The 144,179-nt window shown below is 41.4% G+C and overlaps 1 protein-coding gene and 1 long non-coding RNA gene across 4 annotated transcripts in view; both read left to right on the top strand.

Annotated features, from left to right (window-relative positions):
• The window catches only part of LOC308664468, a 3,703-nt gene extending 789 nt beyond the window's left edge, over positions 1 to 2,914 (top strand). Inside the window, exons 2-3 of the long non-coding RNA XR_014025679.1 lie at positions 455 to 529; positions 2,829 to 2,914. This is a non-coding gene — a long non-coding RNA (uncharacterized lncRNA). The remainder of the gene's footprint in view (positions 1 to 454; positions 530 to 2,828) is intronic.
• A 26,832-nt stretch (positions 2,915 to 29,746) lies between these two features.
• On the top strand, positions 29,747 to 122,418 carry NCKAP1L (NCK associated protein 1 like). Of its 3 annotated transcripts, XM_081317229.1 has the most exons (31): positions 29,747 to 29,963; positions 33,952 to 34,062; positions 34,798 to 34,890; positions 38,159 to 38,215; positions 42,112 to 42,254; positions 44,409 to 44,499; positions 44,677 to 44,814; positions 48,520 to 48,568; positions 49,916 to 50,072; positions 55,259 to 55,315; positions 58,136 to 58,232; positions 61,598 to 61,701; positions 63,638 to 63,770; positions 64,600 to 64,681; positions 65,479 to 65,537; positions 67,862 to 68,007; positions 69,693 to 69,825; positions 70,437 to 70,556; positions 72,404 to 72,543; positions 77,146 to 77,277; positions 78,986 to 79,204; positions 79,647 to 79,777; positions 81,283 to 81,380; positions 81,777 to 81,870; positions 82,878 to 82,960; positions 83,123 to 83,203; positions 98,558 to 98,651; positions 102,514 to 102,630; positions 105,726 to 105,835; positions 113,596 to 113,685; positions 120,255 to 122,418. In XM_081317229.1, exons 1-31 carry the CDS (start codon positions 29,862 to 29,864, stop codon positions 120,378 to 120,380), a joined length of 3,387 nt encoding a protein of 1,128 aa, XP_081173355.1. In that variant the 5' UTR covers positions 29,747 to 29,861; the 3' UTR covers positions 120,381 to 122,418. The 3 variants fall into 3 exon arrangements, 1 of the variants encoding a protein (XP_081173355.1); XR_014025061.1 differs by lacking the exons at positions 98,558 to 98,651; positions 105,726 to 105,835; positions 113,596 to 113,685; positions 120,255 to 122,418 and adding exons at positions 88,355 to 88,407; positions 88,611 to 88,883 and having other exon boundaries at positions 102,514 to 102,528; XR_014025060.1 differs by lacking the exons at positions 82,878 to 82,960; positions 105,726 to 105,835; positions 113,596 to 113,685; positions 120,255 to 122,418 and having other exon boundaries at positions 102,514 to 102,570.
• The last annotated feature ends 21,761 nt before the right edge of the window (positions 122,419 to 144,179 follow it).

Raw genomic sequence — 144,179 nt, 5'->3', positions numbered from 1 at the left:
TTAGCTGACAAGCTCAGCGTTTTTAACCACTGATCCATCGTGCCCCCATCTGTTACAGTACACAGACCAATATCAGTAAAGTGCCAGAGTGAGATTTTTACTGCAGATATTTAAACTAGAAAATTGTCCAGCTAAACTGCCTTCAGTGAAGAAGTTGTTTTAAAACCCTAGATCTGAAATTAACAATGTTGTACAATTTGCCCTATGGGCTAGGACAGGGGTGTCAAAACTGTTGGCCCGCGGGCCAGATGCGTCATACTGAAACCAGGCCCACCCCAATTCCAGAAATGGGGAAAAAAAGTCACGATATGTCGCGACACGTCACATGACGTTGCGAGTTTGACACCCATGGGATAGGAAGTCCCGGGAATAAATTACCTGCCTGAAAGCCTTGAATTTGATTTGGAAGAAAGAAATGAAAACCATCTAGTTCTCATTCTACTTCCTTTCGCAGGACAGGATATCTACATGTAGTCCTTGACTTACAACCGTTTGTTTAGTGACCAAAATTACAATGGGACTGAAAAAAGTGAGTTATGATTGTTTTTCATACTTACAACCATTGCAGCATCCCCATGGTCACGTGATCAAAATTCAGAGGCTTGGCAATTCTCATATTTATGATGGTTGCAGTGTCCTGGGATAATGTGATCACCTTTTGTGAAATTCGGACAAGCAAAGTCAATGGGGATTCACTTAACAAGCTGTGTTACTGTCTGAACAATTGCAGTGGCTCGCTTAACAACTGTGGCAAGAAAGGTCGTAAAACGGGGCAAAATTTACGTAACCAATGTCTCGCTTAGCAATTGAAAATTTTGAGCCCACTTGTAGTTGTAGGTTGAGGACTACCTGTATTTCAGCCCCTTTAGAGGTCAGTGGGCTACTTGGTGACCGACCTGAGAAACAGCAGTGATGCTAGGGATGTCAATGTCAATGGAATGGAAGATAGAGAGCAGATAATTCATAGAGGAAATAGCAGCCTGCCATAACCTGGTACTCTCTAAATGAGTTGGCCGTGCTGGCTGAATATCATGGGAACTAAAGGGCAGCTCATTTCAACTTGATTAGAAAAGGCTCTCTAAACAACTCAGGCAAGGTTTCACATTGTGGAGGAGGTGGAGAGCATGCTGTGATTAGATTTCTTGATCAGGAATTGTGCTAAGGTTGAGCTAAGATGGGAGAATCTTATCCCATATGCATTCTGGATTATGGTAGGATGGATGAAAAAAAAAGAGAGAAAGAGAGAGAGAGCAAATGGTGGTATTTGCAGCTGTGCTTGGATTTGCAGAGTGGGGTGGGAATATTTTAAAAATCAAAACGATGGGTGAAAGAGTTAGCCTTCCTTAACCCTAAAACCTGGCTATGCTCCACTCTTAAGAACCATGTGCCAGTTTTCTTTCTTTTTCTTTTTTTTTTGGAAAAAAAAGTGAATGTAGGATGTCGCTTGACAGTGAGAAACACGGCATATAAATTAAATATGTCAACTGGCCAGCTAGCACAAAGCTGGCTGGGTATCAGCCAGGGAGTTGAATGACCAGCTAACCATACCAGAAGCGGTTTGATGTGTTATTTGAGGCACTGTGTACATGGCTGAGCTTTCCTTATGGATAATGTTAGATGTAGATTAGAATTACATGTAAATGGTCTGTAGTCTTTTAGATTGTATGCCTTCTGAATGGATTTCTGTTCCAGAAAAGAACTGCTCTGTAGACTTTAGATTAAGCCAGCCTGTTTTCTTCCTGGAAAATAAATCATGAAGAATTATGTCTAATAAATCGTGCCTAACAGATCGTGCATGCCTAATTAAGCCGGTGATGATTTTTCACCTTCAAACGTATTATTCCTTCTTGCACAAAGTATAAGTACAGCTGTCTTAAGAATATTAAAAATAAGCTAGCTGAAATCATGAAGAGCAGGCTGGCTATTTGCCATTTGCATGAAATGAATAGCATGCATGTAAGTAACTTTCACTGGAGATAATACATTCATTTAGGACTCTTATTTATATGGCCAGTGTTTGCTGCAAAGATCAGGGATGTTTTTTTTTTAAATCTTTATTACAGAATAAATTAGTGTTCTGTTCCAGCCTACGACCGGCCCTGTTTGACTGTCAGGAACAACCCCTTTTTATAGTCAACAGGCTGGAAAAACCCAACCAAATTTATTTACAAAGAAATCAAAAGTTCAAACGAGTTAAACCAAAAGTTCAAACAAGAGTTAAACAGGAATAACAGACCAGGACTCTAGCAGAAGATCTTCAAACGGTTGCCTTCAGCAACCAGCACCTCCCACACCTTCCCCTTTTATCAGCAGTCCCAAGGCGTGGCTTCTCATTGCCTTCTCCTCCTCTCACCGAGTTGCCTCATTGCCTTTCTCTGTTCTACTCTGCTGGATTGCCTCCTGCTCCTAGCGTCCCTGAATAGATCCAGCTGTGAATCAGCTATGTCCAATACCTCGTGCTCATACGGCTGAGTCTGATGAGGAACATGATGGGAGGGGCCAGGCTGAGAGTCCTGCAGTGCATCAGAGCCTCCCTCTGACACCAAAGGCTCTCCAAACCCCTCCTCCTCCTCCTCTTCAGAATCATCAGACTCAGTTGCCAGTATCACAGGCTGACGCTGAATCACAACAATTAGGGTATAATAAGCATAGAGTAATCTTGTCATTGCAGAAGCCATATATAGGATTGTCTAGTTGAGTCTTGTTTTTAAGTTTCCTGATGTTGTCATCTACAGCTATTACGGTACTTTCTGCTTGCTTGTTGGCCCTTGTATTTGTCTCCTTTGCACCAGCTGTGACTTCAAAGTTTTCATTCTGTCATGTTGCAGAACAAGGGAGTTTCCCTGTATGTTGCTACAGCAGATCGTATAGCATTCCAGATGGCACCTCGTGGTTACTTATTCTGGTATCCCTAATTTGTCGAAACACAATGTTGGCTATTGTGAATTTTAAGCCACAATGAATAGTTTGTGGCTTAAAATTCACAATAGCCCATATTGTGCAGTGCTATTGAGCCGTGGTGGTGCAGTGGTTAGAGTGCAGTATCGCAAACTACGTCTGATGGCTGACTGATGGCTGCCAGCAGTTCGGCAGTTCAGTTCTCACCGGCTCAAGATTGACTCAGTCTTCCATCCTTCCGAGGTTGGTAAAATAAGGAGCCAGATTGTTGGGGGGTCAATAGGTTGACATTTTAATCTGCTTAGAGACGGCTGTAAAGCACTGTGAAGCAGTATATAATTCTGAGTGCTATTGCTATATGCAAAGCAGGACACTTTTTTTTTCATTCTCTGGCTTTTGCTAAGTATGGTTTAGCATTATTATGAGCCCATCTATTAAATACTGTATTGAAAAGAATGGCTGATAAAATCAAACGATGCATCCGTGCCTTTACTAATGTTTGGATCCAGGCTTACCTATAATTCTCCATCTACCATCCCATCCTTCATTAGTTAGAAATGAATAGAGAACATAATCTTTCAAAAAAACCATAGCATTGTAATTTCTCATAAAACATATATCGTATATACCTGTTAGAGAGATGTCTCCAATTTCCTAAAGTGCTGTGAGCAATGATGGAATTTATGCTAAGACATTTGAATGTATTGGAGTAAAAAATACAACTTTGCTTGGCTCATTTGAAAAACAAAAGTACTTTTGCAAATAATAGCTTTACCAAAGTGAGAATACCCATTGTGCTCCTGAGCCATTTTGGTTTTGACCTTCTCAAGGTTACCATTCTTGAAAAGGAGATAAATCCTTGCAGCAGAGTTTTTTTTTAAAAGTGCTTGAAAAGTGAATTGCTCTCTTGCTGTGGTGCACTTTTCCTGAGACTTGTGTTGAAATTCAATAAAACCTAAAGAAGGAGAAAAGAAACCTTGACAGCCTTATGTCAAAATAAAATTACAGGGGGACTGCTGTCTGCGTACAGTAATTTTCTTCTTTTCCACATCACTGGTTTTAAAAATGCTCTGTCTTCTCTTGCAGGGAGCCTGCTGCTAGCACAATTCAAAAATGCAAATATCGCGTGAGAGTGAAGGAAGAATGTAAGAATGCTCACATTTAAATAAAAGTCTTAAAAGGTAAAAAGAGTTGAATTAGACATGACCGCTCATATTTGCTTAATCAATGGAAAGAACTGTCCCCTGACCACATGGTGGGAGTGTTGCCTAGAGTTTGGACAAAATTAATATTTCTTTCCACATTTAAACCACTGCAATAAGTAAAGAATGTAAAAAACAGGACGAAGGTAGTGCTGAATAGTAAGGATGGGTAAATATCCACTAGAAGAGCAATGCGGTGGGTTTCTTTGCCAGTTGTGAATCTTTGAAGGGACTGGTCTGAACCTAGATTAGAACTTGATGTCAAAAAGCAAACTTAATGGAAGGAACAATCGCAAAATATTTCCACTACATATAGTAACCAAACTGGCAAGATCAAGGTTAGAAGCTAACGTGCAGCTTCTCGTTTCAAGGATAGGCTGTCATTTTAGTTGTAAGAAAAAAGCCTCGCTCTATGTTCCTTAGATTTGGGATATCACACTGCCCTTCTGTATATAAAACATTGGTGTTGTGGTAGGAAAACCTGATAAGCAAGCCTAGCTGAAGTGATGTCATGTGCTTAAGAGACTTGCCTTCAAGGAGCAACCCTTGAGAACAGAATTATTATTTTAGTTTCACAGTGGAGGATCACGTTCGCCCCCAAAGTAGTGCACTGAATTGATTAATTTTTTGTTAGCATTCCAGCTACAAACCTGTCAATGAAATCAAACAGTAAGAATCTCCCTTAATACAATCCTTCCCTGTGTTCATATATCTTATACTAAGTTATAAATGATGTTAACTTATACTAAGTTAATTAAATCAATTGTATGAGTTTGCACAACCGCTTGTGCCACAATTTAACCATATCATTTGGCTTCGTACAGACTAACCGACCGTATTTAGTCCATTGTGTTGTGCAAACATAACCATCGATTAAAATGTTTTTGTCAATCACTTTGGCCTAACTAATATCAGAGTCACCCTGTATCAGGCAAAGGAAGGCTAGCTAATCTTTCTTTAGACCAGGGGTGTCAGACTGCCGGCCCATGGGCCAGATACGTCATGCTGAAACTGTGCCCACCCCATTGCTGGCGATTGGAAAAAAAGCTGCAACATGTCGTGACTTGTCACGTGACCTTGCGAGTTTGACACCCCTGCTTTTAGACCTTTTGTTTTCACTTGAGAGGAAAGTAATACACACATAGCTAGGAATTGTTATTTATGCCTACCTATGTTTCAGAAGGACTAATGGATGGTTAACTAGGTATGAGATAAGAACTGAGGCGTGGAGAACTTGCCAGACTGCAGCTAAGGTAGATTATTATTATTTTTAAAAGCTGTAGTAACAGATTGTATTCATGGTTCTCTAAACACAGCTTGGGTTAAGGTGGATGGCATGATGAGCCAAGCTACAGTGTGGTAATATGTCATAGGCCAGATAGAAAAGAGTCTCATTTAGATTAAATCTGGATAACAGTTATGGTGGTTTCAGGTACTTGCTCATTATTTCACGATGCATCATCTGATTCCAATAAAATATTTAATATATTTATATCTGCCTTTTGGCTGACAGGAGCTCAAGGCAACTATATGAAATTTAGGACATGATACAGAGTTATGATTTTTTGTTTTCAAAATGCAGTGGTGATTTTTGAAATCATCATGATGGCAGGATGGTAATAATGACAAAAGATCACACAAACCTTGTATCTTATTTATGTATTTCTTTATATCCTGCCTTTAAAGGTAAAGGTAAAGGTTCCCCCACACATGCGTGCTAGTCGTTTCCAACTCTAGGAGCCGGTGCTCATCTCCCTTTCAAAGCCGAAGAGCCAGCGCTTGTCCGAGGACGTCTCCGTGGTCATGTGGCCGGCATGACTAGACGCCAAAGGTGCACGGAACGCTGTTACCTTCCCACCGTAGTGGTCCCTATTTTTCTACTTGCATTTTTACGTGCTTTCGAACTGCTAGGTTGGCAGAAGCTGGGACGAGTAACAGGCGCTCACTCTGCTACGCGGCACTTGGGATTCGACCCGCCAAACTGCCGACCTTCTGATCGACAAGCTCAGCGTCCTAACCCACTGAGCCACCGCGTCCCTCTATCCTGCCTTTATTACCTTCTAAATAACTTAAGATGGCAAACCTACCTAATACTCTTTCCTACTATTTTCCCCACAACAACAACCCTGTGAAGTGGGTTGGATGGGACAGAGGTTTTTTTTTGCCTTTGGTATGACTGTTCCAAATGTTGCTTTTCAAGGATTTTTTGAAAACTAGAGAAGAGAATAACATTTGTTGGTATGTGTGCTCCCTTGCACCCAGAGTACACGGATCCTTGGTTTTTAGGGCCAGAACAGTCTGTGTGGTTTGATTTTTGCCACAATAGTAAACACCCATTGAAAGTTTTATTTGGGTCATCCGCAAAAGAAAGTCAAAAAATCAAGATCCTAACTGAAATTGCATGATCAAAGCCCTGATACTTTTCTTTTTTAAAAAAATTATTTGTTAAATTTACACATATAATCAGAGAAAGAAAAAATTGAAATTACAATTTGTTTTTGTTTTGTTTTCTACATAAATTGAAACTAATGTTAACATGTATTAAACAACTATTGGAATCTGAACAATGTACAATAATTAACAGCTTGAATCAGCAAGATTTGATTTACAAACATTAAAAATGTAAGTTCGATCTGGTCTGAAAACAATTAGCAGATTTGGCAAATCAGGAAAAAAGAAAGGAGAAACCCATTGTTTTGAACATGGCAGGAACCTGTTTGTAAGATGATAATGTAAAAATGGTTTCCGCCTTGAATTAAATTCTAACTAGATTTGTTTTTAATCTATGAAGCTTGTTTTTGATAACCAATGCATACTCCCATAACTTAATTTGCTATTTTTCTATGGATGGAAATATTCATGTTTTTGTGTACAAGCTGTTAACCATCTACGAAGCCAGTATTGTATTTTGTAGGAATATAAGGTTTAGTAATACTTAGTAAAAAGATAACTATTAGGTGCAAAAGACCAGATCCATATATGAAGTTTCAATTAAGCTAATGTATTGCTAAAAGCCTGTGCACAGGAATCTTCTTAACTAACCATCAGCACTTGGTTAGAGTTAAATAAAGATCAATAGCACTGAAGGGTGTTGGACTTAGTTCACTTGTGGCTACATGGGGATTCTAGGCTGATCCCTCATTTCGCTCTGGCTCCAGATTCTGCCATTCCATCACCTACAATAACTTAAGAACCAATACTACCTTTAATATCTTTCATTTGCTTATTAATTATTTTGTAGAATTGTTGTACCACACAACACCGTCACCAGCTTGCTTATTTCACCACAACCAACATGGGACATGCTTATTTCATTTTTAACAGTTTTTAGAAAATAAATGGTCTCTTTGGGCAATTCCTACTGCAGTAAATACCATCAGTAGAAAATTTTCGCTAAGAGCCATAGTAACTGTAAATTTGATATTTTTCTTGATGCTGATATTCCCCCTCATTGAATGTCAATTGTTCTATTCAGATTTTGCATACATTTGATTATAAATCCTTGTTAAATTTCTGAATCATACTTCAGTAATAATCTGAATTTTATAGGAATACTGTTTTTTTGAATTTGGTGAAATCTCTTAAGTGTTCCACTTTGTTTTTGTAATTTCTTTAGGACTGCAGTATACAGGTGGTCCTTGACTCATGACCATAATTGAGCCCAAAATTTATATTGTGAAGTGAGACATTTGTTAAGTGAGTTTTGCCCCATTTTATGACTTTTCTTGCCACAGTTGTTAAGTGAATCATTCCAGTTGTTAAGTTAGTAACCCGGTTGTTATGTGAATCTGGCTTCCCCATTGACTTTGCTTGTCAGAAGGTCGCAAAAGGTGATCACATGACACACACACACACGGGGACACTGCAACTGTTCATAAATACAAACCAGCAGTACAGGTGGTCCTTGACTTACAACAGTCCATTTTGTGATTGTTCAAAGTTACAACGGCACTGAAAAAAGTGATGTATGACCGTTTTTCACACTTATGACTGTTTGCAGCATTCCCATTGTCCCAATTTATTTTCTAAAAACTGTTAAAAATGAAGCAACCACATCCCATGATGTAACTACAAAAACCAGTGAGGTGGGATTCTGGCCATGCCAATGAGGCAATCTCAAAGGATTTCTTCTTTATTACTAATTAAATCATATAAATCTTTATATGAAGTATTATATCTTCACTGGTCATTTTCTTGGTACATTGTTCATAAAGATAAATAGCACTGAAGCAAGAGATGATAAACCTGGACTATTATTTTAGTAGTCCATCAGATAATTTTGGAAAGCTACTAATAATTGCATATTTATTATGTGCTAACAATGACATACAAAGCCCTACATGGCATGGGTCCGGACTACCTACGGGAGCACCTTCTGCCAATGTCAGCACCCCACCGTCCTGTGCGCTCCCACAGAGAGGGCCTCCTCAGGGTGCCACCGCTCAAGGAATGTCGGCTGGTGGCCCCCAGGGGGAGGGCATTCTCAGTGGGTGCGCCAGCCCTCTGGAACAGCTTACCAACCGAAATCCGGATGGCCCCCGACCTCCGCACCTTCCGGCGCGACTTAAAAACTTACCTGTTCCAGCAGTCCGGCCTGGCCTGATAGCTCTAATTGGGGTCCCAGTTTGTTTTTTACTATTGTTTTATTTTCACTATTGTTCATTCTGTATACCTACCTTATTCTGTACACCGTCCCGAGTCCCTCGGGAGAAGGGCGGTTTATAAAAACAAATAAATAAAATAAATAAATAAATATCCTTTATATATATATAACTGCTTTTCTATTTATATCACATCCAAGATATTTGTGCAGATTATCTGGAAGTTTGTAGAAACAATCTGACCAAAAGTGTTATACTTGAGTTTGTTATTGGAGTTAAGCAACAAGCACAATAAACTTTGGTCCTGTCAGCCCAACTTGATCTTTTACGTTTTTACAAACTTAGTCTTTACCTGACGTGTTTTATTATTAGACCATATAAGATTAGCTTATTTTTCCCCCCAACTTTGGTATGACTGTTCCAAATGTTGCTTTTCAAGGATTTTTTGAAAACTAGAGAAGAGAATAACATTTGTTGGTATGTGTGCTCCCTTGCACCCAGAGTACACGGATCCTTGGTTTTTAGGGCCAGAACAGTCTGTGTGGTTTGATTTTTGCCACAATAGTAAACACCCATTGAAAGTTTTATTTGGGTCATCCGCAAAAGAAAGTCAAAAAATCAAGATCCTAACTGAAATTGCATGATCAAAGCCCTGATACTTTTCTTTTTTAAAAAAATTATTTGTTAAATTTACACATATAATCAGAGAAAGAAAAAATTGAAATTACAATTTGTTTTTGTTTTGTTTTCTACATAAATTGAAACTAATGTTAACATGTATTAAACAACTATTGGAATCTGAACAATGTACAATAATTAACAGCTTGAATCAGCAAGATTTGATTTACAAACATTAAAAATGTAAGTTCGATCTGGTCTGAAAACAATTAGCAGATTTGGCAAATCAGGAAAAAAGAAAGGAGAAACCCATTGTTTTGAACATGGCAGGAACCTGTTTGTAAGATGATAATGTAAAAATGGTTTCCGCCTTGAATTAAATTCTAACTAGATTTGTTTTTAATCTATGAAGCTTGTTTTTGATAACCAATGCATACTCCCATAACTTAATTTGCTATTTTTCTATGGATGGAAATATTCATGTTTTTGTGTACAAGCTGTTAACCATCTACGAAGCCAGTATTGTATTTTGTAGGAATATAAGGTTTAGTAATACTTAGTAAAAAGATAACTATTAGGTGCAAAAGACCAGATCCATATATGAAGTTTCAATTAAGCTAATGTATTGCTAAAAGCCTGTGCACAGGAATCTTCTTAACTAACCATCAGCACTTGGTTAGAGTTAAATAAAGATCAATAGCACTGAAGGGTGTTGGACTTAGTTCACTTGTGGCTACATGGGGATTCTAGGCTGATCCCTCATTTCGCTCTGGCTCCAGATTCTGCCATTCCATCACCTACAATAACTTAAGAACCAATACTACCTTTAATATCTTTCATTTGCTTATTAATTATTTTGTAGAATTGTTGTACCACACAACACCGTCACCAGCTTGCTTATTTCACCACAACCAACATGGGACATGCTTATTTCATTTTTAACAGTTTTTAGAAAATAAATGGTCTCTTTGGGCAATTCCTACTGCAGTAAATACCATCAGTAGAAAATTTTCGCTAAGAGCCATAGTAACTGTAAATTTGATATTTTTCTTGATGCTGATATTCCCCCTCATTGAATGTCAATTGTTCTATTCAGATTTTGCATACATTTGATTATAAATCCTTGTTAAATTTCTGAATCATACTTCAGTAATAATCTGAATTTTATAGGAATACTGTTTTTTTGAATTTGGTGAAATCTCTTAAGTGTTCCACTTTGTTTTTGTAATTTCTTTAGGACTGCAGTATACAGGTGGTCCTTGACTCATGACCATAATTGAGCCCAAAATTTATATTGTGAAGTGAGACATTTGTTAAGTGAGTTTTGCCCCATTTTATGACTTTTCTTGCCACAGTTGTTAAGTGAATCATTCCAGTTGTTAAGTTAGTAACCCGGTTGTTATGTGAATCTGGCTTCCCCATTGACTTTGCTTGTCAGAAGGTCGCAAAAGGTGATCACATGACACACACACACACGGGGACACTGCAACTGTTCATAAATACAAACCAGCAGTACAGGTGGTCCTTGACTTACAACAGTCCATTTTGTGATTGTTCAAAGTTACAACGGCACTGAAAAAAGTGATGTATGACCGTTTTTCACACTTATGACTGTTTGCAGCATTCCCATTGTCCCAATTTATTTTCTAAAAACTGTTAAAAATGAAGCAACCACATCCCATGATGTAACTACAAAAACCAGTGAGGTGGGATTCTGGCCATGCCAATGAGGCAATCTCAAAGGATTTCTTCTTTATTACTAATTAAATCATATAAATCTTTATATGAAGTATTATATCTTCACTGGTCATTTTCTTGGTACATTGTTCATAAAGATAAATAGCACTGAAGCAAGAGATGATAAACCTGGACTATTATTTTAGTAGTCCATCAGATAATTTTGGAAAGCTACTAATAATTGCATATTTATTATGTGCTAACAATGACATACAAAGCCCTACATGGCATGGGTCCGGACTACCTACGGGAGCACCTTCTGCCAATGTCAGCACCCCACCGTCCTGTGCGCTCCCACAGAGAGGGCCTCCTCAGGGTGCCACCGCTCAAGGAATGTCGGCTGGTGGCCCCCAGGGGGAGGGCATTCTCAGTGGGTGCGCCAGCCCTCTGGAACAGCTTACCAACCGAAATCCGGATGGCCCCCGACCTCCGCACCTTCCGGCGCGACTTAAAAACTTACCTGTTCCAGCAGTCCGGCCTGGCCTGATAGCTCTAATTGGGGTCCCAGTTTGTTTTTTACTATTGTTTTATTTTCACTATTGTTCATTCTGTATACCTACCTTATTCTGTACACCGTCCCGAGTCCCTCGGGAGAAGGGCGGTTTATAAAAACAAATAAATAAAATAAATAAATAAATATCCTTTATATATATATAACTGCTTTTCTATTTATATCACATCCAAGATATTTGTGCAGATTATCTGGAAGTTTGTAGAAACAATCTGACCAAAAGTGTTATACTTGAGTTTGTTATTGGAGTTAAGCAACAAGCACAATAAACTTTGGTCCTGTCAGCCCAACTTGATCTTTTACGTTTTTACAAACTTAGTCTTTACCTGACGTGTTTTATTATTAGACCATATAAGATTAGCTTATTTTTCCCCCCAACTGTTTGTCTTCAATTCTTAGTGGAATAATTTGAAACTAAAAATTAAGCCTTGGTAAAATGTTCATTTTTACTGCTGCAATTTTTCCAAACAGGACAATTTCAGTTTTCTCTATCTTAAAATGTCTACCATTTTACTTTTTTAAGTCTGGGAATAATTGTTCTTGATTAAGCCTTTATTATTTTTTGTAAAATACCCAAATTCATCCATTCATTCTAAGCCGTTCTTTGCTAAAAACACTGTTTTTCATTATCAGATAGAGGTTCAGATGACATTCATGTGTCATATTTTGAGTTTTGTTATTAAATTGATATTGAGATAATGAATTACCCTGCTGTGTTTATTCCATAATTAGTTCTAACGAGTCCTTTGGGCAGGTGGCATATTTTTGCATATTTTTGTAAATGGTTCTTGATTGGATAATTTAATTCTTGAAAGTTTATTTCCTGTCATATTTTCTTTGCCAATAGTTCTAATCTAGAGAGGACATCTTGAGTATTTCCTTCATTATAATACATTTTTGTGATAAGCCCAATTACAGGTGAAACTCAAAAAATTAGAATATCGTGCAAAAGTTCATTTATTTCAGTAATGCAACTTAAAAGGGAAACTAATATATGAGATAGACTCATTACATGCAAAGCAAGATAGTTCAAGCTGTGATTTGTCATAATTGTGATGATTATGGCGTACAGCTCATGAAAACCCCAAATCTCAGAAAATTAGAATATTACATGCAATCAATAAAACAAGGACTGTACGTAGAACAATATTGGAACTCTGAAAAGTATAAGCATGCATATGTACTCAGTACTTGGTTTGGGCCCCTTTTGCAGCAATTACTGCCTCAATGCGGCGTGGCATGGAAGCTATCAGCCTGTGGCACTGCTGAGGTGTTATGGAAGACCAGGATGCGTCAATAGCGGCCTTCAGCTCTTCTGCATTGTTTGGTCTCATGTCTCTCATCTTTCTCTTGGCAATGCCCCATAGATTCTCTATGGGGTTCAGGTCAGGCGAGTTTGCTGGCCAATCAAGCACAGTAATCTCACGGTCATTGAACCAGGTTTTGGTGCTTTTGGCAGTGTGGGCAGGTACCAAGTCCTGCTGGAAAATGAAGTCAGCATCCCCATAAAGCTCGTCTGCGGAAGGAAGCATGAAGTGCTCCAAAATCCCCTGGTAGACGGCTGCGTTGACCCTGGACTTAATGAAGCACAGTGGACCAACACCAGCAGATGACATGGCTCCCCAAATCAACACAGACTGTGGAAACTTCACCCTGGACTTCAAGCATCTTGCAGTGTGTGCCTCTCCATTCTTCCTCCAGACTCTGGGTCCTTGGTTTCCAAATGACATGCAAAAGTTGCTCTCATCAGAAAAGAGAACTTTGGACCACTGAGCAACAGACCAGGTCTGTTTTTCTTTAGCCCAGGTAAGATGCTTCTGACGTTGTTTGTTGTTCAGGAGCGGCTTGACAAGAGGAATTTGAAGCCCATGTCCAGGATCCGTCTGTGTGTGGTGGCTCTTGATGCACTGACTCCAGCCTCAGTCCACTCCTTGTGAAAGTCCCCAACACTTTTGAATGACCTTTTCTTGACAATCCTCTCCAGGCTGCCGTCATCCCTGCTGCTTGTGCACCTTTTTCTTCCACACTTTTCCCTTCCACATAACTTTTTATTAATGTGCTTTGATACAGCACTTTGGGAACATCCAACTTCTTTTGCAATTACCTTTTGAGGCTTTCCCTCCTTATGGAGGGTGTCAACGATGGTTTTCTGCACAACTGTCAGGTCAGCAGTCTTCCCCATGATTGTGATTCCTACTGAACCAGACTGAGAGACAATTTAAAGGCTCAGGAACCCTTTGCAGGTGTTATGGCTTAATTAGCTGATTAGAGTGGGACAGTTTGAGCCTAGAATATTGCACCTTTTCACAATATTCTATTTTTCTGAGATTGTGGATTTGGGGTTTTCATGAGCTGTATGCCATAATCATCACAATTATGACAAATCACAGCTTGAACTATCTTGCTTTGCATGTAATGAGTCTCTCTCATATATTAATTTCCCCTTTTAAGTTGCATTACTGAAATAAATGAACTTTTGCACGATATTCTAATTTTTTGAGTTTCACCTGTACTACTTACCAAGTAAATGGGAGATTATTTTACCCTTAGACTGTTTTTGTCATTACACAGATTTAAAACTAAGTGCTGTATTGTCAAGAATAAGACTAAGTGTATTATACAGCATGAGAAATATGAATGAAGAATAAAGCTAAGCCAAAAGAGCCCCATATCCAGACAGACTTGGAACAAAATGGAGGCTATTGTGCCATTCAAAAATATCTTGACAGATCTTTTCTGTCCCCCTATAAAGATCACCTTTGGATAATGGCCATAATATCCGATCTTGCACAGCTGGTTTAGTCAGACATAATTTCCACTAGCTGGCTTCTTACATTTCATGTAGCCATTAGCTTTAAAGTATGTCTAACTGTAATTATTGGCTTCAGATATTATACTAAGTCAAAGGCATGCTATGGGTTAGTGTGAAACCACCCAGCTGTGATTTCCTTAATTTAGCAGCTCTTACAAAAGAGTAATTTAATAAAGTATGAAGCCACTAGTTCTGTTAATGCAACTCCCTAAGCATAATTGTATAATCCTACTAAGGCAAATCTCCTTTAATTTGACCTGGTGATTTCATGGTCATATCCACATGGATTTCTGGCCAGAAGAATAGAAGTGATTGGCCATAGGATGTTTTGCTTTGTGATTCATTTTCTAATCCAGTTTACAACCATAGGATTTCCTGATGGTCACGTGTCTTAGTAATATCCTGATCTTAGTTAATTTCTTGAGATCAGCTAATGGTCCCTGAAAGCTGCTACCAAGCCGGTTGTAATTAGGGTAGATTTAATATCTTACAGTTGGCTAGGTTTACACAGCATAATAGCAACCATAGCATATTGTAGTACATTATATGAATGCAGGCATTGGCTCTATCTCCACAATATACAAAGCTATAACTTGGGGATAATTTGTGTAAACTGTTATATTGCTCCCTGTTGTGCATGTCTTGGTGTTTCTAGACAAGGTGGCAAAATGTTTAGATCCATGCAGTGCCATACATTGCAAAAAGTCAGGTAAAGAGCTTCATGCAGCTGATGGTAGTATGAAGGGCTTCGTCACTGAACTTTACAATGAAATGCATTGTGTGAACATAGCCATAGTTAACTTGCAGTTGGGTGGCTAGGGTCTCAGTGTGTTATGCAAATTAGGTTAATATAGTCCATCAAGTGAACAAACACAACTGTTACATTCAAAACAGTGTCTTCTCTGGATACTGTGCATGTAGTACATCTTCAGTTAATTCCTACCTTTAGTTCAGTATTGCTGCCTATTAAAAAGCTGGTATAAATTTCCTTCAAGAATTTAAGGGGGATCTTGAATTGTGGAAGTGCCCAGTGGGGGACTATGCATGCTCGGTAGCCACTAATTTTTTTTAAAAAAAAAAAGAGGTGAAATTTAACTGGTGGCAAACAGTGAGTGGCCAGTGAAAAGGAAGGTGTGGTAAGCCAGCCAACAAAGAATGCCTGGAGCATAGAAAGGAGACAAGGGGAAAATGCTAGAGTTGTCCTCTTTTGATTCAGTTTTGTGATCCTTAAAGAAATGATGAGTAAAAATGGGTAAAAATATGCAGAGATACCTTGCTATTGTAAAGAGTAGAGCTTAAAAAAAACCTTGCAAAAATCACACTTTGCCAGATTGTAAGTTTCTAGGGACATTTACCTATTACTTTTATCCTTTCACTGTCTCCCCCGCCCTTTAGGTGCAGAAAAGGGATAGGTTTGGCTAGGTTCTTGGTTCATCTGGTGCATATGATCCCTCTTGTAAATGAACCTAAAGATGCTTTGTTTAGGTTTTGGCTGTTGGCTGATGTGACAGTTTATGCAAATAGACACAACCAAGATTGGCAAGAGCTCTACAAAGGGATTTACTCTTGAGTTGTCATTTAGCGTGAAATACTTTTGGAGGTAGCTTTGCAAATGTGCATTCTGTAGTAGCTCATTTGCCCTGTATGGTAGTTTGGAAGGGACTGTGGCCGAGAGGCATCTTATGCTCATGAAGTGTAGTTCTTCTGACCAGTATGCCATCCTTAAACTTCTTACAAAATTAAAGAAGATCACTTCTATTCCAATATAGGGAGATAAAACCTAGAGGTTTCTCCCCAAAATGGCTGCTAAGGAGCAGCAGCAGCAGCAGAGTGCCAGTGTGGTGAACTGGTTCGAATGCTTAGGACCAAGCAAAATTCAAATTCCCCACTTAACAAGATCACTGACGACTTTGAAGCACTCATTCCCCCCTTAGTTAGGGCTGTCTTGTTTTAAGGAGTCATGTGTCTGCAGCCTCATGTTTTTGGAAAGAGCTGAGAACGTGTGATTAAAAAACGGCAGACAAACAGTTGGAGATACTTTTGTAGCATACTTTATTTAATCTTTATTAAAACATTTTGATAAAACACATTTTTTAAAAAATTGAAACATTTAAAAGGATCGTCTTGAATGTTTAAAATAATTTGTCCTGATTTCTTCTTCCAATGGGCTCTTCATGATAAAATCTGGAACAACATTAGGAGTCAGTTAATTTTTAATAATCTCAGAATGGCTCTTACTACTCCCCCAAACTGCTTGCAATCTGTCAACATTGATAAAGGTCCAAAATGGGGGGGGGGGGGGAAGAAACTTCTAATTATATTGCTTAACACATATTGATTTTGAGATGTGAAAAAAATCCTGCCCGCAACACTAGTATTAGTTTATCTGGACAAGAAATCCTAAGCTAGCCCTTCCTAGCATGGCCTCTAATCCCATTTCCTTGCCCTCTTCACTGTTCACTTTGACTACATTGGCACCATTTCAAATAGGAAAAAATGTCTAGCTTCAGGACTTTGCTAATTAATTCAATTCTAGGTTATTCTATGAGCTATCACTAGGGCGATATGAACATAACCGTGTAGCAGCTCAGATATAATGGGAAAACTTTATAACCTCTCACCACATTTAACCTCTAGTATGAGCAGTTTTTGGCTGATCTCAATTCACATCGTACTCTGTGAGTCAATTTCTTGTGGTAGCAACCTTATTGGCTCCCAATCTTTTTTTCACCTAAAAAAATGAGCCTTGTTTGTTGCTTCTGTTGTAATTAAATTAAGATGGCCTTTGTAATGGCCAAACATTTTTTAAAGTGCCATCTCCCAAGAGAAATAGCTTTTACAATTACTCATTAGCAATGAAATTTGCTTGCTTCTGTGGATATGTAGGCCTTAAACAATTTGCGCCTCAGTCTATCTCAAGGAACCATGGTTTATAAATCGCACTGGACTGGTTGGTTCATCTCAAGCTAAAAAATAGAAATTCAGATATAATGGGAAAACTTTATAACCTCTCACCACATTTAACCTCTAGTATGAGCAGTTTTTGGCTGATCTCAATTCACATCGTACTCTGTGAGTCAATTTCTTGTGGTAGCAACCTTATTGGCTCCCAATCTTTTTTTCACCTAAAAAAATGAGCCTTGTTTGTTGCTTCTGTTGTAATTAAATTAAGATGGCCTTTGTAATGGCCAAACATTTTTTAAAGTGCCATCTCCCAAGAGAAATAGCTTTTACAATTACTCATTAGCAATGAAATTTGCTTGCTTCTGTGGATATGTAGGCCTTAAACAATTTGCGCCTCAGTCTATCTCAAGGAACCATGGTTTATAAATCGCACTGGACTGGTTGGTTCATCTCAAGCTAAAAAATAGAAATTCTATTATTTAATTCTATAATGCACTACCTTCGTAGTTGTAGATTCTACTTCTTCTGTTCAGAATAGCTATCAGGAAGAAAAATACGAACATCAGTAATTATATATGTCTTAAATTAGCCTCTACTAATATTCCAAGAATTTTTCTTTTTCTAATATTAAAAAAAAAATCAAAGGGCCTAAAGAGTTTTCCAAATTAACAGCAGAACAGCTTTCATTCATGCAAAAAGGGCTGGAAGGATACAGTGCTGGTTTCCATGCTTTAGTGTGTAGAGAAGATTGGATATGTAATTCCTTCTTCCAAAATAGAATTGAGTCTAGTGCAAAGGTAAAGGGTAAAGGCAAAGGTTCCCCCGCACATGCGTGCTAGTCATTTCCGACTCTAGGGGCCAGTGCTCATCTCCGTTTCAAAGCCGAAGAGCCAGCGCTTGTCTGAGGACATCTCCGTGGTCATGTGGCTGGCATGACTAGACGCCAAAGGCGCACGGAACGCTGTTACCTTCCCACCGTAGTGGTCCCTATTTTTCTACTTGCATTTCTACGTGCTTTTGAACTGCTAGGTTGGCAGAAGCTGGGACGAGTAACAGGCGCTAGTGCAACTGATAGTGCAACTGATACACTATTCTATGAAGAATTCCCTACCAGAGCCAATAGAAAAAATATACTATCTAGAAATTGCCAGAAGGTATATTTGCCCTGTCACAGATATGTTTGATAACGTTTAGATGCCTTTGATAACTTTGTTATAAATGAATTCTTCAAAAGCACAACTACCCAAAGGAGACTGATGCCTATCAATACTGACTCTTGCCTTGATCAACATGCTTCCACTACAGTGCATTCTATATGTGCAGTTTCATTTGTAGACAACTTGGAAGCTGCATGTATGCCGTCTAAGCAAAAACAATGTTAGTATGCAATTTTCACCCATTGTAGTACTGTACTATGTTTACTCTCCCTCCATCCCCCATAATATGGCTTCTTATTACAAAGCTCTTCTACACCATAAAACATAGACCCCCTTTGACATAAAAAATGGTTGATTGTCCCAGATTTAAGAAACACTATCGACCTCATGTCATTGGTTAAACCATTTTGATGCTGAATTAAAATGTGAAATACAGGCAAAGCAGTTATTCTGTTGACTCACCTCTTCCCAAAAACAAAAAGAGGAGCAGGAGATTTATCAGCATCTTTAAAAAAAAAAGAACAGTAGTAAACAAGTATTAGAGGCTATTTGCATAATTACATAGCCGGGAACCTCTTTTTCGGTTTTTTGCAAGAAGCGCTCAAGTAGGCAAGACGTGAACTATATACTCTCGTGGGATAGTTATGCTTAATAGCAGTGTTAAACAGAATTATCTTACTTTACCAAAGCATCAAAAGCCTTCTAGATACCAATACAAAAATATTATTCAAATCTTTCCCATTGGTTCAGAATCTTAAGAACGGGGACAGCCTAAGCAAAAATAAAAGGAAGGGAAGAAAGAAAGAAGAAAGAAAATATAATACAATTCAAGTTGTTGTTGTTGTTAGTTGCGAAGTCGTGTCTGACCCATCGCGACCCCATGGACAACGTTCCTCCAGGCCTTCCTGTCCTCTACCATCTTCTGGAGTCCATTTAAGCTCATGCCTACTGCTTCAGTGACTCCATCCAGCCACCTCATTCTCTGTCGTCCCCTTCTTCTCTTGCCCTCAAATCTTTCCCAGCATTAGGCTCTTCTCCAGTACCACTGCCTGAATCAAGCTCCATTCAGGAGAAAGATGGGAGTGGAGTTATTTGATCAGTTTCACTAAGTCTCAGGTCTACTTAAACCCTTTCTGAAACCATTGTTCTTGTCTCATTTATTTATTTTATTTATTTTAATCCCATTTATATCCCGCCCTTCTCCGAAGACTCAGGGCGGCTTACAATCTAAGAAGCACAAACCAATGTGCTTAGCAATAGCCTTCATTCTATGTATATGCCTGCTTATTAGGGCTTTCACACACACACCCCAAGCGGCATTATTACAAAGTCAGCTTAATTGCCCCGAACAATCTGGGTCCTCATTTTACCTACCTCGGAAGGATGGAAGGCTGAGTCAACCTTGAGCTTGGTGGGATGCGAACCTGCACTAATTGCAGGCAGCTGGTGTTACTTAAGGAGGCATTAGCCCACTGCTCCACCAAGGCTCATCAATGAATGAACTTGCTGTTCTCATCGTCATCTAGGGCAGCACGCTTGCATGCCGTTTTGAACATTTTCCTCAGCAAAGGCTGCTAAGGGCAATACTAAACTTCATAGAGCATCTCTGACAAACAAACAAAGGATGCCCCTCAGTCTTCATATAATCTCAATCTAAAGTTGTTTCTCAGTGGTTGCAATTCAAGAGTGGTAAAAGGCCTCTTTGGCCTAAATCAGCAGGAACACATACAATTTTTGAGAAAGAAGGTCTGCTAAGCTGGGGATTTTTAAGAGGGAAGGAGTTACTTGCCTTGCTGTAGAAAAGATAATTGCATTCAGCTCAATTATAAGGTGTTTCGATGTGGAAAAAGTGTGTATAGCTGTGGTGCTGTCTTCTGGAAATAAAAACTCACCAGCCTCCCAGTCTTCCAGCGAAGGTGGGCTTTGCCTGCCAGTTTCCTCTTTGATCCCCATGTTTAGACTGGTAGCCCCTGCCAGCAAAATGTTCAGAAAGAGTTATGAACAGCGATATAGATATCTAAGAGTTATACACAGTTACACACAGTGATATTCAGTTCCAGGGCTGGGCGTATCTCTTTCAAGAAGTTGGATCTCATGTTTGTGAATTCCCATAATGAGAAGTTGAAATTCAAAGCAACTCTGCCGCAAGGCAGAGCAAAGGGTAAGAGCCTCGTCTCTGGTAACAGATCCGATCTGAGCACCAGTATCTTTATTAGCTTTTAAGCAAGCTCTTGAAGTACATAAATTTTGCCTAGGCTTTAAACCGCCGGACAACAATGGTTAATTTTAATGATTTTTAAATTTGCTTTGCTCGCTTTTAGTGTCATTAAAATGTTTTTTTTAGTGTCAATTTTAAATGCATGCTTCATTTTGAACTGCCAGGAGACTTTGGTAGCTGCTCTATCAAGCTAAATGAATAAAAGTGTCTTTTTCACTTCTGTTTGGAGGAACAGAGCATAAAATGTTCCTAAATTTCATTTCATAAAATCAAAGAATAGAGGGGAATCACACCCTTTTCCAGAAGGTTCCTGTACTTAAACTCTACTTCCTAACTGTATTTTGTATTCTTTAAAGGTAAAGGTAAAGGTAAAGGTTCCCCCGCACATGCGTGCTAGTCGTTTCCAACTCTAGGGGCCGGTGCTCATCTCCGTTTCAAAGCCGAAGAGCCAGCGCTTGTCCGAGGACGTCTCCGTGGTCATGTGGCCGGCATGACTAGACGCCAAAGGCGCACGGAACACTGTGACCTTCCCACCGGAGTGGTCCCTATTTTTCTACTTGCATTTTTACGTGCTTTCGAACTGCTAGGTTGGCAGAAGCTGGGACGAGTAACAGGCGCTCACTCTGTTACGCGGCACGCGGGATTCGACCTGCCAAACTGCCAACCTTCTGATCGACAAGCTCAGCGTCCTAACCCACTGAGCCACCGCGTCCCTTTGTATTCTTTACCCAGCGAATTATGCACAGTGGTCACGTTTCTTAAGTTTTAAAAGTTCATTGAACCTCTCATGTTTCCTTGTAGACTCCCACGCAACACCAAGGTTTATATGTGGATATTGTAACCTTCCTTCACTTACGGACTGCATTGAATGTCAGTCATGATAGCTTTTCACTTTGATCTCCTTACAAACAATATCTTATTTTTTTAAAAAAAGAATGAACTCACAATCCTTTTTATACCCTTCTTGCGCACTACAAATTCATTTCTTCTCTTTGCACCTTAATTTTCCAACCGTTTGAATATTCAGTATGTGCTTCAGGCAGCACACTTTTCGGGGCCGAAATATTTGGGGATGCTGATTTCTGTAGACAGCATAACCTCAGTTCACAAATTTTGTTAATAACCCAATCTGTTGCACAGTGCAAGAGTCATAGCAAAAGCATTTAAGTAGACAAGAGAATCAAACTCTTACCAGTGGCCACATCCAGAGCAATTTTATTCTCACAAATTTCAAGATGGGAGTTGAGCTCCTCCTTGGGAATTCTATGGCGGGCATTATAGGGGCATGTTGCTAGTTTTTTAGCGATCTTCTCATTGTTCTAGGCAAAGAAGAAAGAAACCCAAGGAGTTATTATAATGTAAAAATTATGGCTTTTCCCAGAATCCCGTCATCAGTGATACTGCAGAAAAGAAGTATTTGAAATATGAAAGATAGATGTAGCAGAAAAGGAGAGGAGAGAGGAAGAAGAGAGTAGAGGAGGGGGAAGGAAGTAGGAAGGTTGGAGGGAAAGAGGAGGAGAAGTGGGGAGAAACGGGAGGGGAGTGGTGAGGGAAAGAGGAGAGGAGAGGAAGAAGAGGGAAGTAGGAAAGAAAGGAGAAAGGGAGAATGAAAGTAGAGAAGAGGGAAGAGAGAGAAGTAGGGTGGATACAGTGAAAGGGGAAATGGACGAGCAGCACCCAAACTTACGTGTATGTATTTATGTGTGGCGATATATTTGTTGACTTGTTTGTGGAAGAAATGGGAAAATAAAATTGAATAAATAAATAAAAGGAATTGGCAATCCATTTTTTTTACACCTGGAAGAGTCTTCACAGTGCCACTAATACTTCAGGAATGGAAAATTAATGGACTTCACAATCGTTTGACACAATTTCCTAAGGAGCAGTGGCATGTGGAACATGAAAATAGATCTTGGCAATAGTAAATTTCAATAACAAAAAAACTCAATAGTTTAGAAAAAGGGTTTGAGTCAAGTCCCACAACTGTCTGTTCCCAAAGGAAACTCTATGGGAACATTATGACAAGATCACAGCACACCACCAGTATACGTTTTCTGCTGTTTTGTTCATATATTTTTATTTCATCCAGAGTTTACTGAGTAACATTCTGCTTTGGAACCTGCAAAATGTTCTGTTGTGGGCAGTCCTGAGTTTTCAGGAAGTGGAATGATATGGAATAGATCTGGGGGTTTTTTGTGTGTGTGTTTTCATTCCAAGAACTCATTTGGAATGAATTTTGCTTTGACCCGTTGACTAATTTAAGAAACACTAGAAGAATTCACATTGAGGACAGTACATCTGGTTTCGGAGGTGGAACTTTCTGTAATTAAATGTTCTGAATCTCTTTTTTTTCCAGTTTTGTCTAGCTTGGCTTTAAACGTCAGAAGCATTTGCCTACTAAGGTTTCATTTTCTCCTTACCTCCTTGCACTTCACCAAGTGATAAGGGAAACGGCTGGCTCTGATCTGATGGTTTTTGTCATAGGGACACTGAACCAGCCGATCCGGATCCATGAGAGATGTGGGAAGGCTGCTGTGTGGTTGCGCTCCTAAAGATGTTTAAAAATAAGTTACTGAATTAGAAAGGTACTATTAAATAGCAAGGTACACAGGTGCATATGCTAAGACTCAGTAGAAAGCATAACAGATAAAAAAGAGACCCTTTTGATGCTAATATTATGTCCAAAACCATTCTAACACTAAAGTTTATTTCTTAGATTCTAGAAATTTTAGAAACCATGAAACCATGTTGCTCAGCAGCCTATAACTTACTGTATTATGCTGTCCATTAAAACAAAAATACAGAGATGAACTCTTGGATTTAATACATTCAGGTTTTATTTCCACAGCTTATATTTTATGCTCCATTCCATGTCAGTTTATAATCGTATACTTCTGTTTGCGCCTATGGAGAATGCGTCAATTTCTGATCTAAATATTTCCTGATCAGTTGAGAGAATATTACTTAATCCAGAAAATCTATCTATATTCCTCTCCTTGCACGTTCTGACCATTGTTTAACTTTCTGTATGCAATGGCTGGCTTTAAACTTTTGCAATACATGACTGCCTAACTCTTGTTCTTAAATAAACCACAATTGGTTGGATGTGTACAATAAGTTAAGCCATAAACCAATCAAAATATGACATCATGGAATATGAATCCAGTTCCATATCATTCGGGCTTCCTCAAGACTGCTGGAACAATAAAACAGTAAGAGAAACACTGTTATTGCCTTAAGTTTCCAAGAGGAAAAAGTGAAATATAAATAGCAGAACCATAATGTGATTTTGTTGGCTTTGGCTTACTTGTTATATCAACCATTCAATTTTCCATCTGGCCATAATTAAACAAACCATAACTTAGTATGATCTGTAAACCTGTTTGTACATACGTGTAGAAGGCTAAAGTTAGATGTCTTGGGTAAAAGTCGAAAGTTATGGAAGAGTTTGCTAAAGTGGCATTTGGTGACCATTTTTCTGAATAAGGTTCCTGGTCTATGACAAGCTTTAAATAATTGAAGTCATGAAAGACCTACACCAGAGGTAGGCAACCTCGGCTCTTTTCTGACTCATGGACTTCAACTCCCAGAATTCCTGAGTCAGCTATGCTGACTCAGGAATTCTGGGAGTTGAAGTCCATGAGTCAGAAAAGAGCCGAGGTTGCCTACCCCTGACCTACACCATGCCTTCAGAATTGAAATATCTCACACAAAAAGCCCCAGCCCCTTTGAGGTTTATTCACCCAGTATGACTAATACATTAGCTTGCTGAAAGAGTTAGTAAACAGCATTTAGAAAGCTTTCAGTGTTCTGCAGGCTGTAAGCTCTTCTGAAATTTGAATTGCTTCTGAATAAACGTAGATGCATGTGACTCCTGAGGGAATGAAATTTAGGAAAGTTCCGGATGCTTCGGTGCTGCCAGGTTGTTGCTGCAGCCACACTGTCCTCATTCTGAGCATTCAGTGACACTTTCAGACATTCACACAATTCATCACTTCCTCCCCCCCCCACCCATTAGTAGCCAGTTGGCTACCTGCTGGAAAGGGAAAGGCCTTGTCCAACCTTCTTGGACCATGCCACCCACTTCCCTGACCCTTGCAGCTCCTCTTGCATATCCTATGAGCCCTCCCTGATCTAACCCCCCCATGAACTTTCCTTGACCTATGCACCCTCTGTGACCTGTAAGCACTTCTCACACACTCCATGACCCCACACGCCCTTGACTGGCACTGCGCCCATACCCTAACCAACCTAGGCAGCACCTCTTGCACACCTCCGTGCCCCCCTTCCTGACCCACACCACTCACTTGCATAGCATCTCCTGTGCACATTGTGCACCCTTCCTGATCCAAACAGCACCTCTTATGCACCCCCATATACCATTTTTGACCCACAACTCTGGGCATCCCCTTGCTCTCTTCCCCCTGGTAGCTCCCACTGACCTGCCTGCTGGCCTTGGACATGCAACTTAACTGCTAGCTACTCCACTGACTTTCTCCCTGCAAGCTTCCCACAAGCAAAGTTAATTAGGAAGCCAGGAATTCTATGGAGGGAAGGATAAGAGGAAGGGGAAAAAGACAGTGGCAGAATGACAGGAAGGAGGGGGAAAAAGGAAGGGAGGGAGGAACTAGAAGGAAGAATTTCCAATGCTCCCTGCCAATTTTCCACAAGGTCAATGGGCAGGAAGTCAGAAGCCACTTCCAGAAGCCACTTCCACCTATGGTCATTTCTGGTTTCCCTGTTTAAGAAAGAAAAGATCTCTGAAACGATCCAATGGGCTAGTACACTGCTAAAACTCTTGTTCCCACAACCTTCAACTGCGCATCATAGGGCAACAATTTCTGAACCAAGGTACCCTTTCAAATTGGCCAACTTAATGTTTTTTTGAAATCTGGGGCCTATGACTCTCATAAGATTGAAATTTGGCAAAGTTTATAAGACACTTTGTGATGTGAAAATGATCATAAAACAGTTTATGACAGTACAAAATGCCTATGCTGATGTTTGACTGCATTCAGCTTGGGCTATTTTCAAGACAGATGCATTTCTGTATCTCAACTTTTCCAGTAAAGGCAGTATATTATATGTGTCATTGCTGAAGAGATTGAGGAAGCTGCTAAGGGAATTATGATGACCCAACAGGGCATGGATTGTCTAGTGATAGCTAAGCCTATTAATGGATGGTTTACAAACTGCACTGACATGGATGTTAAATCGTTTGTTGAACAAACCATAATAGGTTGGGTCTATATATCATGCTAAGCCATGTGATTTGTTTGCTCATATGTTAATCTGACTGTATGTATTATGTTAGACTGTTTAGTGGTCAAAACAATTGGGACTGGTTCAGATGGTTCATTTCTGGTTTATTAAATCAGAAATCAAAATATGGTTTATAAAGTACAGTGGCTTTCCTCACATAGCTAGCTAAACCATGTTTGATATCAATTTAAATGGCATACAAATCAGTATTCCAAGTCTCAGATGTTTCATTTGTTCCCCAAAACCTATACAAGTCAGAGTGAATTAGAAATTCCCCATTTTCTTAAGCTACTTTTTGCACAAATTGTTTGCACAAATTGGCTAATCTGCAGGTTTTAAGTTAATTAACCCTTACTCTGGGTTTACAATATATATCTAGCCAACTATATTTTTCATGAATTCTATAAATCAAATGTAATTGTTTGGTTTACTGTGTTTTGGGGAAGTATATATTGTGATTTATAAACCATAATTGATACTTCAGTTTGAAGGTATGAATGTAACAATGTTTAATTCAACTAAACATGGAGTTAAATTTTATATTAGCAGAAGGTAAGTTACATCATGGCTTACAAAACACATTGGCTACAGTCTGAATTCTTTATATTGTGCGAACACAACCATTAGGTTTCTTCACAGATACAACTCAAACTAGATGTACTTATTTTTCCATTCCATAATGCATAGGGGTGGTGTTATTTTATTGTGTTGTAGAAACACAATTTTGTTTTATTCAACAAACTGGCTTAGTAGGATAGATGAATCCAGCCACAAACATTTACTGTATAATTAAAGCAGTAACAAAAAACAAGAGACTTACCTTGCGTTCTTACTTTCCAGCTTATTCTCCAACAGACTGTTGAATTAAAAAACAAAAAGCTAAGTTTTCACATGTGAAAAAGGAAGGGCATTTCATATGGCATCTTATTCAATTTGCATACCCACCCATCTCGAACCAGCAACACTCCAGCAGACAATCAAAACAATTAAAACACACAACAACAACAACAAAAAATTAAATACACACATCAACCAGGAGATATTACTATTTGTCGGTGTAAACATAGCCAGGAAATGGGACCCTTCACCCACTTGGCCCTCCAGACTTGGACACATAATCACATCTTCAAGGTCTTCCAAAGGCCAATGAAGCTAATTTCAGAGAGACATGGCAGAAAAGGCAGATCACCTGGTCCCCACCAGCCAAATTTCCTTGGCTGGCAAGAACCCACAGCATGCCTGTCCTGCAAGATCAGACTGAACAGGTAAAAACAAATGGAAGAAGGTGGTTCCTCTTGTAACCAAATACAGCCCCCCCCCAAAAGCAGCAGCCTTACTTGTAACCAAGTAACCAACTTCTGTAGCTTAACACTGCACCAGCTAAAGCTTCTGAATGCTCTTTAAGGACAGCCCCTATTTTATAAAAAAGCTGGCCATTGATGGGAACACCTGCCTTTCTCTCTGCTCATTTGCTCCAAGTGCCTGTGTTTAGCAGGGCAAAGAGTTAACACCTAAACAGTTGCTAACTTCAAATGAACACAGGTTTTTCCTAGCAGTTGAAATGTAGAGTGAACCAAGAGTAGGAAACTTTCTTGAACAGCTTTCTGACATCATTGTGTCCAAGGAAACCATTGTATTACAAAGGGTTGAGGGGATTAATACTGCATTCACCCTCATATATATCCTTTAAAATATTATGGATACTTCAAAAATCATACTAATGTAAAGAAGTTTCTCAACTACAAAATAATAGTGGTAGTACAGAACTATTTAGATAGCATACTTGTTAATGGTCTTAATTAGTTCCTTTCTCACTAAATGCTAACTACTTAATAATGTGGCTGGCTAATTTGTGGCTCAGTGGTCTAGTTAATGGTTCACGGTTGGGCAAACCCAGGCAATTTAAGTAAGCCATGGATCAACTAACCATGGATTGGGTTGTTTTCCAAAAACGACCACTAGTTTGTTGCATGATTTGCTCGTCCCTCTAAATTTCATCTTCATTTTGACTCAAAGTTTGCCAAGAGTTAGTACTGTAGTCAAGCTAAGAGATCCAAAACCCTGGCTGTAGAGAACAAGGTTTTTTTTAATGCACCAGGAAGAGACTCATAGTTGGGAAAAGAACCCCAGTTTGAAGAAAGGCAGGATACCTTGTTTGACGTGTACAGCAACGATAACTTCCAAGCTAAGGTTGGCAGACATCCCACCTCAACTCTGCTGATTATTGGTTCCGGGTAAAACGGGAAGAGATAGTAAAGAGAGTACATCTTTTTAGAGTGATGTCAGAGCCATGAATTCATCTGCTTATTCATCAGTACAATTGGCCTAACATAAGGACTTTTGTACTCCTCTGTGAAACCTCTTGTAATCAAAAGGCACCTGAAAAACCCTTTTAGGGCCAGTAGCCTTTTTGGCAACTCTCTTATTCAAGCCAGGAGGAAAACCCATTATAGCAATTTGGATTCCTAGTTTGCACTTTCCATCTTACCTTGAACAGAAAGCCTTGGGCTTGAAATGGGGGAACCTCTCTGCTTTTTCCCTATTATCTCTCTTTTGTAACTCTATCCCTGAGGAAGAGTTCTTAGCGAACTCGAAAGCTTGTACACTCTTTTGTGACCCTTAGGTTATGGCTAATACAGATGGTTTGGTTTGGGCTAGTTGTGCCTTATGAGTCAGTTTTTGACTCCTGATGACTTCAAGACAATCTTGACAGCTGTTGGCTACCTGGACTAGTCCTGCAGTTTTCTTGGTAAGCTTATCTCTCTTATAGAGTTTAGTATTAGGTGTTTAGTTATTAGAGAACCAATTTGCTATACTATAGTGGTTAAGGCACCAGGCTAAAAACCAGGAGTCATGGTTTCTTGTCCCACCTTAGCCACAAAGCCAGCTGGGTGACCTTGGGCCAGCCACTCATTCTCAGCCCTAGAAAGGAGGCATTGGCAAACCACTTCTGAAAAACATTGCCAAGAAAGCTTCAGGGACTGGGCCAGGTAGTTGCTAGTTGTCAATCTTAACCTGAAGGCACCAAAAAGTCATCTAAATGTGGACCACCAAGTGATTGTATTCCCATGACATAATTCTGGTTACCTAAATACAGGAAGTCCTCGACTCACAACCACAACTGAGCCCAGAATTTAGGTTGCTAAGTGAGAAATTGATTAAGCGAGTTTTGCCTCCATTTTACAACTTTTCTTGCCACATTTGTTAACTGAATCCCTGCAGTTGTTAAATTAGTAACTGGGTTGTTAAGTGAATCAGGCTTCCCCCATTGACTTTGCTTGTCAGAAGGTCGCAGAAGGGGATCACATGGCCCGGGACCCTGCAAGCATCATAAATAGGAACGAGTTGTCGAGCAGCCAGATGTAAATCACGCAACCGTGGGGATGCTGCAACGGTCATAAGAGTGAAAATGGTCCTAAGTCCCTTTTTTTCAGTGCCGTTGTAACTTTGAACGGTCACTGAGTGAACTGTCGTAAGTCGAGGACTACCTGTGTTTGTTCATTCCACCCATGGGCGTCGGGGATGGGTGTTCACGTGATACCCTCTGACAGGGCATGGGTTCGGAAGGCTAAAATGCAACTGACTAGACTGTGGTTCATTATGTCATGTCATAGGAACAGAGCAGTATAAGTAACAAGCTGGGCAGAAGTGAAAGTCGATGTTTAGCCACAGGAAAGGGTAGCAGTGTGGTTTCGCCTCAGAGCTGCTCTGTTCATTGGTGTAGCCTGGTTACAGGAAGTCCCAGCCTCATAGGGGAAGCTACGTTCTCCACTGCCAGAAGAGGAAGTGTTGCAGTGAAGTTTGCACGATAAGCTGAAAGCCCAAAGAGCAAGTTGTTGGGGCTGGGTGTGACCGGAGTTGGGGTTGGGTGTGACTGCTTTTGAATTGCTCCCCTCATCGCGCCTGGAAGCCCCACGGGGCGCTGCCGGTCCTGTGGGAAGATGTCCCTGTCCTCCGTGTACGAGCACAAATTTTCCGAGAAGCTGACAATTCTTAATGACAGGGGCAAAGGGGTGCTCATCCGCATATATAACATCAAGAAGGTAGGCCCTGAGCTGCCCCAGGAGACGTGGTTCTGCTCTTCTGACAAAGAGATTTCCAGCTGATCCTAACAAAGAAATATAGTAATGTCTGGGGGTGGTGTATGTCTAAGGTGTGGGTGTATCTATCTGATTAGAGGTTTCTCCTGTTTTGTTATTCTGGCTTACAGCAAAGGTTGGAGGCCCAATTAGCTATGGAGAAGATCTGTTAAACTTGGTTTGAGGAAACTGCTGGGCTAGAGTAGATAAGAGAAAAAATAGTGCAGCCTACAACTACCACCCAGAAACCCTAGTTGAAAGAAAGATTAAGAAATGAATGGTTCTTATATAGCAAGTATGTGGAAGTCTCGATAAAGGCCTGTGAGCCCTTTTTTTTAAATTGAGTGATTCATGGGTAATGCTTCAGAAGAAAATAGCTTGATTTTCCCCTTGTCAATCTGCAGCTTTATTCTAATTTTCTCCAGCTTCAGACTTGCTTTCCTTCCTGTAACCTAGCCTAAGTCTTCTTCTAGGCCAGGAAAAAAAAATATCATTTTCATTATCTAAGTAGTTCTCACAACACATTACACCGAATGTGATTTGGTGTGCTTTGAGAATCCAAGCCTGATGAACAGTTTACGGTTCATTGTGTTGTGCGTAGCAACAAACCTAATGCTGTAAATCATTGGTTAATCTGTTGCACATAGTTCTTATGCAGACATTTTCTTCCTCCCTTTTTAGTATCTCTGCTCAGACTATGTTGGTTCAAAATCACATTGATAAAATGGTTTGCCGAGGTGGAGAACTATGGCCCCTTTATGACTTGTGGACTTCAACTCCCAGAATTCCTGACCTAGCATGGCTCACGGCCACAAGTCATTAAAAGAGCCATAGTTCCCCACACCTGGTTCAGTGTTATTGCTTATGTTTCTTTTTAAACATAAAACATGGATTGATGGCTTTCTATGTTAAATTAACATGAGTTTATGGCTTTCTATGTTAAATTATGGCTTAGTGCAATGTGTGAACCTAGTTTGTGATTTTAAAATGCTGCTTTTTCTGAGCTGTCTTTAATGCGTACATTCTATTGTGGCCTAATGTTTCCTCTATCTGGGCAGCGACCATGTCTCGCTTATACAGAGCTCAAGTGACAGAATTAAGGCATTTTATTTAATTTTAAAAGCAGAGGATAACATGCTAGGACTTTCAAATGTTTTGAGCATGTCTCAAATTTCTTCAAAAGAGCCTAAAAGCCTGACAGGGAAGTTTCCATCTTAACAAATGTCCTGTGAGCTAAATTAGGGCAGTCTCCTCCCTCCCCAATATATCATCCACATTCTGGAAGTTGTAGTTACACATATCTGGTGGAGGTAAGATTAAAGTTCCCTGAGAAAGGGAAAACTCATTTTGAAAACTCATTTTGACTTCCCTTACTGGCCATATCAACCCTTCTCCTTGGATTGGTTGCCAAACCTGATAGGATAAATCTTTAAAATCAAGCAGGTTGACTATGGATATTTGGACCAAATGAGGATTTAAGCTAATATGCCTTTGGAAACACCAGTGCTTAAACTGCGAAGTACTATACCTTATTCTTAGCTGCTTTAACTAATAGTGACTGAAGAAGGCTTGAGAGGAAAGAAGGAGAAAGCAGCTTTAGAGTAATTCAGATCAGAAGAAGCCAGCAGAAGTAGCTGCTTCCTCTTCCTGTTTGGAACTGTTTTTGGGGGTGGCATCTTATGCAAATTAGATTGTGCACCAGTATTTATATTCCTCCCTACCCCCACTTCTGGCTTCAGACCATATTTTGATAGCGATCATAATCTGTCCTTGTGGTGTAGCAATTATCTCCCATTGTACTAAATGGCAATATATTAATACAGTTAAGAATTTTTGATATTTATATATGCTATTACTTAAGATGGCGGCGCCTGGAATGGCTGCGGCTGCACTGGCTTTTGAAGGCGAATACTTTTGGGAGGGATAGTAAGGACTATAGGCCACATGATCAGGAAGATTTTAATGTGTTTGAGCAACATGGTGGAACTAAGGTAACATACGACATACGACCGAAAATCTTTGCTGGCATGGCGAGTTTCTAGTTGTTTTGGAACTGTTGGTGAGACCGTTAAAAGTCGTTGGTGCTGTTTGAATTTGTTCTACCAGCAGCAAGATCTGACTGCTGGCCCAGTGATGGATTGTATTGCAAATCAGGGCTGTTTCCAGAGGAGGCAGAGGAGGAGAGGACCTGGAGCTTATGGAGCAAAGGAACTGGATGAGGCTGTCGGCAGGCCCAGAGGAAGAGAGACAGGCTTTTGGAGGAGTTGGTGGCGGTGGCAGCGTGCTCCAGGGGCGAAAAGAAGCAAGGCCTCTTAAAGGAAAAGGTGGAAGAGTCAGGATCAGAAAAAGGAAAGAAGGCGAGGTTGTCAGAATACAAGCTAACTTGAGGACTAATCCACATGGAGCCCCATTTCCATCTGTCCTGTTTGCCATCGTTCACTCCCTAGAGACTAAAATGGACAATGTGAAATTTGAGTGGGCCACGAACAAGGAGTATATATTGGAGGTGGTGACCCTTTGAGAGCTGTATGCAATGAAATTTCATTTTGATGTATGCCGATTGGTGTACATTCAAAGTGACAATAAAGTTATCATTATCATTATTAGTTCTTGTTTCTGTTGAGGGTTTGCTCCCTGATGATGGTAGATGAGTGTTGCTCAAAGTGTAACTTTAGGCCGATGCATCATCTCACTAGTGTTCTCTTGCAGCCTTCAGGGTGGGTAGGGCTTCATTTCATTTTCTTTTTTGTTTTTACTGGTGATTTAGGGACCAACTGGCATCTTCCCCCCCCCCCCCCGCATTTAATTATTCCATTCCACTGAATTCAATTGTGGCTATGCAAAGTCTAGTGCTGACTTTGAAACAAGCAAAATTATGCACTTTTATGCTAGAAGGATCAGGATCACACATAAGTCCTCGTTGAGAAGATTTATTGCTCAAGCCTGTACACAAAAATCTAGTCAACTAACATACTGTATAGTACTAAATTGGTGCCAGATAAGGGTCCATGGAATTCAAGAGGGATTGAACCTGTACTGTTTGTGGGAACGTAGTGACTCTAGGCTGATGACTCACTTAACTCCACTCCTCCCAGCTCTGACAGCTCTTCTCCATCTGCTGTGGTTTAATATATTGTCATGTGGAGATGAAGAGACAGAAAGAATTTCAGGATGTTAGGAATCCAATAAGGATCTAACTGCAGCTTTGTTTGTTTGTAGAAATGCCTATTGCTGTTCTCCACTGATGTTCTGGTTGTAAATAAAACAACTAATAGGCATTTTAAATCTCCATTGATCCCTCACCTGGGGAAAAGTTAAGCCTAATGTGCTATTTCTGAAACATTTTTAATGCTTTTGAGGAGTATGCAATAATGTCCCCTGTGACACATATGCTTTTACTGTTGTTTTGAACAACACATCTTAATAGAGGGGCCCCAGCTTGAGAAAGGCTGCATTTAGAGTACCACTTTTGAGGATGTCATTTTAATGGGTTGATTCATGATCTTCTATTAGGTTAATACCTTTAAAAAGGACTCATTTGCCTGTGCTTGGTAATAATTGACCAATAACATTGAGGCAGCTTGTTCCATTTCCATCAAACCATCAAAACCTCAGAGTAGCAGCTAAGGGAACAAAAGATACAGAGCTAACTTACTTTTTGTTCCCTTCACCTTGCTCAATTAACCATTGAAAATGAATAAAGAACAAAGCTGGAGAGGATGTCCTGACAGCAAAAATGGATCAGTCCTCTGAAAATATGTTTATCTATTGTTTTTCCTGGTAAATGACACTGTTCATTCCCATGTGGGTTTTTTTTATTCTGCTATTTCTCATTTTCATTTCTAAGAGAAGAAAGAGATTAGCTGCATGCTGCAGTGAGTGTGAGATTATGAAAAGCTTAATTATGCACATAAACAAATGGAATTTTGACTTGGCTTTGTTATCTTTGCAGACATGCATGGATTCCCAGACCAAGCTTCCTTTCCTCACAGAGAAGACAATGGAGTCCTCTATCAAATATATCAACAAAAAGTTTCCCAACTTGGACACACGGAGCAGCACGGTGGGACCCTGAATTAAGAGCAGGGTAGAAAGTTGGACGTGTTATCCTCTTGGAAAAGAAAGACACTTCCCTGGAACTGTCTGTGGAGATTATCAGTCATCCAGGTCATGGTCGTCCCAAAAGTGCTTTTTCAAAAGGCAACTGGACTTTGTTTTTTTCCTTGAAGATGTTTCACTTCTCATCCAAGAAGCATCAGAGCTGAAGAAGCTTCTTGGATGAGAAGTGAAACATCTTCAAGGAAAAAAACAAAGTCCAGTTGCCTCTTGAAAAAGCACTTTGGGGGCTTCTCAGGAACTGTTATTCTAGTTTCAGCCAGAGCAATTTCTGCATGCAGAAAACTGCTACCTTCCTAACTCTGTTTTCACCATAGAGGTTGGTCTTATTTACAGAAGGGAAAAGGGAAAAGCAATAGTAGCTGTTCTGTCTTCTTGTAATACCTGTGAAAATCATACTCAATAATCCAGTATAGTCTATCTCTAATCAAGCGCAAACTTAACTTCAAATATTTTTTTTGTTATTATTTTAAGAAAGCAATTTTTAAAAAAGATTAATTTCAAAATACTCTGGGATAGAGTTACCAAGATTCAGGAAGAGCAAGCAGATCTCTGCCCATTATGACTGCTCTTTACCCTTAAGCGGCAAAAAATAAAATAAAATGGGGTTCTATTAAGGCTGCTGCTGCAGAGCTTACTCACTACCTTATGCCTGCTTTTATTTTTTTCTCTCTCCTTACAGCAACACTTGGGTCCAGTACACAAAGAGAAAGCAGACATGTTTCGGGCACTCACTCCCTATTATCAGACCTTTGTGGATGTAATGGAATTCCGGGTGAGTGTTAAGCCAGAGTTTGACACATGCTATGTGTCAGCTTGAGCCTTTCGCATTTGCTCGGTTTGAACTGGGGGAGAATTTTTTGTTTTATGTAAACAAAATTCTGGAGAAATGCAGAAAACACAGTCAGCACTTTTTCTCACTCTTGTGTGGCACTTAAAGAGATAATTGCATGTACTTAATGCCGCCTATCCTATTTAGGAATCCTAATGAGTCTGAAACTATTTTCCCTATTAGTAGGTATATTGTATTTGGAACATAAGAGTGGACATTATTTTGTTTTAATGTGTTCGATGCTGCAATACTATCTTTGGAAATAAGCTCCAATGAACCCATTGCATTGACCTCTCAGAAAATTTTTCTTGGATTGTATCAGTAATATTTTTTTGAGTTTATGGGGATTGCCTTCAAATAGTATGACATGGATTCTGCTGTAGCAAATAACAAGAGCATGAGCACTTAGACTTATGTAGTGTTTCATAGTGCTTTACTAAGCGGTTTTTCAGAGTCAGCCTATTTCCCCTCATAATCTGGGTCCTCATTATACCAATCTTGGAAAGACGGAAGGCTGAGTCAACCTTGAGCTGGTCAGGATTGAACTGCTGGCAGTTGGCAGAATTAGCCTGCAATACTGCATTCTAACTACTGCGCCACCACGGCTCTTATTGTAGTGGAAATACTGCTTTTCATGTTAGTTGAAGCTGCCCCCCGCTATTGATGAATTATGGAAGCAAGGAGAGAGAGTAAAGTTCTCTGCTTTCATTCTGGAGATGGCAGAATTCTATAGCCTTGAGCTTAATATGCATGGCCCAAACTAAATCAGTTTCAGTGACCTTCCGAACTTGTTTACTTGTTGGAAAATGTTAAAATGTTAATCACAAGTTTTTGGCCTCTTGCTATCACTGTGTTCAGCCTTGAATGAAGTCATATTTTATCATTTTCCCCATAAAGTGTGCTTATTGTGGGTCAAAATAAATTTAATTTAATTTAATTTAATACTTTTATTTGTATACCGCCCTTCTCCCGAGGGACTCAGGGCGGTAAACAGGGCAAACATATAAAAATACAAAGGTACAAAAGTTAAAAAAGAATTAAACACAATATTTTGGTATCTAAGTAAGTGATAATAAATTGTTTGTATCTATCTCATAGTTGGTCAGCTTGCAAAATGGTTTCTAGGTTAAAGAACTAACTTGCAAAAACAGCCTGAATATGCTTGGGATAAAATTTTGGCTTTAGCGGTGCTTCCAGCACGCTGGCCAACATATGCTCAAACTGGCTGACATTGTCTTTACTGTTAGCACAAAATGCTACATGTGGTTAAGGAGTGACTAAGGCTCGTAGAAGGGATGCGGTGGCTCAGTGGGTTAGGATGCTGAGCTTGTCGATCAGAAGGTCGGCAGTTTGGCGGGTCGAATCCCGAGTGCCGCGTAACAGAGTGAGCGCCTGTTACTTGTCCCAGCTTCTGTCAACCTAGCAGTTCGAAAGCATGTAAAAATGCAAGTAGAAAAATAGGGACCACTACGGTGGGAAGGTAACAGCGTTCCGTGCGCCTTTGGTGTCTAGTCATGCTAGCCACATGACCACGGAGTCGTCCTTGGACAAGCGCTGGCTCTTCGGCTTTGAAACGGAGATGAGCACCGGCCCCTAGAGTTGGAAACGACTAGCACGCATCTGCGGGGGAACCTTGACCTTGAAGGCTCGTAGCCCAGTTTATTATTATGTTCGTTTGGTTTGTTATGAGGCATAAGTACAATTGTACAACTGGCACGTAAAATTGTAAATAAATAGGGATAAAACTTTCCCAGAATTTCTTCCCCTCCCTCCCCCCAAATCCTGAATGTTCCTATAGCGTAGAAAATGAAAATGGAAATGAAAAAGTAGTAATGTTTACTATAGATTTTATGTCTATAGCCAGAAAGCAAAGATTTGTCAGTCTTGAGTAAAATTAGAGATGATTCATGTAGCTTTTACGGATAAATAAGGAAGGATATAGTAGCAAGGCTGAGCCTCTAGCATTCAGGTTTTGGAAGTTTTAAATGTCGGTTTTCAAAAGCACAATGGATGGATATACCCTGACTCTGATCCTGTTTCGGCATAGCTGCTTGCAGTTACTACTATGCATGTCTCCCATAAGGTGTCTCTTTTACTGTCCTCCCCCTGCTTTTGATGTGTAAGAGAGATAAGTCTCCCATACCGCTTTTCTGACATTTAAAAGATGAAAATAGAGAAAACGAAATAATGTCTATAAGTGCCATTTTTTAGTTGCATAGCTTTGAGGTATGTGATTAGAAGTGCCAGTCATTCTTTCTCCTCTTTCTTGGGAGATAAATAAAATCAGCTTTATTTTTTTTTTAAAAAAAAGTGATTAAAAAGCTAAAGTTCTCTTTTAATTCGAACTCTTATTTTCAATATTTAATGTTGATAAAGATGAGCAGAGCTATTCCAATTAGGAACAGCAACTTAAAAGGGAATTCTCAAAGTAAAAAAATAAATCCACGCAAACTATAAGATGATAGCGGTCTGTTATAAAATGACTTGTTTCCAGCCAGAGCCTAAGAAGGAATCCCAAGCTGTGATTACAAAAGAGCTCTATAAAAATATTATAACTTCAGGCACACAACCTGAGAAAGAGATGCAAGTTGAGATTTAAATACCCAGTCCTGTAATCTTTCAGGAAATTAAGACAATTAGTACCACTCAGAAAAACCAATTATCTAGTGCAGAATTCTAACTAAACTTTTTTTTAAATATATTCCTGCAAAAGTAGAAGGCTCTTTGAGGAGATTTTTTCCCTTTGCTTCAATCTACCGTGTCTCCTTCTCACTCTCCTGGAAATTTCAGCAGCAGACTTCCAGGGGAGATGATACACAGCACCCCATTTGTTTTCCAACCTCTAGCCAATAGCTTCTGCCTCGTTGTAAAAGAACCTGCAGGCCCCACAAGTCTGACCCCATGGATATCAGCAAGAGGCACGTTCTATTTGTGGACGGAGATGCAGTCGTCCTAAGAAGATGCACATTCTGTGAATGAGTAGCCGGTGCAAGCTACAGACCCAACAAAACGAATGAAAGAAACCTGTTTTATTCTCACTTGATATTCCTGGTTTGCCTGGTTTTGGATCAGCAGTATAGTAATGTATTTCATGTGATCCTGTCCAGAGCTGACTGTGTAATGAAATAATGGAGATAATGCTAAATAATATAAGGTGACAAAATTACTTATTAATTGAACTATCTCATTAATGTTTACTTTCCCCTTGTAGGACCATGTTTACGAACTGCTGAATACCATAGATGCAAGCCAGTGCTACTTGGACATTGTGAGTGTCATTTTAATACAGTACGGACATTACTTTTGAGATGGGGATGGAAAAGACCTATTTTAGTACAGTATCAACAGCTGTCTACTTTTCTAAGGTTCTAAACTAGAGGTGAAGAATTTTCAACCCTTTTGACATTGCTGGCTACATAGCTAGCAGAGCATGCTCACCAGGACCTGAAGAGCTGCTAGAGGTTCTCCATCTTTGCTTTAAACTATGAGCAGTACGTTACAGTTTCTTAACAGTGTGAGTGGGAAATAAAACAGTAGTTTGGAAAGCTGGAGTTTGTTGGGCCTGGACTGAATCAACATACAGTAGATGTAGCAGAAAAGGTGGTGGCTGTTTTAGGTGCTCAAGTAAAAGCTCAACTAACCAAACGTTTTCACAGGCTTTCCTTTCATAATATAGCATCAGGCTACCTGACCCACAGGTCACCAAACGTTTGGGAAGATGTAATAGCCATGGGAAGGATGTAATAGCCATATTACCATGTTGCCTCAAACTGCGAGATGAATGGCATTTCAATTTGATAGATAAACAAACAAATAAATATTATACCATTTCCCTGGAGAGGTAGACCCTTAAGTCCCAATGTTCCCAGCTCTGGGCTTGCAAGTTTCTGATTGGCCTAGGATTGGGATTAATATATTCTAATACTCCATTTCTCTAAGAACCAAAGACCCTGGGTTACAAGCAATTTATCAAACGATTGGTTTTCTCTGACTAATCAAACTGGTCCTAAGGTGTTTGTAAGATGTGTAGAATCTAAGCCTGGATGAGTGTTACATTACATTGACATTCCTGTTGGGAGTTGCCTCTGTGATTAAGGTTCAGGAGGGGGTGGGGGTGGGGGTGGGGGAAAAGTATCTTATTCCAAGTTCAGAAATTGGCCTTTTAATTCCATGTTTCTCTGTTTACCTTTAGCTACAAATTTGACTGACTGAGAAATTAACTTATCTGGCCAGGCTTGTTAGTCAGCTCACTAGTGCTTTTAAGACTAAGGAACATTTTTGGAAATCTGAAGGGTGTTCACGGGCATCATCGCAAAATGGCAGCTCGCAAAAATCACAAAAAAACATCCTCATGAAAGGTTCCTATATCATCTTCAGTGAAGACTAAAGTTGTAAACACCTACAGTAGTTGTCCCCATTAGCACAAGCAAAGAACCCTCAAATACAGGAAAGCCAGCACAGTTTTGTCCTATTTTATGACCCTTTTTTGCCACAGTTGTTAAGTGGATCGCTGCAGTTACAGTAAGTTAGCAAAACAGTTGTTAAGTGAATCTGGCTTTCCTCCATTGACTTTGCTTCTTGTCAGAAGGTCAAAAAGTTAATCACATGACCCCAGGACACGGCAACTGTCATAAATATGAATCAGTGGCTGAATTTTGATCATGTGACCATCAGGACGCTGCAACAGTCATATTGGGAGAAACGATCATTTCTTTAGTGCCATTCTTACTTTGAATGGTCACTAATTCAAGGATTACCTGTGTACATGTGTTCACAGACAGACAGAGAATAAAAAATATTCTTACCTCCTAATTAGGGAGTAGAATGAGCTCTACTCTTCCAAGAGTGAGCAGGCATTGAGACACCAGTCCCACCCCCCCAAAACAGATATCTACAAACTCCTCTTTTGCCCCTCTCCATTATCCCAAATCATCCCCAACATATCTTTTTTTTTTCATGATCTCCCTCTCTCTACCCATCTTTTTTTTCTCTTCTCCCCAGCTTTTCTTAAGAAAGGGGGGGAAAAAGAAACGGTTTGGTATAATGGTTAAGATGCTGACCTAGTTCTACTTCTGCTGTAGGCATGAAAGCCAGCCATGTGACTTTGGGCCAGTCCTTCTCTTTCTCAGCCCAACCCACCTCACAGGGTTGTTGTTTTGGGGAAAATGGGAGGAGGAAAGAGTATTATGTAAGTTGGCCACCTGAAATTATTTTAAAAAAAATAATAAAGGGAGGATTAAAAAATTCAGTCAATAAATAGCTTAGCGGTGTCCCTCAGAAGAACTCGGCGACTTCTGTCTTTCTACCGGGAAGCATGCTGTGCTCAACGGAAAAGAAGGGAATAGTATAGACCAGGGGTCCCCAACCTATGGTCTGCGGCCTGGGATTGGGCTGTGAACTCTTGGCCAGCAGGCCGTGGAAATGGCTGGCCGGTCCGCACACATGTGGGTGCGCATTTCCCCCCCCACTCGCGCTAGCACCCGCAGCCCTGTTTGCACATGCGCATGGGCACAAACGGGAATGCTAGTGTGGGGCGGGAGTCCGCAGCCCATTTGCACATGTGTGAATGGGTCGCTAGCCGCCAGTGCATGCCGCATGCACGAACGGGGCTGCTAGTGCCGTGCCAGTATGCGTGGCCTGGTGTGCGCGCACGGACACACCAATTTTGAAGCTGCTCTCCTTTCCTCCGGTCCTCGAACCCAGAAAGGTTGGAGACCTCTGGTATAGACATTTGGAGACTCTGCTTCCCGGTCTTAGAAAAGAAATGGAAAGTGCTTTCAATAACAGGGGAAGCAAGGAGGGGACTTGATGAGTATCTGAAACTGTGAAACTGGTGTTCCGCTACTGCCCCAAACTCTGAATAGTCAGAAAAGAAATCAGAAAAGGAAAAGATGCTTAAACGTACGGGTGTATTTTATTTCTATATTGCTCTTCCTTTCCGTGGACCACTGAAGGAGATTAAGACACAAGGGAGGGGGAAAAAAAGTATTAAAATCATTACAGTAAAGCAATAATGCTTTAAAAATACAAAATTTAAAAATGATTAAGAAAGTACAAAAAAAGAACCATCAGTGGCAGGCAATCTTATAGGCAGAACAGTAGCTATTATTACATAAATACCCAGGGAAATAAGCATGGCTTCAATTGGTTTCTAAATGAAGTCAGATTTGGGGGCTAGCTGAATACTTATTTTGGGGCACATCATTAAGAAGGCTTATACTGTTGACCATTCCCATCACTGGAACCATACGCAGAGACCTCCCAGTAATACTAATTTGTTTGTTAAATTTATATGGATATTCTTAAAACAGTGGAAATTTTGTACAGGAACCCAAGGTGGTTTTGCCTGGTCTTCTATCCTGTTTTCTCCACAGCACTCTCTCCCGTGAGATAGATTAGACTGCAGAGAACTGACCCAAAGTCATCCAGTGGATTAAAACCTGGGTCTCCCTTAAGTCTAACACCTTAGCCAACATAACACCCGCTATTACTCTGCATCCCAATGGAAGGTTTGCCCATTTAAACAGGATGACAAAGTATAGTTTTTGCTCATCTGGCAAAGAACATTCATTCCAGATGATTTGGGGGAGTGCTTGAACTGAGGAACTAGTAAGATTGACATGCTTGTATTGTGCCCTAATGCAGGGGTCCCCAACCCCCGGTCCGTGGACCGGTAATGGGCTGCGGCATACCAGCAACCGGTCTGCAGAAACAAGCAAAGCCCCATCCACGGGAGGCAGGCAGAACACAAAACCACAGACCCCCCCTCTGGTCCATGGAAAAACCTCTCTCCACGGAACCGGTCCCTGGTGCCCAAAAGATTGGGGATCTCTGCCCTAATGTGATTTGTTTTGCTTTGAGTTAATGCAAAATGTGCACCCGACCATTGTCCCTGTAAATGCGGGTTCCTAGTTTAATATTGTAAGTGAAAGAGACTACTGTAGCTTGTACAGAAAATCACGGCTAATAAGAATTATGGCTTAATAAAGTATGTGAGTTCAGAATACCTAAGCACATGCTGCTGGAATCGGAGGAGGAGGAGAAGGAGGACTCTCTGTTTTGCTGGCAGGAAAGAGAAAGTGTGAAAAGCGCGAGGAAGTGCTAGCTCAGTCTTCCCCCTTTCTTCCCTCCAATTCAGCTATATGTATTCTTTTTTTTCTGCAGAATGTGAATTATGAGTTCACCGAGAACTACCTGGAGCTGATTGTCACCTATGCTTCTGTCATTGTACTTCTTTCCCGTATTGATGATCGTAAAGTCCTGATTGGTCTGCATCACTGTACCCATGAAATGATCCATGGAACCAGGTTGGAGTCTTGTCTACTCAGGCTAAAATTATGTGACTTGGAGCAGGTTCATTGTATTTTTGCCAATTTTGGTGGAATATCTGCTTTCCATGTTGTCTTATTCTGCCGGGAGCATTCATTTAGCTTCCTATTGTTGGGGTAGATACATAACAGTCAAGCACTAGTGAATAAAATCAATCAATAGATATTCAATAAAATGAGAACTACTTCCTTCCCCCCCCAGCTGCCAGCCATGCTTTTCTTTGATTCGTCTCCTATTTAGAAGCTATAGGTGACCCCCATTTCTCCGGCATTAGAGTGCTCTTTGGCTGTTGCTAACCCCTTCACACACACACACCCCAAGCAATTCCAGCATGAAGCTTGGTATGGCCAATTCAGTATGGCTGACTCTTGATCTGCAAAGCTGTTCTCTCATTCTTTGGAGGCAATGTTATATAGAAACCAATGTCAAGAGGAATATAATAGGCTGGATTCATCTGTTGTGCTAAAGTACATGTGGATGAGGGTGGTGGCTCAGTGGTTAAAGACACGGAGCTTGTTGGCTAGAAAGCTGACAGCCCAGGTTTGGGACCTGAGTGCTGTGCGATGGGGTGTGCCCCAGCTCCCGTCCACTTAGCAGTTTGAAAACATGCAAATGCAAGTAGATAAATAGGTACCACTTTGTGGATAGGTAACATCGTTCTGCCCCTCGGCATATAGTCATGCTGGCCACCCCCTGGAATTGGACATGACTGGACACGGGAAACCTTTACATTTACCTTTTAACATATGGATAGTGTGATTTTGTTGCGGGTGAAGAAGGAGAGTGCAAAAGTTGGGTTGAAACTTAACATTAGGAAAACCAAGATCATGGCATCCGGCCCTCTCAATTTCTGGCAAATAGATGTTGAAGAAATGGAGGTAGTGACAGATTTTATTTTCCTGGGCTCCAAGATCATTGCAGATTGGGACTGCAGCCAAGAAATTAAAAGATGCTTGCTCCTGGGGAGGAAAGCCATGGCAAATCTAGACAGCACACTAAAAAGCAGAGATATCACCCTGTCAACAAAAATGCATATAGTCAAGGCTATGGTCTTCCCAGTTGCAATGTATGGCTGTGAAAGTTGGACCATAAGAAAGGCTGAGCACCAAAGAATCGAGGCCTTTGAACTATGGTGCTGGAGAAGACTCCTGCGAGTCCCTTGGACTGCAAGGCGTTCAAACTGGTCAGTCCTAGAGGAGATCAACCCTGACTGCTCTTTAGAAGGCCAGATCCTGAAGTTGAAACTCAAATATTTTGGCCACCTAATGAGAAGGAAGGACTCACTGGAGAAGAGCCTAATGCTGGGAAAGATTGAGGGCAAGAGAAGAAGGGGACGACAGAGAATGAGGTGGCTGGATGGAGTCACTGAAGCAGTAGGCGTGAGCCTAAATGGACTCCAGAAGATGGTAGAGGACAGGAAGGCCTGGAGGAACGTTGTCCATAGAGTCGCGATGGGTCGAACACGACTTTGCAGCTAACAACAACAAGTGTGATTTTAATGGTTAGCTCTATATCCCATTCTCTTCTGGCAGCTGAAGGTGATATGTACAATATTTCCTCTTCAAGTTTCCTACACAACAGTAACCTGGCAAGGTAAGTTGGGCTGAGAGAGAGTATATAGTCCAAAGTTATCCAAAGCTTCCATTCCCAGGGATGGACTTAAAACCTGGTCTCCACTCAGTCTAATACCTTAAGTCAGTGTTTCTCAGCCATGGCTACTTTAAGATGTGTGCGGACTTCAACTCCTAGAATTTCTCAGTCAGCCTTGCTGGCTGGGGAATTCTGGGAGTTGAAGTCCCCACATCTTATAGTTGTCAAGGTTGACAAGCACTGCCTTAGCTGCTATATCACTTGGACCTAGTGCATTCTATGAACTTATGTATTGTGGTTTGGGAAACACAGTTTATGGCTTGGCAATGTTGGGGAAGCCCGCTTCAGTTGACTTTATTCAATATTTAAATAAAGTTATTCTCTATTGTCTAGCAACAAGGTGGACACTGTTCTGAGGTGGGTAGGTGGCACTGGGTCTGTATCTGACAGGCAGTTTTAACAGATTGACTGCCCAGAGTCTACAATTGGAGCTACATTGATGTTTGGTAGGATAAAACAATGCATTGCTTGTCTGACTTTAGTGATGCCAGCTTCCGTCGACTGGGTCAGATGATCATTGAGTACGAGAATCCCTTGCGCAAGCTGATGGAGGAGTTTGGACCTCATACCAAGGTGAGGTTGGTATGTTGGTATGTGGTTTGAGGCACTTATTCAACAAGCCATGGTTAAGTTTAAATTGTAAAGGCAGCTTTTATGTTCTCTCTCTCTCTCTCTCTCTCCCTCCCTCTCTCTCCCTCTCTCTCTCTCCTATTCTTTCCTAAACTTGCTAATCAATTATTTTCTTCCCAGACTGTGAGCCATGCACTTCTTTCACTGCACTTCCTGTTTGCCCGTCGAAACCATTCTGCTGACCAGTGGCGAAGTGACCAGCTCTTCAGTCTGATCAGCAATCCTGCTAGCATGCTGTCTCCTGCCAGTTCGGACACTGTGAGTATGAGTGTGGGAAATGACTGTATGTTCAGCAGTCACCCCTTTGAATGGCTGGTACTAGAGATGCCTTAGAGATGGCTCTTCTAGTGTGCTGCTTTGAAATTGTCTGTAAAATAAAATATTCATGGATTGGAGTAATATATCCCCATGTACATAAAACAGCCATTCTCTCTCATTACACATTACACAAACACCATTTGTTCATTCATTCATTCATGCACGGATGCATCCATGCAGTCAATCAGTCAATCTAGGCACCACCAACTTCAGAAGAATTCTGGACAGCTCACAATGTAACAAAGCAGGATAAACATGTAGTGTAAATAAATAAGAAAATGATGAACACGGTCAAGAACACAGAGAGTTATGCAAACGGATCGAGCCACACTAGCACAAGACCTGACCAAACAGCCAAGTCTTTAAGGCATCTGGAACCCCATCAGGGTAGGAGCCACTCAGCTCTTGGGGGAACCAATTTCCAGAGGCCGAGTACCACAGCAGGAGAGGCATGCTTCTGAAGTCCTGATAGATGGCACTGCTTAATCAAACCTGGAGCATGCTAGCTTTGTTAACTTAGATCACCTGGGTAGACATTGCAGATCAGTGCCTTCAGATAATTGGCCCTGTGCCTTGTAGGGCTTTATAGGGCATAGCTGGTAACTTGAATCACACTTGAAGCAAACTGGACTAGTTAAAGCTTCCTTGTGTTGTTCTTCATGGCGGCCCTGTGTAAAATCACTAAAATTGTTTATGCTTGTTGTAATGAGGGTTGGGAATTGCTTCTTCATATGTTTCTTTATTGTATTGTTTTTGAAGAGCCATCTTCAGTCCGTCGTTTTTTTTTCTTCTGGAAGTCCCCCCGTGCACAGAGAGTTATTGGTAAATGTAACAAGTCTGCAGTAGATGGGAGGCCTCGTGTTCAACCCATCTCAGGTTTTTTCCTGATTTATGAGGCTGAGCAGAAAGGATAAATTTACTCCAGATGTCTATCTTGGGCTCTGTTCCCACTTGTGGTTTTTCATGGCACTGTTAAGCTCCAGCAATCCTTTCTTGCCCTTGGTTACCCAACTTGTCCTCACCTCATTCACAGACCATACCATATGGGACATAGCCTTAAGTCACTGTGAATTATATAAAAATAACCCCTCCCCCCTTTTAAACCAATACTGCCCTCCTGCAGCTTCAGCCTTCAACCAAAGTCCGTAGTGGGTTCATACCCATTAACTCTGAGGTGAGGTCAGCTAACATATTGCAGGCAGGATCAAGGGTGGGTTTTGGGACTACAGGTAGTCCTCGAGTTACAACCACAATTGAGCCCCCAATTTATGTTGCTCAGTGAAACATTTGTTTTGCCCCATTTTACAACTTTTCTTGCCGGAGTTGTTAAGTGAATCATTGCATTTATTAAGTTAATAACACGGTTCTTAAATGAATCTGGATTTCCCCATTGTTTTTTACTTGTCAGAAGGTTGCAAAAGCAGATCACATGACTCTCCAAACGTCATAAATATGAACCAGTTGGCCAGCATCTGAATTTTGATCACGTGACCATGGGGATGCTGCAACGGTTGTAAGTGTGAAAAACGGTCACTAAATGAACTGTTGTAAGTCGAGGAATACTTGTGTTGGGATGTGTGAGCTTTCTCCTCCTTTCACCCGACTAGGTAGCCTACTGTTTGCTCCTAGTATGTGCTGCATCTATTAGCACAGGGGTCTTCAAACTTGGCCCTTTTATGACTTGTGGACTTCAACTCCCAGAATTCCTCAGCCAGGCATGCCACAAGTCATAAAAGGGCCAAGTTTGAAGACCCCTGTATTAGCACTTTACTTTTTATCTTTCGTACCCATCACTTCTCATTTCCCTAGAAATTATTTTCCAACCAAACTCTATCCAGGTTTCCAGCAATGGAAAAAAGAAAACAAACCTCCATTATGTTATTTTTAAGGAAGAGGAGAGTTTTTACACTACTCCTTTTTAGCAATGTTTTTCTGAAGTGATCTAATCTCCATTTTGTTTGGCGAAGAATAGGGGACCTGTTTGCAGCTTCTCAGCTGTAAAACAAGAGTCTTGTGCTAGCCAGCTTCTTCCTTGTTAACAGCATTCTGAAGTGGCATCACTGGGGATCTTTCTCTATAGATGGAGCAGCTTTCTATCCCGCACTGCAGAATCTTAAAAAAAAACCAGAAGTGTCAGGCAGTTTTCTTTTCATTGCTTCTTTTATGGTTCTCCTGTATTTGTCAGTTTTAATAACCTTTTCCCTATGAAATAAGAATAAATGCAGCTATTGATGTTCAGTCATCTTATTCTACAGGACAATCATGCCCAATTATGGCATCCCTCAGTTTGAGGCTGTTCCTGCCCTGGCATTTTTCCATTGTCTTCCTTTATTTTGTATGTGGGAGATGCTTCAATGCAGTGTGAAAACAAGTTAATCGAAAGGCTCTGACAGAGTCAGTCCCGCCCTCTTCCTACGACGGTTCTCTGATTGGAGGATGTTTTCATCACTGTCTGAGAATACGCCGAAAAGGGACAATAGCAAATCCAGAGGAGAAAACCAATAACCTTGCCTCTAATGAACCGTAGAACTCAGAGGCCAGGCCAACGTGATGCAGCAGCGATTCAAAACAAAACACAGTACATGCAGAACTAGAAGAGATGGTGGAGATGGCCAGTTTTAAGACGCCATTATTTCACGCAAGAATGGATGATATTTCTTTTAACTCGATAGGGCGAAAAAGTCTGGTTCTAATTTTCTGGAGCATTTTACTAGCTGGACTGGAGTTGAATATGATTGCCAAGCCCATTTAAGCCTGTAACGCAGGGGTGTCAAACTCAATTTCATTGAGGGCCGCATCAGCATTGCGGTTGCCCTCAAGGGGCCGGGTGGGTATGGCCAGGGTGGGCGTGGCCTACTGGGTGGGCGTGGCTAGAGTGCATACAGCCTACTGGGTGGGCGTGGCCAGCTCTACATCGTTCGCATCAAGGGTGCCTATGGGGGCCTGGGCAGGAGTGGGACAGATCTGAGGGTCTCTGGCAGAAAAAGAGTCTCTGGGCCAGGGCCAAGGCAGTGGGGGCCGTTCCCTCACTGTTTCCAGGATGGCTTTGCGGGCCAAATGAAACCACTTCGCGGGCCGGATCCGCCTCCCCCGGCCTTGTGTTTGACATGTCTGCTGTAACGAAAAGAGGGTGGCACCAGAGGCCAGAGTTTTCCTGCCAGCCAGTTTTGTAAGGAAAAAAAAAGAAGGTAAACTAGAGTAACTGGAGAGGAGCGGAAGGTCATTCAGACTGTGGAGGAAAAGGACAGGACAAAAACGGAGAAAAGTGTCTGTGACAGCAGCCAAAGAGAGGAGAAGACGTTCCAGTTAAAGCAAGTTAGAGAGAGAGAGAGAGAGAGAGAGAGAGAGAGAGAGAACAAAACCAGACAAATGTGCACTTCTAGACATAAAAAGGAGAACTTTTTCACCGTGGTCAAGCCAGAACTTCTCTTTGAAAGTCCAATTGTTTGAAGCTAGAAAGGACTGGCTGCGATAATGGATGTCCCAATAACAATTTTCACTTGTACATAACAAAATTATGTGTCTGAAAACCACAAGGGCACAGAAAAGGACACTCACCTACAAAGGTGAGACTTGGTTTGAATCGTTGTGTATGTGGCTGTGGAGAGACGTCTAATTTCTTTGTCCATCCCTTTTCTTCGCCAGATGGCCTGTGAATACCTTTCATGGGAGGTTCTCGAGCGATGGATTGTGAGTAAGTTACCCTCATTTTAATTTTAAGCTCCAGTCTGGATCCTAAGCCTAGAGGACCGATAGGCAACTTTTAGCCACGTTCATTATTTAGACAGAGGTTTGTCCTCCGAGCTTGCTGCTCGGCTCTCGGATGTTTTGTCACCAAACATCTTCAGTGGGGTTTGGGGCGAGGTGTCTTTTTTGTTTATATAGGTCCTGGGTGGACCTATATAAAGGAACCACCCAGGACCACCTATTTAGGACCACCCAGAATCTATATAAACAAGCAAGACACCTCACTCCAAACCCTACTGAAGATATTACCTAGTTTGGTAATGAAACATCTGGGAGGCAAGCAGCAAGCTCTTGACTTTCCTCGGCTTTTTTCCTTCCGTTGTAGTAGTTGGGCAAGAACAGGATGCAGAAATATAGAGGAACAAGCTCATGTGAAAACCTCAGAGATACAACAAGAGGGACAGAGAGGGTGTAACAGACAAGAGAAGTGATAGAAGGAGGAAAAGGGATGGAAGGGGCGGCAAAGGATGGTACAGACCAAAGAACACATACAAAGCAGGAGTCAAGAGTACCGTAGCTTCTCCCTTCTTATTGTACTTGCTGGACAAATTATTATCGTTGTTGCTCTTATTACTGTTTATACATAATCTATAAAATATTTCTGACTGGCTTTAGTACTTTTGATTATTGCATCCTCCTCAAGGAACTAAGATGTTTAATGATTTTGTTGTATTGTATGCCCTGTCGGAAGTAGCACAACTTTTTGTAATGGATGAGTGAAAAAGTTTCCATTCCGATTTTGTCCTTGCGCTTTATTATTATTACTCCCTGTTTTTCTGTTTCTGTAAACAAGGAATGGGATGGAAATCCTTCTATTCCCCAAACTCAGCTCAGGGTTCAGGAGGTTCATTCCTCAGCCCAGACTTTTAAGAGCAAAACACTTCCATACCGAACATTATTAGGAAGAGGTAAACTTTTCCTCCTGACAAGAATCATCTCTGCACTTTTTAGCCAATTTTTTACCCGCAAGATAGATCTCTCTTCCCTCACTTCCTAAGAAAATAGGAGAATACTCCTCCATTATCTTAGCTAGGGTAGATTTGCTTGTCTAGCATTACAGTTGGCAAAACTATGCTCCATGCATTTCCACCTGCCTCTACCTCACTTCAGAGAAGATGTCAGGATTTGCTGCACTTCGTGATGCTTTGACTTAACTTGCCCTGTTCATTTTGCTCCCAGCAATTTTGGGACCTCTGCTGGCAATACCTCAAAGCACCAAAGGTTTGTATTTCCTTTTTTTAACCCTACCTCAGTAACATTTCTCCCCCCCCTTTCTCTCCCCCCCCCCCCGCAGTGGGGTTCTTGCTCTGCCACAGTTGCCTGAGCTCTACCCAGAGCTGCCTGGAACTTTGGCGGATGGCTCTTCGTGGCTCACTCTATGTCACTCTGATACGAGATGAAGTGCTTTGTATTCACAAGGTGACAGAAGAGGCCTTCAGTGGCATTAAAGGGTACGTAATGTTCTGAAGTACACAAGAGCTTGTGTGTTAATGATCCTGCACCGGTTAGACTAGGCAAATATCCACTTCATCCACTGGGGAAGGGACACTGCAAGAGAAAGCAGATGCCAAGGAGGTCAGAGAAGTTGGTCATTTCAGGATTTTATTTTATTTTATTTTTTTAAAAAAAGTCGTCTCCAACTTTTTTGTACCAAATAATAACTGGCCCTCCTAGGCTAGTCGTACTCTCATCTGGTGTGTTCCAGAATTGTTGGGAATGCAGATCACTGAATTTCCAATCGGCATGACCCAAGATGAAGGATGCCAGATAGGGTAGGCTGATCTTACTTTCCTGGCTCTGTCTGGATTAGGCTGCTTAATAGAATAGAATAGAATAGAATAGAATAGAATAGAATAGAATAGAATAGAATAGAATAGAATAGAATAGAATAGAATAGAATAGAATAGAATAGAATAGAATAGAATAGAATAGAATAGAATAGAATAGAATCTGGAAGGGACCTTGGAGGTCTTTTAGTCCAGGCCCCCGCTTAAGCAGGAGAACCTACACCATTGCAGAGAGGTGATTGTCCTGTCTCTTTTTAAAGATCTCCAGTCATGGGGTGCCCACAATTTCTGGGGGTAGGCTGTTCTACTGGTTGATTGTCCTCACTGTCAGGAAGTTTCTCCTTAATTCCAGGTTGCTTCTCTCTTTGATCAGTTTCCAACCATTGTTTCTTGTCCTGCCCTCTGGTGCTCTGGTGAACAACCTAACCCCCTCTGCCTTGTGGCAGCCCCTCAGATATTAGAATACTGCTATCATGTCTCCCCTATTTCTTCTTTTCTTTAGACTAGCCAAACCCAAGTCCCGCAGCCATTCTTTGTATGTTTTAGCCTCCAGGCCTTTGATCATCTTAGTTGCTCTTCTCTGATTTTTTTCCAAACTCTTGTAGAATTATTAACCAATTGCATGTAAAAAGTATATAACTTACTGGAAGTAGTGGTTCCATTCTAGAAACAGGCAGTAATCAGATCAAAAGTGGCTAAAGGTGCTTTGGATCGGCTATGGACACCCTCCCTGTATTTTAAAGGAGCTCCTGACAAGTACCATAAGAGGGCCCACTTGATAAAGGGCACTTCTTTTTTCACTCCATTCTTGATTGATCAAATTACCATCTTAAATACTGCACCCTGTTCCAGGTAGTACAATTTAAGAAGGACTCAGATAAACTGAATGTCCAAAGAAGACAGTGAGGATGCTCAGGTGACTGGAAATGAGCTCTTCCAAAGAGAGGTTGAGAGAAGATCCTTCGGGGGGAAAAACCCTGTTGGGGTAGATATCTGTGATTGCACTTTTCAGCTACTTGAAGAGGTGCCCAGGCAGTGCAGAGGCCATGGAGCATCAAGATACACTTACAGAGCAGTAGATTCTTAGGACGTTTCTTTCCACAATCAACAGAGTTTGAATTAGATTCCCAGCAGGGAGTTGTACTCAAGGATCCCACTCGTTTTTGAACTTTCTAATTTTTTGACTTGACCAGCATTAATAAATGATTAGTAATACCTCTCCCAAGGATTCAGTTTGTGGCTTCCTGTGGTTTCTTTTCAAAATCCTGATTCCAGGAACTAAACTAATCATCTTCTATAAGTAAAACTCTTCTTGCTGGATTTTTTTACTTCACTGAACAGTGGCTTTATTTAGAGCAGACATGTGAAACACAAGGCCCGGGGGCCGGATCCGGCCCGCAAAGTGGTTTCATGTGGCCCACGAAGCCATCCTGGAAACAGTGAGGGAACGGCCCCCGCTGCCTTGGCCCTGGTGCAGAGACCCTCCTTTTGCCAGAGACCCTCAGATCTGTCCCACTCCTGCCCAGGCCCCCATAGGCACCCTTGATGCGAACGATGTAGAGCTGGCCACGCCCACCCAGTAGGCCATACGCGCTCTAGCCACGCCCACCCAGTAGGCCACACCCACCCTGGCCATACCCACCCGGCCCCCTGAGGGCAACTGCAATGCTGATGCGGCCCTCAATGAAATTGAGTTTGACACCCCTGCCATAGAGCAAGGATTCTTAAATTGTGAATCATGCCCCTTCAAAGTCCATGAGCAAATTTGAAGGAGTCATTGATGCGAAGGCTTATATTCGCAAAGCAGGAACAAGGTCCGAATTTGTTCCTGGTTTTTTTGGGTTTGCCCAAGCCAAGCAAGCAGCAAAGCCTACAGCTGGATTTGAGGGAGGGATAATCCCATAGGTTAAGCTGTCTGTCAAAATCGTCTACCAGTCACAGCAGCACGGTGACTGAGATATGGTTTCTTGCTGGCTGATGACTCCTGGTGTGACACCTAGCATGTTGACAATTTCTGTAGTTCTGTATTAGCAAATTTCAGTGTTTCTGTTCATTAGTTTGGATTTCTGACCTTTAAAAAGAGAAAGGCCTTTTGTGGCATGGCAAAAGAAAAGACGAAGCGATGCTGATAAAAGTAAGATTAAACCAAAAAAGTGTGAGATAAGTTGTATACCTTTGGGGTTGACAAGGGTTTTTGTTATTGGAGAAGAATGTTATCACTATATAGTTTGTCAGAAAAAACCCTGTCACTTCAGAGTATAAAGCCAAGCAAAACCAAAATAATACCTGGAAACAAATCAAGCAGACTTAGTGAACAAAACATGAGATTTTCCCATTCAAAGGAAGATGAACTGAAGAAAAAGAAAATTCTTTGATTAGATATATGACCATCCCTGCAAAATTGCTTCTCATCAAATTGTATACAGAATCAGCCAGGGGGGAAAAAATCTGCAGATAACTGGAGAAAATTGTTTGGCAATTATCAATATGGTTGACAATTCTGGCAATATGGTTACAGCTATATTGGGCATCTAGTGTCAAACAATAGGAATTTTCTCTATTTCCCATCAAACTACTGAGATGGTGGAAGATACAAATGATCAACTAAATGAAAAACTAAGAAGTAGATCATTTGCTTATCAGACTGATGAAGTGACAAATAGGGCAAAGGAAGCTATGTTAATAGCATGTTAGAAATGTTTTTGAAACCAAAATAAATGAAAATTTACTTTCATGTAAAGAAATGATAAAGATGAGTAAAGCTGAGGGCCTTTTTGAAGATTTGGGTAACTATGAATGCAAGTAATTTATTTTGTTTCAGAAACAGTGGACAAATTACATTGTGATAGGCACTGATGGAGTATGTTCTATATCACAATGGCATAAAAACATTTGAGTTTTAATACGTCAAAATCTCATAGTTGGATTTGGTGTAGAGAAGCTCTTGCTTTGGAAGAGTTATTATTATTATTATTATTATTATTATTATTATTATTATTATTATTATTGTTGTTGTTGTTGTTGTTGTTGTTGTTGTTGTTATTATTATTATTATTATTATTATTATTATTATTATTAATTTTATTTATATACCGCCCTTCTCCCGAAGGACTCAGGGCGGTGAACAGGGCAGATGTATAAAATACAAAAAATACAAAAGTTAAAAGGAATTAAACATAATGCCCAAGTAAAAACGATAAATACAAATATTAAGAGCAATAAAAAACCCAACCCACCCCCTATCAGGCCAAGCCGGCTTGTTCAAACAAATGCGTTTTCAGATCGCGTCGGAAGGAGCGAAGATCGGGCGCCATCCGGAGCTCAACCGGTAGCTGATTCCATAGCTCCGGGGCGCCCACAGAGAAGGCCCTCCCCCTGGGGGCCACCAATCGACATTCTCTGATCGGTGGCACCCTGAGGAGGCCCTCTCTGTGGGAACGCACAGGGTGGAGGGAAGTTGACGCCGGCAGCAGGTGCTCCCTTAGGTACTCCGGACCCATGCCATGTAGGGCCTTAAACACCATTACTAGTACCTTGAATCTCACTCGGAAGACAACAAGTTGAGTCCAACATTCACAAAATTTACAAAATGTTATGTGAATTGAATAAAAACTAGACCTATAAAGATAGATATTTGCAAGACTGTGTGAAGAGATGGCTGACAAATATATTTTTTCACTGTATCACTGTGAGTCAAGATTTTGACACACATTTTCAAATGGAGAAATAAACTCTTAACTGTGAAAAAACATAGTTATGTACATGTTTATCAACTGTGATTTCAGTGTTTATTTAGTATACTTTTGACAAGCTGAAGATTCTTAAGACCTCATTCCAAGGTGACAATTTCCTTGAACCTGGCGACAAATAAAAATAATGAATGGGAAAGTTAAACTGGGGAAGAGTAAAACTGAAAGACTCAAATTTAGACATGTTTCTTGCTTTGAAACTATTGAAAGCAGTAAATAGAGATTAGTAAAGATGTTTTATATTTCATCTTTATTTGAAATACACTTTCAGTACAAATTCTCATGTGCAACAAATAGAAATATAACTGGATATTACTACTAATAAGGAACATTTCTTTGAAAATAATTCCTAATAATTTCTCTCCCTGAATTACTAATCAGTGTGTAAAAGGAATACAAAAAATTAATTGAGCCAACTATAATCATTCTGATTTAATTTGCAACATCTTGTTTTTGAGCAACAGAATTTTCCCATTTTGCTCCTATGAAAACCACACATCAGTTCAAAATAAATGTGGAAGGAATAATGCAAGCAGCTATCTAAAAAAAATCACTAGAGTTCAAAAATGATGTAAAATTAAGCAAGCTTATCATGAAAAATATGCTTTTAAATTAGTTTCTTTATTGGGAACGAAGGTTTTTTTTAAAACCTTGCAATATCTATCATACTTTTCTGTAATATAGGGATTAAAATTGAATTGTTAAAAGTAAGTGATATAATTATTGAAACTACAGTTGAGCACCTGTAGTCCCAATGAAATCATTAGTTTTTAAGGGGACATACACATTCAAGTATAATACGAAGGATTATACTTCTTTGAGAAACTCTGGCTTTGGGAGAACGAAGCAATGGAGTTGTGGTGGAAGGTAGTCTGGATTCCTGGAGCTGCTTTCCAGAGGGCAAAGAGGCAGTGGAGCTTAGAAAGCTTGGTTGGCAGGAAGAGGATTAAAACAGCTTTACCCTAGCGTTCCCCAGAATATATCTGTAGTAATGTAAATAGTTGCTTTAGTCTGGCAAGATTCTGTCTATAGGTAAAGAACAACGAAGGAAACTCTGTCTGTTCTTGGAGCCTGATAGCTGTGCTTTCTCTCTCTTTACAGCTATGGGAAACGTATCACTGATATTAAAGAGTGTAAAGAGCATGCTCTGCAACAAAGGTAGGAATGCCCCTTCCCTCTCTGGCTCTGGGTGACTCTCTGCTGTGTCCTGTACATCCATTGCTCTGCTTTATTTGCTTCCGTGCAGTACTCTCTTCAGTCTTCAACTTTCCCTTCTGTCTGCCACCTCCCTTCCAGACCTATTTAACCAGAGTTTTGATAATACTTTTTTCTTCATATTGCCCTGCAAATATCTCGGCCCTCTTATCTTGTACACTGGACATTCTCTTCTGTGGTTGCAGCCCTATCTATGACATGGTACGAGTGTCACTGCGTTTTTTTTCTGTTTTGTCAGCTCAGCACGTCTCACTCTGTTTTTTCTGCCAGCTGCATTGTAATCTTATCATTGTAACCAGGGTGATTGTCACATGTCCAGCCATGTTATGGTTTCATGTCTAGAGCTACTATGATGTGCGCATGTCCAGACAAAAGTTTACTTTTTATTACTTCTTTTTCTCTTTGTGCTGTCTGTGAAAGAGAGCATGTAGTCAGTTCTGAGTCTTTCTTTCGTTTCCTGATTAAAGTTTTTTTTACAGTAGAATATATGCTTTGGGGTTTCTTTATTCTTACCTGATGTGCATCATGCATCAAATAAACCACGGTTCATCGCCCTCTGATAGGGAGGTTTTGATTTATCTCCCTGACAACGAGCTCCCTAATCCCTTTGAGGTTTACAGTTCGTGCTAAGTTGTGTTTTGCTTTAGCGTGGTTTGTTGAACAAGATCCTTCTTTGTAAATTAGCAAGAGCCATAAATCAGAATCTACAAGTCACAGTGGCTGGGTTTACCAGCATACTGAGCCAAAATCAAGCTATTCTCACTACTGCTTAGCACAAGATGCCACACAGGCACATGGGAGGGTTTCCATTGGCTTCCCAATTAATTAAATAAATAAAGAAGAAAAGAAAACTACATGGTCACAATCTTGCTGGATTCCAGATTTTCTGTTAATTACCGAGTGTTTTAGTTCATTGTTTTTCTGGCTCAAACATTCGAAACCCTTAAAGGTTGCTAGTTCCTGGCTTGCTGTATGGTCCCAGCCAATAGAATGAACTTCTAAGATCATGGTTAGAATTATGTTTGAAACCTCACATGCTGATAATGGCAGATCAGTAGCAGCCTGTTCTGCTTCCTTCTTCCACCCCCATGTGTGGTGCATCACAACTAGCAACTTGGCAGATCTCATCCTATCATGAAAGGGGAAACGGTCAGGCTCAGGGGGAACATCCCTCTGTGTGCCAGATGTGACGGAATAGCTGTGGGGGAAAGATGGTTGTCTTCATGTCTGGAACCCAGAGGCATCCTTTGGACCATTGAGAGGAGCAGTTTTCCAGCCTAGATAGGTCTTTTGTCTTATTCAGTGGAGTTCTAATTTAATTTAATAATTTAATTTAATAATTTAATTTGTATACCGCCCTTCTCCCGAAGGACTCAGGGCGGTGAACAGGGCAATACATAATAAAAAACCGGGTACAAAAATTAAAAAGTGATTAAACAACTATGCCCGTAGTAATTAATACATATAAAAAATTAAAACTAATTATAAAAAAACCCAACCCCATCCCGTCAGACCAGGCCAGCTTGTTCAAAAAAGAAGGTTTTGAGATCGCGCCGGAAGGAGCGAAGGTCGGGGGCCATCCGGAGCTCAGGGGCCATCCGGAGCTCGACCGGTAAGCGGTTCCATAGGTCTGGCGTGCCCACAGAGAACGCTCTCCCCCTGGGGGCCACCAATCGGCATTCTTTGATCGGAGGCACCCTGAGGAGGCCCTCTCTGTGGGAGCACACTGGACGGAGGGAAGTTGACACCGGCCGCAGGTGTTGCCGTAGGTAATCCGGACCCATGCCATGAAGGGCTTTGTAAGTCATCACTAACACCTTGAACCTCACCTGGAGAACAACTGGTAGCCAATGCAGCTCGCGGAGCAAAGATGTAACATGGGAGTATCGGGAAACCATAACCATAACCATAATGAACCATAACAACCCAAAAGGCAAGGATGGAATGAACTGCCACATAGTCCCTGCTGCTACTTCTCTCCTTTGGACTGTAGCTTTAAATGACATTATCCAGTTGATAGCTCTGCAGTATTACCCAGTTCTGCAGTCTTTTCTCCATTGTAACTGCAGATGCTCCTGGCCTTACCTTTTTATAGAAGTACTGATTGTCAAAAGATAAAGGGAAATTGCATTTTTATTTTAGTTGGTGAGTGTTGAGATAATTTTACTGCAAATGGAGAGAAACCTGCAGGCCTTTCATCATCATGGTTAGGTATTGAGAGTTGCAGCTCAGCAGTCTTTGGAAGGTAACAGCTCTAGTATGTAGGAAGATTCAAGATTCAAGTTCTGAATGAATGGGCAGATTTTCAGCGTGTACAAAGCATGTCAGCAGAAGATTAAACTTTCAAGTCAAGCTTTGGCTTCTGATGTCTTTATGGGACACATCCATACTAATTTTTTTGGCAAGAATATACAAGGGCTTGGCCATTGTCTCCTTCCCAGTCTAGCTTACAGGCTTGGGTTTCCTGGTGGGCTCCCATCCAAGTAATAATCAGGTTCAGCCTTCTTAGCTTTATGAGGTCAGTCAGCATTGGCCAGATGCTACCACCTAGCTGGGCAATAGATAACTAATACACATTTAGTTACCTTGATCTAGAGAGGAACGGGAGAAATTCCTGTTTTGACTGACCCAGTAGTGCAATCTTTTCTTTATGCTGCTTGCTTTGGCCATTTTTTTCTTCTTCTGATGTTGATGACATGCACACAGGGCATCGGGAGGGGTAAGATTCTTTTCATTTGAAATCTTTGGCTGGTTTCTTGACAGTGGGCAATTACATCGAGGCCGGCGTTATTTCTTGAGGAATGCTGTGCGGGAGATGGAGGCTATTCTGGCCAATGAACCTGGACTGCTGGGCCCCAAGGCAAGTGGGTCAGGGAGATGTAGAGGTAGGCCAGAACTAAGAGCTGTGAAGGTGTAACCAGATTTATCTACTGTATGTCAACATCCAGCTCAAGAATCCAAATAAAACCCCAGGTTCATTTTGTTTCCGAAAAGCTTATTGTTTATTGACTACACAGCATGATTATGTCGAATAAAAACTAACTCTGGGGTTCCAACACCAATTCACAGACTTAAACAATAATTCTCCTAGCCAACCCCCCCACATCTTATGTAATACATATTAACAAGTTTACTTTGTTATGGGAACTATCTGCTTCAAATCCACATCTGTTATGGTGGCCTTGACAAGGCTTCAGGCTCTCACAGTCTCCAGCTGAATTGAAGAGGTTTCGTTTCTCCATTTAACCCAGAGGTCCTCAACCCCAGTCTGTGGACCAGTACCGGGCCATGGCATGCCAGCAACTGGTCCGCACAACCAAGCAAAAACCCATCCGCGAGATGTAGGCAGCACACAAAACCGTGCACCCTCTGGTCTGCGGAAAAAACTTTCTCCATGGAACTGGTCCCTGGTGCCCAAAAGACTGGGGACCTCTTAACCCACTTAAAAGTAACATACCCCCCCCTTATCTAAAGGCAAGATGAAATGCAGAAGCAAGTAGCTGCCAAAGTTTCACCCTTGACAATTTATGCTGTGCATGAGCAGTTAGAGTTGGGCCAATGCAGGCACAAGAGAGATTTGTGTACATAAAATGCACACACACCTCTTTATGTGAGAAGGATGAACCCAGAGCAAGTAAAAATAGTCCTCAACTTAACAACCATTTGTTCAGCGAGTGTTCAAAATTACAACAGCAGTAAAAAGAAAATCAATGGCCCATCACAATCGGCATATATTTACAATAGTTACAATATCCTGGGATCAAATGATCACCATTTGCAACCTTCACAGCCAGCGTCTGACAAACAAGGTCAATGGGGGAAGCTCAGTGACCACATGATTCACTTTGCAAGTGCAGTGATTCTCTTAGTCATGCAAAAAGGGTCATAAAATCAGGTGTGGTAGTGGTCGTAAATTGAGGACTATCTGTATTCATACACTTGCATTGACTTATGGTTCTCGATTTGACGTGCTCCAGTCTCTGTCTCTAATAATGGCTTGTGTTTTGTCAGTAACTGATGCTCAGTTAATAGGGCCTCAGTGGAATGGAAACACATTTTGAAAAGAGAAGGCTTTTGTGCTGTCGGTGCCTGACGTTTTACACCCTTAGTGTTAAGAAGCAAACAAAATAAAAAAATATTTACCTCGGTTTCTTGGCTGAATTAACTTGATGAAACATTTGGTCATCCTAAACGCATTTTTCCTATTTGTGTGATACATTATACTTATTGATAGCAAGTTTTCCTCAACTCATTCTGCTGGAATCCTGGGAAAAATAATGAAGTGATTTAAAGAGTGGTGTTCTGTACCAGACTGCTACCGGCCCTGCAGAAAAGGCAGGGACAACCCCTCCACAAATGGCAAGAGGCTGGAATACGCTTGCCAAATTTATTGCAACAAAAACAAACAAGACAGGAACCAAGAAACAGAAGCTTAAAGAAACATGAACCATCCGAGCGGTTGCCTTCAGCAAACCAGCCCTCCCAGACATTCCCCTTATATAGAGTTCAGGGCGTGGCTTCTCTCTGCCTCCTTCCGAGAAGCCCCATTGCCTTCCTCTGTTTACTCCTAATTGACTGCCTCCTGCGACGGGCGTCCTTGAACAGGGCCAGCTGTGGGTCATCTTCATCCACACTGCCAGGCTCACACAGCTGGGTCTCTGTCGTGACCAGGTGGGAGGGGCCTGGCTGAGGGCTATCATCAGCAAGATCTTCAACCCCCTCAGCAAGGTCTTCAACACCCCCCTCCTCCTCTGAGTCGTCCGACCCAACTGCCGAACCCACAGGCTGACCCTGAATCACAACAAGTGGAAAAGAGCTGGGGAGTGGATCCCCACCCTTTCCTGTCTGCTTTTTGTCTTTTTCTGTATGGCCCTACCTAGCTGCTTTTCTCCAGTTAACCCTTTCTGTCACCATCCTACCAAACAGCTGTTCTAAGAATTATGGGAATTGGTATGAACCCTGGAAAGGCACCTGGCTGATAAACTGCTCTAGAATGCATGTAACAACAGTGGTACTGAAGATAATTACCAAGGAACATACATATTCGTATCTGGTAAAGCAGGGGTCTTCAAACTTGGCCCTTTTATGACTTGTGGACTTCAACTCCCAGAATTCTACAGCCAGGCACGCTGGCTGAGGAATTCTGGGAGTTGAAGTCCACAAGTCATCAAAGGGCCAAGTTTGAAGACCCCTGCAGTAAAGGAACGTTGAGCTGATCTTGGGAAGCTATGAGAGAGCCATTGAAGAGGAAAGAAAGGAGTGAGTCATTAAGGGAGAACGTAAAGGAAGAATTACATAGTCTTAGGATAGAAGGAAATTTGAGAAATTTAAAATAACTCCACCTTGATTTTTTTTTTTAGTATAAAGTCAAAACAATACCATGTTGATTTTGTTTAGTATAAGATTGGCAAAATTTTGATAAGCTTTCAAGATTCTGTTATTCTACCTCAATGTTTCTTTAAAGTGTAGTCAAAGGACTACCCCTCCCCCTCTTCAGGGGTCTACAGAACCAAAATTATTTGCCAGTTTATGCTGAAAAACCATACAATATAGAAGTCCAATCAAACCATCGTGTAAAGCAGTAGTGGCAGCAGATGCATAAATTTTAGTTCCAAGTATGATAAATATTGATAAATGTAAACCATACAAACAAAAACTCTTTTGAGATCCTCCTTGATTTTTAAAATTGGGAAGAGATTCTGAAAGAGAAAGAAGTTTAAGAAACCTTACTATAATAATGAGCATTGCTGGAATCTGGCCTGGCCTACCATTTCTGTCTTACAAATATTTCTTCATTCTTTCCCTTAAACTTATTTCCTCTTCTGTCTCACCTACTTGCTTCCCTCCCCCCCCTCCTTCCTTCATCACTTTAGTCATGAAAAAAAATCTTTGATATACGGAGAGAACATGAACCAGAACTCAATGTGGCTTTTTATACTGATTCCGGCAATTTTAATAATTGGTCTGCCGATTTGAGGTTTATCACCTCTTTCAATGTTCTTTTTCACGCTTAAATCATTCCATTATTTTGTCCCAGAATTCAAGGACATCTACCAATAGAACAGAGATTTGGGTAAGCTGTAGTATTCAGATATGCCTCCCCTGTCTACCCTGAAATCTTTGGAGAAAATGAATGTTAATTTTCATAAACTCGGAATTCTACTTGGAGTGAGATGCTCAGCTCTCTTTTGTCTGATGCTTTTCCTTCTCTTTCAATATCAAAAGGCTATTTATGTCTTCATGGCTCTGTCGTTCTGCCGGGATGAAGTTGCCTGGCTGTGCAGACACAGTGAGCACAAAGGCAAGAACCAAGAGGACTTCACTGACAGGTATTGATCAGGTTGGGGAAGTATCATCCAAGGACTGGAAGTTTAGAGTTAAGGTAAACTCTAAAGCTTTCAAAGTTAATGAATCTGTGTGGTTCACTGTATGTAGCTGCCAAAATGTCCTTTTACAGAATAAGACTTAGGACAAAATAGTTCTAAAATAGAAACAAACCACTAGTTAGCATGGCTGTGACAGGAGAGTTTTGTGTTGGAGTGGGTTTGTCTTCACATCCATTTATCCTCAGCCTTGTTTTCAGGAGCATGCATGGCTATTTTTACCAATCTCCCCTCACACGTATTCCTGAGGTCATTTATAGTTCTGTAGTGCCTGTCCATGCTAAATTGTTCAGTGTTTATTGGCTAAGCTTAGGAAGCAAAAAAACACTCCACTTTAGGGTAGATTTGCATACTGGAGGCTGCAGCAGTTTTTATACCATATCATAAACATCACTGCAAAAAGTAGATAGGAGATGAACTGAGCTGAATTATTTTAAGATTTATCCTATTGATACTCATCTTTCAACTGTTGAATGGTAATGCAATTTTCATCCCCTCACATCACAGCTAATTACCAGGTTTAAAGTAAATTAAGAAGCATGTGAACAAAACACAGACCCAGCTTTTGCATGTGGAAAAGATACACAAACTCTGCAAACAGAGAAGGCAAGATGAGGCAGAGGGAGGCAGCATCTGCATGGGAATGTTTGCTGTTGGGGAATAGGACGGAGAAAGTTATTGGGCTGCCCCCTTACCCACTTTGTGTATCCCTTGGCTCCCAGCTTGTGCATCTGTTTGTTAAGTTGTTCACATCTGGGCAAGGCATGGAAAGGGTGAGGAGAACCAAATATTGTATTTTAGTTCTTTCAAGAGAGTGGAGGCTTCGACTCAATCCTGCCAAGACTGAGTGGCTGTACATACCGGCATCTCAGATTAACCAGTCTATTCCAACATTAACTATGGGGGGTGAGGTGTTGCCCCCCGTAGATAGGGCCCGCAACTTGGGCGTCCTCCTGGACTCACGGCTCAGTTTGGAAGATCATATAGGAGCCGTGGCCAAGGGGGCTTTTGCCCAAGTTCGCCTGGTGCGCCAGTTGCGGCCCTATCTGGACCGAGACACCCTACGTACAGTCACTCATGCACTTGTGACCTCCCGGATAGACTACTGCAATGCTCTCTACATGGGGCTGCCCTTGAGGACCACTCGGAGGCTTCAGCTGGTGCAGAATGCGGCCGCGCGAGTTGTGATGGGGGTCTCCCAATACTCCCATGTAATGCCTCTTCTCCATGAGCTGCATTGGCTTCCAGTTGCCCTCCGGGTGAGATTCAAGGTGCTGGTGATGACCTATAAAGCCCTAAATGGCATGGGTCTGGATTATCTTAGGGAGCACCTGCTGCCAGCATCCACTTCCCATTGTCCTGTGCGCTCCCACAGGGAGGGCCTCCTCAGGGTCCCGCCGGTCAGGGAGTGCCAGCGGGCGATCCCCAGGGGGAGAGCGTTCTCGGTGGGCGCGCCTGCCCTATTGAATCAGCTGCCTGTGGAACTCCGGATCGCCCCTGACCTTCGCTCGTTTCGCCGGGACCTAAAAACCTGGCTATTTGACTTAGCCGGCCTGGACTGAGGGGTTTTAAGGTTTTAAATTTTAAATTTTAAACTGTTTTGGGGCTATTAATTTAATTTTATTTTAATTTGTACATTGCACTGTTTTAATTTGCCCTGTAAACCGCCCTGAGTCCCTCGGGAAAAGGGCAGTATATAAATCGAAACAAATAATAAAATAAATAAATTTTTGTAGTAAGGGTCTGAACAGTTTGGCAGATCTCTTTCATGTGTGTTTGTGTGGGATGCTGGTAGTGGCAAAAGCCAGCTTTGCAGCAGCAAAAAGAACCTCAGGGCAAGACTGATATGCTTCCTCCAAAACCCCATTTATTTCCCTCACAGCTGCTTGGCCGAGCTGCTCTTTCTGATGGAAAGACTCCGCAACCTGCTTAAAAAATACCAAAATGTCATCCAACGGTACCACGTACAGTATTTGTCACGCTTTGATGCCCAGGTGCTTGGTAACGTCATACAGGTATGGAAACAGCACAGGAAGTGAGGCCAGTGGCATGGTGTATGGGGGAACAGGACCCGTTGAATAGCCTCCGTCCTAAAAAGATAGAAAAGATTGGGTGGAAAAAAGTGAGAATGTGAAAGAATTTTAAGTATTAAAATCACTGACTGAGTGACTTGGGGCCAGTCACTCTCTTTCAGCCCAGTCCACCTCATAAATTGTTGTGGGGAAAATAGGAGAGGGAATGAGTATCAGATATGTTTGCTGCCTTGAGTTGCTTATAAAAATAATAACGGTGGTATATAAACAAAAGCTAAGGCATGAGGTTAGAAACCAGAAGATGATGGCTCATCTTGGACACAAAGCCAATTGGCTGACTTTGGGCCAGTCTCTTTCTTTCAGCCCTAGGAAAGAGGCAATGGCAAATCGCTTCTGAGAAACCTTGCCAAGAAAACCGCGGGGATTTGCCCAGGCAGTTTATGAGAATCAAATACGACTGAACGGAAGAAAGAAAAAAGTATCTGGATGCTGGCAAAAATCTTTATCTGCTGTCAGAGTAGGTGAATTAGATGAAAGCAGTCTTATTTTTTCAACAGAAGGGAAGCTGCTTCACAAGTCACAAATTAGAAACGGGAGTCAGTAGAGCCCTTTAAAATGATTTCCTTGCCTTGAAGCGTCTGTTACTTATATTGATGGTTGCTTCTCTTTCTGAAGATACTTCAGGCGAGATACAGCATTAAATCCGGACAGCACAATTCCTTTAAATAATTGCATGCTATAAAGTTCAGTGTAAACAAACCACCAAATAACAAATTGTTGTCTTCACTCTAAGCCCTTTTGTCTCATGCAGGACCTGACTGTGTGCCCTGAAGAGGAATCTGTGATTATGTCAGCTTTTGTCAACACACTCACATCCCTGACTGTCAAACAGGGTAATTATGCTGTCAGCTAGAGGTTTCTGTGTCTCTTTTCCCTGCCCTCAGGCAGAAGGTTCATACTTCAAGAGGTCCATATAAACCTCCCTCTATAAGAGTAATTCAAACACGGTGCCAGAAAAAACGTTTGGGATTTTATAAGAGGCACATACTACTACGGAAGCTGTGTGTTTGCTTTGTGTTGCACATTGCCTCACCAGATCGGGGAACTAATGGCCCTTTTATGACCTGTGGACTTCAACTCCCAGAATTCTTGAGCCAGCATTCTGGAAGAATTCTGTGAGTTGATGTCTACAAGTCATAAAGCAGCCATAGTTCCTCACCTCTGCCTTAGACACTGAAAGAAACTTTGTTCAGATTTTCTGCAGGTTTTTTTTTTAATCTGACTATACTTTCTTACATGTGTTCCAAGGGGGACTGATTGGGTGCTGGTAGGACTACACCAGGGGTAGGCAACCTCGGCTCTTTTATGACTCATGGACTTCAACTCCCAGAATTCCTGAGCCAGCCAAGCTGGCTCAGGAATTCTGGGAGTTGAAGTCCATGAGTCATAAAAGAGCCGAGGTTGCCTACCCCTGGACTACACCAAACTACAGATATACTACCTCCAGGTGCGAAATCCTTATGTAGTCTGTAAGCTGTTGTGGAGAGAGCTCTGCACAGCAAGTAGTTCTTTCAGTAGCAAAGCCTGACTGTATTTGACCTTGACTCCCCCCCCCATTCTTAAACAAAAGAAGAAAATCCCTGAGGCTCTTTCAGTAATTGTTGCCTTTTTTAATGCTTGTGTTTTGCAGTTGACGTCAAAGAGAAATTCAAATTCAAGGGACTGCGATTAGATTGGTTCAGACTACAGGTAAAAACTCTCCAGTTGGCTTTTCTTCCCCTTTCTCCCGTAATGGCTCCTAGGATGTTTGGAATGTTTTATGCCCTGTTAGGATTTTGCATTGCCTGCAATTCCATCTGTTCATTTGGGAGTGGTTAACAGAGAACTGGGGTGCTGCACATTGCGCTCATCACATAATGAGAATTCTGCAGGCAGAGAAGGAGAACCAACTGGGTAGTCCCTCTTTTATTTATCTTTTCCCACAAAAGGTAACTTTTCCTAGAATCTGAGTAGGGGAGAAGCAGGGGAAGAAGTTGCTGCCAAGGAAAGGGAGATGATGGACAACAAGAAGAAGGGGAAAGGGTCTCCTCCTTCCCATTGTTCAAATCCTTAACTCTTGCTATCTCCACTGGCGGGCAGAGAGGAGGGACTTAACAGAAGTTTGAATACAGGACACTTTGACCTGGTAAACTGCAAGCATTCAGTTGCAGTTTACACTAAAGGAGCTTTAAAAACACGTCGTTCGTATTGATGCTGGCTTGAGAAAGCATTTGTGGAGGAAATACAAAGTTACTGGCCTATCCGCTCCTGGAGGTTACAAACTGATGCAGTAGTTAGTTGCATCGTTTCCAGTTGTTTGCCGAGAATTTGGATATCACAGTGGAGAAAAGGCCTTTCGCTCACACTACCAGCATTTCCATTGGTAAACACAGGTGGTCCTCGACTTACAAGAGTTCATTTAGTGACTGTTCAAAGTAACAACGGCACTGAGGAAAGTGTCCCAGGGTCGTGCGATCAGCTTTTGTGACCACCTGACGAGCAAAATCAATGGGAAGTCCAGGTTCAATTAACAACTGTGCTACTAACTGAACAAACGCAACAATTCCCTTAGCAACTTGTGGCAAGAAAAGTCGTAAAGTGGGGCAAGCTCGCTTAACAAATGTCTCACTTAGCAACATAAATTTTGGGGTCAGTTGCGATTGTAACTGGAGGACTACCTGTACTTCTTTGCTTAATACACTGGCCAAAGAGTATGTTGTGATTCAGGGCCAGCCTGTGGGTCCGGCAGCCGGCTCGGATGTCTCGGATGACTCAGACGAGGGGGAGGAGGAGGGTGTTGAAGACGAACTTGCTGATGATGGCTTGGAGGCTTCGCAGAGCCCCCAGCCAGGGCCCTCTTCTCAGCTGCGCGAGCCCGACAGTGCGGATGATGATGACCCACAGCTGGCCCTGTTCAAGGATGCCCGACGCAGGAGGCAGTCAAGCAGGAACAAGCAGAGAAAGGCTGTGGGACTCCTCGGAAGGAGGCACAGGGAGGCCACGCCCTGAACTCTAATAAAGGGAGTGTTTGGGGAAGGGCTGGTTGCTGAAAGCAACCGCTCCGTTTGAGGATCAAAGTTCCGGTATTTTGTTTCTTGTTCTGTTGTTTTGCTTGTGAATTAAACTTGGCAGACGCCTTCCAGCCTCAGTTGTTTTCCAGTCTCTACCGTTTGTACAGGGGTTGCCTTTCTGCAAGGCCGGTAGTAGGCTGGTACAGAACAGAGTAACCTTAGGCACCAAGGCATTGGGTATGCCTTAAAGCCACCCATAGCATTCTTCCAAATTAAATGAAATAAAAAATAAGAAAGAATGCCAAATGTTGAAAGATTTCAGCATTCTTGTGAGAGATTTCTAGACGAAGAGCGAGAATTGGCAGTCTCATAATTTTTTAGGCATTTTAAAAGATGGGGAGAGAGTAGCCTGCAACTTGAAAAGATTGGAAGCCCTGGCCTAGCTTAAGGCATCAACCTGTTCTCCATTGGTTGACTATTCTGTTCATTGATAAATTTTATGCATATGAGTGAGCTATTCTAGACTAATTTTCCTCAATTACCAATATGTTGTTTTATCGCTATCATCATCATCATAAGTCTTTTTTTTTTCTTTTTCTTTTTTACTCCAATATTGGCCGTCCAAACTTACAATTTGCAAAGTGGTGGCTATATAAATCAATATAATACATAAAGGGATTTTAAAAATGGGTTATCTGATACCTGAAAAGATTGGAAGATCCTGACAAGCCTAAGGACAAGAATTGTTTTGATTTTTCAATCCTGTGCTTGCTGCCCAGATTCATAATTTGTGAGGTGGGCTGCTATATATATTGAGATAATAAATAAAATGGGGCTTTTCTAGCATCTGTTCTTCTCTCAAAATGTTACATTACGCTGCAAAGCTATATCCCATAATCATATGATCAGATAATGGGCATATGCATGTAAGTTGCCCCTACCGTTCTACAATTTATAGCAGTCGTGCCCTATTCTGACAATTTAAGGTGATATGTCCATAGTAACGGGTACTTTTTCCATCAGGCATACACTAGTGTCACTAAGGCCCCATTGCAACTGCGGGAGAATCATGATCTTGCCAAGGTGATGAACCTCATTGTCTTTCATACTAAGATGCTAGACTCTGTGGAAGAGCTCATAGTGGAGACATCCGACCTCTCCTTCTTTGGGTATGTATGGATAGCAGGAGACAGTTCTGACTGCCCAACAGATTTGGGACATGCAGATTGCAATAGAATAGAATAGAATAGAATAGAATAGAATAGAATAGAATAGAATAGAATAGAATAGAATAGAATAGAATAGAATAGAATAGAATAGAATAATAGAATAGAATAGAATAGAGAATTGAAAATAGAAAATATAAAATAGAAAATAGTCTAGAAAGAATAGAATATAGACTAGAAAGAATAGAATAAAATATAGAATAAAATAGAACATAAAATAGAAAATAGAATAGAATAGAAAATAGAATAGAATATTGGAATGGAATAAAATATTGGAATGGAATGGAATGGAATGGAATGGAATGGAATGGAATAGGCAGAGTTGGAGATCTTCTAGTCCAACCCCCTGCTCAGGCAGGAAATGCTATACCATTTCAGACAGATGGTTGTCCAATCTCTTTTTAAAAATGTCCACTTTTTGAAAAGGAAGGCTAGGGCAGAATTTCCAGAGAGGCAGAATCTTTAACAAGCAAGTGATAGAAATGAGGTGCCAATTCACAGCAACATTCTGACGGCAGTGCACATTCTCACCCACCCATTGATTCAAGGTGATGAGCAGGCCATATCTTATTGCCTATGTACGTGTGTGTACCTTCGAGTCCGCCTTGACTCTTGGCTACTGCCTGGACTGGTCCTTGTAGTTTTCATGTCAATGTTTGGAAAATGGTTTGTCCTTATCTCCTTCCTAGAATTGAATGAGAGGAACTGGCCCAAGGTCATCCAGCTGGCTTTGTGCCTGAGGTGGAATTAGAACTCACAGTCACCTGGTTTCTAGCCTGATGCTTTAACCACTGCACCAAACTGGCTCTCTTACTAAAAGGTCCTTAAAACTGATCATATGGAGAGAATTACTTGGGAAGCTTAAAGAACAAGGGTTTACCTTCTTGCTGGACAACCCTTGAATTTGGTTCAGTTTTGTAACCAGAGGAATCATTAGCAGCAAAGCCACTAACGAGAGGGCTCTGCTGTTGTGCTTTAATTAATCTCTTGTAAGACTTCTATGGTCTATGTAAGCGGATATAATTAACCTTAACAGGTCTTTCCAGATAGTTTTGAACTCGTAGAAAACACCTTTATCATATAGAAATACCTTTATTGCACGTAAAGTCGAATACAGCGGGTGGATGCATTCAGATGACATTTGTACAGCATTTCCAAGATATTCCCAAGATATTTCTCCAGGAGTGATCTCCATAACTGATTCATTTTTAAACCTTTGACATTCCTCAGTTCTTTTCACAGTTTAGCTAGGGATAGTGTTGCACATATTGCTTTGGGTTCTGTTTGTAACTTGATATACGTTTGTTTTTTATGCCAAACTACAGGGATGCTTTGCAGGAGAGAAGGAGATAAACATTTCTTAAATCAAAAGTCAGGGAAGTACCATCTGTTGCTAATGGCCTTGATGGGCGTTTTATTCGAATTACTCTTTTTTAAAAAATAAAATCCGTTAAATAAAGAAAGAGTGCTTCTGCAGGCGATATCATTGGGACCATTATCCTTTTTGGAAATTGTACACAGCATTCATCATACTGCTCATTAGAAGAATGAATGGAAAGGAAACACGTGCCTTGAGGTTGTTTGCTTCCACTTGTTTGGGCTTCTTAAGTTTCCATCTCTTTTGACAGTTTCTACATGCGCCATTTGGAGAAGTTGTTTGCCTCCACCTTAGAGGAATCATCCATGTTGCGTTATGTCATTGCCTTCCCACTTCTGTGTGCTGATTTCAGTAATACGATCCATCCAATGTGCCCCGAGGAGGTGAGTACATTTTTGACACTCATGGGAGAAAGGAAGAAAAACAGCTGGATGGAGAGGTTCTTACCAGCCTACATAAGCTTGCTTTTTCTGCCCTTTACTATAATTTCTACAGGCCTATCTGGTTTTAAAAAAACAACGTGCTGTCCCATTGTGTTTCAAATTCCATAACTAGAAAAAAGTCTTTGATCCTGTCTACATTGCACAAACTAGAAAATTCCAGATATTTTATCTGAACTGCATATGTGGTTTAAGAAACTAAGCAAATGGTGGTCTTTTGAAGGGTCTTTAATATGGAGAAGTAAGATGGCTGTGATGGGACTTTAACTGTGGTTTTAACTGATTGTTGTTATATTTTATGACTGTCAGCATTAAATTATTATGAATAGATAGGAAGGATTAGCTAAAACACATAATTTTTAACTTTTGGAAATGAGCACATAATTTAAGATACAAACCTTGTCACATGCTCACTAGGAATCAAGCCCTATTGAGGATAATGAAATTTATTTTTTTAATGAACAAATGCTATATTCACTTGCCCAAGGAGTTGATCACAGTCATAATACACAAGCCATGTAGTGAACTCAGGTGATTTTTGCTTCCTATTCCAGTATCCCCATTTGCGTACCTGTGCCTTGGCCATATGCAACAACTTCCTGGAAGAGATTGCAAAGCAGACTTCAACCTGCATCCTTGATGCTTGTGCTGAACACTGTAATCTGAGTGAGCAAGTGAGTAACCCAACTCCATATGGGACCCTGAGGACCAGACACCAGAGGTAAACCAAGTACAAGGAATCCAAGAAGGCGTAATAATCTGCAGGGTGAAAAAAAAGATTGATCTGAGATAGATGGAATGTTGGAATAATACTATAGATTATATGCGTTCTGCTCCACTGAAAGTAAGATTAAAGCATATGTTTTTTGTAAGACACTAGAGCCCATGTGCACTTTTCTGGTCACTTTCTGGTAGAACTGGAGAATACAAATTATGGATGGGCTGGATAGGCAAATGACTGGGGCTATGATAGGCATAAAATTGGTATAAAATTAAAAAAAGGCAGCTTGGGGATACACTGATTCCAATGAAGGAGAATAGTTGTAGCTCAGGGTTGAAATGAGGGCTCCTTGGTGCTCTCTGAGCTTGCTTGTTTTCTTGCAGACAAACTAGGTAACATCATCAGTACTAGTAGTCATCAGTACTAGATATTATCTAGTTTGGGTAATAAAATAATAATAAAATAATAATAAAAGCGGTACAGATTTGGATGGGAAAGAACAGGCTCCGGCTCAACCCGGGCAAAACTGAGTGGCTTTACGTACCGACATCTCGTTTAGTCCAAGAGGTTCCATCTTTGATTATAGGAGGAGAGATGCTACCTCCCATTGATAGAGCACGCAACCTGGGCGTCCTCCTGGATTCACGACTCAGTTTTGAAGATCATATTGGAGTTGTGGCTAGGGGGGCATTTGCCCAGATTCGCCTGGTACACCAGTTGCGCCCCTTTCTAGACCGAGATGCCCTACGTACAGTCACCCACGCACTCGTTACCTCCCGTATAGACTACTGTAATGCCCTCTACATGGGGCTGCCCTTGAAGACCACCCGGAGGCTTCAACTGGTGCAGAGTGCAGCTGCACGGGTAGTGATGGGAGCATCCCGATACTCCCATATTACACCCCTCCTGCGTGAGCTGCATTGGCTACCGGTTGCCCTCCGGGTGAGATTTAAGGTGCTGGTTCTTACCTTTAAAGCCCTACATGGCTTAGGCCCGGGATACTTGCAGGACCATCTGCTGCCGGGAACGAATTCCCATCGCCCAGTACGCTCACACAGAGAAGGCCTCCTCAGGGTACCGTCGGCTAGACAATGTCGGCTTGCGACCCCCAGGGGCAGGGCCTTCTCTGTGGGAGCGCCAGCCCTGTGGAACCAGCTCCCCCCTGAGCTTCGGATGGCCCAAGATCTCCAGTCCTTTCGCCGCGGCCTCAAAACACTCCTTTTCCACCTGGCTGACCTGGACTGACAGGGATTTTAATTATATTTACAATTCTAACTCTATTCTTTAATTTATTTTAATTTATTTCAAATTTTTATTTTTAATTTACTGTACAGAGACCTTTACGTTTTGTTGTTGTTAGCCGCCCTGAGTCCCTTGGGAGATAGGGCGGGATATAAATCCCATTAATAAATAAATAAAATAAATAAAATGTCTGCAAGCAAACAACCAAGCTTAGAGAACACCAAAGACCCCCTCACACATTTGACCGACAAAAGCACTTGGGTTCTCCAGTTGCCCCAACTATAAGCCGTAGGCGTCAGCCTGGATTTACCTGAAGATCGTTTCACCATGTTGCTGGTTACACCAAAGCATTTCTGGGGGGAGGGTCGACGGGTTGAAGCAAATGATCAATATGGAAACTTCATATAAACTGACTGATAGCCACGGTAGCCTTGATTTTGTTAATTGGTTTTCCATGCTGGTGGGAGAAAAGCTTCTTCTTGAAGGTGATTTCCCAGATACAGACCCAGCCCATCATTCCATGCCTTAACCTTTTACATTTGTGTCTTTATCTCCCAGCTCTTACCCAAGCACTCTGCACCCACCATCAGCAAGGCCCGAACCAAGAGGGCTCAGAAAAAAATCTCCAAAAAGGGAGAGCCCGAAAGGGATAAACCTGGAGCAGAGAGCATCCGGAAGGACCGCAGTCTGGTCACAAAGTAAGATTATAACAGTCAAATTGTTTACATTTCTTAAACTGATTTACCTTTTAGATAACTTTGAACCTGATGGTTCTGTTATAAGAGAGCACATAGCTACGTATCTTAAAGTGTTAATTTAATGCTGAATATATCCTAATATATAGGTAAAGGTAAAGGTTCCCCCGCACATGGGTGCTAGTCGTTTCCAACTCTAGGGGCCGGTGCTCATCTCCGTTTCAAAGCCGAAGAGCCAGCGCTTGTCCGAGGACGTCTCCGTGGTCATGTGGCCGGCATGACTAGACGCCAAAGGCGCACGGAACGCTGTTACCTTCCCACCGCAGTGGTCCCTATTTTTCTACTTGCATTTTTACGTGCTTTCGAACTGCTAGGTTGGCAGAAGCTGGGACGAGTAACAGGCGCTCACTCTGTTACACGGCACTCGGGATTCAACCCGCCAAACTGCCGACCTTCTGATTGACAAGCTCAGCGTCCTAACCCACTGAGCCACCGCGTCCCTTTATCCTAATATATAACCCTGAATTAATATTATCATAATGATACAGTTAATATAATCCTGAATATAATCCTAATATATCCTGAAACATCTTTCATCATGATGGCATTTTGAAAGATGACCTAGTCCAGGGCTCCCCAACCTCTGGTCCATGGACTGGTACCAGGCCATGGCATGCCAGCAACCAGTCCACAGAAACAAGCAAAGCCCCATCGGCGGGATGCAGGCAGCACACAAAACCACACACTCTCCTGTCCGTGGGAAAAACCTCTCTTCACATGACCGGTCTCTGGTGCCCAAAAGGTTGGGGACCTCTGATCTAGTGTTTTCAAGATTACACATGCTATTCAGCACTAAGTTTGTTCTGTATTTTGTTTGTAACTGTATATAATCAGAACCCAAACAGCTATGATGAAGGAGATACACTTCTTCAGGGGAAGAGAGGGGGCTGTATATTTTTATGCCTTGAAGGGTGGGATAGGAGACATTTTGTAATGTGTAGGAGAGGTTGGATATGGCTTTCCTAATGGAATGGAACTAAAATCGGGGGCTGCAAATAGTCTTGAATCAATAGCAATAGCACTTATAGCGATGAGACTTATCTACCGCTTCACATTGCTTTACAGCCCTCTCTAAGCAGTTCACAAAGTCAGCCTATTCTCCCCAACAATCTGACTCCTTATTTTACCAATCTCGGCAAGATGGAAGGTTGAGTCAACCTTGAGCCGGTGAGACTTGAACTGCTGAACTGCTGGCAGCCGGGAGTCAGCAGAAGTAGCTGAAGTAGTTAGTACTGCATTCTAACCACTGCGCCACCAGGAATCAAGCTCTGAGGACTCGAGAGCACAAGGAACACAAAAAGCAATACAGATGGAAAGGAGTGTAGAGATAGCAATATCCAAACATAAAAGATATTTCCTATTTACAAGGACTTCTAATACTGTAAGGTGATCAGTATTCCAGTTATTTATCAAGCCAGAAGGCTAAAGGAGTTAATGGAATATCTAAAGAAACAAGGCAAGCAACAGAAGAAGTGTTAGTCTAGGTTGTAACCAAGTTACACCAGCAAATCTTGAAAAATGATGCAATGCCCATCAGATTGGAAGAGATCAATCTATATTCAACCCCCATCCCCACCCCCAACTTCCCTAAAAAGGAAAAAAAAAGAGACTTTACAGAGTGTGCAGACTACCGTACTTTGTTTTTAATTTCACACGCAAGCAAAAATAATGCTTAGGATCTTCCCTGAGGAGATTAGAGCTCAACATGCCAGATGTTCAAGCTGGCTTTAGAAAAGGCTGAGGAACAAGGAACATTATTGCCAAAACATGCTGGATAATTGAGAAAGCCAAAGAATATATATTAAAAATACCAGCATCTGCTTCGTTGAGTATCAAAAGCTTTTGATTGTGTTGATAGTGTCAAGCTGTGCAATGTACTTAGAACAATGGGAATCTCACACTTTTCATGTGAAACCTATGTAAAGATCTGGAAGTCATAGTACAGACAACACATGGCAAAACAGATTGGTTCTACCTTGGCAAAACTGAGAGGCAAGGCTGTATGCTCTTAAATATGCACTGAACAGTTATTAAAGGAAGCTGGATTGGAAAAAGATTAATGTGTTTTAAAATTGGAGGAAGATCAATAACCCACACTTTGCTGACGACACTAGCCTGATAGCTGAAAACTCAAAAGGCACTGCAAGTTCAAGTAATAAAAAATAATAGAAAGTAATAAAAATCTAGATGCACAGTGAAAAAAATGGGCTAGAAATTAAAGGTAAAGAAGACCAAAGGAATGACACCAGTAGGACACCAGCCATAGAACTGACAATGAAGACATTGAAGTGGTAGATAGTTTCAGCCTTTTAGGATCAACCTGTCCGGACCCACCCCAATCCACATCTTAGGAAAATAAAGAACTCTTGGAGCCAGGGCTTGTCCAAAAGGAGGTTTTACTAGGATGTGATCGGTTGTGGAAATACAAGACAGGATCTGGCATTGTGTTACAACTTGATACTTTATAAAGAGTTCCCGGTTCAACCCCCTCCCCTCAAAACCCATTTGGTCAGACCCACATCAATCAAACTTCGGTGTCAACCCTTTCGTGGGAAAGAGGGAACTTCCCGTGTCTTTATGATTATTGCCTCCTTCCTTTTCAGATTCAAATGGAGATACAAACCAGATCCCCCCTCCCTTCCCTTCCTTTGTTGTCCTAAGATCAAAAGGGTTTTCCCTGGTCTTTGAATGCAGCCTCCGGCCAGGCTGAATAAACGTCCCTCCCTCGGAGAAATGGCAGAATCCAGGGAAAGCGCAGTATTTTAAACATACATTTATGAATGTGATATAAATGGATTCTGACACAACCATCCTAAGGGAACAAGCAGTCAAGAAATACGTCACAGACCAGAACTTGGTAGAGGAGCCATGAAGATCTTGGAAAAGAGATTCAGGTGTGAGAGGTCCATACCTAGAAAGATCAGAATAATGCAGCTATGTAGCTCTCTGTGGCAATCTATAGGTGTGAAAGCTGGACTGTAAAGAAGCAGGATGGAAAGAATACTAGGCACTTTGGAACTTTGGTGCTGGGGTAGACTCCTGAGAGTAGCATGGACAGCCAAGAAAACCAAAGTTGAACAAGAGTTCAAATGATCCTAGGGTTGTTTTTTTTTTTAAATTCCATTTATATCCCGCCCTTCTCCGAAAACTCAGGGCGGCTTACAAGCTTAGCAGTAGCCTTCATTCTATGTATATGCCTGCTTATTAGGGCTTTCACCCCCCCCCCAAGCGGCATTATTACAAAGTCAGCTTAATTGCCCCCAACAATCTGGGTCCTCATTTTACCTACCTCAGAAGGATGGAAGGCTGAGTCAACCTTGAGCCTGGTGGGACTCGAACCTGCACTAATTGCAGGCAACTGGTGTTACTTAAGGAGGCATTAGCCCACTGCTCCACCAAGGCTCAGTGGAAACAACTCCTTCACTGAAGGCAGTTTAGCTGGACAATTTTCTAGTTTAAATATCTGCAGTAAAAATCTCACTCTGGCACTTTACTGATATTGGTCTGTGTACTGTAACAGATGGGGGCACGACGGATCAGTGGTTAAAAACGCTGTGCTTGTCAGCTAAAAAGCTGACAGCCCAGGTTCGAGACTCAAGCGCCATGCCACAGGGTGAACTCCCGTTACTTGCCCCAGCTCCTGCCCACCTAGCAGTTCGAAAGCATGCAAATGCAAGTAGATTAATAGGTACCACTTCAGGGGGAAGATAACAGCATTCCATGTGCCTTTAGCATACAGCCAAGCTGGCCACGTGACCACAGAAAATGTCTTTGGACAACGCTGGCTCCCTCAGCCAAGACAGGGAGATAAGCACCACACCCTTGACTGGACAGAGAAACCTTTACTTTTTTTTTACTGTTAACAGGTATCTATTCACTTTCAAATTATTCCTCAGAGAAATTGCTTATTACCAATCAATCAATACAGGGGAAAGGAAACTTTTCTTCTTAAAATGTAAAAGTAACAAAATTAGCAGAGGGGAAAAATAAATAGAAGAATTGCTTGTGTGCCGCTTTTTGACAACTCCTTAAAACAACGGGACCTTTTTCGCAGATTGCATAGCTGTCCTCTATAGCTGCAGGTAGCACAATCCCAACACAAGACACATCTTACAGTTTATGAATTGCTGATGTGCTACAGGTGTGCCTGCAGGAGTTCTGAAGCACTTCCCCCCCCACTTTTGGAACCTGAAACTGCGCACAGCTATTCTGTTGATGTCTGCCAGCTACCCAGAACCTTCAGGATAGATTTAACAGTATATGATCAAAAATACATAAAATATCTGGTGGAAGCATCTAGGAGCGGGCTTAGTGGAAGAAGAAATAAGCTTTCTCTAGATACCTTACTAATATTCCCAAAGTGTATTGGACTCGGAGAGATAAAGAGGAATCTTGTAGAGTTGGTTTAACCCAAGCTTTCCCCAGATCTTCACTCTCTTTTCTCTGCCCTCCCCTGCTTCTTACAAAGAATATTTTGGGAAACGCCTTCTACGTTATAAAAACTCTGATCTGATCTATTATCTTTTTCTTTTTTTCTTTTTCCAGTCTAGACAAGTTGCATCTGACCCTGTCTGAGCTGTGCTGGAGCATAAACCAAGTAGACAGCATTGTTGTCTTTGAGCATATAGTAACTCCCGTGGAGTATCTCAGTAGCCAGCTGGAGATACGACTCAGCAGGTACAGGAAGTAATGGGAGACTGTGGTTGTTCTAGAAGTGAGCCACCAATGGTGCATGCCTTTTGCACATTTCTTTGAAGATTGGAAAAGTGTGTGTGTGTGTGTACAGGTGATAGCGTGGGTCCCATTTGTGAATTTCTCCCAGTTTAGTGAACTGAGCATGATCTGCCTCCCTTCAGCCTTATTAACTCTCCCATGCATTTAATTCTCGGCATGCCTATGAATTGGAATAGCTGGATTTGTTAGGATGCCCAGATCTGGATTGCAAAAAATCCAGGCATCTGCTAGATGGCTGCATTAAGATTTCTACACCAACATTGGTTTGCATGTCGTGTTAAGCCCTGATCTGGTGTGTTTGTTTCTCAAGCCTTTTAAAGACTCTTGAGCAACCTAGGGCAAATTTAGCAATGAAATCAAGGTTAATGTTTTACAGTATTTCTTTTGTCTGTCAGCAGTCAAGTCTACTGGTGCATGTAGGGAGACCCAGTACTGAATTCTTCAGGTGATACCTTGAGTACGGTGTGAAATACTTCTTCATGTAATCTTTTAAATACTTGTCCATGGTTTAGATAGGGAACCCACCATACAGTATATGAGTCAGGTGTTCTCATTGCCTGCTAAAAGGTCCTAAACCCAGTCAATTATGGTTTAAATTAATGGTTAAATCAGTGCCTTAGAATGTTGTGTGCTTCTTTAACAAAACTTGCAAAACTTTTTTTTTTAAAACTACCTCTTTAAGAAAGCTTATTTTGGTTCGTGGAACAATGCTAGACCTTTCTCTTTTGGTCTTGCACTGAGAAATTCCTTAATTCTTTTCCAGCAGAGGCTGGCAGCTGGTTTTGACCATCAGCCCAGAGAAATGCTACTGTATGTACTGTCTAATCCAGATGATGTTTCTGCCTGGAACTTCAGACTGGCTTTTGCCTCCTTCTGTAGCTCTTTCAAGAGTAGAGCTGCATCTGCTTTGCCATCTGTTAGATCACTCTATTCTTAACCAGAAATATATTGGGAAACAATTGTTTTGTTTTGACACCAAGCTTTTTATTTAGATAATTGTTCTGAATTGCTTTTGGTTTAGATACTACAAATAACAGTAGATTGTATTTATACTTTTGTTTTGTCTTGCTTTGAGGAGCCCTTCAGTTTGAACCGAAGTGCATTTGTAGACATAACAGACAATGAAATGCCACTTTGAAGCTTATGTGAACCCAATGAATAAAAATAACCTGCAAATGTTTCAGTCCCAGAACTGAGCTTTCTAGATCATGAAAATGCACTAAATATCTGACCTCCTCTTGAAGAGGAGCTAAGCTAACTTGTGCAGGGCAGTCAGTGATGCAAAGGAGAAGAACCACTGTCCCATAAGCCACAGCATTCATACCTTGATGTTGTTCCTACATATGCTTTGTTCAGCCAGATGGTTTAAGTCTCCTTTGGTAGCTAAAATTTAACATTTGCTGTTACCCCACCCCTCTCTCCATAAGCAGTTCTCTAATCTAGTTGCAAATGTACTGTCAGGCCTGGCTTGTATTCCTTGGACAGAAATATCACTTGCCCATTCTCTTTGCTAAAGCATTGGGAGCTATATAACTTAATGCTGTACTGCCGAATAGTGACTTGAGGGTTGAAAGCTGATCTGTGTATGTGCGTTTCTTCGTTGTTTGCCCTTGTTTTCAGGTGTTGCTCGCTTTCTCAATCTTGCCCACAGGTCTTTGGTGCGACTGGCAAAACCAAACCCAAGTTCTCCAGAGTTGGTGCGTCCCACAGAAGTGCTAGCAGGCGTGCAGGCCTATGCTACTTTCCTGGTGTCCCTGATGCATCGCGTAGGAGTAGATACTTTGCGCCTCCTCCGTGGAGTGCTACTGCAGCACACACAGCCCCTGGATGCAAGTGGGGAGCAGACAATCACCACACTCTATACCAACTGGTATGTGGCCATGGCATAATGCTGACCTGCAGGGAGAAAATACTGCTGTATAACTGTAAGAGCCTGGGTATAATTTGTCCCAAGGTCACTAAGATAGCAAGTCTTATTATCTCCTTGAAATTCCAAGAGTCAGCCCTGGAATATCTGAGATACTCATCTAAAAATTCCTCTGAAGAGTCGAGACTACGTTGAGGGTTGCCAGTGCTGAAAATATTGTCCTATTTCCCGGTATGCATGAGCTGTTCCATTAGTACATTCCTGTAGAAAGAGGGAGAAAGGATATCATGGTTGTGAGCCAACGCCTTCTTAGGAAGACTTTCTTGCTAGTAAGAATTCCTGCTTCTGTTATTTCCTCTTTCCACATAGCCGCCCTGCCACAGGTTTAATAAAGTAATACTAAGTTGTTCATAAATGGAATAGATTTCTTGGCTTCTCTTCCCAGGTATCTGGAGTCACTTCTGCGGCAGGCAAGCATGGGATCCATTGTCCTTTCACCTTTAATGCAAGCCTTTGTCAGTGTTCCCAAAGAAGGGGAGCAGATCTTCAGTGCTGAAGAATTTTCGGATGTCCTAGGTAGATGTCAAAATGCCTAGACTGAACCATTCAGAATTGAGTTACAATTGGGTCACCTTATTTGAATTTAATTCCTAGTGTTAGTAGATGAGCTGATAGGCTTGAATTGTATTGCCCATGAGAAGCTGTGAAATTCCCGCCAAGCCTAGCTTGGATAAGGCAAATTTTGAGCATGTGAATTGCAGCTGAGGTTTAAATCTGAAGATGTAGCAAATTGTATGAAGCAGAGAATAACGGGGTAATCTTCAGTAATCCAGGAGGAGGAGGGGGAAGGAGGAGGAGGAGGAGGAGGAGGAGGAGGAAGAAGAAGAAGAAGAAGAAGAAGAAGAAGAAGAAGAAGAAGAAGAAGAAGAAGAAGAAGAAGAAGAAGAAGAAGAAGAAGAAGAAGAAATGGGAAGTTGAAAAAAGCATTCCAAATGAAGGTGATGTCAAGCCACTTCCATATTGTTCATAGGCAAACTACATGGACCAGGAACTGAGCTCAACTTGAGTTTAGTACCAAAGTATTCAGAACCAGGACAGCATCAACACAGGGAACCTTAACACCCAGCCATCCATTTCAAACATACACACTCACAGCAATATACAAAATCCTGGCCTTAAATGTAAGATCTTAAAGACACAATTTAAAACAAGACAGAAAGACATGCTTTGGGCATGAGGTTATCCTAGTTAGAATGTTCAGTATGTCATAAGAGTTTGGATCTTAGAACAATGAAAGTTTCGCAATTGTCTCTCTCTCTAGCCTCAGCAGTGGCAGATAGTAGCAGGGAAATGACTCTTGGCTGTTTTTCAACCAGTTAGAAGACAGGTATAAACTTGGGACATCATACAAAACTGAGATAAAACTCTGCCTACTAAAGTCAAAATGGACAAAGGTCAGCCCGTGGGCCCTCCGTATTCTTCCTGTCCTTTTTCTGAATGTCCCTGAAGCTTTCCAAGACTACGCCACTAATTTCTGGCAGCAAAGTGTTGAAAAAAAGAACAGTATGCTCGATAACAAGGGTAAATATGAATGTATGACAAATCTCCACTAGATTTAAAATAACTGTTTCGGTTAACTCTGTTCACCCCAGAAAAGCAGATGAAAATTCTGGTTGTGGTCTCTCGAGTGAATTGTATTCAACATTAGTGCCCTGTAGTCTTGACTATTGCTATTTTTTGTTTTTTAAAAAGTCTACTAATATGTTAAATGAGAAGGCTGAGATCTCTGCCGCAGTTTCTATACTTAGAAGAGGATAAACTGGCATCTAATAAGCAGGCATATACATAGAATGAAGGCTACTGCTAAGCTTGTAAGCCGCCCTGAGTCTTCGGAGAAGGGCGGGATATAAATGGAATTAAAAATAAAAAAATAAAATAAAAAAATCTGGTGTCTCCTTTTCCCAGATGTCCATGGGAGAAAGAAATCAAAAAAATTGCCCCTGCTGTCGCCGCTTCAGGTGTGCATACTATATTATTGCACTGTAATAAATGCTGATGAATACCTTTTGGTTTCCTTGCAGAAATGAGAGCGTTGGCTGAACTCCTTGGTCCTTATGGAATGAAGTTCCTAAGTGATAACCTCATGTGGCATGTCACCTCACAGATGGTGGAGCTAAAGGTATAAAGCTCCGTTGAGAGGAGAACAGATTAGAATCAGTTATTTCCTTACTTATTCTGGACTCATGAAGCCATAATATAATTTATTTGGTTTGGGCAGAGTCCTTTGTGAGTCCCCTGCCATTCTTCACGCTCTAGTCTAGTATATTAATTGAGCGACTCTGATATCTGGTCAACAGTGGCTTAGCGCAGTGCATGAAACCTGCCTTTCGGATTTGAAGAAAAGGCACCGAGCAGAAGGTCTGGTTCTAGAAAGTCTGCTAAGATTCTTAGGGGGAGATTCGAAGATTGGCATATGGCTGTTTCTCAGAGCAAACTGAGGAGCAGGCTGGTCAAGATAATTTTTGTGCCATCTTCAGAGTCTTCATACAATATCACCAAGTTTCATTCTTTCCAGAAACTTGTGACTGAGAATATGGATATTTTGGTTCAGATCAGATCCAACTTCTGCCATCCAGAGCAGATGGCAACGCTAATGCCCCGCCTATCAGGTAATAGTTCTGTAAAGCTTGTTTTTCTGTCCTCTGCCTCGAGTATTCAGCAGTATTCAGCAGTGAGAATAATAGCGAATTCAGGAAATTTTTTTGTTTTGTTTCTTAAAAGAAAACAGAGAAACCACAACTAAAGAAGTCAAATCTGTTTTCACCATGGGCTTTATTACTGACTTTAAATGCATCGTTTTCTGACCTAATTTTAGAATGGATGGTATTATGTCTCATTTCCCACTATATTTTAGAAATAACAAATTCACTAGGTTTAACTCACCTTTCCTCCAAGAGCTCAGGATAGTGAGCATGACATTTCCACCCCCGCTTTTTCCTCGCAAGAGCTCTGTGGGCAGAATATGAGCTGAGAGACTATGACCATCCTCAAGTCATCTAGGGAGTTTCTGTAGCTGCAATGTGAACTTGAAACTGGATTTTCCCCCTTCTACAGCACAATTTACCAAACTCTTTAGTAAAGCAGACTGGAAGTTGGGTGTGGGTACAGAGCAAATTATGATGGCATAGCTTTGTCATGCATTACAGCAGCTTGGGCGAGCTGCCTGGATATATCCTGAGACTGGCCAATAGATTTGGGTGGGGTGAGGGGATGGAGAGGGAATGGAATGGAAATTCTGTGCAGAGTTTTCCACAAAAGAGGTTTCAGATTCTAAATATATCTGAAATCATTAGAAACTTGCCAGCAGGTGCAGCCTTGTTGAAGTTTCTCCTGTTCTAGACACTGGTTCTAAATATTGCAACTGTATTATGCTCTCACTCTGTTTAGACGAGGTTGGTTTTCATAGAAATAACAACTTCTGTTGATCTTGGATAGTTTGTCCCATTTGGATGCCTTCTAAAGGTATTTGTGGGATGATCATCATTCCCAACCTGGGCGGTAGTGATTATGGATGTCATACTTCAAATACGATCAGCTACCAGCTTGGGATAAGCTAAGCTAAAGGTCTTGTGGCTCCTGGAAAATTGTGTCTATAATCGCAATCTATTCTGTCCAGGCATAGATAACGTTCTAAAAAGGATGACAATTATTGGGGAAATTCTGTGGTTCCGGTCAATGGCACTGGAGGGGCTTCAAGAGGTAAGTGGTGGGACCTTGACAGTTGTGCACACACAGCTTCAAACAATGGTCTGCTCCTTGCTTTGTGTTTTTTGGTGGAGGGAAGGCAATTAAATGGGAGCTTACAAGAAAAAAGGGTAGATTTTATTTGTTGCATCACCTCTTGCATTCTAACATGGACAGGTGTTCAGCAATCATTGCCCTTTCCTGATGGGACCCATTCAGTATCTGAAAGAATTTGTCAACCCTGAGATGGACATAAAGGTAATATTTTCTCTTTCTCTTCTTGTATGAAGCATGTGGCTGGGTGGGTCCATTCCCTGCACTTTCTGAATGTCGTATCGACAACAATACTGACTCTATGAGCACCATTGTCCTCACTTGAATCAGTATGCAGAGAAAATATTTGTGTGTCTGTCTGTGTGTGTGTGTGTGTGTAGAAGAGAATTTACTTTGCAGGTGCCTAGAATGTGTGTACATTATGCTCACGTAGACAATAACCTGAAAGGGAGACTTCATATGGAGTCTGCCGATTAAGTTTAAATGCTAACTTTTATCTTTAAAAATGCCTTTAAAGATGTTACAAAGAATGCCAGTATCTTTAGCATTAATTCAATACATACCTTACAAAAGAGCTAGTGAATCTCTTAGCATAGATTAGGTATGGACAGCATTTGAGGGGTTGGGAGCTGAGCCAACCAGTACCTCAAGTTCCCGCTGTCAGAATTAGATTCCTTCCCTGTGTCAGAATGCCCTTCGGGAGCCGATTTCAATGTTTTAAAATATATCTTAGGGCATCTTAAGGTTAACAGAAAATAGGATAGCCTACTCTTTCTATGATTTCTTGAAATCACTTCCTGTGTATTTTTGAGAGGTTAAAAGCCTGAATTACAGCTCCCAAGCCCTCAAACGCTGTCCACACTTAATCTAAAACAAAAGATTCACCAGCTCTTTTGTAAGATATATTTTGAAGTAATGCTAAAGATACTGGCACAGTTCTGAAAGTGGAGAATTTAGGAACTGTTATTATTTCAGTGTCCCAAATCTATATTCTCTGCGTATTTGCAATCATTGCATCAAAGAGTGGAAAAGATGGAAGAGTGTAGCACACTGGCTCACATTCCTATATTGGCTTTAAGGTCCGTCCTTCTATGTCTCTGTCCACTTTCCTTTTTTCTCTCCGTGCTGCTGGGTTAATGAGGCATCTCTCTCAGTAATACTGTCTGCTATCTTTTAAACGCATTGTGACTTTCTTCAGTCTCCGTTGATGTTATGACTGTGTCGTTGCATTTTTAGCATCTCTGGAGCATCGGTCTGTCTTGGCAGGTGATGTGCTGAGGCATATACTATCTCTCACGCATACACATAGGAGGCACAATTGAGCAAATTGTCTCTGTTATCTATTAGATTATTACATTTATTAGATTTTTATCCTGCCTTTATTACTTTATAAGTAGCTCAAGGCAGCAAATATACACAATACTCTTTCCTCCTCCTCTTTTCCCCCCCACAACTAGAAGTAGTCTTCAACTTACAACAGTTCGTTTAGTTCAAAGTTACAACGGCACTGGGAAAAAGTGACTTCTGACTTTTTTTTCCACACCTACAACTGTTGCAGCATCCCCATGGTCATGTGATCAAAATTCAGATGCTTGGCAACTGACTCATATTTATGACGGTTGCAGTGTCCCGGGGTCATATGATTTCCCCCTTTATGACCTTGTGACAAGCAAATTCAATGGGGGAAGCCAGATTCACTTAACAACCGTGTTACTAACTGCAGTGATTCACTTAATAACTTTGGCAAGGAAGGTCATAAAATGGGGCGAGACTCACTTAACAAATGTCTCACTTAGCAACAGAAATTTTGGGCTTAGTTGTGGTTGTAAGTCAAGGACTACCTGGGAGGTTGGGCTGAGAGAGAGTGACTGGCCCCAAATCACCCAGCTGGCTTTCGTGCCTAAACTGGGACTAGAACTCACAGTCTCCTGGTTTCTAGGCCAGCATCTTCACGACTACACCAGCTCCATTTATTCCGTTTGATTTTGCTTTGAGAATCTTTCTAGGCAGTTGCAGGCTATGAGTAGAACGTAAGGAGACTCTTTTTCTCAATCTGGCATTTTATTCTGATTGACAGTAGCTCTCCAAGATCCTTAGCCATATTTGCTAAATATTGGGGGGGGGGTGAGGTGTTATGGGTTCTTCCACTGAAACTTTAATTTGTAAGCCACCTGGAGGCACCGTGTGTGAGTTGGACAGCCACATATATTTGTTTAATAAATAGATGCATAAATAGATCTGATAGGTTTTAACTGGACATGCCAGGGGTTGACTCTTGGACATTCCCTATGCAGAGCAGATGCACGTGTTGAGCAACGGTCATGAGCATTGTCTTCATACATTACCGACAGTGCTCTCTGAGCCCAATATCTGTACTGTAGAACAGAGGTCCCCAGCCTTGGCAACTTTAAGACTTGTGGACTTCAACTCCCAGAATTCCTCAGCCAGCTAGGCTGGCTGAGGAATTCTGGGAGTTGAAGTCCACAAGTCTTAAAAGTTGCCAAGGTTGGAGACCCCTGCTCTAGAAGGAGCTACATCAAAGCATTATTTATATCTTTTGGTTAATCCCTTAATCCTCATTCCTGATTGAGATGGACTGCATGAACTGCTGTGCTACTAACTGTGCTTTTCCATTACTTGGAGAAGTTCTCCAGCGTCTCTGGAGAGCCCACAGCTTGATCTGTTTTAATGCCATGGAAGCAAATTTAGATCTTAATTTTCCCCTTCCCACGTGTGTGTGTCCTTGGTTTCTTGTTAACACGGCTTGCCACTTCCTCCCTTTCTCCCCCCCCCCCTGTAAATCCAATCAGTTTTTGCAAGTTTGTAAAGCAGTAAGTGAATCAGGTTTTCGGATGAACTGGGACTTTCAGAATTCTCTGGGAAGAGGCCGGGTTCTTAGGCAGTCTTCCCTGAACAGTGATCCCTGAATCGCAGTATTCGGCCAGATCATGGAAACTGATGCAGTTGAGGTGGTGGGCCATTTGTAGCCTCAAGGCTCTCTGGGTTTGGAATACCAGGTAGTTTTAGTCATTGAAAAGAAAAAGAAAACATGATGAGAGAAATGCTAAAGTTAGGAATATAATTTCTGCAAAAAAATGTATTCTGGAAGCTAGTGCTTGCATGAAACAATAACAGACATGTTTTATTTTGGAAATAATAAGGCCTCAGCTTCTTCACTCTGTCTCTAGCTAAGAGCCTCTAGTATGCTATCCTCCAGCATGTAGAAAGAGTGGGTCAGAAAAAGACCAGAAATACAGAGGTGAGAGAAAACAGAGAGAGAGGAAAAAAAGGGATGAAAACCGTGAAAATATCATTCTACACAATAGAAGCTACATAACATAAAGAGTTGGAGTTCTTCTGGTAAATGTCTTCGCATCTATGGCCCCTAACAGGCAATATATTTATAGTTTAAAAAATCTCAAATAGCAATAGCACGTACACTTATATACCGCTTCATTGTGCTTATGTAGCCCTCTCTGAGCAGTTTACAGAGTCAGCCTATTGCCCCCAACAATCTGGTCCTCCTTTTTTTTAATAACAAATTTTATTGATTTTCCACTTTTACGTTTAAGTGTTTGGAAAGCAGTGTGGTGATTGGGTAGTCAATAGTTCAATAACAAAATCTTTAGTACATATCTCAGGTTACATCATCAAAAATTCCTTCTCTATTTTCCTTAACATTTGCTATATCATATTTAAGCTAGTAAATTTCTAATTATAACACGCTCAGTTAAAACATTTATCAATATATTTTTGGTTATACATATCCATGTCCTGTTTTTAAGTTTTACCTAATTTTCAATTTTTCATTACAGTATTCCAATTTAACCTTTAGTATCCATAATATTTAAGTTTCAGGTAATCCAAATTTCCTTTATTTCACTACAAAAAAATTATCATATCTAAAATACACATATCACTTACTTAAATATATTCTTATTTTATTTCATAAACATTTTCTATTTCTCATCCTAGTACCTTACCATTTACTAATAAAGTGTCCTTTATTGTCTTCTTCTATATTATCTGAGCTAAACAATAATTCAAACTATTTCCTAATAGTTAATTTTCATTTCCCTTATAAATTTAAATCCTAAATAAGCCAATCCCTTATTTTTTATCATTTTCAACAATATTTAAATCTATATTCATATTTCCCTTCATCTCAAAATCTCCCTTTAGCCCATTAGTTGAGACTTTAGATCTTCTGTCATAAATCAAAGGACCCCATTTTTTAAATCTAACTCTAGCTTTCTTTTTATGCCAACCAGGCTTCCATACCAGTTCCTTTAAATCATCAGATAGATCTCCCTTCATTCTTGTACATGTTACTTGAATCAAAGAAGACCATCTAGTTATCAATTTTCCAAAGGAACTGGCCCATTTATAATCATTAAATTGTAGCCCTGGTGGCTTAGATCTCCATATTTGCTCTGGTATATTTGTCTTCAATTCAGTCAGGTCTTCCTCTTCCTCAAGTTTCTTCTGGTTTAAGTAAAAAGTCATGTCCATTGTTATGGTTGTTTGTTGTCTAGGTTTTCAGTATCCTGTACTTGTTGATCTTTAACACCCTCCGTCTTGGTATTACTTTCTTCCACTTCTGTTGCTTTTTGGGTTGTAAGTTCTTTAGTTGTAGTCAGGGTTTGGTTGTCAAAATTCTCAGTACATTGCACTTATTGTTCTTTAAAATCCTCTGTCTTGGTATTAATTTCTTCCGCTTTTGTTGTTTTTTGGATTATAAATTCTTTAGTTGGAGTCAAGGCTTCGTTTTATAGATTTAAGCTGGCGCCTTTGTTTTCAATCTGGATTTAATTATCTCAGTAGCTTCAAGACTTTTTTCAAGTATAAGTTTATAATTAGCTGAAATTTGTTGCTGATACTCCTCCATTTCTAGGATGGTTACAAATGGTCCTTTAGTGGAGGCTATTTTTTAAACAAGAGTCAGTAAGTGTTCACCTCCACAGTTCCTAAAAGGCAATTTCACCACCCAGCTGTTCTCTCAACTTTTTATCTCTTTTAGATAATACCAAGGACAGGTCTGGGCTGTAAGCAGGTCTCTTAGTCAAGAGTATTCACTTGCTGTACCAAGCTTTGCCACAACATGTCCCCAATAGCATTTAATTTTTTTTTCAAAATCCAAGCTAGGCTTTTATCCAATTTAAATTCTTTTTCAACTTTTTTACAAGTAGATAACAAGTCCCCATGGAAGTAAGAACTTTTTGGGTCCCCAAATATCAAGAAGATGCAAATACAATTACTTAGTTGTTCTTTTCAAGGCTTTATTTCCCATAGGTAGTCAGACGCCGCCATTTTAGAGGGTGGGAAGAAGACATTCCCTTCCCTCTCTCCTCACAGGGGGAAGGAGTTTCAAGAAGCTTTTACAGGAAAATACTTGCGATACAAAGAAGGTAGGATCTCACCCAATTCCTCCACGGTGCTTTCGATGTGCTTGATAGCGGCTTAGTGATGTGCTGGTAGCGGCTTAGTGATGGGCCATGTTAATGGCCAATGTTTTCCCCATCAGTTCGAAGAACTGCCCCGGATCAAATGGAAGGGCTGCCACCCTTCCGTGATCAGTTGGGGGTCCTTTTCACGCTTGTCACCCCTCCAGGGCAACTTCTGACCCTTTTCACGGTCCCCTGGCGGGAGAAAACCAGATGGCGGAGAGAGCGATCGCCCCGGATATCCGCTGGCGCCGCAATCGCAAATCAGAAGCCAATCTGGTCCTCCTTTTACCATTCTTGGAAGGATGGAAGTCTGAGTCAACTTTGAGCCTGTCAGGATTGAACTCCAGGCTGTGGGCAGAGTCAGCCTGCAATGCTGCATTCTAATCACTGCCCCACCAGAGCTCCTGGTATAAAAGCAAACTAAGCAAATAAATAATGTAAGTGAAGTAAAACAAACTAAAACAATTCATAAAATTCACAATTTGTTCTGTGTTTATAGTGTGGCTCTAGGCACATGATTACTGGACAAGGTTTAAAAGGATGGAGGAGTGGGAGGGTGCTCTCAGTTATCAAAAAATTACCTAGCCATGTCTCCTGTCCCTTGTTTACTTGCTTTTTTGTTTCCTTGGAACATGGTGCTCACTGCAGTTGTTCTTAGCACTAAAAGTCTCTTCTACCAAACCTTCACCCCTTTTGCAATAAAAATTCTCACCCCATATTTTGATACATGGAACTACCATTGTATAACTTAAAAATGAGCTATATTGTACATGATACATGTATCCATGCCCCAATATAGCTCTCTGATATTAATGGTGATTTTTAAGCATTGCGGCTTGATTTTCATTCTCACCATAATCCCCAAATGGGGATTTTTTTCCAATGCTGTTCAGTTTATGAATTAATTTTTGATATAGATAGCAACCTAATTGTTATTTTGCTAAAGTTTCAGGGGATATTTAGATATTTTTTCCATATTGTGTTGGAAGCGTATGCCCACACAGGGGCCGATGGAAATATGAGGATGTTGCTTCAGTTCTTATTGGTATGACACTTCAAACTAGGTAGAAAATATAGCATTATTAGCTCAATAAAAGACCCACAATTATGAACAATCTATATTGCAAAATAGGAAAATATTTTCCCGAGTGCAATAAATGTTCACAATAATTGGAAATGTTGCACATAGAAGAACAAAATGTGGAATAAAGTACGGTAGGTAGTTTTCAGCTAAATCCCATGCTATTGTGGTTGTTGATGGAATTAGCAGAGATGGCTAAATTCACTGTTTTGATTTAAAAAAAAAGAATATAAGTATTTTTGTTTCTACTTGGAAACTGCTTCTGGACTTTGTGTTTGAAGTGGAGAAAATGACACTTTGATTTTGAGTTTTACTGATTAGATTGATTTGTTGATAAAAAAATGGCTAATTTATACCTACTATAGAAATGTAAAAGGTTGAGGTTCAATGTTAATGCCTTATTTTACTGCAACAGAGGGAGTCAGAAGTCAATGCCTTTTTTCCCCCTTTCCCCCCCTTTTCCATGCTTCTTTTTTTCCCCTTTCTCTTGCCTTTGGTTCCTTATTATTTGCTTTTGTATTTTCATATTTTATAAGTGAATAAAAATTAAAATTTAAAAAAAGAAAGAAAATCAGGAATATATATTTTAAAACTACAATTGTTCTTTTGAACCATTTGTCCATGTTCTTTTCCTTCTTTTTATCCCGCCTTTTTATTTTTTATAAATAACTCAGGGTGTCTGTGGAGATTCTCAGTCGTCCAGGTCAGCGTTTCCCAACCTTAGGAACTTGAAGATGCGTGGACTTCAACTCCCAGAATTCCCCAGCCAGCTATGCTGGCTGGGGAATTCTGGGAGTTGAAGTCCACGCATCTTCAAGTTCCTAAGGTTGGGAAACGCTGGTCCAGGTCATAGTTGTCTCAAGGTGCTTTTTTTCTTTCTCTTTGATCGGCAACTGGACTGTTTTTTCCTTGAGGAAGAAGAAAATGTTTCGCTTCTTATCCAAGAAGCTTTATCAGTTCTGAGGGCAGGGGGAAATGGAAGGATAGATCTTCCTCAAGGAAAAAATGGTGCAGTTGCCTCTTGAAGAAAAAAAAAAGCACCTTTGAGGTAACTCAAATTGGCAAACAAACCTAATACTCCTTTGTGTTCTGGCATAGAGGCTCCCATTTTAGGAGATTACTCACAATGGCACCACCTTGCATTTTGTAATTTTTAAGAATTCCAAAATTCAGGAACTGTCTGAATGTCATGGATTTCTTTCTGTGTGCACTCCATGGAACGCATATTCTTGGTTTGGGCCTAGTCCTACCAGCTGGGGCAGATATTCACTACGGTATTAACTACAATCCTGTTTTTGTCCCTCTATTGCCTTGATAAGGACAGCAGCAGCGGGCAGTGCACACGAAGAATGTAAATGATGAAACCGATTTAAATTCATAGCTCAACTAATTAGTGTTGTTCTCTGCTTCCTACCTCTCCCCCCCTCCCCCCCTCCGCTGTATTAGACTTAATTGCAATCATTACTAGTAGTGGGATTCCTATGAACAGAAGGAATCTTGACTTCCCATTTCCAGCTGGTAAGTTTGAATATAGGAAGAAAGAAATTCGAACTGTTGAACATTTCTTCGGAATGACAAATGGAGGCACAAATCACAGGCTATCGGGAGCCATCAAGAAACAAGGGAAGCACAGGTGGAGAAAAATCAGGATCCCAGGCAGATTGGGCACTCTGCAGGCCTTTGCAGGCCTTGAAGCAAGCCATTTTTACTTGTGCCAGGACCGATAACTGGTACTGAGAGCCAGTTTGGTCTATTAGTTTAAGGCAACAGGCTAGAAACCAGGCCGTGAGTTCTAGCGCCGCCTCAGCCATGAAGGCCACTTGGGTGACTTTGGCCACTCACACTCTCTCAGACCAACTCACCTTATAGGGTTGTTGTTGTTGTTGTGGGGAAAAATAGGAGGAGGAAGGTGTGTTGGATATGTTTGCCACCTTGAATTATTTTGAGGGGTCCTTGGTGCTCTCTGAGCTTGCTTGTTTACTTGCAGACGTTTCATTACTCTAACTAGGTAACATCATCAGTACTAATAAGGAGTGCTGTTTGCTGTCAGTTTATATTCTGGTGTCTTGCCTGTCTGTGTGGGTGGGGGCGGTCTTAGGGCTTCTTTGCTTGGGTTGTTTACTAATGGCTCTTTGGCAGTTTCTTGATTGGGGTATTGCTTACTACTTGATTGCTGGTCTGAAGTTGATCTTAAAGGTAAAGTTTTCCCCGCACATGCATGCTAGTCGTTTCCGACTCTAGGGGCCGGTGCTCATCTCCATTTCAAAGCCGAAGAGTGAGCGCTTGTCCAAGGACATCTCTGTGGTCATGTGGCCAGCATGACTAGACGCCAAAGACACACGGAACGCTGTTCCCTTCCCACCGGAGTGGTCCCTATTTTTCTACTTGCATTTTTACGTGCTTTCGAACTGCTAGGTTGGCAGAAGCTGGGACGAGTAACAGGCGCTCACTCTGTTACGCGGCACTCGGGATTTGACCCGCCAAATTGCCGACCTTCTGATCGACAAGCTCAGCGTCCTAACCCACTGAGCCACTGCGTCCCTGTGAAGTTGACCTTGGAGTTAGTCTATTCTATGCTGATCTGAGTGCTGATTACTGGTGGAGAAGTGCTGGAGTCTTTTTCTCTTTGGGGTTGGTTGACTGTCTCTTTTGCATAGTCTATAGACGTTGCTAATGTCTATGTGTCTATTGATGGCTGATTTGTTAGAGGGTCAGACTTCTAGAAATGCCCTGACATTTTGAGATTTGGCCTGGTCTAGGATTGTCACATTTTCCCAAGTGAAACTATGGCTTTATGAATTGTGAATTTATGAATTATTTTATAAAAATAACAAAGGTGGGATAAAAATAAATAAAGTATGGAAAGTAGTATGTGAGGATCTCAGCATGGTACTGATTCTTTCTGGGAGTTATTTGGTGGCAGCGGGGGGCAGGTTGTCTTTCTAAGAAAAACACTAAGCCTCTTTCAAGCCCCACCACCACACACGCACACACATTATCAGGTAAAGTTCCATGGTGCCATAAAAATGGCTTTGGAGTGCCCTTTCCTTTTTCAAAAGGGCCAGATGGAAGAAGCCTTTATGTTATGGATGGGGAACTTTTGGCCCGCCCTTCAGGCTTCAGCCTTTCAAGCATGACTGGATCCCCTTTAAATCATGCATTTATCTGGCATGCATTTTTGATGGTTGCAGCATCCTAGCTCACCACTTGTGACCTTCCTAGCCAGTTTCCAACAAGCAAAGTCAATGGAGAAAGCTGAATTCCCTTAACAACCATGTGATTTGATTCACATGATTTGATTTCTGATTTTCGATTCTAAATCACAATATCTGATTACTATATCTTGCCTTCTGGTGCTTTGATTCCAAAGCACCAGAAGGCAAGACAGAAAACAGTAGACGGAAACTAATCAAGGGGAGAAGCAACCTAGAACTAAGGAGAAACTTCCTAACAGTGAAGACAATTAACCAGTGGAACGACTTGCCTTCAGACCTTGTGGATGCTTCATCACTGGAGGCTTTTAAGAAGAGACTGGACAGCCATTTGTCTCAAATTGTATAGGTTCTCCTGCTTGGAGGTGAAACAGCATACAGGGGGGAGGTACAAAAACTATCCATATGGTGTTCCAAGAACAACTTGCACCTGAACATCGGCAAGATGAAAGAGATGGTGCTAGACTTCCGGAGGAAAAAAGAGGAACCTGCTCCACTTAACATCGTGGGGAGGGGGCTGTGTGGAGAGAGTTTCCTCCTTTAAATTTCTGGGAGTCTACCTCTGTGAAGATCTTACCTGGACAGTTAATAAAACCCAAGTGGCTAGAAAGGCCCAACAGAGACTCCACTTCCTCAGGGTCTTGTGGAAGAACAGGGTAGAACAACGGCTTATGACCCTCTTTTACTGGTCTACTATAGAGAGCGTCCTCTCGTACTGTATTGCGGTTTGGTATGCTGGTCTGACAGCTGTGGATAGGAAAGTATTACAGAGGGTAGTGAGCACAGCACAAGACATTTGTGGGCTGTCCCCTGACACCACTGGATGACATCGCCAGGGCTCCCTGCCTTGGAAGAGTGAGGAAAATTCTCAGGGACGACTCACACTCTTTACTCTCCTACCATTGGGTAGGAGATACAGGAGTATAGCCAGCCGCACCAACAGGCTGAAGAACAGCTTCTATCCATGGGCTGTCAGGCTCTTGAACGGGAAATAACTTTATTTATGATTGACTTGCGAGGCCACTGTGTTATGCAATTAGCTCACATGGTGTAACAAGATGGAGAGTTTGTCGTCACTGTGAGTTGTGGTGGTGGGGGGCACGAAGGGAGGCTCAGCCAATCTCAATGTATACATGGTTGTACTTTGACAATAAAGGTTCATTCATTGAGCAGGAGATTGGACTAGAAGACCTCCAAGGTCCCTTCCAGCTCTATTCTGATTGATTGATTTGCTTAACAACTGTGGCAAAAAAGTAGTAAAATCAGGCACGACTCCCTTAATGACCGCCTCACTCAGTGATAAAACTTCTGATTCCAATTGTGGCTGTAGGTTGAGGACTATCTGTAAGTTGTTAGGTTGATTATGTTTTAATATATTTGGCGGGTATGTTATTATGCGATACTGGATAGTTGGAAACCAAGCTTTTGGGGAACCAACATTTAAAATGCTCTGGTTTGAAATTTCCAAAAGAGAAGATACTTACAATTTACACATAATGCAGACTTCCTTATTTTTCTCTTAACACAATATGCAAACGGAATCAGTAAAAAAAAAAAAGATTTAATTTTGCGGCACAAAACCAATATTTGCAACTGTGATTTGTTGAATGTAATTATAATTGTAGCTTGGTGTGATATATAAGCCGAGCACACTGTTTGCAGCTTTCAACCTTATTCCTGGTTTGTTTTCTATCCAGACCTCTAACAGCTCAGAACTGCATCATGATAAGAGTAAGGAAAACAGCCAAAAATGGTCCAAGCAAGTGAAAATTACTTTGCTCATCTGTATTAATTCTGTATTGGTTTTGATTTGATCAATAAATTATGGCTTAATCGGACACGTGATTTCACAATGCTTTTATTTATTTCAGGACACACATCGGTGAGAAGCACACAGAGGGCCATATGTTTTTGAGCCTCGCAGCTGTGATATAGTCTTTCTTTTATTTGTTTCCAAGAAGATGAAAGGGGATCTCATTTTAATTTGCCCTGGATTCCTGGCACAAGGATACCCTTCCATTCTACAAAGTTATCTAATCTTGTGTTTTAGCTGTAGAAAATAGAATATAACCAACAGCCAGGAATTAAGAATTGGAAAAAAATCTGTAGAAACAAGTCCCTGTGTTTGCTGCAGGAGTGCTGAATTTGTTACAGGTTGCTTAAATGGGTGGGGGTGTGGATGCTCTGTCATTCATAAGCCTTTCCACTTAAACCAGCTTGTGTATATCATAGAGATGCTTGATAGAGTGGGCATAAGGTAGCAGGAGCCGACCTGTTCTGCTTTAAACAACCGTAAATGTTTTAATACTTTCTTTAGCTCCCAGCTGCCTTCTCTGTCAGCTTTACATAAAATCAGCAGAAGACTTTCACAGCCAGTTAATTCCTCTTCTCCTCTCTTCTCCCTTCTGGCTTTTGGAAGTAACTGGGAATTTAAATCCAGTTCATACGTTTTTAGAGAGAGTCAGTGGCCCTATTTCAGTAATAGAGCAGCAGGAATGCAAAGTGGCCTTGCCACAAGGCAGGTGAGCAGGCAGGCAACCATTGTGCCCAAAGGACCATGTTTTTTCCTCCTCAAAGAAAAGAAATTGCATTTAGCTGTAGTTGTGGAGACCAGGTTCTGGGAAGATGGAGATACAGGGAACTGAAATAGCATCCTAGAGGGGCAAGATCTTGCCTGAACAATTGTAATAGGGGAAATTGTGTTTTTTCCCCCCACTGATCCTGAATTAACCACATCTATCTTGCCTCCTCTTCCCACTCGATCTTGTATTTGTGCAGCAGGGAAGCAACATGGGCAGTAAGGAAGTACAGACACATTATTTGCCTTACTTTTATAAGACGTCTTCAGCACAAGGCACTGGATAGTCATAGTCATATATTTGGGAGAATTAATATAATGAATCTACATTAAAATTCAAACTAAAAACTGTATCTCTTCCTGGATGCTGTAAACCTTCAGGACTTCATCCTGAAGAAATAATATCCTGGGTCGCTCTGAAGTCCTCCCCATTTAGAGCTCTCTCTCTCTCTCTCTCTCTCTCTCTCTCTCTCTCTCTCTCTCTCTCTCTCTCTCTCTCTCTCTCTCTCTCTCTCTGTGTGTGTGTGTGTGTGTGATGGGTATCATATGGTTATATGCAAAGTGTGGAGAGGACAATTATATCATGCAAGGAGGAATTTCAGGGTAATAAAAGTACAATAGAATGCCATCTTTGCTTTTTCTCAAGGTTGAGAATTTGCTTGAATTTATTATTTAAAGGTTTAAATTGTTGCCACTCCTCCTCCTACTCTATGAATATATTTACCATTTAATACAAACCAGGCAGAGCATATTAAGTAGAACAGCACAGTATTCTAGATCTTTGTGGCCAAAGAACTTAGAAATTGAATAGTGGTTGAAAGCAAGCATCACTGGGGATTTGTAATAGAAGTAGGTTGGAAGGTGAGGAAAGAAAGAAGCAGCCGTGATGTTTAAACCCAAAGGTGCTTTTTCAAAAGGCATCTGGACTTGAAGACGTTTTCCTTGAAGATGTTTCTTTCATCCAAGAAGATTCTTCAGTTCTGATTGAAAGGTGGAGGATGGAAGGATTTAAATTCCTTGCAGTCATCCGGTTGTTAGCATCCTCCACCATTCAGCCAGAACTGAAGAAGCTTCTTGAATGAGAAGAGAAACATCTTCAGGGAAAAACAAAGTCCAGCTGCCTTTTGAAAAAGCACCTTTGGGACACCATGAGCTGGATGACTGAGAAGCTCCATAGATATGATGGTTAAATAAATGAAGGGGCTTCCATAGGGTGCAGTAAAAAGAAACGTCATTGATCTGTCTTTTGTGCATGGGGGTCTCCTCTGATTTGAGAACTTTCCACTGTATTAATTGTCTTAATTTCTGTGGCAAATAAATGACAATGCAAAGAAGTTTTATGAAGACTTCAATCTAGGAAACTCTAATGGAGGAAGACAGTGTGGCAGGAGCATGTGTATGTATGGAAGAAAGTGTTAATACTTCCGCTTCCATTGCATTTTTCTGTAAACCTCGATTCAAAGTCCTCCATGTTTATGGTCTTCTCTAGATCAGTATCACACTTGGCTTCTCTCCAATGTTATTTCTCTTCTTGCTATAATTATTGCCCTTTGTGATGGCACTTATGCCGATAGCTTGTTTTTTTTAGCTGCCATCTTTTCTTCTAACGCTGCACTGACATATTTTCCAAAGGGAAGGTCAACACACTACAAGCAACTTTGTTACTTCTATAACTCACTTGGTTGCACAGAGACTCCTGAATCGCTTATCACAGATTTGGCCCCAGCTTTATTTTGCCCAAGCCTGGTTGTTTGAATAATATCTATTAGATTTTGAACTGGGATGACAGGGTCACGGATTGCCTTCGTTCTATTTGCTTTGGGTAATATTTTCTTGTAAAGCACTGGGTAACATACAGTAGTCACCGTATAACATATGCTAGCATTTTATTGCCGAATGGGTGGATCACTTGGGATAGTTTATGGCAGAAGTGCTTTATGCATTTTAAAGACCCAGTCAGATGATTGATTTGGTGCCTCATTGAGCAACGGGATTGCTGGTCATGAACTCTGGACAAACTGTGAGTTGGCATGACTTTCCGCTCAGCCCCAACTCCACCATAGGCCTGGAAGTCTGAATTTTTGCCCCTTGGCTTTTGGTGCTTCTCAGAGGGCTGATTCTTGATAAAAATTACAAAGCCACACATATTTAATTACTGTAGAGGGAAGGGAGAATGGCCTTGAAGGACAGGAGGACTAAGAAAGTGGTCAGATAAAAGAGGACTGTGTCCAGGGCAGGAATGTAACCTGAGTAAATGAGACTCTCCTTAGTTGTCATGAAGATTCAGACTTGCAAGTCTCCTTTATTATAGTTTTACAGTAAAAATAGTACTGACCTACATGACGTTTTATTTTCGGTCTACCTTAGCAATTACTATGAATATCTCTGGTTTTGCTTCCTGCTGCTTTGCTTCATTGGTTTAGTTCCTGAATCTGCAAACGTTACCGAGACAAAAGACTAATAAGGATGGAGCAATAGAGACAACCTGTCTTAGATTAACCACGGACAAAGCAATGTTGAACTATCTAATATTTCCTTTTCATTTTAATGTGAGGTGAGGTGTTTTCTCAGTGACAAAAAGTGATGCTGATCAAATCTCCATTTGTGATGTTGTGTCATTACACCATGAGTCTCTTTGTTTCCTACAGCCAGAGCTATAATGTGTTGGAAATGGCTGAGTGTCAGATACTGTATACGTTTTGCACGTGTGTACATTTATTATAATGAAAAAAATTAAATAGCACGAAGTGGAAATGAAATAGCAAAGTTCTGAGGGAATATAAGTAGTTCTCATTCTTCTGTGTCTCATTTTTTTATTTCCTTTAAGTAAGAGGATCACACATTGCCTTATATCAGATTCAATTTTACTCTGGTTTGAGCTTACATCAAAACTGAACAAACCTTATTTTGATTTTATAAAAAGCGTGAATCCATTTTTTGTAAAAACAAAAACAAAACAAAAACCCTACCAGCGGGAGGTGAAGATACCTGATCTTTTTGTTTTGTTTTTTTTAATAATGAAGAGTTATGTTGCTTTCTTTCTAGCAATACAGGAAAATGCTATGGCCCATCTGCAGTCAGAAGCAATACAGTTACTGGAATTCTACCGTGTTCTTTACTTAATGAGGTGTAGACCAGGTCCACCATGTTGACAGGGAACGTTATAAGAAAGAGAAAAAGAGAGGAACAAAGTCCAGCAGCAATTCTGTCCCTCTGACCTGGTTCTGCCATTCTCTTTAGGTGACCTTGAGCATCTTCGAACTGGCCACAGCTGCAGGGCTTCCCTGTGACATTGACCCAGCCCTGGTCTCTGCACTCTGCAACCTGAAAAAAGGTAAGGATACTTACCTTACTAACATTGATCTGTCTTGCCCCATTCAGATAAAAGTCTAGGGCTGCACCATGCCGTCCTGTATCATCTAGGGACGTTTCTAGATAGGGCATCTTCCCCAGCACTGGGAAAGATTCCCCTATCTGGAAACTTGCCGAGATGATACAGGAAGATCCTGTGTCATCTAGCGCTGGGAAAGATCCTCTTTCAGGGAATCTCTGCAAGCTGAGCATCAACTCGGCAAAAAAATATTTCATCTCTTGTCTCCAGGAACTGTCACTGCTTGGATGCCGTTGCTGGTTTGTTTGCACCGAAAGGGCCCACCGCCAGATCCTTGCGAAGAAAATGCAGCTAGCCAGCATTTTTTCCTGTGCCTTTCTCAGTTGGCAGGGGCAGTCTAGTATGTGTAATAAACAGTATTTACGGGTTCTGAACATCTCTGTGGGTGAGATGTATGCAGTCTGGTACTTAAGAGATTTTTTTTTTCTTCCGTTCAATCATGTTAGATTTGTGCGGATTGCCTGGACAAGTCCCTTGTGATTTTCCATGGCCTCCTTCCTAAGTCCGAGAAAAAGTTATTGGCCCAAGGCTGGCTTCATGTCTAATTGGAAACTGATATATTTCAGGGGTCCTTGGTGCTCTCTGAGCTTGCTCGTTTTCTTGCAAGTAAACAAGCAAGCTCAGAGAGCACCAAGGACCCTTCGTTTCAATCCTGAGCTACAAATATTCTCCTTCATTGGTACTAACATATTTAATAGATATTAGAGACATTAGGAGCGCTTTTTTTTAAAAAAAAATTTCTTCTCTCTTTCCTATTTTCAAAACCTAGATATTTGGGTAGAGGAGATCAGAGTGGAGTTGCCATTTGCACGCCTTGAATAATTCAAGGCACTAGATTGCTACAATAAGTAAATTCAATTGCTATGGAAGTGCATACTTTTCTTTGATCAGCAGATTAATTCTATGACCAGCAGTCTATTTTTCATCCTCCTTTGCTGCAACGTAGGTCAGAGATGAACAGCAGCTTCTTTGATCTGCACAGAGAAAACGTATGATCCGCTATTTTGCATATATATATGATGAAAACAAATAAGTTTGAAATGCATATCAGTCTCCCTTTAATTCTTTGTTAGCAATCTAAAATTTACACAAATATGAGCTGTCACTGTGGATGGCCTTCAGTTAGGCCGAAACAGGAAATAAAGATTTGTAGATTTGTCCCATGTTTGGGGCCTAGCAAGGTAATCTAAATAGTTAACAAGCATCAGCCTGAGGATGACGGATGAGATTTCGTCGAATATATAATCTCTGACATCACTTACTGGGAGCTTATGCTCCAGAGACAAGTTCCTTGTGTGTCCAATCACACTTGGCCAATAAAGAAGGTTCTATTTCATATTCCATCTTGTGAATGCAACAACTCAGCTGGTGGCCAGAAAAAAAGGAGCAGAGACCCAGCAGCTTCTTGGTGTGCCCATAAATCCTGCTTTCTCCACAAAAAGACAGCTGCTTTCATATCATGAAAGTGTCTAAGCAAAACTACACTCCTCCTATCATTCTATCGGTGTCCAACAAGACAGTGACTGCATCTAAGCCAGCTTCTGGCAACAGCCTTGATCTCTCCTTCATTTTGATACCCTGATGAAAAATTTTCCTGATCCCTGTTCTATAACTTTCTCGGTTTAGATTTTTTTAAAAAAAACAACAACAAAGATTTACTACAGTTTCTGTTCTGCAAATGAAGATAAATATACACGACGCAGGATAATGTTGCCAGATCCAGTCTGAGTCAGACACTAGAACTATATATTTATTTTTCTAAGCTGTTGGGCTTCTGCTGGAGCCCATCATCAGGGAACTTCTCTCTCTCCAGAAATATGTCCACTGGGCTGTTGTACTTATATGGTGCTTGGTTATATGTAGCTTCTAGTTCTTAATTAGGGTGTGGATGGCTGGCTATCAAGTCATTGATTGTTATTTCCTTGTGCCATTTCCCCCTCAGCTCCAATGTACCTGATAAGTTGGTGGTAAATCAACACTGCTGTTGACTGACAAGGAACCAGTTTCACAGGCTACCATCATTTCCCAGGCTATTTTTGTTCCTATTCAGCCAACAATCTAGTAGCTGCGAAATTGAATGCCTGTCCTTGTTCCTTGCAGTGTGAGGCTACCAATGAGTTAGGGTCTCCTCTTTTAGCAGCTCACTCTTATTCTCGCAGTCTGGTGGTTAGCTTCCTCCCCCTCTTTCCCACATAGCTGCAGGAGCCATCCATGCAGGGAATCTGGCAAATTATGTTTGAAGTTTCTCCCACTTCCAAACAATCCTTGTAGCACATGATTTGTCCTTGCATGGTAGTCTCTGGACAGTGGGCGATGGATGTCCACTTGCAGATCTTGGAAGTTGCATTCTACTGCTTCTGTTTGCGTTTCCTTCGCTTCCCTCCAGCTTTTGGGAAGAGTCCCCAATGCAATCCCAAACTGCCTCAATACCTGACTGAACCTAATTTGAAAGTCTGCAGGCTTTTTTTCCAGTCCATCTGAAGACCTTAATTAAAGGCAGACTCTGTGGCTTAAGTATCCGTCACTTTTCCTCTTTCCCTCTTTCTTTTGTTTACCATTTTCTTGGGTGAAAATTTCTGAAGAGTAATTTGAAAGCTTGCATGCAATTTTGTGACCCTTTCTGAGAAAATAAAAGACATTTTGCATAAGGATAATGCTTAACTAAGGGCAACATCTGATGCTGCAGTTGCTTATGCCTTTCTTCTCTGCATGAGGATGTAAAGAATTATAAGAGGATCGTCTCTGTTTCAAAATGACCTGCAAAACTGAATTTGGTAGATCGGGACTGCCATCTTCTTGCTACCTTAATTGTCTTGAACATTTTCCTTTTTACTGAGATGTATAGTATTTGTATTAACTAAGCAAGTTATTATTTGCCTGGTGTCTACAATGCTAGCTTCAAGCTGAAACTGTGACTTCGTTGTAGTCTGTTATGCATCTCACTTTCAATCCCAGCAAGCTTCCTTCCTTCCTCTTCCTGCTGGCTCAGGAAACCATAGTTATGTGGCACCATTCAGTCGAAGTCATCTTTTCCTGCCACAATAATTACATTCCCAAGAATCCGCCCCCCACACACATAGTGCAATGGCATGCTTGGGTTAAACTATGGTATGTTGGAACAGGCAATAAGAAAAAAAAAACCCTGAGGTTTTCCAATGAGTGGTTTTACACATTGTCTCAAAAAGCACAATCCACATTAAAGTTTGGCAGGGCCTGTGAACCCAGCCTCTTTTTTTCCCTGAGGCTTCACGGCTTTGCTCTGTATAATATGGTGGCCTATTAAGGATTAATGAGGCCTGAAGAGGGCAATGTTGATATTCATTTTATACCGTATTATGAACTGAATCAAAACAGCTTTCTCTTCCTTCTTGCATATACATGCTTACAAATATATAATTTGCACCAGAGAGACACGTTGGTCTCCCTCTTAGTTTAAGGAACAATAATGAGATGTGTAGAATTTATGGGATTTTTTTTTCTCCTCTCCTTTCTTCTCCTCCCATCCCACCACCCGTTATTCTAATAGTGTCTTCTTTTTATTTATTTCTTTATGATGCACAACGTGTTGACTGAAGCAGAGCTGGGTTCTGTTCAGCTAGCCAGCTCCTTCCGTCAGTTAATTTATTGGCTTGTCAGAACCACCATTTTTTTTTAAATTCTCCCCTCCTTGCTTTTCCCCCCTTCTTGGGGCGGGGGGGGGGCAAGCCTTCTGAGCAGCTGAGCTGGAGACAAAACTGCCAATGTAAATCAGACTTATTTCTGAAATCTCTTGTTGTACATCATCCCTTTTTTGTCTTCCTGATAGACAGCTCATCCCCCGAGGAAGACTACAAGATAGCCTGCTTGCTCCTCGTCTTCGTAGCTGTGTCTCTGCCACTCCTGGTCTCGGATCCTTCCTCGATTTACCTCACGGAGATAGATGGTAAGAGACATAATACCAGCATGGAGCAACCTCTCCCAATGTCTGCTAATAGGCTTGTTTGCTGTCCTGTCTGGTTTATATGACATGTTAACTTGTACTGTATTTTGACTCAAGTTGTAGCAGTTTAAACACAATCTGTATCCTGACTTGGCGCAGCTTCCCTAACGCTGTTTTAAGATGCGAAAAATCCAGGGAGCCAGAAGTGACTTTTTGTTGCCATCTACTGGTTGCCTGGATTATGGCAGCATGTTGTGGAAGACTTAAGCTTGCTTGCCTGCGTATTTATTTAGTTATCAAATTTATATGTCTTGCCCATCTCACAAGAAGTAACCTGTGTTGTTGTACAGCAGAAAAACACCTATTAAAATAATAAACATGTCAGACACAGTCATAACCGGAGCCTTGGTGGAGCAGTGGGCTAATGCCTCCTTAAGTAACACCAGCTGCCTGCAATTAGTGCAGGTTCGCATCCCACCAGGCTCAAGGTTGACTCAGCCTTCCATCCTTCCCAGGTAGGTAAAATGAGGACCCAGATTGTTGGGAGCAATTAAGCTGACTTTGTAATAATGCCGCTTGGGGGGGTGTATGAAAGCCCTAATAAGCAGGCATATACATAGAATGAAGGCTACTGCTAAGCTTGTAAGCCGCCCTGAGTCTTCGGAGAAGGGCGGGATATAAATGGAATTAAAATAAAAATAAATAAATAAAATAAAAATAAATATTGAACACACACACACACACACACACACACACACACAGAGACAGAGGGGGGGGGAACAGAGAAAGAGAGACAGAGAGAGATTCAGTCAGCAACATAGCATCTCTAGATGTCACCAGTCCCCTTAGACTGCCAGGCCTGATGACAAGGTCAGGTCTTGTAGTCCAGAAAATAAGAAGGGATGGATCTGCCCTCACTTCAGAGGGGAGAATGTTCCATAAGATGGCTACCACAGCAGAGAAGGCCCACCTCCTCGGGCTGCCAAGCGTAGTTCTCTGAGAAACAGGACCTGTAGCATGCCTCTCTTGCCAGATCTAATGAGATAAGCAATTAGGGAGTACTTAATATAATACTCAAAACACAGTCCAATGTGATGACTGGATCTAGGATGAGGTCTACATATAGTTAAGCTTTATCTATGCTCTGAGAACACAAGTATAGCTCTACTCCTGCAGCTACATTTCTCCTCACCATACTTTGTTCCCTTCTCCTTCATCACAGATCTGATTCACATATAGAGACTAGCTAAAACAAAAACAAAAAACAAGGGACGCGGTGGCTCAGTGGGTTAGGATGCTGAGCTTGTCGATCAGAAGATTGGCAGTTTGGCGGGTCGAATCCTGAGTGCCGCGTAACAGAGTGAGCGCCTGTTACTCATCCCAGCTTCTGCCAACCTAGCAGTTCGAAAGCACGTAAAAATGCAAGTAGAAAAATAGGGACCACTACGGTGGGAAGGTAACAGCGCTCTGTGCGCCTTTGGCGTCTAGTCATGCCGGCCACATGACCACAGAGACGTCCTCAGACAAGTGCTGACTTTTCGGCTTCGAAACGGAGATGAGCACCAGCCCCTAGAGTTGGAAATGACTAGCACGTATGTGCGGGGGAACCTTTACCTTTACCTTAAAACAAAAACCATGTTTGTAGATCTTGACGTCTGAGAATACCTGAAGTGCTAATTCCTCTTCTGGTTGAACCAGGCCTCTGTTTGGGGAAAGCGATGGCCAGATGGTGGATGAAATGAGATTTCCTTTCTCCTTGGGGCAGTTCAGCATCTCTTTTCCAACTTGTTAAAGGCTAAGCAAATGAGGAGGCAGATCTTAGCCCAAAGTACAGCCTTTTTATCTGGGATCACCAGGGTTAGGGAGTAAGTTTAGCCTGAAAAAATATTGCTGGCTGAAGCTGAAAAGGCTTTCACTAAGAATCAGCGTTAGGCAATGATATAGTCAGAGATAGCTCTGGGCTACTTCCAGCATTTGATGCCCCCTTGCCATAATATAATTTTTATGATGGTGATTTTAACACTTCTAATTATAAGTCTAAAGCTGCATTTCTTTTGAGTTCGAGACCAAGTTTACTCATCCTTCCTTATCCCTCATTAAATTAAAATTAAAAATTAAAGTTCATTGGATAGCTTTGAATTAGGTCACGTTGGTCCGAGCAATTGTTCTTAAATGCTGCCTGAGGGTAGCAACAGTACAATTTTTAGCCGATGACATTGGCCCCTCCCTTTCTTTAGCAAAAGCAGCCAAAGATCAGGATTGTAACTGCGTTATGGAGACAGGTAAATTGGGAAACATCCTTGCATTGTTGGGCGCTTACTGTTGTAATTGCTCTGCAGTACAGGTGCCCCCTCCAATTTTAAAGTCCACTTGACAGAGCAGAATACAGTTTTACTTTTGCAAAAGTACCTGGAATTCTTTCTGCAGTCCAGGAATATCCCTCTCAAAACAAACGCAAAGAACCTCTACAACTTTACAGGTGGTCCTCGACTTACAGCAGCTCATTTAGTGACCATTCGAAGCTACAACGGCACTGGGAAAAGTGATTTAGGACTATTTTTCACCCTTATGACCATTGCAGCATCCCCAGGATCACATGATTTACATTTGGATGCTTGACAGCTGGTTCATATTTATGATGGTTGCAGCGTCCCTGGTGGGGGGGTGTTTCCACATGATCACATTTTGCGACCTTCTGACAAGCAAAGTCAATGGGGGAAGCCAGATTCACTTAGCAACCATGTTACTAACTTAATAGCTGCAGTGATTCACTTAGCAAATATGGCAGGAAAAGTCGTAACACGAGGCAAAACTCACTTAACAAATTTCTCACTTCACAACAGAAATGTTGGGCCCAATGGTGGTTGTAAATCAAGGGCTACCTGTACTGACACAAGGGGAAGATCATCATCAAATGACCTCCTGCAGCCTTTTAGACTGTTAGGAGGTTTGGTTATATCCTCAGGCCCTGAAATATTGCCCCCTCCCAGCCTAGTATTTTGGGCAAAACCAAATAGCTGTAGGATGTCCATCATTACTAAGCTTACCGTGGTCCAGTATATTGTTTGAACTCAGCTCTTGCTATCTCTTTGTTGCAGGTTATAGGAACAATATCCACTGCCTTGCCAAAGCTATCATCCAGGTGTCGGCTGCCCTCTTCACTATTTACAACAAAAATATTGAGAGCCATCTCAAGGAATTTCTAGTTGTGAGTGGAACTCTTGGTCTTTCCTGCATGTGTTCTTCCTCCATGGGTTTTCAGGACTCCCTGACTCTCCTTCATTTCTCTAGATCAGTACAACTATTTGTGTAAACATTAGGAGGGCCACAGCTTAGTGGAAGACAAAGGTCCCTAGATTGTGAGCCTCCTCTCCTCTCCTCTCCTCTCCTCTCCTCTCCTCTCCTCTCCTCTCCTCTCCTCTCCTCTCCTCTCCTCTCCTCTTCCCCTCCCCTCTCCTCAACACCTCTCCTCTCCTCTCCTCCCCTCTCTTCCCCTCCTCTCCCTTCCCCTCCTCTCCTCCTCTCTCCTCCCCTCCCCTTTCTTCCCCTCTCCTCTCCTCAACACCTACCCTCTCCTCTCCTCTCCTCCCCTCTCCTCAACACCTCTTCTCCCCTCCCCTCCCCTCTCCTCCCGTCTCCTCTCCTCTCCTCTCCTCAACACCTCCTCTCCCCCTCCACTCCATTCCCCTCTCTCCTCCCCTCCTCGTCTCCTCTCCTCCCCTCCCCTCTCCTCTCAACCCCTCTCCTCCCCTCTCTTCCCCTCCCCTCTCCTCCTGTCTCCTCTCCTCTCCTCAACATCTCCCCTCAGCAACCCTCCCCTCCTTTTCCTTTCTTTGCATTTTTTCCTCCTAATTTTTCTTTACTTTCCTTATTTTTTCTCTCTCAAAGTTTGTATTGTGTTTATTCTTTTAAAAATAACCTAAGGACTAGTTTTTGCTAGAGCTTGATTTAAAAATCAAATAAAAAAAAATACCTGTTTCATAACAAAACACTTGCAATGTTGTTCATCTTTAAAAATACGCTCTTGCATATCATGTTCTGAAAAATTGGAGCATGGCAATTCATTTTCATGAATGCTGTTTGTCTGATTTTTAAAAATCATTCTGGGAAAGGAAGATCGAAATGTTCAATAATGTACGATTAAAGGAAGGAAGATCGAAATATACAATAATGTACGATTAAAGATACAATAATGTACGATTAAAGATACTGCATTTGTACTGTGGGCCAATCCCTTCTGTTGCACACAATGTTCATTATCGGTGTCATTTTTATAACAGGGCAATATCTGAATTGCTCCCTTTGTTGTCTCCTTGCATCCACTTTTGGTTTACTCTATGGAAAATTGGTGGTTTGTTTCTTTCTGTTTTTACTGCTAGTGAGAATAATTTGTTTACTGAGAAAGTAATTTCTCTTTCATTTGCTGCAGAAAGATGGAGAGAAACCTATTTGGTCAGATTTAAGGCTGATAATCATGATTCCATTTTATAAACTATGTTCACTGCAACAAAAGTTATATATACATCTGATTCTTATGGTTAAGGGGGAAAATACGTTGTCAATCAATTTCATTAGTTTTTTTTAAGGACCTAATACTTGAAATTGTATATATGTCTAGAACGACTTTTGTTTAATTGTATGACAAGTCATTGTGGCTTGTTCAATATTGCTTACAGCGGTACTGCATGTGAAAAACAATAGTACTATAGACAGGCTAGCTAGGAGGAAAACAAAAATCCAAGAGGCACACCTTTTATTCTCCACCTGAAGATTTACTGTGCCAATTGCTGTGTGTGTTCAGGCTTTCAAGTTTCAATGTTTTGTTCATCAATCAAGGTGATTAAAAATCCAGAGGACAAAAGGAGGAGGGGAAATGTGGTTGAAGTGAAAGTCAGATCTACACCGCGAACATTAAGCCCAATTTGACTTTTGCCTTCTGTCCATTTTTCTTATTTGGATCATCTTGCCTGATAAAGAATTCTTGGAACACCTGAACGTGTGCAACTAGTTTGTACATTTCCAGTTGCTGTCATAACAATATTGCCTCAAGAAGAGTTTGAGCTTTTCTAGTGCTCCTTATCACCTGTTAACAGCTGGCCGTTCCCTTTTGGTCTTCCTCAAACTCATATGTCTTTCTGATAAGAAACTGCTTTAAATTTCTGATTCCTTCCGATCTGTGAAAGGAAGAATTCCCGCAGGCCATGCTCAGAAAAACTGCCTCCTAAACAGGGCAGACATTTTGGGCTGCTACTTAATAAAAGAAAACAAAGAATTGAGAGGTCTGACCAAATGATCTTCTTGAGATTTGTTTTCCGGTTCCCAGAGGACAGACATTCGCAAATTGGATATGATTGTCTACCACCCCCTTATTCAGGGACCAGTTCCATGGTCTTGCAAATACTCCTTGATCAAAGACATTTCTCCATGCTAATATTTCAAGTGGCTCACACCTTGCGCAACTGTATCATCCCACACAAATGTTTTTTGTTTTTTGTTTTTAAAAAAAGGTAAACCCACTGGCTATTAGTGATGGATAGAGGTGCCACTCAGCGTGATTGCTTCCATATTTCTGGCCTCTGGGAATCGGTATATCTGTTGATTAGATGCCAGGGCAGGCTGGATTTTCACTCTGCCATCCTGCCAGGCGAAAGGGGGTCACGGAAATGAGGAAAGCAGTTGTGGGCAATCAGCTTTATTACGCGGTTCCTGAGCTGGCACCTTGCAGGTAAACGTTGCTACCCCTTTTCTCCTTGGTCAGAGGTCCCCGACCTTTTGGGTTCCAGGGACCGGTTCCATGGAGAGAGGTCTTTCCGTGGACAGGAAGGTGTGTGGTTTTGTGATCTGCCTGCATCCCACGGATGGGGCTTTGCTTGTTTCTGCGGCCCGGTTGCTGGCATGCTACGGCCCAGTACTGGTCCACGGATTGGGGGTTGGAGACCTCTGCCCTAGGAGACTGGAATTCAACTGGGAGAGCACAGTAAAGGAAAATTCTTCACCAGTTGAGTCTCTGTTGTGAATCCTTTAAAACTGGTCCTTGATGGAGCAGTGGGCTGATGCCTCCTTAAGTAACACCAGCTGCCTGCAATTATTGCAGGTTCGCATCCCACCAGGCTCAAGGTTGACTCAGCCTTCCATCCTTCCGAGGTAGGTAAAATGAGGACCCAGATTGTTGGGGGCAATTAAGCTGACTTTGTAATAATGCCGCTTGGGGGTGTGTGTGAAAGCCCTAACAAGCAGGCATATACATAGAATGAAGGCTACTGCTAAGCTTGTAAGCCGCCCTGAGTCTTCGGAGAAGGGTGGGATATAAATGTAATAATAATAAAAAAACGCCCCTCCCCCATGAGATATTATGCTTTTGTAATTAATTGTTTCAGGGTGTGAGAAAAGATGAACCCCTGAAGAAGTTACCCCAATCAAGTAGAAATGCATTAGTTTCTAACTGATTAAATTTACATATCACACAAACGGAAAAGCGATTTTGTTTTAATCAGGGTTTTGAAAAGGAGATGAATGGGTTGTGTGTGTTTTTTTTTCCTTCAGAATTTACCGTGTTTTTTTAAAATGTTCTTTGTTTAAAGAAAAGCTATTTTCATTATTTTAATCACACCCGTGAAAAAAATGTGCATGCATTGAACCTTTTAAATTAATTAAAAAGAGAGGGGGGAAAAAAGACACAGGCCTTGACTTTCCTGAGCTGAGGCGCTTGCTGATTTCTGAATATGTTTGGGAAATGCAGCCTTGTATTTAGCAACTTACCTGGTCGTCAAAAGCCACCTGGAATGCAAGCAAACGGAAGGACTGACAGAGGAAGAGCAGGTTTGTTCCATTCCGTCTTCACGGATCAGCTCCGTTGCAGTGCTAGCTAAGTGCCTTCCCTACGGACCAGATTGGAAATACAACAGCAATGGAGAAAAGGGATGTGTTTCTGCATCAGCCTACTTGGTGAACGGCCGTTTAATTCACTATCTCAAGTGTGGCAGGCAGTAAAAGCAGATGACCTTGTATGCAGAAACTGTTGCCTAGGCAAAAGAGGCTGAGGCATTTCCAAGCCCAAAGCAAATGAGATTGCTTTTGGAAATAGCTGAGGCAGGAATGTCTTTTGATTTTTCTGGATTGGAAGAAGGAAACAGGGTACAGCCCAATCGGACTTGCAAGTTTCTCTCTTTACAGCTGACATCAGTCAACATAGCTTTAGCCTTCCAGTGAATTGGTTCCTCGGTCAGGTCTACTTAGTGGGTAGAGCAGGAGAGCAAGAGACTTGTCTGAGCTTGAGGATTAAGCAATGTTGGGTTTGGTTAATACTGTGCAATAGACTGGGAGGTTGAAAAACATCCAAGAAGGAAGCAGCAGTCAACTTCCATATTTTGCCTGAACTCAGCTCCACTTGAAGGATGGGGGGAAAAAAATAGATGGGATAGGCAATATTTTGTGGATGGAGGCTACACTTAAGGACTGGGGCAGGTGGGGTGCTGTTAAAGACTCAGAGCAAGAATTGGTTTTATCTCTTTGACTGAATGTTTTCAGTAGGAGAAAAAAATGAAATTCGGCTGCTAGTAGCCAGGCTGAGTCGGGAACCTAACTAAATCTTGTAATCCTAAGAATGAGCAGTACACCTTGCAGTCTTACATGGCGAGGAAGGCTTTAATGGGAAATTTCAATTTACGCAGGTATTAAATTGATAAAGCTCCCCATCTCCCAAAAGGAACTCTCTCAATATAGTCAACTCTCAAATATTAAAGGGAATTAATTCGAAATAACGGAAGACAACCCTTGCTTACGGAGAAGTTCTAATACAGTCAGCGAAGTCTGTCTAACAAACATTTTAGTTGCTTGAATGGGATCCTGGATTTCCAAAAAACCCACGCACACAGCTCTTTGGAGGGAATAATAGTATGCGAGAGAGAAAGCAATTGGCCTGTCGTTTGAATGTTGCTAGGCAGTCCCTTCTGGCTTTCAAAGCTACCTGTAAAACCACGAAAGCCGTCCAGCTGGGTGACTTTGGGCCAGTCACTCTCTTTCAGCCCCAAATCACCTCACAGGGTTGTTGTTTGGTGGGAAAAAAAACAGGTGGAGGGAAGGTGTGTTGGATACGTTTGCCACCTTGAGTTATTTGTAAAAAAAATAATAAAGGTGGGATAAAAATAAGCAAATAAATGAAATATCAGCAGGTTTAAGCACTGGCAGAGGGAAAAGGTTTCGCAGAGCCCAGGACAGGAGTAGTAAGAAAAGCCTTCCTCCCCTTCCCATAGTGCGTTTCCCTATCTAGGAGGAAAAGAGAAACGGATCTCTTCTTCTTCCCCAGGGGAAAGGAAAGCAGTTTGGGAAGAGCAATGCTGAGGAGGAAGAAAGCTCATCTAGGAAGACTTAGTGGCTTTCAGAGTTTTTGAGCTGCAGATAATGGATGTGAGGCCCTGGGGCTGAAGTTGAGCCCAAGGGAACAGTTGAGTTTTGTTGCCGCTCTAATGTTTTTTCTTCTACCCAGTGATATCCCTGCTTAGGTTGTTCAACTCTATCATTGAGCTAGGCAACTATCCAAGATTGATAGTTCTGGGAGACTTTTGTTTGTCTTCGTGTGACCGAATGTGATGCAGCTCTGGAGATCTTGGCCCCAGGGACCCAACCCAGGGAACTGAGGACTTACTACTCACAGGTGGTCCCATATTAGATGTGGTTTTTGTCTTGGGGCAGTTGCGACATGATCTGAAGTTGGAAAACGTCATCATCAGAAATGTTAGATGTATACTTCATAAATACAGGTGTAATAGCAGAAAGTCTGACAGCATTATTCCCCTTCCTCCCATCTTAATATCAAAGAGCACCAAGGTCAGATAATCTTCTTTCTCAATGCATTCCTGCTTTCCTCTTCACGTTTTACTAATAGTTGCCAAATATGTACTTCAAGACTACCATAGCATTTGATGGATAAAGTCATTTAGTTCCACTCTGAGTTAGATACCAACTGGGCTGGTCCTGACAAACTGGCCAAGACACAACCTTGTCCTATTAACTAGGAATTGTTCATTCTGCGATTCTTGAGAAATTGGAAATGATCTTCATGACTGTCAGTCCAATCACATGTTTATTAGATCCACGTCACTTGTTGTTGAAGGCTTCATAGGAGGTGACAAGTGACCTGTGATGGTAAATTCATCCTTGAAAGAGATGGGTGGTTTTGCCTGCCTCCTCTTCAAGAAGCCATCACTTGACCCAACACTTCTGGATAATTTTCATCCAGTCTAGCATTCCCTTTTTGGGGAAGGTTGTTAAAAAAAGGGTCAGACTGTGGCTTCAGAGGGCCCTTGAGGAGACAGATAAAATGGACCATTTTCAGTCAGTTTTCAGGCCAAGACACAGAACAGACCCGGCATTGAATGTCTTTGGAGATTCTCATTCATCCAGGTCATGGTTGTCCCAAAGGTGCTTTTTCAGGAGGCAACTAGACTTTCTTATTCTTCTTTGAAGATGTTTTACTTCTCATTCGAGAAGCTTCTTCAGCTCTGACTGGATGGTGGGGAATGGGAAAGATTTCTATTCCTTGCAGACAGCTGGTCATTTGCATTCTTTTAGAGAGTCATTGAGGCCATTTAGAGGTTTATCTGGGTCCTCGGGGTCACACATTACTACTATCTAGGTGACTCCTAGGACACAGATAAACCTCCAAATGGCCTCAACGACTCTCTAAAAGAAGGCAAATGACCAGCTATCTGCAAGGAATATATATCCTTCCATTCCCCACCATCTGGTCAGAGCTGAAGAAGCTTCTTGGATGAGAAGCAAAACGTCTTCAAAGAAAAAACAAAGTCCAGTTGCCTCCTGAAAAAAACATCTTTGGGGATCCTCTTGTTGGTTGGAGTTAGGATGGGAGTGATACAGTTGTCTTTGTTCTTCTTGAACTCTCAATCAATGTATCAATCATGACATTCTGGTGGACAAGATGTTACAGTGGTGCTGTGATTGTCCTGCTTCCATTTGGTGTTGACAGGTGGAGAGAGGTCCAGCCTGAGCCTGTGATTTGTGGGTTGCCTCGGGGCTCTATTCAACCTTTACATGAAATTGCTGGGTGAGGTCATTTCTCGACAGGAGGTCAGGCATCAACCGTGTGCTGATGATCCATAGAAACATGAGCAGTTCGAGGTGACTCTTGGTATGCCCATGCAACACTTCCACTACTCTAGCTGCATTAGTTACCAGTTAATTGCTGAATGGAATTCAGGATGCTTTCATCACTTATGAAACCGTTCATGACCTGGTTACTTTCCTGGGACCAGCTTTGTCCTATCATTTCTGCCCACCATATACAAATCCAACAGAATAGGCCCAGATTGTGTCTCATCTATTAAGCAATCTGATCTGGTGTGATGTAGGAAACATACCTGCCCTTTGGAATGCTCAAAAATTTAAATTCTTCCAACCCATACAAGCTTTTAAATTATCTCTGAAAACCTATATATTTCCTCAAGCTCTGGGACAGGTTGGGGTGTGCCCAGCTGATGTGCAGTATCTCTTTGGTTATATGTCTGTTCCTGTGCTACATTTATTTTTTATGTTATTTCTTTGTTTGTTTTAGGTAATTATTTTTAATCTGTACACCACCCAGAGTCAACGTTGATTCGGACAGCCTTATAAATCCAAATTACAAATAAATAAAATGTACACTTTTGTGGTTTCCATCTGAAAATAAATGGGACAAACTTTGTAGCTATGCTTGGTCCTTAAAACAGGAAGACGGGTTATCTTTTGTTTAAGCATGAGTGCATTTTGTCGCCCACAAAAGTAATTTCAGTGTCTTGTTCTGTGACGTCTAATAATTTCCTCAACTTGACCAGTGTCTCTTTCAGAAAAGAATTTAGACCTGCAGTTTAAACTTTAATTGAAATGATTAAACTAGAACCTCATAGTTCTAGTTATTGTTATCATAGGAAAACTGGCTCAAGTTTGTTATTTTTTTTCCCTTTATGTTCATAGCTGGCTTCTGCTAGCATCTCACAGGGAGGGCAAGAAGTTGACCGGATGAAAGCCAAGAATTGGGAATCCATCTCATTGCTCCTGTACTTGGTGAGTGTCTGAAAGGTTAGGTATTTGGACGTGTGTCTCTTTCATACTGTGGCTCAAATAAATGAAAATCAGATTAGATTGCTCCTTAAATTATTGTACATTATTACAATTTCATTTTAGATTGTATTTTATTACTATTTCATCTTAAATTGTATTTTATTTTAATTCCATTTTAAATTGTATTTTATCAAATTCCATTTTAAATTGTATTTTATCAAATTCCATTTTAAATTGTATTTTATCAAATTCCATTTTAAATTGCCTTTATCAAATTTTAGTAACAATTTGTTGCTGGAACTTTGCACTTTGATATGGCCTAAGGGCTAATCAATAAAGACTTATATAGTTAGATTGCTCCCTGTTTTTCAAGGTAGCATTTGGAGAGAGAAATAAAAATCTTTAAGGTAGAAGTGAATAACTTGTGACCTGTAAAATGTATTCAACCATCTCCCAGCAACTAAAACTACTACAAACAGTGCTGAAGTATGCTATTTGTAGTGTATTAGCTGAAAGGCCAGACAGTGCCTATTTCTGTACTAAAAGCACAGGTTTGCCGAGTATCAGGAATAAAATCTGATCCAAAAATTATTCTAAGGAATACCATCAAACCCCCCATAATTTGTTCTTTTTCCCTCTTCCCTCCTTCCTTCTTTTTTGCATCTTGCACATGAAAGTGTCATCTTTCTAGAAAAGCTGTGAATTTTTAGAGGACATTAATACTCATGATAAATATTGTTGAGAAACGTCTGTGCTGTTCAGATCACTTTCTAGCACCCTCCTTTGATTAGAGCTTGTTGGTGGCACCCACATTGAAGGCTGGTATGGTAATACACATGCTCCAAATTAAAGGACCAGAGGATCGTTGATTAACCGATTGATTTATTTTGTGCCATCAAGTTGCTTTCAAGTTCTAACAGCCACACAGCTAGATTCAAGTGATCCAGAGAATCATGTACCTTCATATTTCTATGTAAGGATTTGTCTGTGTGTACATAGGGTAATTGGCTGTGTGTAAACAGATATTTGAGACCGCAAAAGTTAAGAAAACCAAGATCATGGCATTCGGCCCTCTCAATTCCTGGAAAATAGATGGGGAAGAAATGGAGGTAGTGACATATTTTATTTTCCTGGGTTCCAAGATCACCGCAGATGGGGATTGCAGCCAAGAAATTAAAAGACGCTTGCTCCTGGGGAGGAAAGGCATGGCAAATCTAGACAGCACACTAAAAAGCAGAGACATCACCCTGTCAACAAAAGTGCGTATAGTCAAGGCTATGGTCTTCCCAGCTGCAATGTATGGCAGTGAAAGCTGGACCATAAAAAAGGCTGAGCGCCAAAGAATTAAGGCCTTTGAGCTATGATGCTGGAGAAGACTCCTGCGAGTCCCTTGGACTGCAAGGCGTTCAAACTGGTCAGTCCTAGAGGAGATCAACCCTGACTGCTCTTTAGAAGGCCAGATCCTGAAGTGGAAACTCAAATACTTTGGCTGGATGAGGTGGCTGGATGGAGTCACTGAAGCAGTAGGTGTGAGCTTAAATGGACTCCAGAAGATGGTAGAGGACAGGAAGGCCTGGAGGAACGTTGTCCATGGGGGCTCGCGATGGGTCGGACACGACTTCGCGACTAACAACAACAAACGGATATTTAAGGTTGCAACATTTCAACTTTCTTCCTTTAGAAATCCCTGAGGGAAGATACAAGAACTTCCTGATCAATGAAAGACTCTGTCCATGTGGGAATGTAATATTAGAAAAGCTAGTCTGTACTCTAAGCTCTCTCCTTTATAGAGATATTCACTGAATCTAGATAAGAGCCTCCTAATATAAAACCCCCCATTTGTACTCAATATATTATATGTACATTATCTACTTGTAGATAAAGATTTTAATATGGCAGAGGAAGTAGCCTAATTTTGTTTGGCAGTGTGCCAGGTACAGCTGCTATAAGGAGGAACATAAATCAAGACAGATAAGAGTTACTGCTTTTTGTATTGTTTTCATGAACATTTAAATAATTGACATTGGCCTGTAACTGTAATAAAGAGACATTGTCTGGCTGATAAATCTGGTTATACCTTAAACATTTTAATAATTTAGTAGCGTATTAATATAGCATTTTGGCATTTCAGTAATTTGGTATATTGTTGTTGTTGTTGTTGTTAGCTGCGAAGTCGTGTCCGACCCATCGCGACCCTATGGACAACATTCCTCCAGGCCTTCCTGTCCTCTACCATCTTCTGGAGTCCATTTAAGCTCACGCCTACTGCTTCAGTGACTCCATCCAGCCACCTCATTCTCTGTCGTCCCTTTCTTCTATTGCCCTCGATCTTTCCCAGCATTAGGCTCTTCTCCAGTGAGTCCTTCCTTCTCATTAGGTGGCCAAAGTACTTGAGTTTTAGCTTCAGGATCTGGCCTTCTAAAGAGCAGTCAGGATTGATCTCCTCTAGGACTGACCGGTTTGATCGCCTTGCGGTCCAAGGGACTCGCAGGAGTCTTCTCCAGCACCGCAGTTCAAAGGCCTCAATTCTTTGGCGCTCAGCCTTTCTTATGGTCCAACTTTCACTGCCATACGTTGCAACTGGGAAGACCATAGCCTTGACTATACGCACTTTTGTTGACAGGGTGATGTCTCTGCTTTTTAGTGTGCTGTCTAGATTTGCCATGGCTTTCCTCCCCAGGAGCAAGCGTCTTTTAATTTCTTGGCTACAGTCCCCATCTGCAGTGATCTTGGAGCCCAGGAAAATAAAATCTGTCACTACCTCCATTTCTTCCCCATCTATTTGCCAGGAATTGAGAGGGCCAGATGCCATGATCTTGGTTTTCTTAATGTTAAGTTTCAACCCAAGTTTTGCACTCTCCTTCTTCACCTGCAACAAGAGGCTCTTTAGTTCTTCTTCACTTTCTGCCATTAGAGTGGTATCATCTGCGTATCTTAGGTTGTTGATATTTCTTCCGGCAATCTTAATTCCAACTTTTGATTCATCTAGCCCTGCCTTTCTCATGATGTGCTCTGCATATAAGTTAAATAGGCAGGGCGACAGTATACAGCCTTGCCGGACTCCTTTCCCAATTTTGAACCAATCAGTGGTTCCGTGTCCCGTTCTCACTGTTGCTTCTTGACCCGCATATAGGTTTCTCAAGAGACAAATAAGATGGTCTGGTACTCCCATCTCTTTAAGAACTTGCCACAGTTTGTTATGATCCACACAATCAAAGGCTTTAGCATAGTCAATGAAGCAGAAGTAGATGTTTTTCTGGAACTCCCTAGCTTTCTCTATGATCCAGCGTATGTTGGCAATTTGATCTCTAGTTCCTCTGCCTCTTCGAAATCCTGCCTGCACTTCTGGTAGTTCTCGATCCACATACTGCTGAAGTCTAGCTTGTAGGATTTTAAGCATGACTTTACTAGCATATATTAGGATGTTAGTATTTTGTTTATATAACAATTTAGTCTTAAGCATTTTCTTCGATTCCTTTTTCCTAGTATTTTAGATAATGCATGAATAAGATATTTGAGCTTGTTTGGTGTTAATCGGCATCGTTTGTTTAGAGATGTCTTTAAGTGTTGTAGCTCTTTATGAACTGTACACAGACTTGATCAGTGACCATAAAATGAATGATAAATTGAACGAAATCTACTTGAGGAAATCTACTTTGGAAAGAAACGTGAAGGAGAGTCGCTTAGGCCTTTGGATGTGGGGAGAAGAGTCACTTAGGCCAGGGGTAGGCAACCTCGGCTCTTTTATGACTCATGGACTTCAACTCCCAGAATTCCTGAGTCAGCAAGTCAGAATTCCTGAGTTGAAGTCCATGAGTCATAAAAGAGCCGAGGTTGCCTACCCCTGCCTTAGGCCATTGGATGGAGTTGAATTCAATCACCACAAAGAGATCCACCAAGTATATTAGTCTTGAACTTATGACTGTAATTGAGCCAGGCAATTGAGCCTGGTAATCATAATGGTGATAAAATGAATCATGGGCGACCAACCCAATTTTATGACTTTTTTTTTGCAGTGGTTGTTAAGTGAATTCTGCAGTTGTTCAGCAAATTTATTGTTCACTATGGGCAATTCCCCCCCCCCAAAAAAAAAACATCATAAATTCACAGATAGCTGACTGTGGGACTCTCCAAATGGCCATAAATTCAAGCCGATTGCCAAGGGCCAAAAATGTGGTCATGTGACTGAGAACCCTCCCCCTCTTGTTGGAACTTCAGAATTGGTGATAAGAACCTTTTGGGCTGGTGTGTGCGTTTGTGTGTGTGCGCCTGCGTGTGCGTGTCTGTCATAAACTTTCAACAATTGCTAAGCAACCAGTTGCAAGTCAAGAACTATCTGTAATGAAAACTGTTGCACCAGAAACTGCCGCCCCATTTTTTAAAAAGCATTTTCCATTGTCATAAAGTAGCATAGAATCTGCAACAAATAAGCCAAGCCACGTGACATAACTTACAATAGGAGGAAATAGTTGTTAGATGTCAGATCTTTTTGTTTACAAAGAGGGGAACTGGTCAATAGTTATTATGCATTTTTTTTTTCTTTTTTGGTTGTACTAACCTCTTCTCCTCCTCCAGGATAGGTGGCAGGAAAGAATGACAGTGATAGAGATCAGCAAATATTACTCCTTCTTGGGGGTGGGGGGGTTACAATTACTGGGCTGGACATCTTAGGTTGATAAAAAGAGCTACCATGGTTGGAAAAAAGACGGCAAAGTAGTCCTTTGTAGCAGCTCAGGTGATGCATCTCCATTAGGAGCTCCCTTGGCAGCAGGAGATGGTTATTGATTTTCTTGCTGATGGGAGGAGACAGCTCAGCCGGGTGGGGCCTGGCTTCCTGGGTGGGATTCGATATTCTTCACTGGCCACATAGCTTTTGCAGCAAATCAATTTAAATGCAAATACTACCCTCCAGAGTGTGTGAACGAGTTCGCCTAGCCTGGCATTCACTCATTATCCCACTTGGAGAAGAGGTATGGCTGCTTCATCAGCATCACCTTTTGGCAGGGCCCCCATTGCTACGGTAACTCCTGCTGATCATCGAGATGTACTGGAGGGTCAGCAGTTCTAATGCCTGAGGTGTCCATAGTGGAGAAAGAATGCTGCAGATTGTATCACACACACACACACACACACACACACACACACACACACACACACACACACACACAGCCAAAAATCAACAGACAAAGAAATGGGAGTTTCAATCCCCGGCCTAGATATTTTCAGAAAATGATCAAATAGAATTTAAAAAAAAACCTGTAGAATTGTCATAGAAACCAGGAATCAGGAATACATTTCATAATCCAACAAGACTGTAGATTGACAAGAGTTGGCAATTGTTTGAGATGGGACTTCGTTTGTCCTGCTTGGTGTCTTAAGTGTACCCACACTTAGAATACTGCAACCAGTTTTGCTCACCCCCAAGGCAAAAGTAAAGATGTTGAGATTTTGGAAAAGTTTCAGAGAAGAGCAACAAAGAGGATTAGGGGCCTGGAAGGTATAACACACAAAAGAATGGTTGCAGGAAGTGGATATACCTAGTCTAGTGAAAAGAAGGAACAGCGGTGACATGATAGCGGGTCTTCCAATACCTGAAGAGCTGCCACAAGGAAGAAAGGGCCAAGTTATTTACCAAAGCACCTAAAGGCAAGACAAGAAACTATGGATGGAAACTAATCAAGAAGAAAATTCCTAACAATGAGAAAAATCGACCAGTGGAACAAATTGCCTTTGGAGGTTATGGATGCCCCATCACTGGAGGCTTTTAAGAAGAGACTGGACAGCCATTTGTCAGAAATAGCACAGGTCTCCTATGTGAGTGGGTATTTGGACTAGATGACCTCCAAGGTCCCTTCCAACTCTGTTAATGTTACTGTCTACGGCCCCAACAGATTTTTGCAATTCTGAAATAATATTTTAATAGTGCCACGCCTTCACCTCTGATAAAGCAAATAAATTTGTCTTCGGGAAACAAGCTCTGAATGTGAATGTAATATATATTCTTGTTTACAAGAGAGAACATGTCTCAGAGGTGCTTTTTCAAAAGGCAACCGGACTATTGTTTTTTTTCCTTGAGGAAGAAAAGAGGTTTTGCTTCTCAGTCAAGAAGCTTCAGTTGTGAAGCTTTTTGGATGAGAAGCAAAATATCTTCTTCTTCCTCAAGGAAATACAGTCCAGTTGCCCTTTGAAAAAGCACCTTTGAGGCAACTATGACCTAGATCAGGGATAGGCAACCTTGGCTCTTTTATGACTCGTGGACTTCAACTCCCAGAATTCCTGAGCCAGCCATGCTGAGGGGAAAGGGAGAGGTTTCCAAGCTGAGCCATGCTGACTCAGGAATTCTGGGAGTTGAAGTCCACGAGTCATAAAAGAGCCAAGGTTGCCTATCCCTGACCTAGATGATTGAGAACCTCCATAGACACAAGGGATAGCATGGCTCCTTCCAGAGTCCAGAATAGAATCTGGATATTTTATTAGGTGGGATGCTTGATTCTGACCTGTTTTATCAGGTGGCCATTTTAGGTAACCCAGTAAACTCTTTCTCTGCTTTACTTCTGATTTATCTCTTTCAGCTTGTAGAAGAATCATCCTTCTTGACCATTGATATGCTGGAGACCTGCTTCCCTTATGTGCTGCTGCGAAATGCTTACCGTGAAATCTCCCGAAATTCACTTTTGAGTCGTCTCCCTGCACATTGAAAAGTCTTGCCTTCTGGTCATCTACCCAGATTGCAGTTCCCTGCTGATGCATAAATGCAGAATATTTGGCGGGAGTGGAGAGGAAGGATAGTAGATGTTTTGGCCAAGTTATCTCTTTGACCCTTCACTTTATTGTCTAAGGAGAACCAACCCCAGCTTCTTGAGTGCTTAGCTAACATTTGGTGACCTTTGTTTTGGCCAGTATTATTACTAGTCTAAATCGTATAACTATTTGATGGTGGCCATCAAAGTTTTTTTTGGATACTTATTGGTAGAATGTGCTACGTTTTACCAGCTGCAGCTTTTGTGGCCTTTTAAAAATGTCTGCTTGGACTGACCAGCCCTCAAATAAACCCCAAAATGGGTCATTCCAGTCACTTATAGAAAAAAATAAGTCTAAATATTTTTCCACACACATTAATTCTTTCAGTCCACCAATTATAATTTCTATAGTTTAGGTCAGTGATGGCGAACCTTTTAGAGACCGAGTGCCCAAACTGCAACCCAAAACCCACTTATGTATCGTCGGGTGCCAGGTGGGCATGGCCCATTGAGTGGGCGTGGCCCATTGGGTGGGCATGGCCCATTGGGTGGGCGTGGCTGCGGTGGTAACGGCAGACTGGGTGGGACTAAAAAGTTTAATCAATCAATGCCAACTTTGCGAGATCTTTTTTTTTCCTGCGAGAAGTTGAAATTGATTGATTGAACCTTTTCTCTCTTTTTTTGCACACAGCAGCGGAGGCCTAAAGCAACAAAAAGTTTTATAAAACCCAGCTGAAGGCCTAAGACTGGGGTGATGGCGTGCGTGTCCACAAAGAGGGCTCTGCGTGCCACCTGTGGCACACGTGCCATAGGTTCGCCACCACGGGTTTAGGTTGTAAGCTAGGGTGGGCACCAATTTTTGTAAAAAGAGTACAGTCTGCAAATAAAGCTATCAATTATTACAATAATCCCTCCTGAGGAAAGCAACACCCTAGAATCTTGTATTCCGAGTGTGTGTCAGAAAATTTAATCAGCTTGATTGTTCTTTTTGTTTTTTTGTTTTATTTGAAAACAGTCATGGGAATTGTAAACAAGGCAAAAAGGAAAACATTCCTTATATTATCTACCCCTTATGCCCTTCCCAGCCTGAATGACAATTGATGCATTGGCTTGAGGTAGAAGCTGCAGCCCAAAGCATTTAGACTGAACTGGTGATAGGGTGTAATGATTTAGGTTTACACTTGCTAACAGTTTTTTTAAACAAATAGTCATAGCTGGATCACACAAAACTAATCTAAAAGCCACAACAGAAGGATGGCAGGAACCTTAATGATCATTTAGTCATGCTTGATAACTTTGGATAATAATAAACGTGGAAACCCTCAAATTTCTTGGTCTCTTTCTTCCCATGTGATTCTGAGGATAAAAAAAGAAAAATATTTTCTTATTTAAACAGAGAAACAGGATGAACCACAGGCAGGCAAAAAAGAGTGGGAGGGCAAACAACTTCCAATTTCATGCCGGCTTCCCCACTGACTTATGGGAAGCTGGCAGGGAGTGTAATAAATCACTCCTCCTCATCCTTGGCTGACCCATGGAACTTTTTGCCACTTTGCTGAAAGGAGAGGGAACAGGGAGTTGTGGACCCTGAGGAAAACTGCATCCCATCTGTCCATTCCAGCATGACCCCAAAGGACACTTCTCTCCAGGGAGAAAGAGAACAGCCCCTACCTCTCAAGCAGGCATCCCAGTGGATCCCTTATTCTTCCATCCATGCTCACTGCCGCTAAGAGATTTCATATTTCAGCCTCTGTTCCAAAGCAGCCACTGTTCACCCATTGGGCCTTGCTGCCAGTCATTTGGGTACAGTAGCGGGAGTTGGAGCAATTCCCAACTTCCTGCTGGCTTCCCCACTGACTCTGCTTGTGGGAAGCCAGCAGGAAGCATTGGAAATGACTCCTCAGTTGACAGGTGGAATTGGTCCACCCGTCCAATTTTGGTGAGAGATTTTGCTGAGGGGAAGGGAACAATGGAATGACCGCACCAGGGACAAAAAAGCTGTTCTGAACCAGCCCTCTTCTGGCCTTGTAAAGGCAAACCCCTATTTAAGAAGAAGAGACTGGAGAGCTTCCAAGGCTAAAAGGCATCTGCCAAGATTTAATTACGCAGTTAACAAAAACACAAGAGCTTGTCTTCTCAAGCGGAAAAGTTGCTTTCAGCAACCAGCCCCTCCCCAAACACTCCTTTTATAGAGAGCTCAGGGCGTGGTCTCCCTGTGCCTCCTCCCGAGGAGTCTCACAGCCTTTCTTTGTTTGTTCCTGCTCGACTGCCTCCTGCGTCGGGCGTCCTTGAACAGGGCCAGCTGTGGGTCATCTTCCTCCGCACTCTCGGGCTCACGCAGCTGAGAAGAGGTCCCCGGCTGAGGACTCTGCAAAGCCTCCAAATCATCATCAGCCGGTTCGTTTCCCTCCTCCCCCACATCTGAGTCATCCGATACATCGGAGCCGGCTGTCGGACCCACAGGCTGGCCCTGAGTCACAACAAAAGCAGTGGGAATGACTTCCAATTTCTTGCTGGCTTCCCCATTGACTTGGCTTGTCCAAAGTAGCCAATCGCTGCTTGCCTGTTGGGCCTTGCCACCAGCTGATTGGATCCAGAGAAGAGAGGGTGGGGATATATCCCTTCCTCCCGTCTTCCCTTGTGCCATGCAGCCTACAGCAGGGCTTTTCAACCAGGCTACGGGTACCACCTGTGGTACATTGGCACTTGGCAGGTGGTATGCGACCATCCTAGAAAAGTAGCAGGGAGGGGAATGAGCTGAACTGGTGGCAGCACCGCACAAGCCTGAGCAAGAGATGGCTGGAGCTGCAGGGCTGTCAGTTCAGCGGAAGCGCCAGGATCAGCGCCGCTTTCCAGCTGATCGGCACTTCTTTGGGGCTGTCAGGGCTCAGTGGAAATGCCAGGATCAGTGCCAGGCTCCAGCTGGAGCTCGGTACTGATCCCAGTGCTTTTGCTGAGCCCAGAAGAAGCTCCGATCAGCTGGAATGTTGCAGCATCTCCAGGGTCTTGTGATTTACATTCAGATGCTTGGCAACTGATTCATATTTATGACAGTCACAGTGTCCCAGGGTCATGTGAAGTGACCAAAACATGCTGCAATCACCCAGCAGGGCGGGGAAATAAAAACCAAACACCCCCCACCCTACCCCCACTGCCAATCCTCAACAGAAATGCTCACAACAATGAAAACCTCAGACAGGAGGAAGAGCACAGGCAGGCAGGCAGGTGTCTTGCTCGGCTGTGGCTTGCTTGGGGGGCACTATTTTCAGTGCCATTATAACTTCAAACAGTCACTAACAACAATCCGGCCTGGTCTGATGGGTTTGGGGTTTGGGTTTGGGTTTTAGCATAGTTTTAATTATTGTATTATATTGGGCATAATTATTTAATTCTTTTTTAACTTTTGTATTTTGTATTTCGATATTTATTGCCCTGTACACCGCCCTGAGTCCTTTGGGAGAAGGGCGGTATAAAAATTTAATAAATATAAATATAAATATAAATATAAATATAAATATAAATATAAATATAAATATAAATACTAAGTGAACTGTTGTTAAGTCGAGGACTACCTGTACTTCATCACTTTTTTCCTTTTTTTTTTGGTCATCACATTTTTGACACCTTGCTAGGCAACTGGTGGTACTTGGATGTTGCCATATCCTAAAAGTGGTACAATGGGTGAAAAGGTTGAAAAGGCCTGGCCTACAGGTTGCTATAATGCATGATTGGAAGGCATGATGGCATTGAAATGGCCACAACCTTCCCAAATTTTCATTCCCACAGGACTCCTGGCATTCTTCTGCAAGTAAGCTTATTGGTTCAATAATTGTTGTCCTATACCTTCCAATACAGACCCAAGAGTTTTGGTAGTAAGATCGGCAGTTTGGCGGATCGAATCCCGAGGGCCGCATAACAGAGTGAGCGCCTGTTACTCGTCCCAGCTTCTGCCAACCTAGCAGTTCGAAAGCACGTAAAAATGCAAGTAGAAAAATAGGGACCACTACGGTGGGAGGGTAACAGCGTTCCGTGCACCTTTGGCATCTCGTCATGCCGGCCACATGACCACGGAGACGTCCTCGGACAAGCGCTGACTCTTCGGCTTTGAAATGGAGATGAGCACCGGCCCCTAGAGTCGGAAACGACTAGCATGCATGTGTGGGGGAACCTTTACCTTTACCTTTATAGATATATTGTATATAAATAATTAGTGTTAAAATTTTGTAAAGATTTTAAAAATAACAGAAATTGAAACAATATAAAAAGAAATAAAATATAAATGGTAGAAAAAAGTGAAGAATAATAAAAAAGGCGAGAAAAAAAATTTCTAAATAAGCAACTTCTGATATTTGCAGTACTTACAAACATACCAATTACCATTTCTTTCCTCGCATTTTGCATATCAAGGTTCCCTTCTTCCCATAAACAAAACTTTTTAATCAATAAATCTCACTGGAATGTATTTTAAACACTTATTTCAGTGATAGGTGTTTTATTGTCCTCTATTTCTTAAGACTTTATTGTGCTTTTCCTGTGAACAGTTTTGGGATTCCCTGGCAAAAGCTGCTTCTGACAAACACAACTTCAGAAAGTTGAGAAGCAGGGAGTAAAAGGATGTTTAATTTTTCTGCCTGCAAGGAATTACTTCTTTCCCAAGCTTTTTCTTTCTGCGTATGGCACTAGGTCTCTGTTTGTGTTAGCCTTGTTCAAGTGTACACAAGAACAGTTTTATATTAAGAAAGGTGAGTCAGAATGAGCCTCAGGCTCCCATGGCAATTTTGCATTGATGACACGGGCAGGGGGCAGGGAGGGAAATGTTCTATATGTCTTATGCATAATTTTATCCTTTTTTAGTATGTCCCACTGCATAGTCACCTTCCTAGCCACCACCCACCCACCCTGTCCCTAAGATAAAAAATGCAAGATTTTGGAAATGGGTCATCGTTGCTCCCTGGTTTGTCCCAGCAGTGTGTAAGCGTAGCTTTAAGAAGGGCAAGAAAGAGAATGGCAGGCTTTCAGTGATGGTGAATCTATGACACGTGTGAAAGGTGACATGCCATGACATTTGGGGTTTCATGCCAACCTTCACCAACACCTGGCTGAAGGACAGATCTGGCTCTAGATTCGTGCCTCAGTATGCGTATTTTCCCAATGAAACAGACCAAGACAGGAAAACCATTTTATTACAATTTATTCAGGATGTGAAGGCAGCAACTATTATCAAACATACACCGCGTCGTTGTGCTATTTTGGCGATAGCGGAGGCCACACAAGAGTGGGCTGTGCTCTTGCACAGCCTCTGGACCTTCCAGACATCGCATGAGGAGATCATGTCTTTGCACATCCTCAGCAACCTCCAAAAGTCACACAAGAATGGGGTATGCTTTATTTTTATATATATATATATATATATATATATATATATATTTATTAAAAAGTTTTACAATACATTTTATCTTTAACAAACCAAAAAAGAAAAAAAACCCTCCCAACCCCCTCCCCTCCCACCCTCTTCCCCCTCCCCAACCCTCCCCAACCCCTCCCTCCCTTTCCCCTCCCCCCCCCCCGCTTCCCAGAGCAAAATACAGGGTATAAAAATACAAACAATCATAATCTAACTTACGCAAACAATCCTAAACTATTTAAACTACCGAACTTTAACTCATATAAGAAAACTCCAAACATATATATATATATATATCATATCAATAATTATACAAATACAAAATAATACTTTCCAATCTAATACCAAAACACAGGGTATAAAAATACAAACAATCATGATCTAACTTACGCAAACAATCCTAAACTATTCAAACTATCAAACTTTAACTCATATAGGTAAATTCCAAACATACATATATATATCATATCAATGATTATTCAAATACAAAATAATACCTTCCAATCTGATACCCAATAAAAAAAATCCCAAATAAACCAATTTATATCAATTGTCTAAAACTATTCCTCATTCCAACTAAGCTTTAAATTCACATTATCCTAATGTGTTATACAACTTAAAATACCATAGATTACTTTCCAAACTTAAATTTTTTTTATATAATCACATCATTCTTATATTCTTATATTCTATTACCTATTCCAATATTACCCATAAAAATATTACAAGTTAGCTTCAATCACAAAGAAAACAATTTATATCAATTTTATAAAACTATTCTTCTATCCAACTAAAAGCTTAAAATTTTTCATCCAAATAACAAATCATAACCTACAGAATATCAATAAACACTACTACAAATCTTCCCAATTAACTTTTCATAATCATCTTAAAACTAAAGCAACACAAAATATTACATAATTATTTTATAAGGGTAAAAATATATCCCCAAATATTTAGTCCTTCTAGCAATTCCAATTCCTATAATCCTTATTACATTATTGTCTCTTACAGTTATGTGACTAAATCTTCAGGCTTGATTCATTCGTCCAGAAGTAGCACGCCTCTTCCAATTTCTGGCCTTCTCCAGTGATAATGAAATTTGACCCACTCCTGTATCTTTCACATCTGTCTGCGTTAACCCTTCAGCAACTTGCGGGTTCTCTCTGGAACGTTGAGACTCTCTCTCACCTTTTTTCTTTGTAGATTCCAAAGATGGTATGGAGACGGCTTTTAAAACATTACTGTAGAAATCACGTGCCTGAATCTCCGTGGTAAAACAGTACCTCGTACCTTCATAGGTCACCACCATACCTACTGGTATTTGCCATCTAAACTTGATATCACGTCGTCTCAATTCTTGTGTCAAAAAAGCAAATTCCTTCCTTTTTCTTAAAATCTTTGCAGGGATCTCTTTTAAAATCAGAACTTTTTGCTCAGCAATTACAAAATCAATATTGTAGGAGGCCTGGATAACTTCATTTCTAATCATTCTCTTTGTAAAATAAACCACCACATCTCTGGGTAGTTTCCTTTGTCTTGCGATCCACGAATTAACACAGAAGATTTTATCTATATCTTGCATTATTTCATCTGCTGGTCGCTTCAACACCCCTTCCAAAGCCTCAGAAACCATTTTCTTCAAATTTTCCTTAGGATTTTCTTTCAGACCTCTAATCCTTAAAGCAAATTCCATCTGATAATACTGTGTCGAAATCAAATCATAATCCATTTTCTCTATCACATTTTCAGTTTCTGTCATTTTGGCTTCCAATCTAATATCATTTTGAGTAAGATCTTCCACCCTTTCATCCAAAATCTCAATACTTTTAACTATGCTTTGTATTGCAGATGTGATGTCTGCTCTCATTTCTGTTAATTTCTCTGTAAACTTCTCCTCCAACTTTTTCTCCATTATCTCAACAAATTGCTGCATTTGCTTTTCCATAGTCTCTTGCAGCACATTCTGCAAATCTTTTACTGTAAGGGCTGATGCAATTACGGGTGCAGGGGACAATAAAGCTTGCAACGAAGACTGCTGCACCAGAGCAGGAACTTTAGAGGATATAGCAGCCATTTTCACCCTCTATTGTTAACTACGCACTTTCACTTACAGATTCAGCAAAGTCCATTGAGTTAAAGATCAAAACATCATCTTCACCAAAATCTCCTGCATCGCTCTGCCTGCATCCTCGTTCTCAAAAGCTCTTCCTTGCTAGCAGGGATGGTTGCGAACGCCCTGTTCTGCTCCAAAAAACCCGGAGCAGAGGCGCCTCGCAGTCCGGAGCATGCCCAGGCTTCGGGGGGGCTCAATCCTTCCGCCACCAAAACTCTAAGTTCTGGCGGCCCCGGAGAGCTCTACCCCTACCTGGACGCTCACCCCCTCCTCTTCTCCTGAGGTGGGGGCTTCTGAGCCGCCAAACAGCTGATCGACGCTGTTTTTGGCGGCTCTACGGAGCCGCGAGGCTGACAGCCAAGAAATGGCTACCTCCGGCGTCGCCTTGCCATCCGGAAGCCAAGAATGGGGTATGCTTTTATGTGATATTTTTTTTAGAGCTTGCAGAGGCTGGGGAAGAATAGACCATTTTCTGAAACAGCTTTGTTCTTAAAACTGTTTCAGAAAATGTCTTTCCTGGCCTCTGCAAGTTCCAAAAATCACGTAAAAGCATACTTCATTCTTGTATGATTTTTGGAGGTCGCTGAGGATGTGCAAAGACATGGTCTCCTCATGTGACCCAGATCAGCCTCTGGTAGGCCACAGGGCCTGTCCACAGGAAGAGAACATCATCTGAAGGTAAGTGGCACATGCCAATTGCGCTGTTTCCCATGGCTCACGTGCCTTGCAAAATGGCGTGAGGCAGCCCTTTTGAGGGACAGCAATGGGCCTGGGCTAAAATCAAAGCTCAGGCCTCTTCCTCAGGCCCAGCCTTGGTGCTGCCACTGAATGCCCCTGTTCAGGATGGGCTAGATGGGGGAGAGACAGAGAATTGCTTCTCTTTTGTTTGTGTGTGTGTGTCTGAATGAGTGTGAGACATGCCAACAGATTCAAGTAAGACATTTACCAAATTGTGGACATGCAGAGTCCAAAAGCTTCACCATCATTGCTCCAAATAGAAATCTGTCCTCCTCACCTAAAAGACGATAAATTGTCAGTCTACAACTACAGGCATCCTTCTTTAAGTGCCTAAGTACCTCCCCAAAGTTGTTACTGGATTTTAAGATGATGATGGTGGTGGTGATACATTTGAAAAAAAGAAGAAAAATACAAACATGCAGACTGTCAATGCTGCAAACATTGACAGGTTTTTGCACCGACAATGTAAGAGACAGCCTTTTGTTTAAACTGCTTCACTTTGAATCTTGTAGGGAAGGAATTTTCTAATAGCAATTTTGAGAAGATAAGAAGCCCAGGTACAGAATGGGAGGAGAGACCTCATATGTGAAACTAATTGGATAATGTGATTTATAACGTGTAGATAAGGGCAGGGATTGTATGTGTGTTACCATGGGTTTGTGGGGAGGAGGTTCCAGATTCTGGCATCCCTCCATGAGTGCCGATGTTTCGTTTCATTACTAAGACTTTTTAGATAAATAATTATGCCAGCAATTTGTTTGATTTGTCTCATTCATCGGAACCTTGACACATACAAAGAAAAGTGGCTAAAAGGAAAAATATATCTCAAAGTGGATAAACATGGAATTGACCATTTTTCCCAATATTTGATTAGTTTTAAATAATAAAATATACTATATAATTTTAAATACTAAAAATTATTAAAATCTAAGTAATATAAAAGTAAAAATATCATGAGATTAACAATCATGAGATTAAGAATCACAGTAATTTCTACCTGAGCAATTGAACACTATCTTAACAGAAACTCAGATGTTCAGTGTGATACATGGCCTTACATAGAGTGACAATCCAAAATTAATGTCTGAAGGAAATTAAATTCTGTCTTATTTACTGCTGAAATTGTGAAATTTTGGTTATTGTTATGCATTCACAGCACTTAATTAGCTATTCTTCTACAGAAGAAACTGTCTACTATCTAACAGGAAGCATATTCTCTGCAGCAGTTACTATGTACAAAGATAATTCAGCTTACTTTGTGAACATTCAGTAATATATTATTTTTTTAAAAAAATAACAGATTGGAAACTAAATTCAATTGTTAAAATTTGTTTCATTCAAATAAATCATTTTTCAAAGTTGTAATTTTGGGTCATTTTTAATATGACAGATGGGTAAGTTATTAAGTATCTGGTGAACAGGCATTATTTACATAGAATATGAATTTAATTACATTTTCTTTGTGACTCCATCAATATTTTATACTGCCTCTTTCTGCTAAAAGGTAAAGGTAAAGGTTCCCCCGCAAATGCATGCTAGTCGTTTCCAACTCTAGGGGCCGGTGCTCATCTCCGTTTCAAAGCCAAAGAGCCAGTGCTTGTCCGAGGACATCTCCGTGGTCATGTGGCCAGCATGACTAGACGCCAAAGGCGCACGGAACGCTGTTACCTTCCCACCGGAGCAGTCCCTATTTTTCTACTTGCATTTTTACGTGCTTTCGAACTGCTAGGTTGGCAGAAGCTGGGACGAGTAACAGGCGCTCACTCTGTTACGTGGCACTCGGGATTCGACCCGCCAAACTGCCGACCTTCTGATCGACAAGCTCAACGTCCTAACCCACTGAGCCACCGCGTCCCCTCAAAGGCTGAGGACGCCTCAAAACTGCTAGGAAAGAACCAGTTTCTCATGAAACTGGATGAATCGTTCAAAAACAAAACTTAACCAGAAGCACTGAAAAGCCTATAGTTACACTTGGTCGGTCTGTCTGAAAAAAGGATATTATTTCAACTGGGGAAAATAGATATGAGAGCAATCAATACCTTCCATAGGAAGTTTGTTTTAGATGTTGGTGCTTTTAGAGTAGAAAAGCAGACTTGAGAAAAGGAGGGAAGAGAGTTTTATATACAAGAGCATTTTATTTCATTTTTAGTACTCCAGCACTTGAAAATGAACTCTTAACTGGATAGGCCATTGGAGAAAAGAAGAGGGTTTTTTTTAACGGAATGATGTTTTACAGCTTGCTATGCCAAATATTTTGTGATAACTTTCTGGCATGTTTACATGTATTTTTTAAACCAACAACTGCATTGTCTCCCAGCAGCTATGCATGAGAGCTGGCGGAATGACAAATATGTCTTGATTCTTTTTTTTTTTATTGAAAAGTTTTAAGGTACAATTCTCCTTTAAGAGTCCCCCCTTCCCCCTCCCACCTCCCCCCCTACCTCCCCCCCTCCCCCCCTCCCCCCCGACTTCCCAAAGCTAAATACAAGGTATATATATAAAAAGCAATCATAAGCAATCATATACTAACAACTATAAACTCTAAAATCCAACACTCTCTAGCTTATATAGGATAAAACAAGCCTTAATAATATTAAATATATATAAAAAGAAACTAAAATAAGAAAAGGAAAAAAAACGAAAGAAGACTTATTCAAATGCTACAGAAAACGTCTTAACCCTATACTTGTTCTGGATAAACTCAATCCATTTTCTCCATTCCATAATATAGCGTTCTTGCGAGTGATCTTTCAAATAGGCCGAAATCTTCGCCATCTCTGCCAGGTCGGAAACCTTTAAAGTCCACTCTTCTATGGTCGGCAGTTCCTCTTTCTTCCAATATTGGCCTATCAAAAGTCTTGCTGCCGTAATTAAGTTCAACATCAACTTGGTGTCCACAACTGTAGCGTCTACAATTATTCCCAACAAAAAAAATTGCGGACAAAACTTTATCCTCTGTTTAAAAATCTTCTGCATATTCCACCAGACTTTTATCCAAAAAGCCTTAACCTTCTTACATGTCCACCATATGTGAAAATATGTTGCATCTTCATCTCCGCACCTCCAACATTTAGGCTGATAATTCGGATACATACTTGCAAGCTTTTTAGGATCTAAATGCCATCTATAAAACATTTTGTAAAAGTTCTCCCTTAGATTTTGAGCTTGAGTAAATTTTACGTTCCTCACCCAAATCTTTTCCCAGGTGTCCATTGTGATAACTTCCTGGATGTTTTGGGCCCATTTTATCATACAATCCTTAACAAGCTCTGTTTCTGAGTCAATCTCTATCAATGCAAGATATATCCGTTTGATATGTGCTGGACCCTGATTTCTAATTTGCTTTATCAAATTTTCATCAGTTATCGAAAAACCAACTTTCTGATCTTCTTTCCATCTTGCTTGTAGCTGCCCATACTGAAACCAAGTTTGCACAATCTTTTCTTCTTTTAAAATATTATATGGCTTTAATTGTCATACATTCCTTTCTAACCTTAAACTTTCTTTATATGTGGTCTCATCATGTTTAAATCCAACATTTATATTTTCTATTGCATGTTTAGGTATTGTCCAAATTGGTATCTTATAATTTAACTTATGTCTATATTTTTTCCATACTCGCAACAGAGCATACCTTAATATATGTATCTTAAACACATTATCCACCTTCTTATCATACAATAAATATGCATGCCAACCAAATAACAAATCATAACCCTCAAGATTTAATAATCTCCCTTGTGTTAAATTAAACCAATCACTTATTGATGATAAAGCAGCAGCCTCATAATATAATTTAAAATTGGGCATTTTAAGACCACCTCTTTCACGTGTATCTTGCATTATCTTAAATTTAACTCGTGGCTTTTTCCCTGCCCAAACAAATTTATTAATACCTTTCTGCCACTCCTCCAAATTTAAATCCTTTTTAAGTATAGGTATCATTTGAAACAAAAATAAGAATTTTGGCAAGACATTCATTTTTACTGCTGCAATTCTTTCCAATAAGGATAGTTGTAACTTTTTCCAACCATCTAACTCTTTTTCTGTTTTTGACCATAACAATTCATAATTATTCTTATATAACTTCACATTTGAAGCTGAAAGGTAAATCCCCAAATATTTAATCTTTTTAACTATTTCAAATCCCATTAACTCTTCTAAAACAACCTTTTGTTCTACAGTCATATTTTTAGACAATATTTTAGTTTTTTGTATATTTATCTTAAATCCAGAAACTTTCCCATATGACGTTATTATCTCCATCAACTCTACAACTGAGTAAGTCGGTTGACTTACTGTAATAACCAGGTCATCCGCAAACGCTCTCAGTCTATAATCCTGATCTCTTATTTTAATTCCCTTAATTTTATTTGAGTCTCGTATTTTAATCAATAATATTTCCAGTGTTAAAACAAACAGCAAAGGTGACAATGGACACCCCTGTCTTGTACCCTTTTCAATATTACATGTTTCTGTCAAACTACCATTAACTATTATTCGACCTGTTTGCTTCTGATATATTGCTCTGTTGTTGTTAGTTGCGAAGTCGTGTCCGACCCATTGCGACCCTATGGACAATGTTCCTCCAGGCCTTCCTGTCCTCTACCATCTTCTGGAGTCTTGATTCTTGTGTACTTGGGGCACATACAGTCTGCTACAGACCCTGATAGTAGCACCCATCACCTTGCCCATCCCTTTCTGGTGCTATCAGGAAAGTAAGCCTATTTGGGATCAGAATGGATGAAGGTAATTGGCTTAATGGCCCTCTTTCCCAAGTTAATTTGGCTCCCAACCACCTGATTCTGCCAAAGAACAAACAGAGACAGTCAGGCTATGTTTCCAGGTGCAGGATAGGAACATCTCTATAATGCTCCATTTCTAAGGCTCCCTCCGGCATCTTTCTGGCAACTGGAGTATAACAGAACATGAATCTCCATGTCCTTTAAAACTCTGAATTCACAAAAGAACAACTAGAAATAGACAAAAGCCTGAAAATATGAACTAAAAACTACCAGACACAGGAAGATTTATCTTTTGAAAAGTCCTTGACTCAAAGAAGAAAAGATGGTCCACCCTCTAAAGAAACTTGCATGCCTTCTCTTCTAACCCTAACTATATCCAGCAGTCAGCATGGAGTTACTCTTCTGGGTGTTAGCAACCGTATTCCAATAATTCAGAGCAGCCAGAACAAGCCATTCTACATGAATTGTAAACCTGTCTTTTTAAGGCTGACTCATTTTGGGGAGAGGGGAAAAACATCCAGGAAGACCAAAAGAAACAGAGCTGGCATACACAGAAATGACAGCAGAACACTCTTGGGCATACAATCAGCATAGGAGGTCAGTCTAACTTGGGAATCATCAGACTTAAAGGTACATCTGTAGATTGCAAATAACTTTGAGAGCCATGCACCATCATGCTAAACAAAAGCCAAGTGTTGAAAGGAGCAACCCAATACTTACTTTATCAGTGGAGCTTACTGACCCTTTTTCACCAAGTGTTGCTCTGCCTATAGAATAGAATTCTTTGTTGAGCAGAATTCTTTATTGTCCAAGTGTGATTGGACGCACAAGGAATTCGTCTCCAGTGAATAAGCTCTCAGTGTACACGCAAGCAACAAGTGATAATCATAATCATAAAATACAATCGTCATAGGTCATCAGATGCAACACTCAGTGATGGCCATAGGGTGCTAAATAAAAGCAATCAACACAATCATAATAGAATACTAATAAAAACAGTCAACATAAATCATAAGATACAAACAACAAAGTTATAGTCATAAGATGCTATATATATACAGGTATGTAGGTCTTGGCATATTCGGGTCTTTTCCCATGTAAGACCAGCCTGAAGATGACGAGTGGGACCTCGTCGAAACGTCGCCAATTTGTCAAGGCTTTTTGAACATATAACATATATATATATGTTAAATGCTTGTTAACTATTTAGATTACCTTGCTAGGCCCCAAACATGGGACAAATCTTTATTTCCTGTTTCGGCCTAACCGAAGGCCATCCACAGGCAGTAGTCACAACAGTGACAGCTCATATTTGTGTAAATCTAAACATTTACACACACACACACACACACACACACACACACACACACACATATATATATATATATATATATATATATATATATATATATATATATATATATACATACATACATACATACACACACATACACACACACACACTCCCTCTGTACAGTGTGTCAAATGTGCTTATAAAAGAGGGCTCAGATTATATCCACAAGGGATATAATCATGGGGCACATGAAAACCTCACTACTGCTGTCTAATAACCAGAAATTCTTCCAAGCATATTTAAAAATTCCTAAAAACCACTTGGCTATCTGATGTTGATTGCAAATAAACTTGGGGTCAGATTTCAGTGACAGGCAAAAAGGTGGCTCTGGGGACCACAGATGGCCTGAGTTTCTCCCCTTGATGCCAAGCATTCACTGAAAATTCCTCTAAAAGATGCTTGGGCTGTAACTGAGCAACGGCAGAGTAGAACACCTGAGTTCAGGCTTTGGATTCTCCAAGAAGGCCTAAGAAAGACTCCTGGCTTAATCTTGGAATGTCGCTACCTGTTAGTATGATCTGTACAGAACAAATTTAGAAGGCTTTTGCCTTAAGATAAGGCAGCTTCCTGTAAGCTTAAGATGGAAGCATTTTCTCAAAGCCTTTTCTTGCAGTTCATATTTTGGAAGGGATGAAACACTCTGCACATGTTTTGATCCTATGCTATTACTTGCCACAGCCCAAGGTAAAGAAGTGGCTAAATTGAAACCCTATATAGCCAGTAACATAACAGGGGCCACTGTATCCATTCCTCACCCTATTGTAAAATTCCATACTTTATAACGAAATGGCTAAGAATAGCCTTCGACCAGTTCTGCCTATTCAGTCTCAGTTTTTTCAGGTAGCGTAGCTGTTAGGAAGGTATGCTGGCATATAGGATACTGCTTCATTGAAGGTCCCAATTTCAGCCATGTGCATGCAGCCAGAGAATGGTTCTGTCCTTACTGACCGACTCCTGGCCAAGTTAAAAAAATCAGGCTGATAGGATTCCTCTATTTTAAGTTCCTCCAACTAATTTCCTGATCCTTAACACTGAGTAGGGTGGGATTAGACGACCACAGGCAGGTGCTTAGGACATACAGTATAGTCACCTATCTGTTGTGATTCAGGGTCAGCCTGTGGGTTTGGCAGTTGGGTCGGACGACTCAGAGGAGGAGGAGGGGGGTGTTGAAGAGCTTGCTGATGATGGCCTTGAGGCTCCACAGAGCCCTCAGCCAGGCCCCTCCCACCTGGTCAAGACGGAGACCCAGCTGTGTGAGCCTGACAGCGTGGATGAAGATGACCCACAGCTGGCCCTGTTCAAGGACGCCCGACGCAGGAGGCAGTCAATCAGGAGTAAACAGAGGAAGGCAATGGGGCACCTCGAAAGGAGGCAGAGAGAAGCCACGCCCTGAACTGTATAAAAGGGGAATGTGTGGGAGGGCTGGTTTGCTGAAGGCAACCGCTTGAATAGTTCCTGTTTCATAGCTCCTGTTTCATGGTTGGTGTCTTGTTTTGCTCTGTTTTATGTTAATAAATTTGGCAGGCTTTATTCCAGCCTCTTGCCGTTTGTAAAGAAGTTGTCCCTGCTTTTTCTGCAGGGCCGGTAGCAGGCTGGTACAGAACACTATCAAGTTGTTCAACCAAGAGGTGGTAAATGCTAAAGAGGGAGTACATGTAGGGGCAATTTCAATGCCCTTACCAGACACAACACCTCCTGGACCCTTATGTCTTATCTGTGCATCTATTTCTGAATGCTGGGAGGAGAAAGAGAGCAGTCAACAGAAATCATGCTCCGTTCTGAAAGAATGGTGTAAAGGAATGCCAGCGCTGGCAGCAAGTGGCCAAGGAGTCCTATCGTTGGGGCTGGTAGTACCAAGAGATAGCCAGGAGATAGCCATCATCATGACTGGCCTGCATATAATAACAGACATTATATGGCACTGAGTGCCATCAAAGCTTGAATGGAATAGGCAGTGCTATCACACACACACACACACACACACACAAGTAACTGAAGAAAGCATTGCACAAGTAAGCCCCGAGAAGTGCAGTTCCATAATATTGGCCAAGGAAGTACAGGGCAATCAGGTTCATTAATGCAGAATTCGTGCCTGAGTCAGAAATAAGAGTAGTGGAAGCAGTAAAAATATTTTTGTGGGAAAGTGCGTCAGCAGACGCAATGACAAACCTTTTATGTGAAGATAGAAACAGCATCACATACCTGGCAAACCCAGCTCTTATTTCCTTGTTAAAACAAATACAGCACAGGATTGCTGCTCATTCAGAAGAAAGCTGAGCCCACAATTATTAGGATCTCTCCTAAGATGCTATAGGCACTGGGCAGGCAATAAGAAAGCAGATATCTCTACGGGAACCAGGTGTTGCCTCTGTTCTGTGCCCAAGCCAAAATAGTCATGTCGGGCAATCCCTAGCAAGGCAGTTGAAGATGTGTGTCCATTACAATCTTCAATAGCTAGTAGGAGATGGGCAGTTCCCATCCTCGAATATGTCACCAACCCTATGACAGTAGGCTTTATTGTGATGGCTGAGCCCAGCATTATGACAGCAACCTCATCCAGGGCTGTCTTTCTGTGGGAAATGGCTCACCTACAAAACATCAGGTGTACAGTATCTGTGTAGTTTCTTACTGAGGTTGATTCATATATTTCTCCATCTCATTGATGTCTACTCCTGAACCACTAACATTTTGAGGAAGAGAAAGATCTTTCCTGCACACCTTTTCATAGTGCTGGAAACAGCCCTGTTGTCTTTCTGGCAGTGGACTCCAGCAGTCCTGCCTAAGAGACAAGGAAGAGGACGGTGGATGTTAAGAGAGGAGAAGTGTGAAGCAACATAGAAAAGAAACACCTTCTGCGGAGAGTGAATTTTTAAGACAATCTCCAGTACCTGCCATGAATGCTGAGGCGTGCGAGAAAAATGTGCGTAGCAGACAAGGCTCTGCTTTTCTTGTAAGCATTTGCTTCATATTTTTTTTTGAACGGTGGCAAGCAAGACAGCACATAGCTTTCAGATGTGTTAAAGCAGAGTAGGGTTGAAATGGGCCGAAATTGAAGTACCGTATAAAGTTAAAACTTCTTGCTTTCTAATATTGTAGAGCTGGAAAACCTGAGCCCAATCCTTTGTGTAGGAATCCAAATTAAAGAATCTCTGACAAGTGACTGCCCATCCTCTCCAGAAATGAATTCAGCGAAGGAGAACTAATTAACCCTATTCCTCAGTAATTGGTTCCACCTTTGAACTATTCTGGCTGCTAGAAAGTTTTGTGAATACTTTCTCTTCCTACAATTTAAAACCACGAATCTGTGTCCTACAGCCTGGGACAATGGTCAACAGATTTTGTATGAGGACTTCACTTGACTGCCTTGATCTTCTTGAGATTACCTTGAATCTGCCGAATTGTTTCAGTTGCTTAAAACAATTGCTTCGAATGGTTATCTAATCTTGTTAGGTTTAAACACCCAACACTGTCATGTCCCCAAGCAGCATACAGGTTTTGGTGTGTCCGTGCGTGACTGTATCCATGCAATAATGGCGTTGAAAGCATGTTTAAAAAGAGTGGGACTTTGATCTTTTACTGTGGGGTCACGACTATCTTGACACTTACCGCCCCGTTTCATTCAGCACAAAATACAGTGTCAGCCCTTGTATTTCTGAAAGTGGGTATTTCCCCCCCCCCTAAAAATATATATGTATACTGCATATTCTAAAATTTGGAAGTACTTTCTTTGATCCCAGATGAACAGGTTATAGAAATTATTTAATGATAAAGAAATGTAGGCGTTTTCTACTGATCTAGAGGTAATGCACTCTAGAACTAAGCAGCACCATTCAGACAGCAACATCTGACTCAGCTTTGTCTGAGCTGGGAAGCTGAGCAGGGTTAGGCCTTATTAATATTTGGATGGGCAATCCCAAGCTTTAAATTATACGGGGAAGGCCAATATGATATGAGAAGGTGGCACTATCAAATCACTTCTGTATAGTTGTCAAAAACAACAACAACAACAATGTGTCTATGAAACTTCAGGAGTCAAGCTCATTTCACAGGAATTCTTTATTAAGAAAGAAACCTAGTAAAAATAGATAGGAATGCTTATATTTAGAGTGATCTGGTTTAATTCCAGGATCAGCCCTACTGTTAGATAGAGTAAGGCCTTTCTCTAATAGACCACATCCTTCAGGATATCAAATTCTGACTGTTCCTTCTAAACTCCCTAGCTATCATATTCTACAGATGAAAGGCATCTGATCTTAGCCTCCTTAATCATTTTCAATGGGATGAAATATAGTTTCTCATCCCCAGTAGGATTTAACTGCCGCTTGAACTGTCTCTGTAGACAAAGGAGGAGTGCATTTGGTCCCACCCACAAAACTGCAAAATTTCCGAGGTCTTCTCATGTTTGCTTCATAAGCTCTTGGCATGTTGTCATCACAGAAACTTGTCCCTGTTTTCGGCTTCAGCAACTAAAAAAGGGGGCCAATGCTTATTCCATTCCCAACCTTATTCTATAACCTGGGTTTGGTTGAGCTGAGGAAAGAGGGAAATTGATCTTCTGAATTACCTGCTTATGAACCTTCTAGCCATTTCTCTCCATGATGAGTGCTTACCTACTTTCACTTGGGGACATTTGAGCCTCTTTTCACGGAAGAACGAACTCACTGTGCATCAAATCAAATATGCAAAAAAAAAGATGCCTATAAAAATGAAATTGTTAAGTTGGTGGCGCTCAGCAGCTCCATCCCCTTCATTCGTTCACTGGAAAGCACTGCTATCCAGATACAGGCAGCTGATGCCAGGAACAATTGATGAGTTTAATTACCCACTCTGTATTTGTTTATCACCAAGCATCTGAGCACAGAGGGGGTTATTTGCAGTCTAAATAAGTAGACATATATATCAACCTTGTCTTTGACATTCTAAGTTATCATGAAGGAGGGAGGGAGAGAGACAGAGAGAGAGAGACAGAGAAAGTGCAACGTTTTAAAATGGGCAAGGATTATAATTACAGTACCCTCTGTGATGAATTCCACCATATGGGAAGGCTGAGGCTCACAGGTGGTGTTTCTCTATGAGGATGCTGACCTTATGGAATAGCCTCTCTCTGGAATTGGGCTGGCTCCCACCTCGTTTGCTTTCTCAAAGGTTCCAAAATCAGGATTGCTTTGGATTGTTTTGGAGAATTAATTAAGACTCTTGCCTTTGAGGTCTGTGGTTGTTGTGGCACATTGTGAAATAGAGCACTTTTGTTTGATACTATTTTATGGGTAAGCTTAATTTCAATTTATCATGGGGTTTTTAATTACATTGTGGATTATGTTGTTAACTGCTGCTTGATTATACTGATTGTACAAGTCCAATTAGTAAGTCAATACTGAAATATAGTTTCCAGTCTGGTAAGGTTAATATCAGCAATTCGGTGAATGCTGACCCTTCTCAGCAAGGCATATTTTAGGAGGTCGGCAAGAAAAAAGGGAAAGGCTGAAATGATCTGTTAAATATCAAGGACAGTCAATTGCCCTGCCTAATAACTGGTAAAGGAACTCCTAAGTTTTGTGACAGACCATCACTGATAACATTCTTCACATAACAGCAATGTTCACATTGCAACTTTCTGACTAGACAGATACTGCTAGCTTTGCTTGAACATTATTACTGCAATTCTTACTATCGTCTCGTAATATGGTTTGGTGGTATTAGCACTTTTTTCCTAAAGCTATGAAAGTATGGGTTAGAGCCAAAATTGAGACGGATTTCTGCTGTGCTATCTTTTAACTGTGAATCTACACTATGTTACATCTTCTGATCATCTAGGATAAAATGTGGATTGAGACTTAAAGCTGCTTGCCTGGCTTTGATACAGCAGATTCACATAATTCAGGATCCAGATTTATCTCTGGCCTCAACGCCTTTCTGCACATTACATTTATTTTTATTTTTATTTTAATTCCATTTATATCCCGCCCTTCTCCGAAGACTCAGGGCGGCTTACAGGCTTAGCAGTAGCCTTCATTCTATGTATATGCCTGCTTATTAGGGCTTTCACACACACCCCAAGCGGCATTATTACAAAGTCAGCTTAATTGCCCCCAACAATCTGGGTCCTCATTTTACCTACCTCGGAAGGATGGAAGGCTGAGTCAACCTTGAGCCTGGTGGGACTCGAACCTGCACTAATTGCAGGCAGCTGGTGTTACTTAAGGAGGCATCAGCCCACTGCTCCACCAAGGCTCATGAAAATGCTATCTAGTCCTTAAATCTTATAAGATCCTCTGGCCTTTCAGAAGCTTTTTTAGAAAGGGCAATGCTTGCAGTCAGGAAGGGGGAAATCCCTGAAAACCCCAGATGTAAGGACAATTCACACGTGGATCTCAAGCCCATTGGATCTGTCGTCTGTCAGAAGTATGCCTGATCAGAGGAGAGAATGAAAACAGCCTTGGAACCCATGTGCTCAGCAGCAAAAAGACAGACTGGAGTGGAATACACAAAACATTTGGCTTTTCTGTAGCAATGGAATGGTCTGCAGCTGGCATATCACACATGCTGATTACCGAAGCCAAAGAAATTGGTTTCTAAACTGCTTGGATTCAACAAAAGCTTATTTGGAAACTGGAATGACACAGTGCTGGCTTCCCCAAAGAAGAGCAGCATATAAAATATGCATAAGAATGTAACTCTGTCCACAAAGAACAAGCTGATTTTTCAGAGGATCTGTCTAGGGCTGTGTTGTGTACTGGGTTCATTGCGCAGGAATGAAGACGAGGCGAGTGAGTTCAGCCAAGATCATGGTTTATTGCTTGCAGGATCTGAACTAGAGAACAGGGATGCAGATGCAGCGATTTATACCCTGGCCCCTAGGTGGCAGCCAATAGGTTTGAAGCAACCTATTGCTGCCCTAGGGGCAACCAATAGCAGCGCTGGAGACGGCTTGTCTGAGGAGCTGGGAGCTGTTAGCTAGCTTCCCTGCTCAAACAGCCTTCCAGCAATACCACGTGGTGTTCCCTTAACAAAGCAAGCCCAATACATTACACCCCTCCCCCCTAGAATGAACAAACATTACAGCAACAACAGACAGTATTTACAGCAATACAATTTGACAAAAGGTCTAACAATGGTGTGTGGAAACAGGTTTCCACTTAGCTAATACAGGTGTTTCCTAGCTAACAGCTCAATAAGATACTTACAACATTATAGCTTCATTATTCAGGACAAACTTGTAGATAAGCAGGCAGTACGATAGGTACATACAACATCATAGCTTTATTATTTCAGGAAAAAATCTTGCACATAAGCAGGAGGTTTGCGAGCCCTTGTGGAACGCCTGGGAGACCCAGGCACCTCCTGGCCTACTAGCTTGCCCGCTGGGCTGGGTAGACCAGTGTCCCTCAGTTCAAGCGATTCAGGATGGCTCGGTGAACTCTGGCTGGCCCTTCCACATTGGCCCACCCCAGAGTCAGTTTGTTCAGCAGAGTTAGCACAGCGGCTGTAGAACTTTGGTTGGCTTTCTCCATCAGTGGACCCATGTTGCACTTCTGGGCTCCCCTCCCCTATGGCCAACTCCCTGCTGCTTTGGCTGTTAGAGCCTTCAGAGTCTATGCATGGATCGGCCTGGCTGCTGGTTTGCGGCCCTTGGTAAGTACTTATGACGAAGTCCTTCCTTTGTGGCCATTCTGGAAAACGCTTCCTAAGCTGATTGATGTGGCAACGGACAACTTGCTCATCCTCTAAGCCCACTTTGTAAGAGAGCCTGACATTTTAGTGATTTTTCCTGGCACCCACAAATTCCCATGCCTGTAGTTCCTGGCCCACACCCCATCGGGTTTTGGGCAAGAGGCTTCTGCTGCCACCTGGTCTGGGTGCAACCTGTCCAGTTTCGTGATCAGCCGCCTCCCCCAGAGGAGCTCTGCTGGGCTTTTCCCAGTAGCCGTGCATGGCGTTGAATGTTGGCAAAGCAAAAAATCTGCCAGTCTATGGTGCCAGTCCCCAGTCACTATATGCCTCAGTGACTCTTTTGTGGTGCGAACCATGCGTTTGGCTTGACCATTACTAGATGGGTGAAATGGGGCCGATGTCGCATGCCTAATGAGATTTGCTCTCAGGAATGCCTGAAATTCTGCCGTGGTAAATTGGGCCCTGTTATCGGACACTAAGACATCCGGCAGCCTGTGCATGGCAAAGAGTTTCCTAAGCACCTGGATGGTCCTAGCAGTAGTCATGTTTGCAATTGGTATAACTTCAAGCCATTTAGAGTGGCTGTCAACCACTATAAGAAAGAGCTGTCCCTGAAAGGGCCCAGCGAAGTCTATGTGAATCCTAGACGAGGGAGTGGGAGTCTCCTCCTACCTGTGAACTGGAACGTGCGGCATTTCAGGCCTTGATTGCTGGCATGTATAACATCCATGCACCTAAGCCTCAATAGCTTTATCTAATCCTGGCCACTATAAATAGCTTCTAGCCAAAGCTTTTATACGAACAATACCCGGATGGCCTTCATGCAGTGATTGCAAAACCCTGTTTCTTAGTGAGGTAGGAACTATGACCCTGTTCCCCCAAAGAATACAACCCTTGTGAGCTGATAGCTCATGTCTCCTTGTAAAATAGCTCTGAAACTCAGGGCCTGGGCTTTTATCTAGCCACCCCGTGTGTACCCAAGAAAGCAGTGTCTTGTCCGCTGCCGTTTCTGCAGCTATGTCCTCTGCATGGAGGGGAAACTCTGGCAAGTCTTGAATGGACAAAACGCAGGCTGCTGGGGCTGGATCTGGTTCAACTTGTGGCAGTGGAAGCCTGCTCAGGCCATCTGCATGGCCCATTTCTTTGCTGGGTTTGTGAATCAGCTTAAACATGTAAGCTGATAAAAAAATAGACCATCTTAGCATTCTAGGGGATAATATGTGGGGTCTCTGTCTGTCTGTCGTGAATAACCCCAATAGCAGTTTGTGGTCTGTGAAGACCGTAAAGTCTCTGGCATATAAGTAGTCGTGGAATTTTTTTAACTCCAGCTACACTGGCCAATGCCTCTTTGTCAATTTGAGCATAGTTACGCTCAGCGGAGGACAGTGTCCTTGAATAAAAAGCAATTGGAACTTAAGTTCCATCTTTCTCTAAGTGACTCAAGACTCCCCCCACCCCGTATGGGGATGCATCACACACTAAGCAAACTGGTTTAGACTCCTTGAAATGAGTGATGGTGGAACTGACCAACAGAAGTGCCTTCAGTTCCTAAAACTTTTTTCGTGGATGCTAGTCCACTTCCAAGAAGCATGTTTATCTAAGAGCCTGTGAAGCGGCTCTGCCACTGCAGCCTTGTTAGGAAGGAACATGTGGTAAAAATTGAGGAGGCCCAGAAATGCCTGTAGCTCTCCTTTTGTTTTAGGGCTAGGTGCCATCTGAATGGCTTTTA

This window comes from Vipera berus (genome assembly GCF_964194415.1).
Source record: "Vipera berus genome assembly, chromosome: 2".
In the NCBI taxonomy this organism is placed as follows: Eukaryota; Metazoa; Chordata; class Lepidosauria; order Squamata; family Viperidae; genus Vipera; species Vipera berus.
This window is presented reverse-complemented; position numbering and strand designations above follow the sequence as displayed.

What these genes read in the sequence shown, in the direction of transcription:
- NCKAP1L (XM_081317229.1), top strand. Translation starts at nt 29,862, where the DNA reads ATGTCCCTGTCCTCCGTGTACGAGCACAAATTTTCCGAGAAGCTGACA. An exon ending in TAGATTGGTTCAGACTACAG is followed by an intron (nt 65,538 to 67,861) that starts GTAAAAACTCTC and finishes TTTTTCCATCAG; the next exon opens with GCATACACTAGTGTCACTAA. An exon ending in TCCGACCTCTCCTTCTTTGG is followed by an intron (nt 68,008 to 69,692) that starts GTATGTATGGAT and finishes CTCTTTTGACAG; the next exon opens with TTTCTACATGCGCCATTTGG.